Genomic DNA, 121,896 nt, shown 5'->3' with positions numbered 1-121,896 from the left:
CCAGCTCTCCAACAAATTCTAAAGGATATCCTCTAGACAGGAAACACAAAAAGGATGTATAAACCCGAACCCAAAACAATAAAATAAATGGTAACGGGATCATACTTATCAATAATTACCTTAAACGTAAATGGGTTGAATGCCCCAACCAAAAGGCAAAGACTGGCCGAACGGATACAAAAACAAGACCCCTCTATATGCTGTTTACAAGAGACCCACCTCAAAACAAGAGACACCTACAGACTGAAAGTGAAGGGCTGGAAAAAGATATACCACGCAAATAGAGACCAAAAGAAAGCAGGAGTGGCAATACTCATATCTGATAAAATAGACTTTAAAACAAAGACTGTGAAAAGAGACAAAGAAGGCCACTACATAATGAAAATACTCTTAATAAAGATGCTGAAAGGTCTTGAAATCCGTGTTAAAGTCAGTGATCCAATTTAGACTTCCTAAAGTCTGCTTCTGGAATTCTAAACTTCTACCTTAGTATTCAATCAAGAACTCATTGATTCCTTTGCACTTTTGCTTTCTACAGTCCATTTTTACTTCAGAAGTACCAGAAGAAGAAGAGGTATAACATATTTTACAAGAGTATAAGCCATACGGTCATTCCAATTACTTGATATGCCTATCTAATAAGTCAAGAGATACAAATCAATAAAATGTTTCCTTAAATACATTCATATCAGAAAAGTGAGTCATTTAAGACTCCTATCATCACTATTTCCAAAGATAAACAACCATTTTCCACAAACCCAGAAGTTTGTCCTAGAATGATACAGGAAAATTAATGTAACTTCTAAATACATGGGCAACAAAACAGGCCTTCACTTTAAGAATAATTTGGAGTACACCGAAATTCCAATGCTTCAGCAAGCTGACTTCAACTTGCTTTTCCTCTTTTAATATACCCACCTTGGGAGAAGATACACTTTAACACTGTCTGCTAAACCTCTTAATACTATCCGTGTAGACCCCCTTGGCTAATAAAGTGTCATTATGGAGTACCCAGTGTAAGACCTAATTGATTAAAACAACAACAAAACAAGGATCCAAAGAATTATAAAGTTCTTGAAAATTTAAATAGGTTGCCAAGCTGGCTTATGAATTTTAATGAATATTCAAATTCATGGATGCATAAGCCCCAAGATTTATTCAATTCAATGTTCAACCTTCTGAGACCTAAGACGCTGAAAGATTTGACTACTTGCACATATAAAACAGTAAAAAGCACATATACACCATTCAGCCTGGACTTACACCTCAGTGTCTTCATCCTCACCTGTAGGGTCTTTAAAGTGGATTTTATCATCATCTTTAGGATCAAAGGTATCTGTTTCACTAAGTTTGGCTAAAAAGAGTAAGAGCATACTCTTAAAGATATAAAATCAAGATGTTACTAGATTAATTGCCTATTTTAAGAAATAATACTGGATTAATACTAAAACACTGAACTGTATGAGAAACTGCTTGCAATTAATCGTTGGTTCAACAGTTTTACTCCAAGAAAAATATTCCTAACTACAAACATATCACTGAGAGCAAACTCACGATAAGACCTCTATAAGAAATTCACCACCAAGTAAGTATTGATTTGATTCCCAATTATCTTAGTACTTCTTAAATGGCATAAATGTCATCAGAATCTTCACTCTTACTCAAAAACTCATAACTTTATAATCAAATGCACTGTAATAGAATTTTTAAAAAAATGCTATCATGTTCAAAATGTGAGTTTAGTGCACTTCCTCTTTTTTTGTTACTAGAAACTTATTTCACTTGTTCCAAGCTTACCAGAGGAAGAACAGAATACTTTTGTCTCTAAGAAATAAAAGGGACTTAAAAACACTGTCCAGAAAACTCCACAACAGTACTCTATATACTAAGAAAAACTGAATATTCTTTTCCATAAAAATCAATACCAGTGCCATAAATGTTGTCCTAGATTAGCTAAAAGCAGGTATAATCTCTTAATAATTGTTTTTCAGAGTGTAAAAGAGGCATTCCTTTAAGAATTATTATGTACAAGTCTAGGATTTGTGAACTTTTAAATTCCCCAACAAAAGAACAGATATTAGGAAGAGCATCCATTACTAAAAGTTGTTAATATTCTGAAGTATTTAATACATATTTAAAGTGAATTTAAGCATCCATGCAAAAATACAGAAAAGAGAATTCTGAAATTGCTGTTTCTCCTAAACACTAACTAGCAAATACCATGAGAAGACAGGAAAATGAAATAACTTTGACATTAACTACCATATTCTGGAAGCTCTCCATAAGCCTTCAGACTTCTAGCTTCATCTGCATTGTACTTTAAAGCTACATCAGCTTTGTTATCCTTGGAGAAAAATAAGGAAGTATCAAATCTTGTTATGCGAAGAATCAGCAGTTGTCTCATACATTACTTTCAAATTAAACACACTTAAGAAAAACCTCAGGATTCTCTCACTTTCCTTCTGCCATCTGTGCACACACACACACACATACACACACAGAAAATCCTCAGGATGAAGTTGGCATGCATGACCAAAAAACGTATAGACTAGGAAAGTTATGTATACAATGCACTGAATCAAAGAAAGAAAAGGAAACATGTGGTGGAGGTTTTGCAATATGATTCTTGACCACACTCTAACACTGTAGTTCAAACTGAAAGTGTTATTATTACTCAAGAGAAATCTTTCTATAACCCACAGTTCTTAGAGTATCTTACTGATTTTAATTGTCTGTGGTGCTTTACAAAAGATACCTATATCTTCTTAAAACCTGACAGGCCAGAAATGAAATCTTTGTTTATGATGCAAAAATGCTTGAGAATGGCTGCGCTAAAATGTTCATTTTTCTCCATTTTAAAGTAGCTGAGTCACTAACAGAGGACAAATTTCTGAATGCTTACAATTAAGCTAGAAATGGCCTAAAGAAAGGCAACTGAAAATATCACTGTCATAAAAGTGCAGTGAAATACAAACCAACACTTTTCAAACTATAATGTGCACCAAAGACACATAGGTATTTTGTTAAACTCCTAGTGTAAATCAGTAGAGAAGAAATAAGCTAATAACCTGCTAATGCAATTCCATGGAGTGGTAATGCTGCTATTATCTTTATTGTTTTTCTAGAATTTTTAGTCATCCCAAACAGAAATTATATACCCATTAAGCAATAATGGTTAATTATTGCTCCCCATTCCATCATCCCTCAAGTTCTGGTAACCTTTTTTCTACTTTCTCATCTCTGTGAATTTGACTGCTCCACATATCTCATAAGTTATTTCACTTAGTGTTTTCTAGATCCAGCCATGTTGCAGCATGTGTCAGAATTCCATTCTTTTTTTTTTCTTTTGATGCAAAACTCTATGACTTTATTTAGTTAAAAATGACACACAAAGAGACAGAAATTAAGTAGTCAAACTGCATGAAATAACCAATCTTTGAAACAAGGTCGCTCCCACTGCAGAGTCCTCAGTGATGGCTTTTTGTGGCTGAATAATAATATTCTATTTTGCGTATGTGTGTGTGTGTATGTGTGTGTGTGTGTGTGTGTGTGTGTGTGCATATAAAATCACTTTTGTGATCTGTTGATGGACATTTGGACTGTTTACACCTTTCAGCTATGTGAATGATGCAGCTGTGTAAAATGGCTTACAGATAGATGTTTGACCTATACTCCATTGAGTTTTCACCTAAGAGTGGAATCATCCCCAGTAAACTATTTTACCCAGACACCACACCATTTTTGCTTTCCAACCAGCAATGCAGTTTTCTTGTTTCTCCATTTCTTTCCAACACTTGTGATTATATATATATATATATATATATTTATATATATATATATAGTTTTATTGATAAATGAGAAGCAGACAATACAAGTACAGTGAAAGACTGAACTTAGAATCATATCACAGAAAGGTAAATCAACTTTTTTTTTTAATTTTTATTTTTACTTTATTCTTTTTGCTTTGTTTCTTTTCCTTTTTCTTTATTTTATTTTATTTCTTTTGTTGTTGTTTTGTTTGGTTGGTTTATTATTATGATTATTATTTAACTTTACAATATTGTATTGGTTTTCCATACATCAACATGAATCCACCACATGTGTATGCGTGTTTCCAATCCTGAATAGCCTTCCCACCTCCATCCCCATACCATCTCTCTGGGTCATCCCAGTATCCTGTATCCTGAATCCTGTATCGAACCTAGACTGAAAATTCCTTTGTTATATAATATTATACATATTTCAATGCCATTCTCCCAAATCATCCCACCCTCTCCCTCTCCCACAGAGTCCAAAAGACTGTTCAATACATCTTTGTCTCTCTTGTTGTCTCGCATACAGGGTTATATTTACCATCTTCCTAAATTCCATATATATGCATTAGTATACTCTATTGGTGTTTTTCTTTCTGGCTTAATTCACTCTGTATAATCGGCTCCAGTTTCATCCACCTCATTAGGACTGATTCAAATGTATTCTTTTTAATGGCTGAGTAACATTCCATTGTGTATGTGTACCCCAGCTTTCTTATCCATTCATCTGCTGATGGTCATCTAGGTTGCTTGCTTGTTGGCTATTATAAAAACTGTTTTGATAAACATTGGGGTATATGCGTCTCTTTCAATTTTGATTTCCTCAGTGTGTATTCCCAGCAGTGGGATTGCTGGGTCATAAGGCAGTTCTATTTCCAGTTTTTCAAGAAATCTCCACACTGTTCTCCATAGTGGCTGTACTAGTTTGTATTCCCACCAACAGTGTAAGAGAGTTCGCTTTTCTCCTCACCCTCGCCAGCATTTATTGCTTGTAGACTTTTGGATCACAGCCATTCTGACTGGCATGAAATGGTACCTCATTTTGGTTTTGATTTGCATTTATCTGATAATGAGTGACATTGAGCATCTTTACATGTGTTTGTTAGCCTTCTGTATGTCTTCTTTGGAGAAATATCTATTTAGTTCTTTGGCCAATTTCTTGATTGGGTCATTTATTTTTTGGGGGGAATTGAGCTGCACGACTTGCTTTTATATTTTTGAGATTAGTTGTTTGTCAGTTTCTTCATTTGGTATTTTTTTCCTCCCATTATGAAGGCTGTCTTTTCATCTTGCTTATATTTTCCTTTGTTGTGCAGAAGTTTTAATTTTAATTAGGTCCATTTGTTTATTTTTGCATTTCCAGTATTCTGGGAGGTGTGTCATAGAGGATCCTGCTGTGATTTATGTCAGAGAGTGTATTGCCTATGTTCTCCTCTAGAAGTTTTATAGTTTCTTGTCTTATGTTTAGATTTTTAATCCACGTTCAGTTTATTTTTGTGTATGTGTTAGAAAGTGATCTAGTTTCATTCTTTTACAAGTGATTGACCAGTTTTCCCAGCACCACTTGTTAAAGAGATTGTCTTTAATCCATCGTATATTATTGCCTCCTTTATCGAAGATAAGGTGTTAATAGGTGTGTGGATTTATCTCTGGGTTTTTTATTTTGTTCCATTGATCTATATTTCTGTCTTTGTGCCAGTACCATACTGTCTTGGTTACTGTGGCTTTGTAGTGAAGCCTGAAGCCCGGCAGGTTGATGCCTGAATCCATTCTTCTTTCTCAAGATTGCTTTGGCTATTATCTTTAGATTATGATTTGAGTAGCAAGTGTTTGTAATTATCCAAAAACAGATTAAAAGTCAGAAGAGCTATTTGTGGCTGTCACTTTATGGTTAGTATTTTAAACCTTAAGGGATTAATTGTGGTTACACTGCCCATTAAACAGAGAATTAAACCAGGAATTAACTATTACTTGACCCATTTGTGGGATTATTCGTAGTTAAAGTAAAATAAATGGGCATGAAAATGGTACACTTTTATGGAGAGATTCTATGTTTTTAGTAATCAAATATAAAAAATTGAAAGGTTATCAATGGATGTTTCAGATCACAAAACATACAAATGAAAAAACAAAATTAGTAAAGTTTCAGGCTATAAAATCAACGTACTTAAATCAGTTATAATATTGATGCATCCATATTACTCAAAGTAATGTACAAATTCCATGTAATTCCTATAAAAATTCAAAAAGCTTTTTTTTTTCCCACAGACAAAGTTATATGGAACTTCAAACTATCCTAACTGCCAAAGCAACCTTGAGAAAGAGTAAAGATGGAGGACACACACTTTCTGTTTTGAAACACACTGGCATTGAAACATGTATACTATCGTGTAGGAATCGAATCACCGTCTATGTCCGATGCAGGATACAGCATGCTTGGGGCTGGTGCACGGGGATGACCCAGAGGGATGTTGTAGGGAGGGAGGTGGGAGGGGGGTTCATATTTGGGATTGCATGTACACCCGTGGTGGATTCATGTCAATGTATGGCAAAACCAATACAGTATTGTAAAGTAAAATAAAGTAAAAATAAAAATAAAAAAAGAAACACAACTGTCCTAACAATATGGCACTGGCATTACACCAGTAATGCAGATCCTGGAACAAAGCTGAGCACTCAGAAATAAAGTTTTTAAAAACTAGTCAACTAATACTTATGAAGGGAAACAAGATCACAGTGTAGAAAAGGCATCCTCTTCAATAGATAGGAGTGGAAAAACAATACTTAACATAAAAGTAGACCCCTTTCTTACACCACAAACTACCTAAAATTACCCTGAAATAGGTCAGAGTTTTAAACACAGAGCTGAAACCATAAAACTACTGTAAGAGAATACACAGTAAAACTACTAAATGCCTCTCTTGCTCTTTGCTTTTGGTATAGGACACCAAACCCACAAGCAACACAAGCAAAACCTAGTAAGTGAAACTATATCACACTTAATCGCTTTTGGACAGAAAAAGAAATTGTCAGCACAACAAAAATAGTGTACTAGATCAGTAAAAATATTTGCAAATGATATGATCAATAAGGGGTTAACATCCAATGTAGATAAATCTTGCCATTTGGAACAACATGGATGAACCTGGAGAGTAGTGTGCTAAGAGAAACAAGTCACACAGAGAAAGCAAATGCTGCAGGACCTCACTTATATGTGGAATCAGGACTGAACACAAACTCATCAAAATTCAGGGATGTTCCTAATCTCTCAGCTTTGAGGGACCTGGATTTTCTGCATAAGCCTGAAATGAAAAGAAGAACTAGCAGTTGCCTGGCTGAGTATTAAAGGCATGCCCCAGCATGCAAACAGCCTAAAAACAGAGGTTGAGAGGCCTACTGGTTTTTAGTGAAACCTCAAACATGGACTGTCTGCTAGGTTATAAACAAGCATTCCGTGGCCACACAAAAAGAAAAAATACATACCATACAAAATCTGTTTCAGGAATCACTCAAAAAACAACGGCAAGAAAAAGCTCTGGGAGAAGAAATTTGATGTCCCGTCTCATCATGTTATATCTACATTTTCTAGTTTTCAACAACAACAACAACAAAAACATGAAATACACAAAGAAATAGGAGAAGGTGTCCGCTCACATATAAGGGAATAAATAGGCAACACAAAGCACGGTTCAGAAAGCCTAGAAGCTGGAGTTAGCAGAGACTTCACATCAGGTAATATATATAAAAAGAATACAAGAAGCAAGGTGTATATTGTTTTTTTTAAAATTGTCAAGAATATTTTACTAGAGAATCAAGACATATAAATTCTTTAAGAGAAAGCCATCAGAGATGAAAAGTGGAGTAGTTGACTTCAAACTGTGTCTTTAAATCACTAGCAGAACAATCAAACCAAGAAACCAACAAGGAAACACAAGACTGAAACTTTACAAATCAGAAAGTCTTAGGTAATTTACAGAAAACATGATCTGATAACAGAATAGAGAGAAACAGCAATTATTTCACTCAAAATTTAATGAAGCACAAGTGATGGGTTTGACACAGAAATCAAAAGGATTTCTGTCTCACAAGTCATATTCTAAACATTGAGATCATAGTGGACAACTATCAAGTAGTTCTCTAAGTATTCATGTCAGATTTATAACTTCTACTTTAAAAGACCTAGTCTATGTATTACCTTTATCCTACAAGCAAAAAACAAATAAACAACAAATTTTGGAGATAAAGGCTTTGCCTTATTTAATTGCATCATCTACAGCAGTGGTTTCTCAAACTTGGATCTGAGACTTTTAAATTTAGAAATTATAACTGAGAACCCAAAGTAAATTTACTAAAAGTTTTTCTTTTGATGAGTGAGAATACCAATGAAAATCATTGTCACATGCTACTGTTCTTATTTCAGCAAATGTTATTTGTAAAAAAATAAATTAAAAAACAAAACTGGAGGGAGTCCTCTGGTGGTCCAGTGATTAGGACTCAGGGCTTTCTCAGCAGTATTCTGAGCTCAATCCCTGATTGAGGATCTAAGATTCCAGAAGCTGCAATGCCATCAAAAATTAAAGAAAAGAAATGAAAGGAAAATGAATAATCTATCTCTGTGAAATATATATTATAAAATACAAAGATATCTTCTCGTTTTACCACAAAACACTGAAAATGTCAGCCCGCAGCATATTCCCTGAAAACCTAGCACAGATCCTTGAATACACCTGGACTTTAAAAGAGGACAGAAGGATGAGCTGTAGTATTTATCCAAAATTATAAGAAAACATGTATTACATATTATATTTAAAATCAGAAAAGAAACAACCAGTGTTCCCACAGAAAACATATACCATCAGTCAGCCAGAGTTCTATTATCTTAAACATAAGTGGGTCATAACAATAGTTGATGCCAGAAGGATGAGAATCACAGCTGGCTAGAACAAGTCAAATGCATTTTATTTCATCACTGAAATACTTTTATTCATGATTTCTAAATTCAAGAACATAATAAATTTAAGTGTAATTGTTACCTGATAATCTCGAAGAACAACCAATACAATATCTGAAGTGTTTATCCAAATCTATTTTAAAAAACTCACAGTATATTATTTTTAAAATGCAAACAAATAGTAGTGTTTCATGTTAAGCCATGCTTAAACTGATACACACACACACACACACACACATACACACAAAGAAACAATTCACTCAGTGTGTAAAAACTATCTACTAAGGATTAGGGGAAAACTAAAGACGTGTGTGTGTGTCTTGTGTGCATGTGGAGATATGTGTGTATGATGCGTGTGTGTGCTCATGCCAGTTTGGGTCAAATTAAAATGTACAATACTTTTACTTCAACAAAGTCTTTTAAAATTACAAAAGCATAGATCTTTGTCACATAAATTACTTTTATTCACAAATTGCTCTGGAAATTTTTAGTGATTTTAAACAAATGAAAATAAGAAAAGGAAAGATAATAAGCATCTGAAAGCAGAGTTCCAAAGAATAGAAAGAAGAGATAAGAAAGCCTTTTTCAGTGATAAATGGAAAGAAATAGAAAAAAAAACAACAGAATGGGAAAGACTAGAGATCTCTTCAAGAAAATTAGAGACACAAAGGGGACATTTCATGCAAAGATGGGCTCGATAAAGGACAGAAATCGTATGGACCTAACAGAAGCAGAGGATATTAAGAAGAGGTGGCAAGAATACACAGGAAAACTACAAAAAAGATCTTCATGACCCGGAACATCTTGATGGTGTGATCACACATCTAGAGCCAGACATCCCAGAATGTGAAGTCAAGTGGGCCTAAGAAGGCATCACTATGAACAAAGCTAATGGAGGTGATGGAATTCCAGTAGAGCTATTTAAATTCCTGAAAGATGATGTGAAAGTGCTGCACTCATTATGCCAGCAAATTTGGAAAACTCAGCAGGGGCCACACGATTGGAAAAGGTCAGTTTTCATTCCAATTCCAAAGAAAGGCAATGCCAAACAATGCTCAAACTACCACAAAATTGCACTCATCTCACACGCTAGCAAAGTAATGCTCAAAATTCTCCAAGCCAGGCTTCAGTAATACGTGAACCGTGAACTTCCAGAGGTTCAATCTGGTTTTGGAAAAGGCAGAGGAAGCAGAGGTCAAATTGCCAGTATCTGCTGGATCATGGAAAAAGCCAGAGAGTTCCATAAAACATATATTTCTGCTTTATTGACTATGCCAAAGCCTTTGACTGTGTGAATCACAATAAACTGGAAAATTCTGAAAGAGATAGGCATACCAGACCACCTGACCTGTCTCTTGAGAAATGTCTATGCAGGTCAGGAAGCAACAATTAGAACTGGATATGGAACAACAGACTGGTTCCAAATAGGAAAAGGAGTACATCAAGGCTGTATATTGTCACCCTGCTTATTTAACTTATATGCAGATTCTATCATGAGAAACGCTGGAACGGAAGAAACACAAGTTGGAATCAAGATTGCCGGGAGAAATATCAATAACCTCAGATATGAACATGACACCACCCTTATGGCAGGAAGTGAAGAGGAACTAAAAGGCCTTTTGCTGAAAGTGAAAGAGGAGAGTGAAAAAGTTGGCTTAAAGCTTAACATTCAGAAAACGAAGATCATGGCATCTGGTCCCATCACTTCATGGGAAATAGATGGGGAAACAGTGGAAATGGTGTCAGACTTTATTTTTTTGGGCTCCAATATCACTTCAGATGGTGACTGCAGCCATGAAATTAAAAGACACTTACTCCTTGGAAGAAAAGTTATGATCAACGTAGATAGCATATGGAAAAGCAGAGACATTACTTTTCTGACTGAAGTCCTTCTAGTCAAGGCTATGGTTTTTCCAGCGGTCATGTATGGATGTGAGAGTTGGACTGTGAAGAAGGCTGATTGCCGAAGTATTGATGCTTTTAAACTGTGGTGTTGGAGAAGACTCTTGAGAGTCCCTTGCACTGCAAGGAGATACAGCCAGTCCATTCTGAAGGAGTGGACATGAATCTGAGTGAACTCCAGGAAATGGTGATGTACAGGGAGGCCTGGCATGCTGCGATTCATGGGGTCGCAAAGGGTTGGACACGGCTGAGCGACTGAACTTTAACGAACACAAATATACCCATCTAGTTAACAATTTATATCAATTCAGGCCCCAAATCCCTAACTGGCAAAGAATGGCTCAAGAGAACAAAACTGATATTTTAACCCAAGAAATTAGGGATGAAAGAACTTTTAAACAATATGATCAATAAATGTGCCAAAGTTACTAAATAAGATGGTCTATGATGTTCCAGCTTCAAATGCTCCTAACACCACCTACAGCTGTTCCAACAAATCAAAGTCTTACCCAGGATCATGCACTATATTTAATTGGCAATTAGATTCCTTTTGTCTTAAAAATATTTTTCAGTTTTTTTTTTCTTTCATGTCTTAAATGTTTGTGAAAATTCTAGGCCATTTGTTTCATACACAGAATTTGTCAGTTTCCTCAAGCGCAAATATATCTGGCATAAGTCCAGCCTAGGTACCATAAATCATTCTCTCTAAATATAAATCCTATTATGAAAGGTATCAAGGATTTCCTAATTTTATGCCTTTACATTGCCACATAAATCACTATGTTTGAAGTCTTCAAGAATTCACAAAATCAGTCACTTTAAAGCACAGGTAAATTTTTTAAACATAAGATTTATATTAAAGTAAAATATATCTCCAACCTGACCTTTTATCTCAGGCTTCCTCGGATATGACATATCATTGTCACACCATCAAAATATATTGCTTCCAATCGTGCATTTTCAAACATTTTGGTTACTTGAGCATATTCTTTGGAAGGGGCAAACAGAAGAAAAAAAAATATAAAATACTGTTCAATTTTTCTTAAAATGTAACAGTTGTTCTAGTGCAACAGTTCTAGTGCTACTTTTAGACCAAACCATGAATAAAATAATTTTTTAAAAAGTCAAGTATTATAACAAGTGAGAACTGTCTCAAGGTGATGTATGTTATCAGTCCAGTTGCTCAGTTGTGTCCAACTCTTTGCAACCCCATGAATCACAGCACACCAGGCCTCCCTGTCCATCACCATTTCCCAGAGTTCACTCAGACTCACACCCATCAAGTCCGTGACGCCATCCAGCCATCTCATCCTCGGTCGTCTCCTTCTCCTCCTGCCCCCAAACCCTCCCAACATTATAGTCTTTTCCAGTGAGTCAACTCTTCGCATGAGGTGGCCAAAGTACTGGAGTTTCAGCGTCAGCATCATTCCCTCCAAAGAACACTCAGGGCTGATCTCCTTCAGAATGGACTGGTTGAATCTCCTTCCAGTCCAAGGGACCCTCAAGAGTCCTCAAATGATATGAAAAATGATATGAGTGAAAAAGTTGACTGAAACCTCAACATTCAGAAAACGAAGATAATGGCATCTGGTCCATCAGTTCATGAGAAATAGATGGGAAAACAGTGGAAACAGTGGCAGACTTTATTTTGTTTTTGGCTCAAAAATCACTGCAGATGGTGACTGCAGCCATGAAATTAAAAGACACTCCTTGGAAGGAAAAGTTATGACCAACCTAGATAGCATATTAAAAAATAGAGACATTACTTTGCCAAGAAAAGTCTGTCTAGTTAAGGTTATGGTTTACTATGTGAGAAGAGAGAGGTAAGGTTCAATTTCTTGTGACCATTATCCTGGAATTACCTGGAGAAAGGCTTTGCTCTTAGGAGATTAAATATTTAGGGCTAAAATCCATAAATATGTAACTACACCTGCCTATAACAAAGTTTAAAATGTTAGAAAGAAAATGTTCATGCGCAGAAAAAAATACAAAAAGAAAACATTAAAGGTTAGTGAGTCTAAGTAAAAACATATGGGACTTGTACTCTCATTTCAACGTTTCTGTGGCACTGACTTTTCATTAAAGTGAAAAAAGTTGGTGCTTCAATTATTTCACTCTGTTTTAGTCTGCATATACTTAAATAAGAGTCAGCTCTTTGGTTATTTTATTAAATATTATCATGTGCTAGTGGTATTGTAGCACTGATGATCTGATGTCTCCACATAGGTTTCTCATAATCTACTGAAAAATATTATAATAGTAGGTAATTATCAATGTTGGCAGCCAGCCTTACTCTGTTCTAAACCCTAAATTCACTCTCTATTATACCATGCTTTTCCATAGAAGAAAAAGAGAAGATTTTGTTAACAAAAATGGCATGTTAAGCCTCCATGAGAAACTGTAAAATGAATTATTTAAAACAGAAATTCTTGGAAAATGTATGGCACTGCAAATGCGGAAAAGCTGGAGCTATGACGGGCTTCTGTGGTGTCTCGGTGGTAGGGAATCCACCTGCCAATATAGCAGACACCAGTTTGATGCCTGGTCCGGGATGAACCCACATGCCGAAGACCAACTGTGCCCCTTGCCACGGCTATTGAGCCTGTATTCTATAAACTGGAAGCTGCAACTGTTGAGCCCACGTTCTGTAACTACTGAAGCCGGGTCTCCCTAGAGCCTATGCTCCACAAGTGGAGAGGGCACCCCAATGAGAAGCCAGTGCACTGCAACTACAGAGCAGACCCTGTTCCCCACAAAGAGAGAAAAGCCCATGCACAGTAATGAAGGCCCAGTACAGCAAAATAATAATAATAAGCAAATAACATCATTTAGATTTTAAAAAAAGGAGATACGAGAAAACTCCTCAGAACTTTGACTAAGATATGTTTCAAATTAAACTCTGAAATTCATATTATTATATAAGGTAAAAATAGCTAAATTTTTTTTACCTTGTCCATCTTCTTTAAATACTGTCTCTTTTTTCACATTCATTTTCCTCTTTACCCTTGCACCTAAATCTGCCTTCTTTACCTCAGTGATTAAAAAGTGAATAAAAATTGAAGCCTTATCATCTGTATAATAGTTTACAAACTCATCAAACAAGCTAACATAAGTGGTTAAACTTTCTATAATCAGGGAAACACATAGATTATCATTTAATTAGCAGTAAAACATTAACAGACCTCAAAAGAGATTTACAGTTTAACCTAATTTGCTTACTTATTAGTCACTTACAAATTGTTGAGGGCTTTCTTCTAAATCCCTTACCAGATATATATATATATTATCAACCACATAACCCACTGCCAGAGATAACCATTAGCAGTTTTATTATTTATGCTTTCCAATTAAACCTGGGTTCTATACATTTTTCTTCCATAATTCATTTGCAAATTAATAAACCAAAATAGTCCACGTATTTGTAAAGGAATGAAAACTGAAAAATCAAATGTAGAAATGTCTTCATTTTGGCCTGAGAGGAAGCAGCTAGTTTTAAAGTCCCACAGAAGGAAGAGGGGAGTTCCTCAAGACTGGAATGAAGCCTAGGAAGATAACATTAATAAACATGTGTTGAATATTTATTAAGCACCAAGTTGTGATAATTCTGCATTCATAAAATAATTACTGTTCTCTTCAGAATACACAATCCAACATGAGCATCTGAAACTTCATTCCTAGAAACAGAGGAGGAAACAAGGAATATATGGAAATCTACACTTATCTGTAAGCTAAATGTGAATTAAATCGATTAGGAAAAAAAAAAGTGGAAGTGGTTTGTAATTTACCTAATACATTATTAAAAAGACATTCCTAGAGTTTCCCTAAATTGTTAGCAGCAAAACATCTGCTAGAGAAAGACTGTGCCAGTGATTTGGGGAATCTAGAGAACACTGAGCTTGAGGCAAAGTGTGACCAAATAAGTGTGTCAAAGGTTAAGTAAGCCTTGAGAATGAAAATGAAGTCCCAGGAATGAATAATGAAGAGCGATTTAATGTGGAATATGAAATATGGTGCTATTCTGAAAGAGGTATTCTCAGTCCTTGCAGTTACAGTTTTCCAGGAGGCATTACAAGGACATTAAACATGACACAAGCAGAACTCAGGACTGTAAAAAGGAGAATTCAAGGAATGACTGTCCCAGTGCCCTCCTTCAGTTAGCTTAGGAGTACCGTTTTGGAAGTTACAAGTGCAGTTATTTTCAAATCTGATTATTTGTGAACTGTCTGCCTCAGAATAAAGATAAATAGAAATACATAGTGTAAGCATCTATTTTATGAGAAAAGAAGGTAGAACACGTTGGGATATGTGTGCTTTCTTAAAAAAGGTTAAGTTTTGTGACAGGTAGAGGCAAGTAAACTGGCAGACATGAACCTAAACATGCAATATAGATTTGCCTTTGTCTTTGCAAAGAACCAGTATTTTCACCAGTAGTGAACTGTCCATAAAGTAAAGTATGGACAAATATTTAACAATCTCAAAAGAAAGAATCAGTGTGTCATAAACAACAGCTAAAGGAGAGTCCTGGAAAGGGATAAAGGCTGGAGAGGCAAAGCCTCAGCTGCCAAAAAGTAGGCTTCTGCCAGCTTAATAATGCACCTGGAGGTGGTGATGGACAGGGAGGCCTGGCGTGCTGCAATTCATGGGACTGCAAAGTCAGACATGACTGAGCGACTGAACTGAACAGAACTGAACTAAACTGATCCTGTTAATAAGTGCTTTTAGCTGACCATTTCTTCACTTAAGTTGTATCCGTTGTCTTCCTTCTTGGAGAAACAAATTTCCCCAGGATGCTTCTGTTCAAAACCTAGCGTAATACAAGTGGTGGAAGAATTAAAGAGAAAGGGTATATAACTCTCAAAGGACCTGAAAAACGTCCTTAGGTTTGGGAGACAGGAACCTCTTGAGGTTCAGTACAGATACCTCTCTGAAAAATTTAGGTCCACTAAGCTAGGGACTCTTGCTGGTACCAGGGTACAGCCACTAGTCTGTGTATCCAATGTTGGAATGATAGAATAAGGTTTGAAGATAGTGTAAGCAATAACAAGAAAGTCCTTTCTCTTCAGAAATAAAATGTTTAGGATTGTTTTTCATAGTGATGGAAGACCTTTTAATCTATTTAAGCATTAGTGAACATTCTGGCTAGATGTGTTTGTTTGAACTTCATGCTAGACACCCTATTTTTGGCCTGTGAAACAAATATACTACATCTGCTTTAACCATGAAGAATAGTCACTGGGTATCCACTTGAATGGGGAAGTCAAAATCTTCTGCAGTTGTCTACCATCAACGCACCCTCTGGGAAATTCAGGATGTGAAAACAAGATGGTGTATTTCTGTGCTTTGGAATTTTGTGTTCCTAGTCAGTTAAGATAAGAAGTTTAATGACTCCATGTTCTTGCCTAGGAAAACACTAACATCACTGCTTGCCACACTCTATTTTGTGGTTAACAGTATATTTTACCACACTATAGGTTTCACTCATGTACTTTACATTTTACAGAAATTTCTCTATATACTGGCTCTGCCCCTTCATCTTCAGAACACTCCTCTCAAAACTATATGAAAGGCATTTCCTAGGCTATGGTCCTTGGGTTTGTTTGTTTGTTTGTTTTCTAATTTTAGCATATATTGTTGGATATTTTCATCAATATAGTGTAATTTTCTTTAAAGAAAAAATTGCTTTTCACTTCAAGCATGAAACTTTACACTGAAAGTTTGTCTCCTACTTAATCATGACATATGATCAATGAGTACACATAATAAGGAATGACAATTTGTACTTTTTTACCAGAAACTAGGGCTTCGCTGATAGGTCACCTGCTTAAGAATCTGCTGCTATTCAGGAGACCCAAGTTTGTTTTCTGGTTTGGAAGATTCTCTGGAGAAGCAATAGGCCACTCACTCCAGTATTATTTAGGCTTCCTTGGTGGTTCAGATGGTAAAAAATCCATCTGCTATGAGAGATCTGCAGAAAGAGTGGCCTGACAACCCACTCCAGTATTCTTGCCTGGAGAAGCCCCATGGACAGAGGAGCTTGATGGATTATACTCCAGAGGGTCACAAAGAGTCAGATATGACTGCGTACCTAGTTCAGATCAGTTCAGTTCAGCCACTCAGTCGTGTCCGACTCTTTGAGACCCCATGAATCGCAGCACACCAGGCGTCCCTGTCCATCACCAACTCCAAGAGTTCACTCAGACTTGCATCCATCGAGTCTGTGATACCATCCAGCCATCTCATCCTCAGTCATCCCCTTCTCCTCCTGCCTCCAATCCCTCCCAGTATCAACATCTTTTCCAATGAGTCAACTCTTTGCATGAGGTGGCCAAAGTACTGGAGTTTCAGCTTTAGCATAATTCCTTCCAAAGAACACCTAGAGCTGACCTCCTTCAGAATGGACTGGATGGATCTTCTTGCAGTCCAAGGGACTCTCAAGAATCTTCTCCAACATCACAGTTCAAAAGCTTCAATTCTTCAGTGCTCAGCCTTCTTCACAGTCCATTTCTCAAAGCCATACATGACTACTGGAAAAACTATAGCCTTGACTAGACGGATCTTAGTCAGCAAAGTAATGTCTCTGTTTTTGAATATGCTATCTAGGTTGGTCATAACTTTTCTTCCAAGGAGTAAGAGTCTTTTAATTTCATGGGTGCAGTCACCATCTGCAATGATTTTGGAGCCCCCCCCAAAATAAAGTCTGACACTGTTTCTACTGTTTCCCCATCTATTTCCCATGGAGTGATGGGACCTGATGCCATGATCTTCGTTTTCTGATTGTTGAGCTGAAAGGCAACTTTTTCACTCTCCTTTTTTACTTTCATCAAAAGGCTTTTTAGTTCCTCTTCACTTTCTGCCATGAGGGTGGTGTCATCTGCATATTTGAGGTTATTAATATTTCTCCCGGCAATCTTGATTCCAAATTGTGTTTCTTCCAGTCCAGTGTTTCTCATGATGTACTCTGCACATAAGTTAAAGCAGACCAGAAACTAAAATAGATTTAAAGAAATGCTTGAAAATTTGAAATTTGGAGGTCTGCCTTAGAAAGAGTATTTTAGCCCTGGAAAAATACATAAAGCAGTGAACTTAACTACCCTCTTCTCCCAATAAAATAAGAGTTGAAATGGAGTTCATTTCCCTTTTTAGAGGCAGGTTGTTTTAGTAGAAAATATTAGATGATTAAATAAATGATTTAAACCTACTGAAATGCTGCTTTCAAAAATGTAAAAAAAAAAAATCTAATTCAAGGTGAATACCAAAGCAGGAACATAATTGAAATCAGTTGCAGTTGTAAGACATGACTTCAAAAAAGAACTAAAGAAATGTATATAATGACTGTCTAAATTCTCTGGGAATACATTATAAAAAGTTGTAGTCAATATTGTAAAGGATTTTTACATGCAATAAAATAGAAATGCCTTTCAGTTGTGCATAGTTTTAATAATCAATAGTACTGACTACTTTTCAGACATGTCAGACAAAGGTTATTTAAGCAAATTATCTACTTTAATCTCCCCAAGCCACCAGGCTCCTCTTCCCGTGGTATTTCCCAGGCAAGAATATTGAGGTTGGTTTCCATTCTCTCTTCCAGAAGATCTATCTTCTCAACTCAGGGATTTCTCAAGTATGGATCAGCTACAATGGGAGGTGGATTCTTTACTACTGAGCCCACAGAAAAATCCCCCAAAGAAACACAGTATCTACTTAAGAAGTAGTTCTTGGCTTTCATTTGTACTGTATCAAAGTTCTAGCCTGTGTAGTATGGGTTTGTTCAGAACAACCCTAGTGATCCATTGGTTAATAGCTTCCCAGGGATCCTTGTTCGGAAAGATCCCACATACTGAAGTGTAACTATGCTCATGGGCCACAACTCATGACCTCATGTGCCAAAACTAGAGTCAGTGTTCTGCAAAAAATGAAACCACTACAATGGGAAGGCTATGCACCATATCAAAGTGCACCATACCACTTGCCTCAGCTAGAGAAAGCCTTTGAACATCCATGAATACTTGGACTCACCAAAATAAATAAAATTTTAAAAGTAATAATAAAATAAATAAGACCTAAGAAAACAATAGTGAGTTTGTAACATAGATGTTCAGTTACATATATGTAGAAACAAGCAAATGTACTTTGAATTTCAAAAGCACAAAAATGCTTATTTTTCAAAACATGATAACACAATACTGACTATAACAAACTTATCACAAAATAAAAATATTCTATGAAATAGTTCACCAGAATGAGACATAAGGGTATTCCAACCATCAGACTGCAAATTTGTGGTTTTAATGCTTAAAAGCCTATGAAATATCATATGTTGCTTATATAATTCTAGTAAACATATATCTACTTGAGCTGTTAGCTCTGTCTTCTGCACTTTCATATTTCATTATGAAGCCATTTGGATTTTGTAAAAGAATGTGTAGATTTTATTTTATTTGATTTTATTTTAGTTTCTGAGGAGACTTCTCATTCTGCCCACACACTAGGAAACTTTTTTTCCTATTTTTTTAATTAATTTTTTTTAAAATTTTACAATACTGTATTGGTTTTGCCATACATCAACATGAATTCGCCACTGCTGTACGTAAGTTCCCACTCCTGAACCCCCCTCCCACCTCCCTCCCCGTACCATCCCTCTGGGTTATCCCAGTGGACCAACCCCAAGCATCCTGTATCCTGCATCAAACCTAGACTGGCAATTCATTTCTTATATGATATTATATATGTTGCAATGCCATTCTCCCAAATCATCCCACCCTCCCCCTCTCTCACAGAGTCAAAAAGTCTGTTCTGTACATCTGTGTCTCTTCTGCTGTCTCTCATACAGGGTTATCATTACCATCTTTCTAAATTCCATATATATGTGTTAGTATACTGTATTGGTGTTTTTCTTTCCGGCTTACTTCACAGCTGATTCAAATGTATTGTTTTTGATGGCTGAGTAATACTCCACTGTGTATGTGTACCACAGCTTTCTTATCCATTCATCTGCTGATGGACATCTAGGTTGTTTCCATGTCCTGGCTATTATAAACAATGCTGTGATGAACATTGGGGTACATGTGTCTCTTTCAATTCTAGTTTCCTCGGTGTGTATGCCCAGCAGTGGGATATTTTTCATTAATATAATTTGTTTACCCTAACCTTGCATTCACCCTGTACTGCATTTCTTTTAGCAGGCTCTAGTGATATTCTTCCAGCTGTTTTTGCCATTCTTTAATTTGCATATAATGATCACTGATTTTAATAGAAAACTGACAACAATTTTCTAATATGCTGTTAGAGTGTGGTGAGCTCTTGTGTTTCAGGCTTTTGGTTGAAAAAACCCTGAATTATTGTTAGGGCTCTAGTATCTTCTGATACTGAAGGAGAGACTACAAATATTCCAACCTAATTTGATTATAGTAATTAATGTTTTTTAAAGAATTAAAGAGTTACTCATCAAATATTTCATTGGCATGGGGAAATATACCCCTAACTCCTTAAGTACATCATGATTTTATTAAGGGAATCTGTGAGAAGTGACATTTCTCTGTGCATAATGATTTCATCAATACACTCTCTAAGATGAAAAAACAAATCAGAGTTCACATACTTCAGGAAAGTCATATTTAAATATGGAAAAACTTGTTTCAATCCAATAAAAATGGGTGTATGAGAAGTGAACTGATCATTTTTCTCTATTTTTCTCTGATTATGTTCTTGAAGTGTGTCTAAACTTCTTAGAAAAATGTATTATTCTGCTGTTTTTCAGTTGCTCAGTCATTGAAACTCTCTGCAATACCATGAACTGCATACACAGGCCTCATTGTCCATCAGTAATACCGAGAGTTTGCTCAAACTCATGTGGATCAAATTAGTTGTACCATCCGACCATCAAATCCTCTGCTAGGTCATTCTCCTCTGCCCTCAAGCTTTCCCAGCATCAGGGTATTTTCCTCTAGTCAGTTCTTTGCAGCAAGTGGCCTAAGTATCAGAGTTTCAGCTTTCAGCAATAGTCCTTTCAGTGAATATTCAGGACTGACTTCCATCTGGGTTGACTGCTTTGATCTCCGTGCAGTCCAAGGGACTCTCAAGAGTCTTCTTCAACACCACAGTTCAAAAACATCAATTATTTCATGCTAAGCTTCCTGTATAGTCCAACTTTCCCATCCATAAATGAGTACTGGAAACACCATAGGTAAAAACCTGACAGAGAGTTAATTGGAAAATAACACCTCTGCTTTTTAATATGCTCTCTAGATTGTTACAGTTATTCTTCCAAGGATCTAGCACCTTTTAATTTCATGGCTTCAGTCACCATTTGCAGTGATTTTGGAGTGCAAGAAAATACAGTCTATCACTGTTTCCATTTTTTCCTCATCTATTTGATGTGAAGTCGTGGGGCCAGTGCCCTGATGTTCCTTTTTTTATTCTTGAATTTTAAGCCAGGTTTTTCATTCTCTTCTTTCTTTTCATCAGTACGCTCTTTAGTTATTCTCCACTTTCTGTCATATATGTGGTGTCAACGGCAAATCTGAGGTTATTGATATTTCTCCAGGCAATCTTGATTCTAGTTTTGGCTTCATTCAGCCTGGCATTTCACGTGATGTCCTCTAAATGTAAGTTAAGTAAGCCACATGACAATCTACAGCCTTGATGTACTCCTTTCCCGATTTGAAACTAGTGCATTGTTCCATGCCCAATTCTAACTGTTTCTTCTTGACCTGCCTACAGATTTCTCAGGAGGCAGGTAAAGAGATCTGATATTTTCTTCTTTTCAATAATTTTCCATAGTTTCCTGTCATCCACACAGTCTAAAGATTTGACATAGTCCAAATCAGATGTGGGTGTTTTTCTTGAACTCACTTGCTTTTTCTCTGATCCAAAGAGTGTTGGCAATTTGATCTCTGGTTCCTCTGACTTTTCTAAATTCAGCTTTAACATCTGGAAGTTCTCAATTCATGTACTGTTGAATCCTATCTTGGAGAACTTTGAGCATTACTTTGCTTGCACGTGAGATGAGTGCAAATATGCGGTGGTTTGAACATTCTTTGGAAGAGCCTTTCTTTGGGATTGGAGTGAAAACTAACATTTTCCAGTTCTGTGGCCAATGCTTAGCTTTCCAAATTTGCTGACACATTGAGTGCAGGATTTGAATTGAAGCATCTGAAACGACTTGAATTGCACAGCTGGAAACCCATCACCTTTACTAACTTTGTCCATAATGATGTTTCCTAAGGGCTACTTGACTTCGTATTCCAGGTTTTCTGGTTCTAGGTGAGTGAAGACACCATCATGATTATCTGGGACATTAAGATATCTTTTTGGTACAGTTCTTCTGTGTATTCTTGCCACCTCTTTTTAATATTTTCTGCTTCTGTTAGATCCATATAATTTCTCTCCTTTATTGTGCCCATCTTTGCATGAAGTGTTCCCTGGGTATCTCTAATATTCCTGAGGTGATATCTGTTCTTTGTCCATCTTTTTTTTTTTTTTTTCTCTCTCTCTCTCTCTATTTCTTTGCATTGATCACTGAGGAAGTCTTTCTTATCTCTCCTTGTTATTCTTTGGAAAACTGCATTCAAATGGGTTATTTTATTTTCTCCTATGCCTTTAGCTTCTCTTCTTTTCTAAGCTATTTGTAAGGCCTCTTCAGACAATGCTTTTTCCTTTTTGCATTTATTTTTCTTGGTTATGGTCTTGATCACTGCCTCATGTAGAATGTCATGACCTTTGTTCCATAGTTCACCAGGCAGTCTGTCTATAAGATCTAATCCTTCAAATCCGTTTGTCACTTCCACTGTGTAATCATAAGGGGTTTATTTCAGTCAAACACAAATGGTCTAGTGGTTTTCCATACTTTCTTCAATTTAAGTCTGAACTTTGCTTTAAGGCATTCATGATCTGAGCCATTTCACTGTGCAGTCTTTTTTTTTTTTTTTTTTGCTTACTGTATAGAGCTTCTCCATTTTTGGCTACAAAGAACATAGTTAATCTTATTTCAGCTCTGACCATCTCTAGAGTCATATCTTGTGTTATTGGAAGAGGGTGTTTTGCTGTGAACAGTGAGTTCTCTTAGCAAAATCTGTTAGCCTTTGCCCTGTTTCATGGTGTACCCCAAGGTCAAAGTTGCCTGTTACTCCAGGTATCTCTTGACTTCCTAATTTTTTCTAGGATGCAATGGATGTTGGCAGTATAAGCTCTCGTTCCTCTCCCTTTTCTAAATTCAGCATATATATTTGGAAGTGCTTGTTTCACAACTTTGAAGCATGGCTCAAAGAATTTTGAGAATTACCTTGCTTAGTATATGAAATGAGCATAATTGTGCAGTACTTTGAATAATTTTTGGCATTGCTCTTTGATGTGGGGATCAGTACTTTGTCATGTGTACACTAGTGCTTGCTCAGTAGAACCAAAATGTGTATTCCATAGTGTAAACTCTGAAGTTGGATCACGTACACTATATAATATTGACTCAGTGGAGGTAAGATGATACTTCCAGAATGCAAGCTTAATAGTCATGGTAAGTCTGCTGTAGAACACTGATTCAGTAATGGTAAGATATGTGTTCTAGAATACAGGATCAATAGTGTTGTCACATTTCCTCCAGAGTTTAGGCACTGCAGAAGAGGCATGTGTGCTTAGAATGGGGTCTTAGTAGTGGTGACATGCATGCTCTACAACTCAGCCTCAGTAGTGGAAAGATATGTTCCCTAGAGTTCAAACTAGCAGTTACAAGATTCTTGGTGTGATGATCTGTGTTACATGAAGAAGCAGTGGAAATTGTCACAGCACTGAAACACTAAATAGTGAAAAACTACGAAATGTGTTTAACCCATAGTAGACAAAGAAGTATTCCAAGAAAGTTGTACCTTTGATTTACAGGATGGTGGTAATTATTGACTTTGTTCCACCTAAAGTGGGTTAAGATGTATTTGAATTATGTCATAAAATGGAAACAGTGATGGTTATAAACTTTTAACCTTGCCTGAGCTATTTGGATGCAGAAACACTTGAAAACTTCACAGCATTAAAATACTGGATTTTGATACATTATTGGATGTATCTTCTAATAATTGGTGATAAAGCACTTGAAATGTATCACATAGCTGAAAGATTGTATGTTGATCAATACTGGGTGTTTTTGACCTGCGTAGGATGGGGACTCATTTTATCATATGACAGCCCTAAAACACAAGATTGTGATAAATTTATGAGTGTGTATGAACTAGTATGTGCAGAAACAGTTGAAACATATCACAGAACTAAATGCTTGATGGTGAACTACTTCCAGGTATATTTGAACCCAAGTATGTGCAAAAAGTCTTGAAAAATGTTACAGAACTGAAACAATTGATGGTGATAAACTATTGCTTGTGTTTAACATGGAGTCGAAGAAGAAGCACTTGCAACATGTCACAGCACTGAAACAGTGGATGATCATAAGCTACTGGGTATGTTTCAGCTCATGTATATTGAAGAAACATTTGAAGCATGTCACACACCTGAAACATTGGATGTTTATAGATGACTGAGTGTACTTGATATGGAGTGAATGAAGGAAGCACTTGAAGCACGTGACATCACTGAAACATTGATTGAGAATACTGACTATGTTTGAGCTGAGAGGCTCCAGAATCATTTCATAGTACTGAACACTAACACTAGTTGGGGATAAACTACGGGGTTTGTTTGACACAGCAATGGATGAAGAACCAGTTGGCAATGTGTCACATTAGTGAAACAAGAGGGATATAAATGCTGACTGTGTTGACGTCAGTGGGACAAAAACACATTTAATATTATCAAAGCCCTAAAACACCAGGGATGATGAACTACTGATTATGTATGTCCCAGTGTGGACAAATAAAATTTCAAATCATGTCACAGAACTGAAACGCTGGTATGGTGATAATATACTGAATATCTAGGTCTACGGTGGATGATGAAGCTCTTTAAGCATGTCACAGTATGTAAACACTGGATGGTGACAAACCATGGAGTCTGGTTTTGGGGTGAGAATGAAGAAGCCATGAGCCATGCTCCAAAAGTAAATCACTGGCTGTTGATAATTAATAGAAGTTTTGCACCAGGTGCCAGGAGCCAGCACGGGAGATCCCACCCATGACAAGGTCATGTGGAAGAGATCTGACAAACAAGGTGGATCAAGACTTGAGGGATCCCCTGGATCTGCTCAAGCGTCTACCCCAAAACCAGAATCTGTCTGTCTTACTATTTTGTGCTTTTCACCAACTTTTCTGACATTAACAAGGAGCTATCCCCGACCACCTTTCTCTAGAAAAAAATCAACTTAGGGCTCGAGTTGATAAGTCTCTTGAGCATGAGAGAAATATTTCAATTCAAACCCCTCTGATGGCTTTCTATCTTGCTTGGCAGGTTTTCCAGACTCTTGCAGCTATGCTTGTGATTGTTCACAGCCTCCCAACTGTGAGAGACATGGGAAACTGAAAACATTCTAAAAATATAGAGGCTTTTGAAGAGTTAAAAACTATTAGTATAGTGCTGGTGTAGGATTTCATTGAGAGCCAATGCTTGCTGCCAAGTTCCCATATCCCTTTATCCATTGTGCACCTGGAGTGCATTAGTTAACATAGTTGAAATGTAACAAAAACAACAGTAGCCTTGAAATTAACCACATGAGACTTTTGAGCTAATTTGTTCTTTCTTTGTTGTAACTCACTGCACATTTGCTCTGTGAGAATGTAACTCTGTTTAGTACTTTCTGAGGCTGACATAGGTTAGAAATATAAAGAAAAAAACACTTCAAGGGAAAATAAGTTTTCTGGTCGAGCAGCCTTTATCAAAGGAGTGTAATAAAATGTCCACAGGCCTCCAAGGTTAGAAGATAATGTACACAACATTGTTAATGGGAAAGGCATGTAAAAAACAAACAAAAAAAAATCCTGGTTTTGATAAAGACAAAACAGGTGTAATGTTTGGGCTGACTCTGGATGACTTTACATCTCTCACTGCCCTCTATGTCAAGGTATAAAAGTTCCTTTTGAAAACAAAGTTGCGGGCCTTGCTCACCAAATCTTGGTCTCCCCCCGTCAATCAGTCTTTCTCTCTCTCTCTCTCTCCTTTCTCTCTCTCCCTCCCTCTCTTTTTCAGGTTGATCCCTTGGAACACAGAGACTCTCTGTGTTCACTTTCCTGCCTGAGCTTCTAAGACCCGATTGAGAAGGTGCTCTATGCCTCATTCCAGCTACAAGGCACTCTGTGTCTTCACTCTGGAAAGAGGGTGCCTGCGGCCTTCATGAACAGAATAAGTCCCTTGTCTGGGGCCTTTTTGGCTTTCTGTGTAAACCAAGAAATATTAGCCTCTATTCTTTTGACCCTCCCCTCCCCCCTTGCTGACGCTGTCCATCCTGAGGGTACCCCTGGATACTGCTGGGGCTAGACCCCAACACCAGAGTTGATGTAGAAGCATTTGAAGCATGTTAGTGTTCGGAAACAATGGATGATAATAAACTACTATGTTAACCTGGAGTGAGTGAAAAAGTACTTGAATCCAGTGGCAGCCATGATACACTGTGTGTTGATAAACTCCTGGTTGTTTTTTTTTCTCACTTCACTGAAGAATTGAAATCAGTCATATGTCACAACACTGGACAGTGGGTGGTACAAAATATTGGCTATGACTGAACAAAGTGGGAAAATAAGCATTTGAATGGTGCCACCCCATTAAAAAAGAAAAAGAAATAGAGGAAAATAATGGAATGGGAAACACTAGAACTCCTCATGAAAATTAGAGATTATAAGGGAACATTTTGTGCAAAAATGGGCTCAATAGAGGACAGAAATGGTATGGAACTAACAGAAGCAGTGGATATTAAGAAGAGGTAGCAAGAATACACAGAAGAATTGTACAAAAAAAGAGATATATATGACCCAGAAAATCATGATGGTGTGATCATTCACCTAGAGCCAGACATCCCAGAATATGAAGTCAAGTGAGCCTTAGGAACTATCACTAGAATGAAAGCTAGCAGAAGTGATAGAATTTCAGTTAAGCTATTTCAAATTCTGAAAGATGATGCTTTGAAAGTGCTGCAGTCAATATGCCACCAAATTTGGGAAACTCAGCAATGTCCACTGGACTGGAAAATGTCAGTTTTTACTCCAGTCTCAAAGAAAGCCAACACCAAAGAATGCTCCAACTATCGCACAATTGCACTCATCTCACATGTTTGTAAAGTAATGCTCAAAAATCTCCAAGCCAGACAAGAGCAATACATCAATCATGTACTTCTAAACGTTCAAGTTGGTTTTTTAAAACCAGAAGAACCAAAAATCAAATTGTCAACATCCACTGGATCACTGAAAAACAAATAGAGTTCCAGAAGATCTACTTTTCTATTATTGAGACTGTGATGGTGTGGATTACAGTAAACGTTGGAAAATTCTGCAAGAGATGAGAATACCAGACCACCTGACCTGCCTCTTGATAAACCTGTATGCAGGTCAGGAGGCAACAGTTAGAAATGGACACGGAAGAACAGACTGGTTCCAAACAGGAAAAGAGGTATCTCCTGTTTATTTACTGTCTATACCGTGCACATTAGGAAAAATGCAGGGCTGGAGAAATCACAATCTGGAATCAAGATTGCTAGAGAAATATCAATAACCTCAGATATGCAAATAATGCCACCCTTATGGCAGATAGTGAAGAAGAACTAAAGAGCTTCTTGATGAAAGTGAAATGGGGAAGTGAATAAGTTGTCTTAAAGCTCAACATTCAAGAAACTAAGATCATGGCATCCAGTGCCGTCACTTCATGGGAAATAGATGGGTAAACAGTGGAAATAGTGGCTGACTTTAGTTTTTTGGGCTCCAAAATCACTGCAGACGGTGACTGCAGCCATGAAATTAAAAAATGCTACTCCTTGGAAGGAAAGTTATGACCAATATAGACAGCATATTAAAAAACAGAGACTTTATTTTGTCAACAAAGGTCTATCTAGTCAAGGTTATGGTTTTTCCAGTGGTCATGTATGATGTGAGAGTTGGACTGTAAAGAAGGATGAGCACTGAAGAACTGATGCTTTTGAGCTGCAGTTTTGGAGAAGACTCCTGAGAGTCCCTTGGACAGCTAGGAGATCCAACCAGTCCATCCTAAAGGAAATCAGTCCTTAGTGTTCATTGGAAGGATTGATGTTGAAGCTGATACTCCAATAATTTGGCCACCTGAGGCAAAGAAACATCCTAATGCTGGGAAAGATTGAGGGCAGGAGAAGAAGGGAAAGTCAGAGGATGATATTCGGATGGCATCACACACTCAATGAACATGGAATTAGGTGTACTCCGGGAGTTGGTGATGGACAGGGAGGCCTGGTATGCTTCGGTTCATGGGGTCACAAAGAGTTGGACATGACTGATTGACTGAACTGAACTGAACACCCCTTAAAGAGTGATTTTTTTTTTTATAAGTCTTGGGCACGTTTGACCTGGGTGAATAAAGAATCCCTCAAAGTATGTCACACAATGAAACCCTGAATGATCAATAATTACCTGCTGGGTTTGACATTGAATGTATGAAGAAGAACTGTCACTGAAGTTGAACAGTGTATGGTGATAAACCAGTGAGTGTGTTTAAATGGGGTAGGTGAAGACACCATTGAAGTGTATCTTTACATTGAACCAGTAGGTGGTGAATGTTAGGGATGAGTTTGACTTAGGATGATGAAGAAAACTTGAGGACTATCACACAGTAAAACACTGGATGGTGTTAACTGCTGAGTGTGTTTGACCTGGTGAGGATGGAAAAGTCCTGGAAGCATATCATGAAACAGAAACACTAAATGGTGATAAGCTACTGCAGGTGATTTACCTAGAGAGGATGAAGAAGCACATGAAGCATTCCACAAGACTGAAACAATGGATGGTGCTAATATACTGGGTATGTTTTGTCTAGGGTTGAGAAGAAGCACTTGAGACAAGTCTTCGAACTGAGGCATGGAATGCTGATAAACCATTGGATATTTCTGAATGGTGGTGTATGACAAAATTCTTGAAAAATGTTACACTACTGAAACGTTGCAAGTTGCTAAACTACTGGTGTATTTGACTCAGAATGGATAAGAAGCACGGCAAAAAACTGAAACAGGAGGTGATAAGCAATAGGGTGTTTATGGTCCAGAGTGCATGAGGAAGTATCTGAACCTTGTCACCAACATGAAATACTGGATGGTGACAAACTATTGATTATGCTTCATTTAGGGTGGACAAGAAGCACATGAACAATTTCACAGAACTCAAAAGTAGATGGGGACAAGCTACTTGGTATGTTTGACCCATGCTTCTCTGGAAGCATGTTGTAACACTGAAACATTGGATGGTGATAAACTACATGGTGTGATGACCTGAGAAACCCAGAAGCATGTTGCATAATTGAAACACTGGATAATGACAAACTACTGGGTGTTTTTGACCCAGTGCACACAAAGAAGCACTTGAAGCATGTCATAGAACTTGAACACTGGATGGTGAAAAACTTCTGGGTGTGTTTGACTGGGTGGATGAAGAAACTCTTGAAGCATGTTTCTCCACTTAGACACTGGATATTGAGTGTGTTTTATCTTCAGAAAATGAAGCACTTGAGCTCTGTAACAGCACTAAAATAGAGGATGGCAGTTATACGACTGGGTGATTAGTCCCAGGTGACAAGGATACCCTGGAAAATATCATAAGTTAATGCACTGAATACTCTATGGTAATAAAGCATAGAATGTGTTTGATCTGGGGTTGAGAAGAAGCAGATAAAGCAGGTCCCAGTTCTGAAACATGGGACTGTGACACACTACTGGGAGTGTCGGAATTCAAGCGGAAGTAGAAGCACTGGGAGCATGTCACAGCCAAGAAACAATAAATGTTGATACATTACTGAGTGGGAATAGAACGGGAAAGACTAGAGATCTCTTCAGGAAAATAAGAGGTATCAAGGGAGTATTCCATGCACTTATGGGCAAAATAGAGGACAGAAAAGGTGTGAACCTAAAAGAAGCGGAAGATATTAAGGAGTGGTGGCAAGAATACATAGAAAAACTATCCAAAAAGAACCCAATGACCTAGATAACCATGATGGTGCTATCACTCACCTCCAGCCATACATCTTAGAGGGTGAAATCTAGTGGCTCTTAGAAAGCATCACTACCAACAACGACAGTGGAGGTGATGGAGCACCAGCTGAAATATTTCAAATTCTAAAAGATGGTACTGTTGAAGTGCTGCATTCAGTATCCCAGAAAATTTGGAAAACTCAGCAGTGACTGCAGGACAGAAAAAGATCAGTTTTTCATTTGAAATCCAAAGCAGGGCAATACAAAGAATGTTCAAAGTATCACATAACTGTACTTATTTCACATCCTAACTCCTTGGAAAAAAGTTACAGACAACCTAGACAGCATATTAAACAGCAGAGATGTGAATGTGCCAACAAAGACCTGTCTAGTTAGGACTATGATTTTTCCAGTAGGCATGTATGGATGCGATAGTTGAATTATAAAGAAAGCTGATAACCAAAGAGTTGATGCTTTTGAACTGTGGTGTTGGAGAAGATTCTTGAGAGTCCCTTGGACTGCAAGGAGATCCAATCAGTCAATCCTAAAGGAGATCAATCCTAAACATTTATTAGGAGGGCTGATTGTGAAGGAGAAACTCCAATATTTTGGTCACCTGATGTGAAGATCTGACACATTTGAAAAGACCCTAATGTTGGGAAATATTGAAAGTGGGAGAAGGGGAGGACAGAGGATGAGCTGGTTGGATGGCTCACCGAAATAAGGTACATGAGATTGAGTAAACTCGGGGAGTTGGTGATGGACAGGGAAGCCTGACATGCTGCAGTCCATGGAGTCACAAAAAGTCGGACACGACTGAGTGAGTGAACTGAATTAAACAAAGGCATGCTCACAATTCTCCAAGCACATAATTCTTCAACAGCACATAAACCTAGAAATTGCAGATGTTCAAACTGGATTTATAAAAGATAGAGAAACAGGTCAAATCGGCAACTGCCTTTGGATCATGGGAAAAGGAAGAGAATTCTTAAAAAACAAAAATCTATTTCTGCTTCATTGACTATGGCAAAATACACTGTGTGGATCACAACAAACTGTAGTAAATTCTTAAAGACATGGAAATACCAGACCACCTACCTGCTTCCTAAGTGACTTGTATACAGGTCAAGAAACAACAGTGAGAACCAGATACAGAAGAACAGATGGTTTGAAATTGGAAAAAAAAAAAAAAAAGTCCATTCTAAACATCTGTGTCTCTTTTGCTGTCTCTCATACAGGGTTATCATTACCATCTTTCTAAATTCCATATACATGTGTTAGTATACTTTATTGGTGTTTTTCTTTCTGGCTTACTTCACTCTGTACAATAGGCTCTTGGGAACTCATGTACACCGGTGGCTGATTCATGTCAATGCATGGCAAAACGAATACAGTATTGCAAAGCAAAATAAAGTAAAAATTAAAAAAAAAAAGAAATTGTGAAAAAAAAAAAACTCTGTGTATTCTTGCCACTTCTTCTTAATATCTTCTGCTTCTGTTAGGTCCATACCATTTCTGTCCTTTATCGAGCCCTTCTTTGCATTAAATATTCCCTTAGTATCTCTAATTTTCTTGAAGAGATCTCTAATCTTCCCCCATTCTGTTCTTTTCCTCTATTTCTTGGCATGATCCCTGAGGAAGGCTTTCTTGTTTGGGGGTGAAATGTCCTATAGATAGGATGATGTGTCTCATCACTGAATCAATGAATGTTGATAACCTATATAGTATATTTGATGTGTAGTGAAGGAAGAACCACTTGAAGTGAGTTGCAAAAATCACTATATGATGACACTTCAGAATGTCTATGTTTGATCTTGATATATGCATCTGAATGTACAGTTCCAAGGAATAGAAAGAAGAGACAAGAAAGCCAATCAACCCTAGAGGAAATCAATTCTGAAAATTCACCTAAGGGACTGATGCTGAGGCAGAAGCTCCAATATTATGGCTATCTGATATGAAGAATCAACTCAATGGAAAACATTCTGATGCTGGAAAAGATTGGAGCAGGAGCAGGTAATAATAGAGGACCAGATGGTTGGATGGCATCACTGGCCCAATGGATTTGAGTTTGAACAAGCTTCAGAACATGATAAAGGACAGAAAGGCGTGATATGCTGCAGTATATGGTATAGGAAACTTTTGAAATGACTGAGTGACTGAATAACAACAGTAACAGCCCTCAACATTTAAAACAATGAATTTCACCTTTTTCTCAAGTGCACACGGAACCTATTCCAGGATAGATCACATCCTGGGCCATAAATCTAGTCCTGGTAAATTAAAAAAAAAAAAAGAAAGAAAGAAAAAAAAGAAAATAAATCATTCCAAGAATCTTTTCTGACCACAGTGCACTCAGATTAGATCTCAATTACGTGAATAAAACTATTAAAAATTCCAAAATATGGAGCCTGAAAAATACACTGCTGAATAACCAACAAATCACAGAAGAAATTTAAAAAATCAAAATATGCATAGCGATGAATGAAAATGAAAACACAACTCAAAGCCTGTGGGACACTGTAAAAGCAGTGCTAAGGGGAAATTTCATAGCAATACAGGCATACCTCAAGAAAAAAGAAAAAAATTTCAAATAAATAACCTACTCTACACCTAAATTAACTACAAAAGGAAGAAATGATGATCCCCAGGGTTAGTAGAAGGAAATAAATCTTAAAAATTAGGGCAGAAGTAAATGCAAAAGAAACAAAAAAAAGACTATAGCAAAAATCAACAAAGCCAAAACCTGGTTCTTTGAAAAGATAAACAAACTTGACAAACCATTAGCCAGATTCATCAGGAAACAAAGGGAGAAAAATTAAATCTAATAAAATTAGAAATGAAAATGGAGAGATCACAACAGACAACACAGAAATACAAAGTTTCATAAGAGGCTACTATCATCAATTATATGCCAATAAAAGGGACAACGGGGAAGAAATGGACAAATTCTTAGAAAAGTACAATTTTTCAAAACTGAATCAGGAAGAAATAGAAAATCTTAACAGATCCATCACAAGCACAGAAATTGAAACTGTTATCAGAAATCTTCCAGCAAATAAAAGCACAGGTCCAGACAGCTTCACAGGTGAATTCTACCAAAAATTTAGAGATAAGCTAACACCTATCCTACTCAAAATCTTCCAGAAAATTGCAGAGGGTGGTAAACTGCCAAACTCAGTCTATGAGGCCACCATCACCCTAAAACCAAAACCTGAGAAAGAGGACAAGGAAGGAAGGAAGGAAGGAAGGAAGGAAGAAAGAAAATGAAAGAAAGAAAGAAAATGAAAGAAGGAAAGAAAGAAGGAACAAAAGAAAGAAAGAGAGAAAGAGAGAGAGAGAGAGAAAGAAAGAGAGAGAGAACAAAAGAAGGAAAGAGAGAGAGAGAAAGAGAAAGAAAGAGAGAGAGAAAGTGAAAGAAAGAAAGAGAGAGAGAAAGAGAGAGAGAGAAAGAAAGGAGGAAAGAGAGAGAGAAAGAAAAAGAGAGAGAGAGAAAGAGAAAGAAAGAGAGAGAGAGAAAGAAAGGAAGAGAGAAAGGAAGGAAGGAAGGAAGAAAGAAAGAGAGAAAGGAAGGAAGGAAGGAAACTACAGGCAAATATCACTGATGATCCTAGATGTGAAAAATCCTTTAAAAAATTCTGGCAATCAGAATCCAACAACATATTAAAAAGATCATACACCATGACCAGTGGGCTCTATCCCAGGGATGGAAGGATTCTTCAATAGCCACAAATCAATCATTGTAATACACCACATTAACAAATTCAAAAATAAAAGCCATATGATTATCTCAATAGATGCAGAGAAAGCCTTTGACAAAATTCAACCTCCATTTATGATAAAAAGTCTCCTGAAATCAGGAATAGAAGCAATACATATCAGCATAATAAAAGCTATATTTGACAAACACACAGCAAACATGATCCTTAATGGTGAAAAATAAAAACCATTTCCCCTAAAGTGAGGAACAAGACAAGGGTGCCCGCTGTCATCACTACTATTCTATGTAGTTTTGGAAGTTTTGGCTACAGCAGTCAGCTCAGAAAAAGAAAAGGAATCCAAATTGGAAAAGAAGTAAAACAGTCACTGTTTGCAGATGACAGGATCCTCTATATAGAAAAGCCTAGAGACTCCTCCAGAAAATTGCTAAAGCTAATCAATGAATCAAGTAAAATTGCAAGATATTAAATCAACATACAGAAATCCCTTGCAGTCCTATACAATAATAATGAGAAAATGGAAAGAAAAATTAATTAAACAATCCTATTCACCATAGCAAAATAGAGAATAAAATACTTAAGAAAATATCTACCTAGAGAAACTAAAGATTTATATATAGAAAACTATAAAACACTGGTGAAAGAAATCACAGAGGACACTAATAGATGGAGAAATATACCATGTTCATGTGTCAGAAGAATCAATATAGTGAAAGTGAGTATACTACCCAAAGCACTCAATATGGCAGCAAATTTGGAAAACTCAGCAGTGGCCACAGTACTGGAAAATGTCAGTTTTAATTCCAATCCCAAAGAAGTTCAGTTGCTCAGTGGTGTCCAACTTTTTGCGACCCCATGAATTGCAGCACACCAGGCCTCCCTGTCCATCAACAACTCCCGGAGTTCATTCTGATTCACGCCCACTGAGTCAGTGATGCCATCCAGCCATCTCATCCTTTGGTCCTCCCCTTTTCCTCCTGCTCCGAATCCCTCCCAGCATCAAAGTTTTTTCCAATGAAAAAACTCTTCGCATGAGGTGGCTAAAGTACTGGAGTTTCAGATTTAGCATCATTCCTTCCAAAGAAATCCCAGGGTTGATCTCCTTCAGAATGGACTGGTTGGATCTCCCTGCAGTCCAAGGGACTCTCAAGAGTCTTCTCCAGCACCACAGTTCAAAAGCACCAATTCTTTTGTGCTCAGCCTTCTTCACAGTCCAACTGTCACATCCATACATGACTGCTGGAAAAACCATAGCCTTGACAAAACTCCAAAGACCGCCAATGCCAAAGAATGCTCACACTACCGCATGATTGCACTCATCTCACCCGCTAGTAAAGTAATGCTCAAAATTCTCCAAACCAGGCTTCAGCAATATGTGAAACATGAACTTCCTGATGTTTAAGTTGGTTTTAGAAAAGGGAGAGGATCCAGAGATCAAATTGCCAACATCCACTGGATCATGGAAAAAGCAAGAGTTCCAGAAATATATATATGTCTGTTTTATTGACTATGCCAAAGCCTTTGACTGTGTGGATCACAATGAACTGTGGAAAATTCTGAAAGAGATGGGAATACCAGAACACCTAACCTGCCTCTTGAGAAACCTGTATGCAGGCCAGGAAGTAACAGTTAGAACTGGACATGCAACAACAGACTGGTTCCAAATAGGAAAAGGAGTACGTCAAGGCTGTATGTTGTCACTCTGCTTATTTAAGTTCTATGCAGAGTACATCATGAGAAACGCTGGACTGGATGAAACACAAGCTGGAATCAAGATTGAGGGGAGAAATATCAATAACCTCAGATACGCAGATGACACCACCCTTATGGCAGAAAGTGAAGAGGAACTAAAAGGCCTCTTGATAAAAGTAAAAGAAAGAAAAAGTTGGCTTCAAGCTCAACATTCAGAAAACGAAGATCATGGCATCCAGTCCCATCACTTCATGGGAAATAGATGGATAAGCAGTGGAAACCATGTCAGACTTTATTTTTGGGGGCTCCAAAATCACTGCAGATGGTAATTACAGCCATGAAATTAAAAACAAAACAAAACACTTACTCCTTGGAAGAAAAGTTATGACCGTCCTAGATAGCATATTCAAAAGCAGAGACATTATTTTGCCGACTAAGGTCCATCTAGTCAAGGCTATGGTTTTTTCAGTAGTGATGTATGGATGTGAGCGTTGGACTGTGAAGAAGGCTGAGCATCAAATAATTGACGCTTTTGAACTGTGGTTTTGGAGAAAACTCTTGAGAGTGCCTTGGACTGCCTGGAGATCCAACCAGTCCATCTGAAGGAGATCAACCCTGGGATTTCTTTGGAAGGAATGATGCTAAATCTGAAACCCCAGTACTTTGGCCACCTCATGCGAAGAGTTGACTCTTTGGAAAAGACTTTGATGCTGGGAGGGATTGGGTGCAGGAGAAGAAGGGAACGACCGAGGATGAGATGGCTAGATGGCATCACTGAGTTGATGAACGCGAGTCTAAGTGATCTCCAGGAGTTGATATACAGGGAGCCTTGGCGTGCTGCGATTCATGGGGTCACAAAGAGTCAGACACGACTGAGCGACTGAATGACCACAAATCAATCTGTAGATACAATATAATCCCTATCAAGATACCAACGGTATTTTTCACAAAGCTAGAACAAATAATTTCACAATTTGTATGGAAATACAAAAAAAAAAAAAAAAAACCTCAAATGGCCAAACAATCTTGAGAAAGAAGAATGGAACTGGAGGAATCAATCTGGCTGACTTCAGGCTCTATTACAAAGCCACAGTCATCAAAACAGTATGATACTGGCACAAAGACAGATATATAGATCAATGGAACAAAATAGGAAGACCAGAGATAAATCCACACACATACGGACACCCTATCTTTGACAAAGTAAGCTAGAACATACAGTGGATTGAAGACAATCTCTTTAACAAGTGGTGATGAGAAAACTGGTCAATCACTTGTAAAACAATGAAACTAGAACACTTTCTAACACCATACACAAAAATAAACTTAAAATAGATTGAAGATCTAAATGTAAGGCCAGAAACTATGAAACTCCTAGAGGAGAACATGGGCAAAACACTCTCCGACATACATCACAAGAGGATCTTCTATGACCCAATTTCCAGAATATTGCAAATAAAAGCAAAAATAAACAAATGGGAACTAATTAAACTTAAAAGCTTCTGCACAACAAAGGAAACTATAAGGAAGGCGAAAAGATAGCCTTCAGAATGGGAGAAAGTAATAGCAAATGAAGCAACTGACCAATAACTAATCTCAAAAATATACAAGCAATACCTGCAGCTTAATTCCAGAAAAATAAATGACCCAATCAAAAAATGGGCCCAAGAAATAAATAGGCATTTCTCCAAAGAAGAAACATAGATGGCTAGCAAACACAGGAAAAGATGCTCACCATTACTAATTATCAGAGAAATGCAATTCAAAACCACAATGAGGTACCATTTCACACCAGTCAGAATGGCTGCAATCCAAAAATCTACAAGTAATAAATGCTGGAGAGGGGGTGGAGAAAAGGAAACCCTCTCACCCTGTTGGTGGGAAGGCAAACTAGTACAGCCACAATGGAGAACAGTGTGGAGAATCCTTAAAAAACTGGAAATATAACTGCCTTATGACCCAGCTGCAGTCATGAAATTAAAAGACACTTACTCCTTGGGGGAAAAAAGAAAAAAAAAGTTATGACCAACATGGATAGCATTTTCAAAAACAGAGACATTTTTTTGCCTACAAAGTTCTATATAGTCAAGGATATCGTTTTTCCAATGGTCATGTGTGGATGTGAGAGTTCGACTGTGAAGAAAGCTAAGTGCTGAAGAATTGATGCTTTTGAACTGTGGTGTTGGAGAAGACTCTTGAGAGTCCCTCAGCCAGCAAGGAGATCCAAGAAGTTCATTTTGAAGGAGATCAGTCCTGGGATTACTTTGGAAGGAATGATGCTAAAGCGGAAACTCCAGTACTTTGGCCACCTCATAATAAGAGTTAACTCACTGGAAAAGACTCTGATGCTGGGAGGTACTGAGGGCAGGAGGAGAAGGGGACGACAGAGGATGAAATGGCTGGATGTCATCACGGACTGGATGGACATGAGTCTGAGTGAACTTCGGGAGTTGGTGATGGACAGGGAGGTCTGGCTTTCGGTGATTCATGGGGTTGCAAAGAGTCGGACAAATGAGTGACTGAATTGACTGAACTGAACAATGACCCAGCAATCCCACTGCTGGGCATACACACCGAGGAAACCAGAATTTTAAAAGACACATATAACCCAATATTCATTGCAGCACTCTTTATAATAGCCAGGACATGAAATCAACCTAGATGTCCATCAGGAGACATCAGTAGCAAGGAAAGAAATGTGAGTGGGGAGGGGGTCTGTTGTCCTTCAGTTTTATCTCCAGAAATTCCTATGATATGAGCTATGGTCACAGGGTTCCCAGAGGTCAGGGAGAGAGAAATGTTTGGTGATTTCATCAAACCCTGGCACGTAAAAGGCTGCATCTCAACACCCAACATCAGACTTCTGGGCTGTCTGCCAGGCCCAAGAAATGACCTACTGGGAATGCTCTGGTAGTCCTGGAGCGGTTAGGACTCTGCACTTTCACTGCTGAGGGTGTGGATTCTATCCTTACTTGGGAACTAAGATTGTGCAAACTACATCGGCTGGCCAACAAAACAAACAAACAAAGACAGATATGAGCTTTTCCCTCCTTTCCTTCCATGACAACCCCAAGGCCAACTCCAGTCCAGGTTCATTGTGGTGGTCAAGGAGGGAGTTCCCTGGGGCTTGTGGCCATGGAGTGACATGTGGTGAGCCTGAGTGTCCACCAACAGGACTGTGCATCTCACACCAACTGAGAACCTGGTACCCAGGAGACCAGGCCCTCAGGACACAGGCTAGTGCCTGCTGATCTATCATGGCTATGTGAGAAGTGGACTCTACAAGGTAGCCAGAAGGCACACCTTTCAAGATGGCACTAATCCACATGGCCAGCCTCTACCCATTTTCTCCCTCTCTAGCAGAGAGCTTGGTGCTTCCATTGTTCTCACAAAACTTTTCCTTTCCTACTCTCAATGGAACAGCTTTATTGCAAGAGATTTTGTCGTTCATTTGCTCACTTGTATCTGCAACCCCATGGACTGCAGTGTGGTAGACCTCCCTGTCCCTCGCCATCTGAAATTTGCCCAAGTATATGTCCATTGCATTGGTGATGCCATCCAGCCATCTCATTCTCTGTTGACCTCTTCTCCTTCTGCCCTCGATCTTGCCCAGCATCAAGGACTTTCCATTGAGTCATCTGTTCACATTAGATGACCAATATAGTGCAGCTTCAGCTTCAACATCAGTCCTTCTAACAAGTATTCAGGCTTGATTTCCCTTAAAATTGACTGCTTTGATCTCCTTGCTGTCCAAGGTACTTTCAGGAGTCTTGACCAGCACAACAACTTGAAGGCAACAATTCTTTGGTGCTCTGCCTACTTTGTGGTCCAGCTCTCACAACCGTATATGACCACTATGAAGACCATAGCCTTGACTCTACAGTCCTTTGTCAGCAGAGTAATGTCTCTGCATTTCAACAAACTGTCTAGATTTGTCATAGCTTTCCTGCCAAGAAGCAAGCATCTTTTGATTTCATGGTTGTAATCACCATTGCAGTGATTGTACAGCCCAAGAACAGGAAATATATCAGTACTTACACCTTTCCCACTTCTATATGCCATGGAGTAATCAGGCCAGATGTCATGATCTTAGTTTTGATAATACTTAGTTTTAAGCCAGCCCTTTCTCTCTCCTTCCTCATTCTTACCTAATCAATGAAGAGCATTTGGCTTCTTGCTGCTTCTGCTCTCAGTTCTAATTCCCTGAGTAAGCAATCATAAAAGGATGGTTTCACAGTTTAAATCAAGATGGGACAGAGAGGGACCAAAACATAAGGGACCATGACACATTGAAAAACTAAATCAAGGGCGACTTTCACCACATGCTTACCCACAGTATTAAAGATGAAGTGGAAGTGTTAGTCAGTCCTGTCTGATTCTTTGTGACTCCATGTACTGTAGCCCGACAGGCTCCTCTATGGAATTCTCCAGGAAAGATAACTGGAATCAGTAGCCATTTCCTTCTCCAGGGCATCTTCCTGATTCAGGGACTAAGCCTGAGTCTACTGCATTCCAAGTGGATTCTTTACCATCTGAAACACCAGGAAAGCTCAAATCAAGGTGATGTTAATTTCCAGGCTATTCCTAGATCAAAATTCTGTTATCCATGTTGGTCCCAGCTCCCTCAGTCACAAAAAGTGTTATAGTTGGAGCCCTCCACTCTGAAGGGGTTCTCTTAAATTGTTTAGTTGCTAAATATTCTCAGAATCTTAGAGGGCTTGGTCTCAGCAAAGAACTCTGATGGGCATAGAGACTTAATTAAAAGCATTAGAGCTGCCAGGTTGGCAGAGAACAAGGATTTGGAGGAATTTTTATCTTAACATGTGGCTTAAGGTAAAAACTTAAAGATTAAGGTTTTTTTAAAAAAGTTACAGATGAATCACAGCAAGGAGGAAAATGTTAAGTTACACTTAACAGTGAAATACTGAACTTGGGTGTGACTTTCTTTGACGATTGGGAACGTGTTTCCGTCAGCCTTTGAATAAATAATTGTGTGTGAATACAACCTGTGGGGATATTAGTGGCATAAAACCACACTTAAACAATGGATTCAAGGCTGTTGGGTTTTCTCTTAGAATCTGGAGGCTTCCCTGGCAGCTCAAATGGTAAAGAATCTGCCTGTGATGCAGGAGATCCAAGTTCAATCCTTGGGTTGGGAAGATCTCCTGGAAAAGAGAATGGCTACCCACTGCAGTAGTTTCACCTGTAGAATTCCATGGTCAGAAAAGCCTAGAAGTCTACAGTCCATGGAGTCCCAAAGAGTCAGATACAGCTGAGAAGTGGGAAGGTGCACATGGACCGGTGGATCCCAGAGGCTTCAGATGGTCTGCTGGTAAGTACCCGCATGATTCTGGGCCTGATTTTGCACAGTGAACCCATCTTGGCACTGCCCATGGTCTGAGATGAAGGCTTTGCATCTGCTTTGCACCCAGTGTGCAAATTGCCATGTGCTTTCTTAGATAAACATGGAATTGTGTTTACCTGTTCACATCCTCTTCCTGCTAACTTCTGTGTTTATGTTATTTTTTCCCCCATGTGAGCTCTGGTAATTTATTATGGGTGGGTATCAGTTGGAGTTCAGCACCCTTGTGAATAGTGTGTCTATCAGCAAGCATTTTAAGGTTGCCTTTAGAAAAAATGTCCACAAGACAGCAGCATTTCTTCATGCCCTCCTCTTGTTGTTGTGGTAACAGCAGCCTCTGTGGTTATCTGAGGCCTGGTTGTCAATGAGAGTAAAATAGAAAGAGGAAACCACCAAAAGCTTTTGTCTCTTTAGCATTTATGATTGTTTTTCTTTAAGTGAAGCTTTTATTTTTAAGTTAAAGCTATTTACAGCGTTTTAGTTATTGCAGTTAAACAGGTTCTCCTTCCCTTTCACAGATACCTGCAGGTATTCACCTGCAGTTATTGTCACAGCTATGTTTTTAGAATCTGTTGAGGACACATCTCGATACAGGAGATCTGTGTGGATTATGAATTGCATAGGTATTTGTGGGAATAAGTCTATTGTAGCCTTCATCTTTCAGCCTCTCACCCAGTGACACCATTTGCTAACCATGCTTTTCTTACCAGGAGTGTAAGTCCATTTCACTTTTGTTTGAATACTAATGTTAACCTACCATTTCTGGTCTGGATCGTTTTCTATGGTGGCCTTTTCCAGTGGTCAGAGCTGATGCTCTTGACAGTTTAGATTTTGTATCTCTGATAAGAAACCCCGTTGAGCACTATTCATTTCTTTTTAAATTATTATTATTAGAAAGCATTTACCTGGTGGTGTTTACTTCCAGAGTGTGTTCCATTATTGTTTTGTTTTATTTTTGTTTGTTTTTATTATTATTATTATTATTATTATTTTTATCTGTTACCTCTGACATGCTGAAGAGTAGGGAACATGTCGAGTCCAGTGAGCTGGTGAATATCAGATGTCCATCAGCCATAGTTTGAAGGCTGAAGTTACAGAGAAAAGCATCCATACTGCAAGGTATTTTTTATTCTCTCCTATTTAGGATGGCTACTGTTGTCTAAGAGTTTTTGTCATGCTTGGTTGTACACTAAAGTAGAATGAAACAGAGGAGCCACCAAACCTGGTGTCTCCTCACTTTCCTTAGTTCAGCCCTCCTTAGCTCTCTTTACTGTATCTGTCCTAGTGCAACTCTCCTTACCTTCAACTTTCGTTAGCTCAGCTTTCTATAGCTCTCCTTAGCTCAGCTCACCTAAGCTCAGACCTCCTAGCTTTTCTTATCGTAGCCTTCCTTAAGATAGCTATCATTAGCTCAGCCCTCCTTCAGTCAGTCAGTGCAGTTACTCAGTCTTGTCCAACTCTTTGTGACCCCATGGACTGCAGTGTGCTGGGCCTCCCTGTCCATCACCAAATCCTGGAGTTTACTCAAACTCATGTCCATTGAGTTGGTGATGACATCCAATCATCTCATCCTCTGTCATCCCATTCTCCTCCCACCCTCAATCTTTCCCAGCAACAGGGTCTTTTCAAATGAGTCAATTCTTCATATCAGGTAGCTAAAGTACTGAAGTTTCAGGTTCAGCACCAGCCATTCCAATGAATATTCAGAAATAATGTCCTTTAGGAGGGACTGATTGACTCTCCTTGCAGTCCAAGAGACCCTCAAGAGTCTTCTCCAACACCAGAGTTCAAAAGTATCAATTCTTCAGCACTCAACTTTTTTGGAGTCCAACTCTCACATCCATAAATGACCACTGGAAAAAGCATAGCTTTGATTGAATGGACCTTTGTTGGCAAAGTAACATCTCTGCTTTTTAATATGCTGTCTAGGTTGCTCAAAACAATTTTTCCAAGGAGTAAGCGTCTTTTAATTTCATGGCTTCTGTCACCATCTTCAGTGATTTTGGAACCCCTCAAAATAGTCTGTCACTGTTTCACTGTTTCCCCACCTGTTTGCCAACTTTTTCACTCTCCTCTTTCACTTTCATCAAGAGGTTCTTTAGTTCTTCTCTGCTTTCTAACATAAGGGTGGAAATTTATATTAAAAACAAACAAAAGTGTGGTGTCATCTGCCTATCTGAGGTTATTGATATTTCTCCCAGGAATCTTGATTCCAGCTTGTGCTTCATCCAGCCCAGCGTTTCTTATGATGTGCTTTACATATAAGTTAAATAAGCTAGGTGACAATATGCAACCTTGACGTACTCTTTTCCATATTTGAAACCAGTCTGTTGGTCCATGTCCAGTTTTAACTTTTGCTTCCTGATCTGCATATAGATTTTCTTAGGAGGCAGGTCAGGTGATCTGGTATTTCTATCTCTTGAAGAATTTCAGTTTCAGTTTGTTGTTATCCACACAACAAGGGCTGTAGAATAGACAATAAACCAGAAGAAGTGTTTTTGTTTTTGTTTTCTAGAACTCGCTTGTTTTTCTGTTGATCCAATGGATTTTACAATTTGATCTCTGGTTCCTCTGCCTTTTCTAAATCCAGGTTAAACATGTGGAATTTCACAGTTCACCTACTATTGAAGCCAGTCTTGGAGAATTTTGAGCATTACTTTACTAGTGTGTGAGATGAGTGCAATTTTCTGGTAGTTTGAGCATTCTTTGGCATTGCTTTTCTTTGGGATTGTAAGGAAAACTGACCCTTTCCAGTCCTGTGGCCACTGCTGAGTTTCCCAAATTTGTTGGTATATTGAGTGAAACATTTTCAAGGCATCATCTTTTAGGATATGAAATAGCACAACTGGAATTTAATCACCTCCACTAGCTTCTTTCATAGTGATCCTTCCTAAATCCCACTTGACTTCACATTACAGGATGTCTGGCTCTAGGTGAGTGATCATACCATCGTAATTATCTGGGCATGAAGCTCGTTTTTGTATAGTTCTTCTGTGTAATCTTCTCACTTCTTCTTAATATCTCCTGCTTCTGTTAGGTCCATACAATTCCTGTCCTTTATTGTGCCCATTATTGCACGAAATGTTCCCCTGGTATTTCTGATTTTATTGTAGAGATCTACATTCTATTGTTTTCCTCTATTTCTTTGAGAGCTCTCCTTAATTGCTTCTTCTTAGCTTAGATATCCCTAGCATAGCTCTCCTTAGCTCAGCCCTCCTTAGGATAGCTCTCCTTAATTACTTCTTCTTAGCTTAGCTCTCTGTAGCTCTCCATAGCTTAGCCCTACTCATCTTGGCTCTCCATAGCTTTCCTTAGCTCAGCCTGCTGAGGATAGCTATCATTAGCTCAACTCTCCATAGCTTAGCTAAGATTAGTTTGGCTTTCCTTAGTTTAGCTGTCTGTAGCTTTCCTTAGCTCAGCCTTCCTTAGGATAGCTCTCCTTCATTATTTCTGCTTAGCTTATCTCTGTAACTCACCTTAGCTCAGCTTCCTAAGCTCAGACCTCCTAGCCCTCCACAGCATAGATCTCCTTAGCTTAGTTGTACATAGGTCTCCTTAGCTCAGCACTTCTCAGTGCAATGCTCCTTAGCCCAGGCCTCCTTAAGATCGTTATCATTAGCTCAGCTTTCCTTAGCTTAGCTTTCCTTAACTCACCTCTCCTCTTATTAGCTTAGCTCTCCTTAGCTTAGCTGTCCATAGTTCTTCTTAGCTTAACTACCCTCAGCTCAGCCCTCTTCAGCTCAGGTCTACATAGCTATCCTTAGCTCAGCCCTCTTAGGATAGCTCTCCTTCATTACTTCTCCTTAGCTTATGTCTCTGTAGTTCTCCATAGCTTAGCTCTCCTTAGTTTGTCTCCCCTTAGCCTAGCTGTTCCTGGTTCTCCTTAGCTAAGAATCTTTCTGACCCCATAGACGGTAGCCTGCCAGGCTCCTCTGTCCATGGGATTCTCCAGGCAAGAATCCTGGAGTGGGTTACCACTTCCTTCTTCAGCGGATCTTTCCAACCCAGGGATCGAACCCAGAACTCCCACATTTCAGGCAGACGCTTTAACCTCTGAGCCACCAGGGAACCCCCTCTCCTTAGGTCAACACTCCTTAATTAATTCTCCTTAGATTAGCTGTCTGTAGCTCTCTTTAGCATAGCACTTGTTAGCTACTTTACCTTAAGTGACTTACCTTAGCCCTGCTCCCCTAAGTTCAGCCCTCATAGCCCTCCTTAATTCATCTATCCTTAGCTTAGCCATCCTCAGCTCAGCCCTCCTTAGCACTACATAGCTCTCTAGGATAGCTAATAAGAGCATAGCTTGGCTAAGGGGAGCCTAGAAAAGGGGGCTGAGCTAAGGACAGTTGAGGTAAGCTAAGGAGGTCTGAGCTATGGCAAACTGAAATAAAGATAGCTACACTAAGGAAAACTAACTGAGGAGACCTATGGAGAAGGCAATGGCACCCCACTCCAGTACTCTTGCCTGGAAAATCCCATGGATGGAGGAGCCTGGTAGGCTGCAGTCCATGGGGTTGCGAAGAGTTGGACACGATTGGGTGACTTCCCTTTCACTTTTCACTTTCATGCATTGGAGAAATAAATGGCAATCCACTCCAGTGTTCTTGCCTGGAGAATCCCAGGGACAGCAGAGCCCAGTGGGCTGCTGTCTATGATGTTGCACAGAGTCGGACATGACTGAAGCGACTTAGCAGAAGCAGCATGAAGAGCTGAGCTGTGGACAGCTGACCTAAGAAGGGATAAGCAGAGCTAAGGAGAGGTGAGTTATAGAGGTGAGCTAAGGAGTGCTATGGAGAGTTAAGCTAAGGAGAGCTATGGAGAGATACAGAGAGCTGAGGAGAGCTGTGCAAGGATACCTAAGCTAAGGAGGGCTAATCTAAGGAGAGTTGAGCTAAGGAAAGCTTAGATAAGGAGAGGTATGGAGAGCTGAGTTGAGAAAAACTGAGATGGGAGAGATAGGAGGGTTGAGCTAAGGAGAGCTGACTAAGGGGAGCTAGGTAGGGATAAGCTAAGAAGAGCTAAGTTAAGGAGTGCTGAGGTGAGGAGAACTGAGCTAAGGAGAGCTATGGAGAGCTGAGCTGAAGAGAGCTGAAATAAGGAGAGTTGAGAACTGGGCTTCCCTGGTGGCTCAGAGGTTAAAGCGTCTGCCACCAATGCAGGAGACCTTGGTTCGATCCCTGGGTCAGGAAGATCCCCTGGAGAAGGAAATGACAAACCACTCCAGTATTCTTGCCTGGAGAATCCCCTGGATGGAGGAGCCTGGTAGGCTACAGTCCATGGGGTCGCAAAGAGTCAGACATAACTGAGCAACTTCACCTCAAAAAGGGCTAAGCTAAGGAGGGATAAGCTAAGCTAAGCTAAGGAAACCTGAGCTAAGATAAGGAGAGCTAATTAAAGGGAGCTTCACTAAGGAGAGCCACACTAAGGAGAGCTGAACTACATTAAGTGAACTAATTAAGGATAGCTAAGCTAGGAGCCTAAGAAAACCAAGATGATGGCATCTGGCCCCATCACTTCATGACAGATAGATGGGGAATCAGTGGAAATAGTGACAGACTTTATTTTGGGGGGCTCCACAATCACTGCAGATACTCACTGCAGCCATGAAATGAAAAGACACTTACTCCTTGGAAGAAATGTTATGAACAACCTAGACAGTATATTAAAAAGCAGAGACATTACTTTGCAAACAAAGGCCCATGTAGTGAATGCTATGTTTTTTTTCCATTAGTCATCTATGGATGTAAGACTTGGACTTAAAAGAAAGCTGAGCAACACAGAATTGATGCTTTGGAACTGTGGTGTTGGAGAAGGCTGTTCAGAGTCTCTTTGACAGCAAGGAGATCCAACCAGTCCCTCCTAAAGAAAATCATTCCTGAATGTTCATTGGAAGGACTGATGCAGAAGCTGAAGCTCCAATACTTTGGCCACCTGATGCAAATAACTGGCTCATTTGAAAAGACCCTGATGCTGGGAAACATTGAAGGAGGAAAGAGAATGGGATGACAGAGGATGAGACTGTTGGATGGCATCACCAACTCAATGGACATGAGTTTGAGTAAACTCCAGGAGTTAGTTATGGACAGGGAGGCCCAGAAGGCTGCAGTCCATAGGACTGCAAAGAGTGGAACACGACTGAACTGAACTAGTCAATTGTAATGTTTGTGTTTCTTTCTTAATTTTCTGTTTGGTTGATCTATCCATAGGTGTTAGTGGGGTCCTAAAGTCTCCCACTATTATTGTGTTATTGTTAACTGCCCCTTTCGTACTTGTTAGCATTTGCCTTACATATTGAGGTGCTCCTATGTTGACTGCATATATATTTATAATTGCTATATCTTCTTCCTGGATTGATCCTTTGATCATTATGTAGTATCCTTCTTTGTCTCTTTTCGAAGCTTTTATTTCAAAGTCTATTTAATCTGATAGGAGTATTGCTACTACTGCTTTCTTTTGGTTTCCATTTGCATGAAATATCCTTTTCTAGACCTTCACTCTCACTCTGTATGTGTCCCTTGGTTGGAGGTGGGTCTCTTGTGTACAGCATATACAGGGTTTTGGTTTTGTAACTATTTCATAATGCTTCCTTTGTCACCTATGTATCCATTTGTCCATCCCTATATCCAATCAGCAGTCGATCTTTTTCCTTGTTTCATTTTGTGGTAAATACCTGCATCAATATGTGTCTCTTTAAGTATTCCAGCAAGCCTACCACTAACTAGTGAGCCATGATTGTTTACAGCAGTTTTCTTTGGATATAAACATTACATACAATGAAATATACCAATCTTTTTTCCCCAGTCTTCTTGCCTGGAGAATCCCAGGGAAGGGGGAGCCTGGTGGCCTGTCATCTGTGGGGTCTCACAGAGTCAGACACGATTGAAGTGACTTAGCAGCAGTAGCAGCAGCATGTTACTTTTTAAATGAAGTATAGTTGATTTACAATGTGTTAATTTCTGTGTTAGAGCAAAGTGATTCAGTCATACACATACATTTGTATATATATACATTTATATTGTGCATGTGTGTACATTTTTATTTAGCCCTTTTTTTTTTCTTTTTTTATTTTGTCCATGCTAGATGGCGTGTGGGATTAGTTCCCTGACCAGGGATTGAACCTGCATCCCCTCAAGTGGAAATGCAGAGTCTTAACCACTGGACTGCCACGGAAGTCCCATACATATATTAGTTTCCATTATGATTTATCATAGGATACTGAATATAGTTCTCTCTGCTCTACAGTAGGAACTAGTCTACCCATTCCATATACTCTAGTTTATATCTCTTAATCCCAATTTCTTACTCCATCCCTCCCCCAGTGCTCTCTGCCTTGGAAGCACAAGCCTGTTCCCTATGTCCATGAGTGTGTTTCTGTTTCATGCATATGTTCATTTGTGTCATATCTTCGATTTCATATTTAAGTTATATTTGATGTTTTACTTTCTGTGTGCCTCACTTCACTTAATATGATCATCTCTTGGCCCATGAATGTTGCCTCAAATGGCCTTATTGTTGTAGCTGTACAGATTCTTGGATCCTTTTAACCATATATGGAGGTATTCATCTTGGTTATTTTTATGAATACATTATTAAAATGTGTTTAGTATAGCATTCTTGGTGTAGTGTGTACATTTTGAGGTTGTATTAGGATCATTATATATATATAATTACATATTATATATATGTAATTACATATATATATATAATCCTATGTATGTGTGTGTGTGTCTGTGTGTGTAAGTCAGTTCAGTTCATTCATTCAGTAGTGTTTGGCTTTTTGCGATCCCATGGATTGTAGCATGCCAGACTTCCCTATCCATCAGCAAATCCCAGAGCTTGCTCAAACTCAGGTCCATCAAGTGGGTGATGCCATCCAACAATCTCATCCTCTGTTGTCCCCTTCTCCTCCTGCCTGCAGTATTTCCCAGCATCAGAAACTTTTCCAATGAGTCAGTTCTTCACATCAGGTGGCCAAAGAGTTGAAGTTTCAGCTTCAGCATCTGTCCTTCCAATGAATATTCAGAAATGATTTACTTTTGGATTGACTGGTTTGAGCTCCTTGCAGTCCAAGAGACTCTCGAGAGTATTTGTGCATTAGAATAAATATTTAGTGTGCTTATGCTACCTTCTCATGGAGAAATAGAAGGATGTTTATGAATGCATTTATAAAATCCAGATGTATTCTCTCATATGAATACGTTTATGAATAAATATTTACTGTGCTTTAGCCACCCTCTTGTGGAGAAACAGAGTATTTATCACTGTAATGTATAAAATTTAGATGTATTCTACACATGTTGGAAAAGATACTGTATATTTTATTAAAAACTGATACATGTTCATAACAGAAACAGGCAGTGGCAACCCACTCTAGTACTCTTTCCTGGAAAATCCCATGGACAGAGGACCCTGGTAGGCTGCAGTCCATGGGCGTCTTAAAGAGTCTGACATGACTGTAGCAACAGCAACAGCAGAAGCAGCAGCAGCATAACAGAAAATATAAAACTGCCAAAAAAAATCAAAGAAAGAAAAACATCACCCATGATCCCACTTTACCGTTGGCTCAGAATTCCGAGTTCCTGGGATGGGGAGATGAGGGTGTGCTTCTTCCTTTAGTATAAAATCATTTTTTCTGCTATTTGAATGCTAACATACAGCTTGGTTTTGATACTTGATCCTTGCTTTGTTTGCTTATCTTTAAGAATTTACTTTTACAAATACTTAGTAATTTGATCCCCTGTTTAGAGATTGTTTGGTTCAAGATTTTCCCCCATTTTTGCTATGATTAAAAAATGTTGAATATCTTGGCTATGGTAAAGACTGATGCAGTGAAGATTAAAGTGTGTGCATCTTTTGGGATTAAGGTTTTCTTCAGGAATATGCCCACCAGTGAGGTGCTTGGTCATACGGTAACTCTTTTTTTTTTTTTTTTTTTTTTTTTAAGTTTTTAAGGAGCTACCCTACTGTTCATCATAGTGTCTCTACCAGTTTACATGCCCACTGACAGTGCATGAGAGTTCCCTTTTCTCCACACATTCTCCAGAAATTATTGTTTGTAGAATATTTGATGATGACTCTTCTGACTGATGTGAAGTAATACCTCAAGGAAGTTTTGATGTGAATTTCTCTAATAATTAGTGATGGTGAGCATATTTTCATGTCTTTTTGGCCACCTGCATGTCTTCTGTCTATTTATATCTATCATTTTTTTAAATTGAGCTTTGTTTTACTTTTATACTGGCTTACATGCACTGTCGATATATTTTGGAGAATAATGCCATGATAAATAATAAGGTTCATGAGATTGTATGGGAAGCAGTGATCAACATCATCTCCAAGTAAAAGAAATGCAAAAAGCCAAAATGGTTCTCTGAGGAGACCTTACAAACAGCTGAGGAAAGAAGAGAAGCTAAAGGCCAAGGAGAAAAGGAAAGATATACACAATTGAATGCAGAGTTCCAAAGAACAGCAAGAAGATATCAGAAGCCCTTCCCCTTGCTACCACTGCTCTTTTTTTGCAGCAACTTTTAATGTTGTTTATAATGTTTTATACCATTGCACAATAACATAACCAGAGGGAGTTCTTAGAAGGGACACCTCTTGCTTCTGAGGATGCTGTAATCCTCCTGAGATGCTGCTCGCCCTCACCTTTTCATGATCTTCTCCTGCAGCTTTATTGACTCTAGTACACTGCTTTGATGGTCATTTTCTTTCTCTTAGTGTCCAGAGGTCTAGCAGTTTCTGGTTTCAACTACTTGAGTTGTTCCCTCTTTACTACTTCTTTCGCTTTGCATGGATTTTTGCTTCCAGGTCCTTAAAGGAGCATTCCTGGGTTGTCAAACTGGCAAGAGGCTTATTGAGTTTTTATTTTTTATTTTTCTTTTTATTTATTTATTTTACTTTACAATGTTGCATTGCTTTTGGCATACACTGACTTTCTAAAATGATTTCCAGATATTGCAAAGAGGCAGAGAAAGAACTGACTGGTTTTCCAAGTAAACCTTCTAAAGCAAAGGGAAGGGTGAAAGCCCACTATCACTTTACAATGGAGATGATTAAACCTTTGTTTCTTTTGTCACTTTGGGTTTGTCCTCCAGTATCCTAACATGAGATACCATGTCCCCACAGGTATCTGTCCCTGACAAATTGTTATTGCTGCACCCTGGCCAAACTCAGGCTGCAGGGAACTTCCTTCAGTGGAAATTGTGCCAAAGGTACCTCAACTAAAAGGAATAAGTAGGAGCCATTGTTCACCCTCCAGTTCGCTTATATTTTACCAATATCTGTGCCCTTATGGTGAGTTCCCTGTGGTCATTTGAAGTAGGAAATATAACCAGAGGCCTTGTTTGAAGATTATTTCAGTTGCTATCCTGATCTCACCAGTCTTGGCAAGTGGAAGATGTACTGTTCCACTCTGTCAGAGGGGAACAGGAGAGTGTAAATATTTTGAATTTGTATAATTTTATTTTTCAATAAAATGTGTATGATGGAAAATCTCCCACTTGTTGGTGTTATCATTTTTGATGACTCCAAGCACGATCAATGAAGATGTGGCTCTGTGTGTGTATCACATCAGGTAACAAGTGGGATTCTGAGCTCTGTAATCTGGGGCATTGGTGACAGGGGGTGGGTGGCAGGGTGAGGGGTCTCCAGGCCTGAATGAAGTTCTTTCCTTGTTAAGGTAAGAAAGATGGTAGGTAATCTGACATCTTCCTAGGTGAAGTGATCTTTCTGGCCAATTCATGAGGATGACAGATACATGCCTGGATATTGTTGGGGTGGAGGAGATATCTCCAGTTCCTGCTAAGGGTTTGTATATGAGGAGCGGCCCAGCATGGTTTGGAGAACATCAGAAGACATGGGAACAAAAACCTGGAAGCACACAATAAACTTCCTGTCCAGGCAGTCTTTGTCTTTTGGTTAGGGTATTCAACCCATTTACATTTAAGGTAAGTATTGATAAGTATGATATTGTTACCATATATTTTGTTGTTTTGGGTTTGAGTTTATACACCTTTTCTGTGTTTCCTATCTAGAGAAGATCCTTTATCGTTTGTTGGAAAGCTGGTTTGGTGGTGCTGAATTCTCTCGGCTTTTGCTTGTCTGTAAAGCTTTTGATTTCTTTCATATTTGAATGATATCCTTGCTGGGGCCAGAAATCCCTTGCATATCTATACACCAACAATGAGAAAATGGAGAAATTATGGAAACAATTTCATTCACCATTGCAACAAAAAGAATAAAATACTTAGGAATATATCTACCTAAAGAAACAAAAGACATGTATATATACATATACATATATATAAATACATATATATATATGCATTTGACAAAGAAGGTAAGAATATACAATGGAGAAAAGACAAAGTCTTAAACAAGTTGTGCTGGTAAAACTAGTCAACCACTTGTAAAAGAATGAAACTAGAACAGTTTCTAACACCATCATTTCAGTTCAGTTGCTCAGTCGGGTCTGACTCTTTGCAACCCTATGAATCGTAGCATGCCAGGACTCCCTGTCCATCACCAACTTCAAGAGTTCACTCAAATTCATTTCCATCGAGTCAGTGATGCCATCCAGCCATCTCATCCTCTGTGGTCCCCTTCTCCTCCTGCCCCCAATCCCTCCCAGCATCAGAGTCTTTTCCAATGAGTCAACTCTTCACATGAGGTGGCCAAAGTACTGGAGCTTCAGCTTTAGCATCATTCCTTCCAAAGAAATCCCAGGGCTGATCTCCTTCAGAATGGACTGGTTGGATCTCCTTGCAGTCCAAGGGACCCTCAAGAGTCTTCTCCAACACCACAGTTCAAAAGCATCAGTTCTTCAGTGCCCAGCCTTCATCACAGTCCAACACTCACATCCATACATGACTACTGGAAAAACCATAGCCTTGACTAGATGGACCTTTGTTGGAAAAGTAATGTCTTTGCTTTTGAATATGCTATCTAGGTTGGTCATAACTTTTCTTCCAAGGAGTAAGTGTCTTTTAATTTCATGGCTGCAGTCACACTGTGCAGTGATTTTGGAGCCCCCCAAAATAAAATCTGACACTGTTCCTAACACCATACTCAAAAATAAACTCAAAATGGATTAAAGATCTAAATGTGAGACTAGAAACTATAAAACTCCTAGAGAAGAACATAGGCAAAACACTCTCCGACATGAATCACTCTCTGACATGACCCACCTCTCAGAATATTGGAAATAAAAGCAAAAATAAACAAATGGGACCTAATTAAAATTAAAAGCTTCTTCTGCACAACAAATGAAACTATAAGCATGGTGAAAAACAGCCTTTAGAATGGGAGAAAATAATAGCAAATGAAGCAACAGACAAAGAACTAATCCCAAAAATATACAAGCCAGTCCTGCAGCTCAATTTCAGAAAAAATAAATGACCCAATCAAAGAACTAAACAGATATTTCTCCAAAGAAGACACACAAATGGCTAACAAACACATCACTCATTATCAGAGAAATGTAAATCAAAACCACATTTCACACCAGTTACAATGTCTGCAATCCAAAAATCTAGAAGCAATAAATGCTGGAGAGGGTGTGGAGAAAAGGGAACCCTCTTACACTGTTGGTGGGAATGCAAACTAGTACAGCCACTATGGAGAACAGTGTGGACATTCCTTAAAAACCTGGAAAAAAAACTACTATTGCTGAGTCATAACGCATCAATCCCACTGCTGGGCATACACACCTAGGAAACCAGAACTGAAAGACATGTGTACCCTAATGTTCATCACAGCACTGTTTACAATATCCAGGACCTGGAAGCAACCTAGATGTCCATCAGCAGAGGAATGGATAAGAAAGCTGTGGTATGTATACACAATGGAGTATTACTCAGCCATTAAAAAGAATACATTTGAATCAGGTCTAACGAGGTGGGTTAAACTGGAGCCTATTTTACAGAGTGAAGTAAGCCAAAAAGAAAAACGCCAATTCAGTATACTAATGCATATATATGGAATTTAGAAAGATGGTAATGATAACTGTATGAGAGACAACAAAATAGACACAGATGTATAGAACAGTCTTTTGGACTCTGTTGGATAGGGTGAGGGTGGGATGATTTGTAAGAATGGCATTGAAACATGTATATTGTCATATGTGAAATGAATCACCAGTCCAGCTTCGATGCATGATACAGATTGCCTGAGGCTGGTGCACTGGGATGACTTAGAGGGATGCTATGTGGAGAGATATGGAAAGGGTGTTGAGGATGGGGAACACACATACACCGGTGGTGGAATCATGTCAATGTATGGTAAAACCAATACAATATTGTAAAGTAATTAGCCTCCAACTAAAATAAATCAAATTATATTAATAAATAAATAAATAATAAAAAAGAGTAAAGGACGAGGAACCAGAGATCAAATTGCCAATATCTGCTGGATGATTGAAAAAACGAGAGATTTCCAGAAAAAAAAAACAAAAACAAAAAAAACACATATACTTCTGCTTTATTGGCTATGTCAAATACTTTGTGTGAATCACAACAAACTGCATGTTAGGGGATTCCTTGCCAGAATCATTAGGTTCTAGCAAGGTAAAGATTTTGAGATTTGTTCCCATTGACAAGGGAGGAATGTTTAGAGCATTCAGAGACAGCTTGTAGGAAAATACTGAAATATTTTATGTTTTTCTAATTGGGCCTTTTGTAAGATTTCATCATCTAATTCATATTCATGTAATAAGTGTTCTGCCTATTGCCAAATATTATGAGGGCTAATGGCAAATCAAAGTTTCAATGAGAGCCCATAGGGGCCAAACATCTATTTGGATATTTTTCTCTGTCTGGCAGCACGTTCAACATTCTCTTTGCCCCAGTGCCAGATTTCTAAATCAAAACTACCTTCATCAGCGAACCAAGGGTTACATTCAACCACTGTATGAAGGCAAGCCTCCATTCGCTGATGCGAAAATCAAAATCCCTGAACTTTATATAAGTGCTGAAGTAAAGTAGAACTGTGGTGTTGGAGAAGACTCTTGAGAGTCCCTCAGACTGCAAGGAGATCCAACCAGTCCATTCTGAAGGAGATCAGCCCTGGGAATTGTTTGGAAGGAATGATGCTAAAGCTGAAACTCCAGTATTTTGGCCACCTCATGCGAAGAACTGATTCATTGGAAAAGACTTTGATGCTGGGAGGGATTGGGGGCAGGAGAAGGAGACGACAGAGGATGAGATGGTTGGATGGCATCACTGACTCGATGGACTTGAATCTGAGTGAATTCCGGGAGGTGGTGATGGACAGAGAGGCCTGGTGTGTTGCGATTCATGGGGTCGCAGAGTCGGACACGACTAAGCGACTGAACTGGACTGAACTGAACTGAACTGAAAGTAGAAAAGTGATGAGGCTTTCCAGCATTTTGACCCATGTCTTAGTACTTACCTGACTCAATAGGCCCTTAGGGTCACTCTGTCCAAATCTGCCACGTGTACCAGGTACCTGTTCTGGGCACCACTTTTTGAGATCCTTTAATGGTCCTTTAGGATGGACTGGTTGGACCTCCCTGCAGCCCAAGCGACTCTCAAGAGTCTTCTACAACACCACAGTTCAAAAGGAATCTGGTGGTCTAGAGTCAACGATAAGAAAGTAAGGGAGATAAAAAGAGGTTGATTATCCTTGCTTTATCCAGAAAGCCAATATAGCCCCTGGTGCAGGGCTTGCACTGCTCAAGAAGGCACCAGGTGCCCTTTCAAAGGGGTGAAGGCACAGAGTACCTTCTTGAGAGGGTCTTAGAAGCCCGGCAGAAAGTGAGCCCAGTGAGCCTCTGTGATCCAGAGAATTAGCCTGAGAGAGAGAGAGAGACAGGGAGAGACAGAGAGAGAGACATGGAGAGAGAGAGACAGAGACAGAGACAGAGAAAAAAATGGGAAACAAAGCTCTGATGGAGCAAAGGTGTTTTATTCAACATTGTGTGGGTATTTATACTGTCCTCAGTTCAGTTCAGTTCAGTTGCTCAGACATGTGTAATTCCTTGTGAACCCATGAATAGCAGCATGCCAGGCCTCCCTGTCCATCACCAACTCCCGGAGTTCACACAAATTCATGTTCATTGTGATGGTGATGCCATCCAGACATCACATCCTCTGTCACCCCCTTCTCTTCCTGCCCCCAATCCCTCCCAGCATCAGGCTCTTTTCCAGTGAGTCAACTATTTGCATGAGTTGGCCAAAGTATTGGAGTTTCACCTTTTACCATCAGTCCTTCCAATAAACAACCAGGACTAATTTCCTTTTGGATGGACTGGTTGGACCTCCCTGCAGGCCAAGGGACTCTCAAGAGTCTTCTCCAACACCACAGTTTAAAAGCATTAATTCTTCATCGCTCAGCTTGCTTCACAATCCAACTCTCACATCCATACATGTCCACTGGGGTGGGGAGGGGGGGAATATCCTTGACTAGACGGACATTTGTTGGCAAAGCATTATCTCTGCTTTTGAATATTCTATCTAGGTTGATCATTACTTTCCTTCCAAGGAGTAAGCGTCTTTTAATTTTAAAGTTGCAGTCACCCTTTGCAGTGATTTTGGAGCCTAAAAAATAAAGTCTGACACAGTTTCCACTGTTTCCCCCTCTATTTCCCATGAAGCGATGGGACCAGATGCTATGATCTTCGTTTTCTCAATGTTGAACTTTAAGCCAACTTTTTCATTCTCCTCTCACTTTCATCAAGAGGCTTTTGAGTTCCTCTTCACTTTCTGCCATAAGGGTGGTGTCATCTGCATATCTGAGGTTATTGATAGTTCCCCTAGCAATCTTGATTTCAGCTTGTGCTTCTTCCAGCCCAGTGTTTCTCATGATGTACTCTGCATAGAAGTTAAATAAGCAGGGTGACAATATACAGCCTTGGCATACTCCTTTTCCTATTTGGAACCAGTCTGTTGTTCCATGTCCAGTTCTAACTTTTGCTTCCTGACCTGCATATAGGTTGCTCAGGAAGCAGGTCAGGTGACCTGGGATTCCCATCTCTTTCAGAATCTTCTACAGTTTATTGTGATCCACATTCAAAGGTTTTGGCATAGTCAATAAAGCAGAAATAGATGTTTTTCTGGTACTCTCTTGCTTTTTCCATGATCCAGCAGATGTTGGCAATTAGATCTCTGGTTTCTCTGACTTTTCTAAAACCAGCTTGGACACCTGGAAGTTCATAGTTCATATACTGCTGAAGTCTGGCTCGGAAATTTTGAGCATTATATTACTGGTATGCGAGACGAGTGCAATTATGCGGTATTTGAGCATTATTTGGCATTGCCTTTCTTTGGGATTGGAATGAAAACTGACCTTTTCCAGTCCTATGGTCACAGCTGGGTTTTCCAAAGTTGCTGGCATACTGAGTGCAGCACTTTCTCAATATCATCTTTCAGGACTTGAAATGGTTCAGCTGGAATTCCATCACCTCCACTAGCTTTGCTCATAGTGATGCTTTCTAAGGCCCACTTGACTTCACATATCAGGATGTCTGGCTCTACGTGAGTCATCACACCATTGTAATTATCTGGGTCATGAAGCTCTTTTTGGTACAGTTCTTCTGTATATTCTTGCCACCTCTTTTTAATATCTTCTTCTCTGTTAGGTGCATATCATTCATGTCCTTTATAGAGCCCATGGTTGCATGACATGTTCCCTCTGTATCTCTAATTTTCCTGAGGAGATCTCTGGTCTTTTCTGTTCTGTTGTTTTCCTCTATTTCTTTGCATTGATCACTGAGGAAGGCTTTCTTATCTCTCCTTGCTATTCTTTGGAACTCTGCATTCAGATGCTTATATCATTCTTTTTCTCCTTTGTTTTTCACTTCTTTCTTTTCACAGCTATTTGTAAGGCCTCCTCAGACAGCCATTTTGTATTTTTGAATTTCTTTTCCATGGGGACGGTCTTGATCCCTGTCTCCTGTACAATGTTATGAATCTCCACCCATAGTTAATCAGCCACTCTATCAGATCTAGTCCCTTAAATCTATTTCTCACTTCCACTGTATAATCACAAGAGATTTGATTTATGTCATACCTGAATGGTCTAGTGGTTTTCCATACTTTTTAAATTTAAGTATGAATTTGGCAATAAGAATTTCATGATCTGAGCCACAGTCCACTCCTGGTCTTGTTTTTCCTGACTATATAGAACATCTCCTTCTTTGGCTGCAAATAATACAGTCAATCTGATTTCGGTGTTGACCATCTGGTGATGTCCATGTGTAGTCTTCTCTCTCTCTCTCTTTTTTTTTTTTTTTTTTTTGGAAAAGGATGTTTGCTATGACTAGTGCGTTCTCTTGCCAAAACTCTATCAGCCTTTGTCCTGCTTCCTTCAGTACTCCATGGCCAAATTTGCCTGTTACTCCAGGTGTTTCTTGATTTCCCCCTTTTGCATTCCAGTCCCCTAAAATGGAAAGGACATCTTTTGTGGATGTTAGTTCTAAAAGGTCTTGTAGGTCTTCATAGAACAATACAACTTCAGCTTCTTCAGTGTTACTTTTTGGTGCATAGGCTTGGATTCACATGATATTGAATGTTTTGCATTAGAATTGAACAGGGATCATTATGTCAAATTGGAAATTGCATTCAAGTATTGAATTTTGGACTGTTTTGTTGACCATGGTGGCTACTCCATTTCTTCTAAGGGATTCCTGCCCACAGCAGTAGATATAATGGTCATCTGAGTTAAATCCCACATTCCAGTCCATTTTAGTTCTCTAATTCCTAGAATGTCGACGTTCACTCTTGCCTTGTCCTGTTTGAACACTTCCAATTTGCTTTGACTCATGGACCTGACATTCCAGTTTCCTATGCCATATTGGTTTTAGAGAAGACTCTTGAGTGTCCCTTGAACTGCAAGGAGATCAACCAGTCCATTCTGAAGGAGATCAGCTCTGGGATTTCTTTGGAAGGAATGATGTTAAAGCTGCAACACCAGTACTTTGGCCACCTCATGCAAAGAGTTGACTCTTTGGAAAAGACTCTGATGCTGGGAGGGATTGGGGGCAGTAGGAGAAGGGGACGACCGAGGATGAGATGGCTGGATGGCATCACTGACTCAATGGACATGAATCTGAGTGAACTCCAGGAGTTGGTGTTGGACAGGGAGGCCTGGCGTGCTGCGATTCATGGGGTCGCAAAGAGTCAGACACAATGGAGCGACTGAACTGAACTAAACTGTTTGTGTTCATCTCAAAGGTTTTTTCTTATTTCAAGAAGAGCCTGTTTCACATCAACTATATAAAAACTATTTACTAATTAAAGTCAAATGTTGAAAATTATTTTGTTCCAATACATTCTATTCAATACAGGTAAATGCTGCTTCAGCAATATGCAAAGACACTTAAATTCTGTAATACAGACACCATTTCAAGCAGCAAAATTTGCTCACTTTTCTCTGGAAAACCTTCCCAGTAATAGTATCACAATTCTAATTTTTCTAAGCACAGACCACCTTTAAATTTAGAGATACTGGAAAAGTGACAACAATCAAAGTGTTTTCCAAGTTTTAAAACGTGTATAAAGTATCTCAAGAGAAAACTTTTCATTCATTCCTCATCGGAAAACAGTGAAAAGACAAGTTTTTCTAACTGTGAAAAATATCCTGTATTTCAAGGGACACATTTAGATGGATTACCATTAGAATGTGTTGCAGAAAAATGGAAAAAATAATCCTTCATGAAAGTATCTTTCAAATGGATAAAAATCACTATACTGCACCTTAAGGAACTGATTTTTTCAAGCAATTTATTTGTGATGCTTTTAACTGTACTTCACTAAAGGAGACACAGACCATGAGTATAAAAACGCAGTTTTTGAGTAAGCAGTCCAGGAACATTAAAATATATATATTTCCTGTGCTTTGCACATAATGCTTTTATCCATAAGTGCTGCATTTCACAAAGTTTTAATACTTCAAGATAAGCTTTGCAAATCACATGTTTTGACTCTTGGGTCTACAATCAATAGTTATATAATGAAGTATCTGTAATATAATAAATATAATATATATATCCAGAATATATATACAATAAGTGGTTCACCAGGTAGCTCACAAAACATGCACCTTGTCCCAGCAAAACAGAGAAAAGCATTCACAGCATACTTGCCTGTGATAGTGATCTCTATCAAAGGGTCACAAATTGCCCCAAATGCTTTCCTCAATGTACTGCCCTCTAAAACAGATAGGGTAAATAGTATCTGAAAGAACAGTATAAAACTTTTGAGTCTGGGAACATGTTTATACATCTCTCACTAGCTAGGAGGGTTGTGTCTTATTTTCTCTGACACAGATTATAAATGTCTAAATAACAACAACAAAAAAAGGATTTCATTTCTGCTGTTACACCAAAGAAAACAACATGAGAAAGTAAGGAGAAGTAACTAAGTAAAGACTATTTAAAATTGATCTGAAATTTTAAAAAAAAAAAACAACTGAAATCATTCCAAGCTTCTTTTCTGATCAGAATGCAGTAAGAAGCAGATGTCAACTACAGGGGGAAAAAAAAAAAAAAAAAAGAAACTATTAAAAATACTAACATATGGAGACTAAACAACATTCATCTGAATAACCAACAAATCACAGGCAAAATTTAAAAAAAGAAATCAAAATATGCATAGAAACAAGTGGAAATGAAAATGCAACAACCCAAAACCTATGGAACTCAGTAAAAGTAGTGCTAACGGTAAGGTGAATAGCAATACAAGCTTACCTCCAGAAACAAGAAAAATGTCAAATAAATAACATAACTCTACACCTAAAGCAACTTAAAAAGGAAGAAATAAAGAAGCCCCGGGTTAGAAAAAGGAAAGAATTCTTTAAAATTAGGTTAGAAATAATTGCAAAAGAAACAAAAGAGACTATAGCAAAACTCAACAAAGCTAAAAGCTGGTCCTTTGAGAAGATAAATAAAATAGACAAACCATTAGTCAGATGCATCAAGAAACAAAGGGAGAAGCATCGAATCAACAAAATTAGAAATGAAAATGGAATAATCACAATAGACAATACACAAATACAAAGGATCATAAGAGATTACTATCAGAAATTATATGCCAATAAAATGGACAACTTGCAAGAAATGGACAAATTCTTAGAAAAGTGCAACTTTACAAAACTGAGCCAGGAAGAAATAAAAAGTCTTAACAGACCCATCACAAGCACAGGAATTGAAACTGTAATCAGAAATCTTCCAGCAAAAAAAAGCCCAGGACCAGACAGCTTTAGAGATTAATTCTAGCACAAATTTAGAGAAGAGCTAACACCTATCCTACTCAAACTCTTCCAGAAAATTGCAGAGGAAGGAAAACTGCCAAACTCATTCTATGAAGCCACCATCACCCTAATACCAAACCAAACAAAGATGCCACAAAAAAGAAAACTACAGGCCAATATCGCTGCTGAACATAGATGCAAAAATCCTTAACAAAATCCTAGCAAACAGAATCCAACAACATATTAAAAACATCATACATCATGACCAAGTGGGCTTTATCCCAGGGATCCAAGAGTTTTTCAATATCTGCAAATCAATCAATGTAATAAACCACAGTAACAAATTGAAAGATTAAAAACCATATGATTATCTCAACAGATGCAGAGAAAGCATCTGAGAAAAATCAACATCCACTCATGATAAGAACCCTCCCGAAAGCAGGAATAGAAGGAACATATCTCAACGTAATAAAAGCTATATATGAGAAACCCACAGCAAACATTATCCTCAATGGTGAAAAATTAATTGAAAGCATTTAACCTAAAGTCAGGAACAAGAAAAGCATGCCCACTCTCACCACTACTATTCAACATATTTTTGGAAGTTTTAGCCACAACAATCAGAGAAGAAAAAGAAATAAAAGGAATTCAGATTGGAAAAGAAGTAAAACTCTCACTGTTTCCAGATGATATGATCCTCTACATAGAAAACCCTAAAGACTCCACCAGAAAATTACTAGAGCTAATCAATGAATATAGTAAAGTTGCAGGGTATAAAATCAACACACAGAAATCCCTTGCATTCCTATACACTAATAATGAGAAAACAGAAAGAGAAATTAAAGAAGCAATTCAATTCACCATTCCAGTGAAAAGAATAAAATACTTAGGAATATATCTACCTAAAAAAACAAGACCTATATATAGAAAACTATAAAACACTAACGAAAGAAATCAAAGATGGCAGAAAAAGATGGAGAAATATAACATGTTCATGGATTAGCAGAATCAATATAGAGAAAATGAGTATACTACCCAAAGCAATCCATAATTGAATACAATCCCTATCAAGCTACCAACAGTATTTTTTCAGAGAACTAGAACAAATAATTTCATAACTTGTATCAAATATGATAAACCTCGAATAACCAAAGCAATCATGAGAAAGAATGAAACTGGAGAAATCAACCTTCCTGACTTCAGGCTGTACTACAAAGATACAGTCATCAAGACAGTATGGTACTGCCACAAAGACAGAAATATATATCAATGGAACAAAATAGAAAGCCCAGAGATAAATCTACGCACCTATGCATGCTTAATTTTTGACAAAAGAGGCAAGAATATACAATGAAAATACAATCTCTTTAATAACTGGTGCTGGGAAAATTGGTCAACCACTTGTAAAAGAATGAAACTAGAATGCTTTTTAACAACATACACAAGAATAAACTCCAAATGGATTATAGATTTAAATATAAGACCAGAAACTATAAAGCTCTTAGAGGAAAACATAGGAAAAACACTCTCTGACATAATTCACAGCAGGATCCTCTATGACCCACCTCCCAGAGTAGTGGAAATAAAAGGAAAAATAAACAAATGGGACCTAATTAAACTTAAAATCTTTTACACAATGAAAGGAACTACAAGCAAGATGAAAAGAAGCCTTCAGAATGGGAGACAATAACAAATGAAGCAACTGACAAAGAATTAATGTTGAAAAAATACAAGCTACTCCTGAAGCTCAATTCTAGAAAAATAAACGACCCAATCAAAAAGTGGGCCAAAGAACTAAACAGATTTCTCCAGAGAAGACATACTTGTGGCTAACAAACACATGAAAAGATGCTCAACATCACTCCTTATCAGAGAAATGCAAATGAAAACCACAATGAGGTACCATTTCACGCCAATCAGAATGGCTGCTCTCCAAAAGTGTAAAAAGAGTAAATGCTGGAGATGGTGCAGAGAAAAGGGAACTCTCTTACACTGTGGGTGAGAATGCAAACTAGTACAGCCACTATGGAGAACAGTGTGGAGATTCCTTAAAAAACTGAAAATAGAACTGCCATATGACCCAGCAGTCCCACTGTTGGGCATATACACTGAGGAAACCAGAGTTGAAAGGGACACGTGTACCTTAATGTTCATCACAGCAGTTTACAATAGGCAGGACCTGGAAGAAACCTAGATGTCCATAGGGAGACAAATGGACAAGAACAACGTGGTACATACAGACAACGGAATATTACTCATGCATTAAAAAGAATACATGTGAATCAGTTTTAATGAGGTGGGTGAAACTGGAGCCTATTATAAAGAATGAAATAAGTCAGAAAGGAAAACACCAATACAGTATATTAATGCATGTATATGGAATTTAGAAATATGCTAATGATGACCCTATATGTGAGACAGCAAAAGAGACATAACTGTATAGAATAGTCTTTCGGATTCTGTGGGAAAAGGCGAGGGTGGGATGATTTGAGGGAATACCATTGAAGCAGATATATTACCATATGTGAAAGAGATCATCAGTCCAAGTTCGATGCATGAGATAGGGTGCTCAGGGCTGGTGCACTGAGATGACCCTGAGGGATGCGATGAGGAGAGAGGTGGGAGGGGGGTTCAGGATTGGGAACAGATGTACACCCATGGCTGATTCATGTCAATGTATGGCAAAAACCTCTACAATACTGTAAAGTAATTAGCCACCAATTAAAATAAATACATTTAAAATAGTAATAATAAAATTGACCTGAAAAACTTATATGTCCCTTTAGGTGTGCACACAAAACAGGTACAAACTATCTTATCCATTTCCTTACACAGTCCTTTCAGGGTACACATGCACAAAATAAAAGCATCATTTTTGGTTCATCAACAATGTTAGTACCATTTTCACTTTCCACAATACCTACAAAACCTATAAATCAAATCACACTGAATAGTTGCATAAAATCCTGTATCTGAGAAGTCTTATAATCTACCAATTTAAGATCTAAATTTATCAAAGCTACATGGTTTAAAACAATTTTCATTAATTATAAATATCACTCAAACATAGCTCTAAATTCTTCCAGCATCTTTTGTATTTCATTCCTGTGAATAATTTACATCAAATATTATTCAATAAGGATAACCTAAAAGACCATACTTGTTATGAAAGAAATCCCCCACTCAGGGATTTCACAGACAATACTTGTTACATGAGCCAAGCTGACTTTAACTAACAGGTAAAAATTGGTATCAAACATTACCACAAATCTTCTTGAAGTGTTTCTGCAGAGGGATGTTTCCCTCTGAGGGCTTCAATCACTGAGATGTTTTCTGCATGGAAATAAAAATGGAAAACACTTTAAAACTGGTCTATGGCATTTTGGTCAGGTTTCCTGAAGAAACAGCCTCACTGTGGAAAATGCCAGGCTTTTCACCACCAAAAGCTTCTTAAAGCAGATGTCTCAAGGAATCGTGCATGCACAGGTCAGATGAAGTTAGGTTTGGTCAGATGAAGTTAGACCAGGACCACTTTTTGGAGACAGCATTACAAGACTTTCAGGGTTTACCAACAGGGAATCAAAATGCAGCACTCTGGGATATTATTTGGAAAGAAGGATGTGCAAGCTGCTTTGAAGGAGAGGTGCTAAGGAAGCTTATAGGGCAGTCCCAGTTTGGGATATGAGGCCAAATTGGGCAGTCTCTGGTACATGACACAGCCTGGCACACACATAGCTTTCCTGGCTTACTTTGTGGAAGACTGGAAAGCAGTGACCCAAGGGACAGGGTTACTGCCTGAACCCGTACCCCTGCCCTCACCCATGTGCTGTGATCTGCAAAGAGTTCAGACAGACCATACCTTGGCAAACACTCTCTGGCTCCCTCAGCGCTCTTCTATCCTGACTCCCAGAGTCACAGGCTGCTATATCCTGAGCCTCCAACAGGGCATCCTCAGCCCTCCTGAGACAGTTCCTCTCACACATCTGCATCCACTCATGTCTTCCAAGGTACAGACAACACACCTGCACCCCTGAAAACACAAATGTAAAGACACAGATGGCCCCAGGGTCAATGAGATGCCAGAACGGGTCCTCTGCAGCGGATCAGGGTATGTGCATCTTCCTGTCTCCTGTTGGACCAGGAGCTGATGAAGCATCTATTGATCGTGACCCCCTGCCCGCAGCACTGCAAATGGAGGACTGGCTCCTGCACTGTTCCTCACAGCCCCGCTCTGCCCACGAACACATTAGTGCCGTGACCCCCTGGAGACTGAGTGTCAGGACCCCACGTGGGGATAGATGCTGCCCTCTATGCCTCACATCCTGAGGGATCCTGTGCCTAGTGGGGAGGCCCAACCACAGGCAGAACAAAGCTGAGTGTCCCTTTATTTAGATGAGGAATAAACCGTTCAGCACCTGTCTGGGCACAGTAGGGTTGAGGGCCTTTCTGATACACCATCTGGACCCTATGATGACCTCAGGGCACTGGCTCATCCTGCGCAGTGGCAGGGCAGGAAGGATATACCTGGGTAGATGATGCCTGCACACCCTCTGAGACCCTACTGGGATGTGGGGACTGACAGCACTCCCCAAACCCTGCCTTCTGGCCCAGCCCTAGGAGTCCTCCTTCTGCCCTGCTGGAGCCTGAGAGGAAGCCTTGGGGACATTGCATCAGAGGCCAGCTTGTTGCCACAGCCCCACACTGGTTCCTTCATGTCTGAGAAGACAGCGCCACCACTCCCCCATCCCTGCTCAAGGTCACGTGGTGCCCCCAGACTTCCGGAGAGTCCCTCTGTCCACTTCTTGGATCCCTCTGCCTCTACCTCTCTCCTTCCATCCTTCATCCACACAGGGTGAACTCGCCACCGTGATCTCCAAACTGCGAACCTCACACGGCACATGCGGCGCTTCTCTCAGGACCTCAGGACAGTCGGAAAGCACCCAGCCTCTCCTGAGAGGTGCCTGCGGAAGGCGGAGCCTGGACCTAGCCCCTCCCCAGGCAAAACTGCCCTCCAGCGGGGAAGTGATCAGGCTGGGGACCCACGCTGCAGCTCTCTAGGTTCTGCCTGCAGAGGACATTGCTCCTGCGGGCCGTTTTCCTGGGAAATCACAGAAGGCCAGGGGAGTGAGGAACAGGTGCTTCAGCCTCCGCCCACATGATGAAGGAGCTTTTACCAACTCCTAGTCACTCTCCTCCTGATTTCCGTTGTTCTCACGCCCTTCCCCTTGCAGACGAAGACCCATAATTCAGGATGTCTTGTACAAACCACATCCCCCCATATTCAGATTTGGATTTTCCTTTCCTTTTCTTTTTTTTTTTTTTTAAGTCAGTGTTATCTAATCCTTAAATAGCCTTGCTTACTTATGTTGTCTGCAAATTACCATCAATTGTATCAGGTTCTCTGTGTTCTTCTGCCACTTTCTCTTTGTGTCACTCATCATTGTGGCAGTATCAATGAGTATCCACAGTGTAACCTGTCTCCACCAAGCTTTCTCTTTCCCTGAGCTGTCATATACCCTTGTAGAACCACGCTTCCTTTTCTCCCTCCATTTTTCTACTTGTCCCTGGACATGTGCATGGTTTCCACATGAGACACTTTCAGAGCACGGATGCAAGCATTGTTCTGACATCTAGCCCTTGTGCAAAACGCATTTTGGTGTTTAAGGGAATGGAATGACTAGTTCATAGGCTCACTGAGTGCAGGGAAATCGTCTCCATCTTCTGCCTCCACCTGCAGGTTGAGTCCCATTGTTCCGTGTCCTCACCAAATACTTGCTGGAATCGAGTTTGTTGCCTGTTGCCATTCTAGCGGGTGTAAAATTACATCAGGGAGAATTACTCTTCTGCATATTACTCAGCTTTCACAAGGTTGAGCTCCATTTTTTTAATATAAAATTTTATGCTGATTGGTCATTTCAAATTTTTCTCAGTGACAAGTGTCACATGGGGATTTTTTTTCAGTTTTCCCTTTGGTAGAAAAAGGTTTTGTTATAAATTCATAGAAGTTGCTGTTATGTTTGGATATTAGTCTTTATATGTGTTTTCCTTTGCCAGTTAAAAGAGCTTTATCTTAACTCTAGCATCATAATATTTTCTCCATAATTCTATTTTGATGTTTTTAAGGTTTACTTTTCATTTTTGAATCAGTGTTCCTGGGAAAACTGGTGTTTTTTTGCTGACATCATATAGAGATCCAACTCTTTATTTCCCTTCATGTTGACATTCCGACTTGACATATTCACTAATGAAATAGTACATAATTTCCTCACAATTATATCATTTAGCAAAAATATTCATCTTTGCCCACACTGATTGAAATACCACCTTTTTCATATAATAGATTTCTGAATTTTATTTGGCCTAGTCTGTACTTTTCATTACATTCCACTGGATAGTCTGTCTACTTGTGGTCCAACATCACAATAGAGACTTTAGACTATCCTGTAATATCTAGTTGATCAGTTCTCATGTAAAGCTCTTCCCTTTGGGTGTTTTTGCAGTTTTCGTGCTTTTTTAATTTTCTTTTTTCCTATTCTATCATCTTGATACCTCTGGGAGGGGAGGGAAGATTGTTGGCATTTGTCTGGGATTGCATTAAATCTGTAAGTAATCTCAGGGAGAACTAACAACTGGATGATGTTGAAAGATCCTAACAAGAGACAAGATGATACACAGCTAACTTATATTTTAGCAAGTGTCCAATATAACAGCTGGATTTTAAAGATCCAAAATCATAATTTGCAGTTAAACTTCAAAGAAGATCTCTGAAGCAGCCTTCCTATCTGTCTGTTGTCAGTCACCTGTGTTCACTCACTCAGCACTTTGGAACATGTTCTCACCCCAATTTTGTTCCATATTCTCTGGCCTCTCAGATCCTTAAATGTCCTCATCAAAACTGACCTGTTCCTGCACTCTGTTTAAACTCCATCAGCTTTGAAGGCTGAACCTGAAGTTGCTCCGTCTTAAAAATCTGCCCTTCATATATAGTGCACTTGAACCACTGCCTCCTATCCTTCTAGTTCCTGTTTACTCTTGTGTCCCCACTGCATCCATTTACAGTCTCATCAGAACACCCAATCCAGTGGATCTTTTCCTTATCATCTGTCAAGGAGACCTCCTAGCTTCTCATGAGTGAAGGCCCAACATCTCAGTCAGTCCCTTCCCTATAACATGCTGGGAAGCCCCTGCCTTTCAGGTAAAATCCTACTTTTCTGAAAACCCAGTTCTCTTTCCTTTTGCTGGCCCCTGCCACCATGGAGAAACTTACCTAAGATGACCAAGAATTAGCACCATGGACTGATGACTGACAGCCTCAACCAGGCCCTCTAATTGCTTTCTAGTTATCCCATTTGCATCTGGCCAACCCACTTTCTCCACTTGCCATTTTTGACCTTTTCCACTCCACTCCACCTTTAATTATGTTTCTTCCCCTCAGAACTCCCCTGCCATGCTCAGCAGCTCACTCTCTCCCTATTTTTCTGAGAAAAATGGTTCAGATGGAAAGCCCAGCACCCACTGCTCTCAAACCTACAGGCCACCTGCATCTGTCCCAAACTGTCACCCTGTCTGAGGAGAGAGGGACTTGCCACTGTGTTCTAGGGCCCATGGTCCTCCTGTCTTCCAGGAACCTTGCAGTATCCGCTATTTTATCCAGTGTCTCTCTATCCTCTAACTTGAGGCCCTCTTTCTCTTTCTCACTGCTCCCACTAGCCTTTGCACATATTCAAATCTCCTTAAACTTGAAGGAGAATCTCTTGGTTCTGGTTTCAATCAGCCCACCCACCCCTTCACTCTCCTTCTCTTAGCAGTCAAAGGTCTATCAAGACATGTCTACACTTATTGCCTCAATTTCCTCCTCTCCCATATTCTCTGTGACCTACTGGAAGCCAGCACAACATGTGCTCCAACAACTCTTCAAATGGCACTCACCTAAAAGTTGCCAGTGACTTCTGTGTGGCCAAAGTGAGTGGATGTGGTCCTCATCTCTTTTGATTTGCAGCAGGATTCATCAACAAGAACTGCCTCTTGCTATCCTTGCCCTATTTCTGTGTTCATTTGGCTTCCATAAGTACACATTCTCTGGTTATCCTCTTGTTCATATGGCCACTTCTCAGTATCTTTGGTGCCTCTGTCTGCCCCAACACGGGTGGGAACTTAGATGGTGGGCCTCTCTAGAACTCATCTTCACTTTGCTCCCTTCTTGACTTATACCCTTTCTCTTAACATTTCCATACATGCCCACCTGGAGTACAATTACCATTTACATCAGAGTTTCTCAAGGTGTGGAGCATGCACTAGCCTGCCTGCAAATCACAAGGTAGTGGGTGTTAAAATCCAGATTCCCAGGGACTTCCCTGGTGGTCCACTGGCTAATGCTCTGTGCTCCTAATGCAGTGGGCCCAGGTTTGATACCTAATCAGGGAACTAGATCTCATATCACAACTAAGAGCTCATATGCCCCGACTAAGAATCTCACATGTCTCAAAGAATATCACAACAAAGGCCTGGCACAGTCAAATAAATAAATAATCCAGTGTCCTTGGCCCTATGCAAGGCCTACAGAAACAGTTCCATGGGTGGATACTGGGAAGTTACATTTTAAATGCATTCTCCAGGCTGCTCTCAACCCCACTAAAGTTGGAACCACTGTTTTTGTGAAGAAGGGCCTGGCTGACATTCACCAAGGCAGCTCAATATCTCCATTTGCTGGCTTCCTGACACTAGTTCTTAGTTTCCCAAATAGAGTCCATGGATGCTAAGAAAGGATCAGAAATGAGGGTAAAAGAAAAGAAAAAAAAAAAAAAAAAAGAGGATCAAAAACAAGGGGGAAAGAAAAAAGAAAAAAAAAACACATAAAAAACAAAGAGAAATGGTTAAGAATGGAGTACCTGCCAGACCAATAAACAAGATTTAGTTGTATCCTCTCCTGACTTTCCTAGCTCCAAATTAGAACTTTCTGTGCCAAAGGTTTAGTGGTAAATTACATTGACACCTTTCCATTCTTATCCACGACACAAGAATTCAGGTGTTGGGAGACTCTTTTTTCTATAGACCATCACATCAACTTTCTTACTTATTACAATGTACCAACAACACTTAACGAATGTTCAAAGGTAGCCTTCCAGAAGTTAACTAAGAAGAAGCATTCTACTTTTCCCTGATAATCTATGATGGAGTATTCTAATTTAACCTAGCTTCTACTGTGAAGTCTTTGATCGAATTGTAGAAAAAAATAAACCTTGAGTATAATAAAATTGATGACAAATATGATTTATGAAGGAAATAGAATTCACCCCTAAGTCCACTCCTCAGGCATAATATGCCATTTCAGATTGGTGATATTATTTGCTTTCATCCTTTTCTCTGCATATAGACACATAGATAGACAGGTGCCTAAACAGAGGTGCAGCTATAAATAGAAGATACAGTTATATGTATATGTTATTGATAGAGATATAATCTATAGATTATATATGCATAATATATATTATTTATTAGACATTTTATATATAAAATGTATTAGAAATTTTATAGAATTATATAGAAAATATATTACTCTATATAGAGAATAATCTATATAGAGTAATATAAAATCCCTACATTAATTTAACTTTTCTACTTCCCTCAGTTATCTGCTTGCTCATTCATTTTCCTTCTTTCATCTAAGATTGGCAAATGAAGCCTTCAAGATTTTATTGACTCTGATCACACTTTCACACTGGCTAATCAAGAATTGAGTTAGTTCAAGTAACAAGACACCATTAACTAATTGTTCACTTTGAATAACTCTCTTTCCCATGGCTTTCAGTATTTCATTAACTCGTGTGAAAAAATCAGTGTGTTGAGTGAGGGGTGGTTGATGCCCAGATCCCTTCTTGCACTACTCTGTGTCTCTAAGTATGTGTGTCTCTCAGTGTGTTTTTGTCTCTCTTTCAGTGTTTGTCTCTTTCAGTGTGAGTGTGTCTGGTTCTTAGCATGTGGGTGTCTCTCTCTCTCTCTGTATGTGTATGAATCTCAGTGTGTGTGTCTCACTGTGTATGTGTGTGTCTCTGTGTGTCATTCAGTGTGTATGTCACTCAGTGTGTTTGTCTCTCTCAATGTGTGTGACTCTCTCAGTGTGTGTGCTTAGCTCTATGAATGTGTGTGTCCCTGTGTTCTGTGTGTGTCTCTTTCAGTGTGTGTGTGTCTGATTATCAGTGTGTGTGTGAGTGTTTGTGTTTCCCTCTCTCTGTAAGTATGTGTCTCTCAGTATGTGTGTCTCTCAGTTGTGTGTCTCTATGTGTCTATGTGTGTATGTCTCAGAGTGTGTGACTCTCTCTCAGTGTGTATGTCTCTCTCACTGTGTGTGTGTCTCTCAGTATGTGTTTTTCATTTTCAGTATTGATGTCTCTATGTATTTGTGTGTCTCTTAGTGTGTATGCGTATTTCTACATCTGTATGTCTCTCAGGGTATATGTGTCTCTCAGTGTGTGTGTGTGTGTCTCCCTATGTGTATGTCTCTCAGTGTGTATCTCAGTGTGTGTCTCTCTGGCTCTGTGTGTGTCTCTCAGTGCTTGTGTGTCTCTCGAAGTGTGTATGTCCCTCTCAGTGTATGTGTGTCTCTCACTGTGTGTTTCTTTCTCCTATTGTGGATGTCTCTCTTTCTCAGTGTGACTGTATGTCTTTCCCAATGTGTGTCTGTATCTGCATGTTGTGTGTTCAATTTTACACAGTGTGTGTGTCTACTCTCCCATAGGGTGTGTGTTTCTCTAAATGTGAGTTGTCTCTCAGTGTGGTTTTCTCTCTCTCAGTGTGGATGTTTCTCTCACTCTCAGTGTGGATGTTTTTCTCTCTCTCAGTGTATGTATGTTTCTGTATGTGCGTGTCTCTCAATGTGTGTTGGTGTTTCTCTCTGTGTGAGTCTCTGTGTGTTTGTCTCTCAGTGTAGGTGTGTGTGTCTCTCTCGTGGTGCATGTGTTTCTCTCTCTATGTGTGTCTCTCAGTGTGTGTGCGTGTGTCTCTCTCAGTGTGTGTGTACCTCTCTCCATATATGTATGTCTCTCAGTGTCTCTGTGTGTGCTTCTCAGTGTATGTGTCTGTCATTGTGTGTGTTTCACTCTCAATGTGTATGTGTCTCTGTATGTGTGTGTCTCTCAGTATGAGTGTCTTGCTCTCTCAGTACCTCTCAGTGAGTGTTTGTCTCAGATTCCGTGTGTTTGTCTCTCTCAATGTTAGTGTCTCACACTCTCAGTGTGTGTCCCCCTGTTTGTGTGTCTCACAATCTGTGTGTGTGTCTCTCTCAGGGTGTGCATGTCTCTCTCTTAGTGTGTGTGTCTCTATTTCTGTGTGTGTGTCTATTTTGCAGAGTCTGTGTGTCTGTCTCTGCATATGTGTATGTCTCTCAGTATGTCTGTGCATGCCTCTCAGTGTGTGGGTCTCTCTTTCAGTGTGTGTTACTCTGTGTGTATCTGTCGCTTTCTCAGTGTGTAAGTCTCTGTGTGTTTCTGTGTTTTTCTCTCAATGTGTGTGTGCCTCACACAGTGTGTGACTCTGAGTGTGCTTGTATCTCTCAGTGTGTTTCTCTCTCTCTTAGTGTGTTTGTCTGTGTATGTATATAGCTCAGTGTGTGTGTACCTCTCAGTGTGTGTGTGTACCTCTCAGTGTGTGTGTGTCTCTCATTGTGTGAGTTTCTCGATCAGTATGTGTGTCTCTTTATCTCAAAGTGTGTGTTTCTGTGCTTATGTGTGTGTGGGAGTATCAGTGTGTGTCTCTTTTTCAGGACTTGTGTGTGTCTGTCAATGTGTGTGTCACTCCTAATGTGTGTGTGTGTCTCTTTCTGCATATATGTATGTCTCTCAGTGTGTCTGTGTGTGCTCCTCAGTGTGTCTGTGTGTGCCTCTCAGTGTGTGTATCTCTCTCTCAGTGTGTAGGTGTCTGTGTGTGTGTGTTGCTCTCTCAGTGTGTAAGTCTCTGTCTGTTTCTCTAAGTGTGTGTGCCTCTCAAGCAGTATGTGACTCTGTGTGTGTTTGTGCCTCTCAGTGTGTATCTCTCTCTCTCTTAGTGTGTGTCTGTGTTTGTGTCTGGCTCTCAGTGCATCTCCAACCATTGGAGATTATCTCTCTGTGTGTGTGTCTCTCTATCTTAGTGTCGGTCTATGTGTATCTGTGTGTGTGTCCCTTTCAGTGATTGTGTATATCTGTATACGTTTGTCACCACTAGTGTGTGTATGTCTCTCTCTCAATGTGTGTGTGTTTCTGTCTGTATGTGTATGTTTAGCAGTGTGTCTGCGTGTGTCTCAGTGTGCATGTCTTTGTGTGTGTATTTCTCAGTGTGTGAGTCTCTAATTTTCTGTGGCTCATTCAACTGTGTGTGTCCATCTCTCAGTGTGTGTGCGTCTTTTTGTGTGTGTCTTTTAGTTTGTGTGTGTCACACTGTGTGTGTGTCTTTGTGTCTGTCTCTCACTGCATGTGTTTTACGTTGTGTGTGTCTCTCTCAGTGTGTGTTAGTGTCTGATATGTGTCTCTCATTCTGTTACTGAGTATCTCTATGTGTGTGTTTATGTATTTATGTCTGTGTATATGTGTGTGTCTCAGTGTGTGTGGCTATATGTTCTTCTCTCTCAGTGTGTGTGTGTGTCAGTTAGTGGGGTTGCATATGCCTCCCTCTCAGTGTGTGTGTCTCTCTCATTATATGTGTGTCTGTCAGTGTGCATGCGTATGTCTCTCAGCTTGTTTGCCTTTATGTGCCTCTGTGTGTGATTCTCAGTGCTTGTGTCTCTCTCTCAGTATATATGTCTGTCTCAGTGTGTGTGTGTCTCTAACTGTGTGTTTCTCTCTTTGGCAATGCCTTTCTTTCTCAGTATGTGTGTCTCTATCTGTGTGTGTGTGTGTGTGTCACTGTATGTGGTGTGTTCAATCTCACCCACTGTGTGTGTCTACTCTCACACAGTATATGTGTCTCTCTCAGTGTGAGAGTGCCTGGTTATCACTGTGTATGTGTGTCAGTGTTTGTGTTTCTCTCTCACTCTGTATGTGTATGTCTCTCAGCATGTGTGTCTCTCAGTTGTGTGTCCCTATGTGTCTGTGTGTGTGTCTCTCAATGTTTGTGACTCTCTCTGTGTGTATGTCTGTCTCAGTGTGTGTGTGTTTCTCTCTGTATGTGTATGTCTCTCAGTGTGTGTGTCTTTCTCAATGAGTGTATGTCTCTATATGTTGTATATTCAATCTTACACAGTGTATGTGTCTACTCTCATATAGTGTGTGTGTTTATCTCAGTGTGAGTGTGTCTGCTTGTCATTGTGTGTGTGTGTCAGTGTTTGTGTTTTTCTCTCTGTGTATGTATATGTCTCTCAGTATGTGTCTCTCAGTTGTGTGTCTCTATGTGTCTGCATGTGACTCTCAGTTTGAGTGTGTCTTTCAGCATATTTTTCTCTTTCTTGTTGTGGATGTTTCTCTCTCTCTCAGTGTGGATGCTTGTCTCGCTCTCAGTATGTGTCTCTCTGTATGCGTGTGTCTCTCAATGTGTGTCAGTGTTTCTCCATCTGTGTGTCTCTCTGTGTTTCTCTCTCAGTGTATGTGTGTGTCTATCTCTCATGGTGTGTGTGTGTGTCTCTCTCAGTGTTTGTGTCTCTCTCCATATGTGTATGTCTCTCAGTGTCTCTGTGTGTACCTCTCAGTGTGTATGCATCTTTCTAAGTGTGTGTGTCTGACTCTCAGTGGGTATGTGTCTGTCAGTGTGTCTGTTTGTGTCTCCCTGTGTGTGTCTTACTCTGTAGTTGTGTGTCTCTCTCTTCTGTGTGTCTCTCTAACAGTATGTGTGTCTCTCTGTGTCTCTTTTTGTGTTTGTCTCTCCCTAAGTGTTTATGTTTCTTTCTCTGTGTACATGTATGTCTCAGAGTGTGTGTGTCTCTCCATTGTGTGTCTCTATGTGTCTCTGTGTGTCTCTCAGTGTTTGTGTCTTTCTCTCAGTGTGTATGTCTCTCTCAGTGTGTGTGTTTCTCTCTCTGTATGTGTATGAATCTCAGTGTGTGTGTCTCTCAATGTGTGTGTTTCTATGTGTCTCTGGGTCTCTCAATGTTCTTGTCTCACTCAGAGTGTGTGTGTGTGTGTGTGGCAGTATTTGCGTGTCTCTCAGTTGATGTCTCTGTGTGTGTCTGTGTTTCTCACTGTGTGTTTGTGTCTATCAGTCTGTATGTGTTTCTCCATCTCTGTGTGTATGTCTCTCTCCTTCAGTGTGTGTCTTTTTGTGTTTGTCTCTCTCTCAGTGTGTATGTCTCTCTAATTTTCTGTTTGTCACTCTCTCTCTCTCAGTGTGTGAGACAATCTGTATGTCTCTGTGTCTATCAGTATGTGTGTGTCTCTTGAAGTGTATGTCTCTCAGTGCATGTGCATCTCAGTGTGTGTTTCTCTCTCCACATGTGTATGACTCTCAGTGTGTGTGTCTCTCTGTTGTGTGTCACTATGTTTTTCTGTATGTGTCCCTCAGTGCTTGTGACTCTCTCTAAGTGAAAGACAGACACACAACACTGAGAGAGACAAACACACAATGAGAGAGTCATGCAAACTGAGACAGAAACACACACACTGAGTCACACATACTGACATACACACACACTGACATACACACACATACACACACACTGAGAGAGAGGGACATCCATCGAGAGAGAATTGCAGACTGAAAGACACAGATACACTGAGAGAGGTTTAAATACTGTGAGAGAAACAGATAAAGACACAGAAAGAGACACACAGAGAGATACACAAACTGAGCGAGAGACACACACTGAGAAAGATAGCCATAATCACTGGGACAGAAACACACACTGAGAGAAAGAGACATCCACAATGAGAGAGAGAAACACACAGTGAGACACACACACACTGTGAGAGAGAAACACACAGGCAGAAAGACACACAGAGAGAGGGAAAACACACTGAGAGACACACTAACTGTGTGTATCTCTGTGTCAATTTCACAGTATATCTGTTTTTGAATCTCTCAGTGTGTCTCTCTCGACCTGTGTGTGTCTGTCTCATTGTGTATCTGTCTCAGTGTTGTGTGTCTCTTTCTTAGTGTCTGTGTGTGTTTCTCCGTTTCGGTGTGTATGTTTCTCTCTCCTTCAGTGTATGTGTCTCTTTCTCAGTGTGTCTCTTGAATTGTGTGTTTCTCACTCTATCAGTGTGTGTGTGTGTCTCTCTCAGTGTGCATGTTTCTCTCTCAGAGTGTGTGTTTGTGATTCTCAATGATTGTGTATCTCTGTATGTTTGGCGTTTACTTTCACAGTTTCATGGTTCTCTCTCTTGTGTGTGTTTGTGTCTCTCTCACTGTGTGTGCATCTTAGTGATTCTCTGTGTGTGCCTCTCAGAGTGTGTGTGTCTCTCTCAGTGTATATGTTTCTCTCTCAGTGTGTGTGTCTCTCAGTGTGTTTCTGTTTGTGTGTTGTGTGTCTGCATGATTCTTAATGTATCTTTGTGTCTTTCAGACTGTGTGTGTTTCTCTGTCTTAGTGTGTGTTTTTCTCTCCCTCAGTATGTGTGTGTGTGTTTATATTTCTCTCTCAGTGTGTGTGTGTGTTTGTATTTCTCTGTGAGTGTGTGTGTGTCTTTCTTTCAGTGGGCATCTATCTCTGTGTGTGTGTCTCTCTCTCACTGTGTATGTGTGTCTCTCTCAGTGTGAGTGTGTCTCTCAATGTGTTTTTCTCTCTCAGTGTGGATATTTCCCTCTCAGTGGGGATGCTTCTCTCACTCTCAGTGTTTGTGTGTCTCTGTATGTGTGTGTCTCTCAGTGTGTGTTGGTGTTTCTCTATGTATGTGTTTCTGTGTGTTTCTCTCTCAGTGTATTTGTGTCTATCGTTTAAGGTGTGTGTGTTTCTCTCTCATTGTCTGTGTGTGTGTCTCTCTCTCCATATGTTTATATCTCTCAGTGTCTCTCTGGGTGCCTCTGAGTGTATGTCTCTTTATACCTGTGTGGGTGTATCCCTCAGTGTGTGTATTTCTCACTCTCACTGTGTGTGTGTTGGTCAGTGTGTCTTGTTAGGGACCAAAAGACAGGCTCTAGGACCTGAGTCATGTTTCCTTAACAGAACATTCCTTGACCAAATTAGGAAGACTTCCCGCACACATGAACCAGAAAGAGACAGGACATGCGCTCATCCTGCCTGGCCAATCAAGTAATGCCAGCTACTCCTGTAACTGAGACAAAGAACTGCCTGTATATGAGCCACCATACTCCTTTGTTAGGGGCTCTTGTCAGATTCCATTGTGCTGGATGAAACTTGGGCCCTAGAGCGCTAGAAATAAACTCCCTTCTTGCCTTTGCATTACTGTGGTGGACTTGCTCTCTCGGTCAGTTCGGAGATACGGGCTCAGTGCATAACATGTCTGAGTCTTTGTGGCTTGGTGTGTCTGCATCACTAAGTAGTTGTGTGTCTATCTCTTGTGTCTCTCACTTTCATTATGTGTGTCTCTGTGTTTCCCTCACTGTGTTTCTCAGTGTGTTTTTATTTCTCTCTCAGGGTGTGTGTCTCTCTCTCAGTGTGTATGTCTTTCTCAGTGTGTCTATGTCTCTCTGAGTGTGTTTTTCTCCAGGTGGATGTTATTCTCTCTCTCAGTGTGTATGTGTCTCTAATGTACGTGTCTCTCAGGGTGTGTGACTGTCTGTATCACTGTGTGAGTTTATCTCTCTCTAAGTGTGTGTGTGTCTCTTAGTAAGTGTGTCTCTCTGTATGTGTGTCTGTCTTTCTCTGTGAATGTCTCAGTGTGTTTGTGTCTCTCAGTGCATATGTGTTACTTGTGTGTGTGTGTGCGCCTCAGTGTGTGTGAGTGTCTGTGTGTCTCTGTGGGTGTGTGTCTCTCAGGTAGTGAGTGTTCCTTTGTGTGTGTTTCTGTGTGTGTATTTATATCTATGTATATGTATCTCTTAGTGTCTGTGGCCCTGAGAGACATATATATACTGAGAGAGACACACACATACACTGAGAGAGAAACACACAGAGAGACATCCACACTGAGAGAAACAATTACAAACTGAGAGACACATGCACTGAGAGAGACAGACACAATTTCTGTGTCTCTCTCATATTTTGTCTATATTTCATCTCAGTGTGTGTGTCTCTTTCTCAGTGTGTGTGTGTGTTTCTCTCTCAGGGTATGTGTGTGTCTATCTCTCAGTATGTGCGTGTTTCTCTCTCCATGTGAGTATGTCTCTCAGTGTGTGTGTCTTTCAGTGTGTGTTTCTCCTTCTCAGTGTGGATATCTGTCTCAGTGTGTGTGTTTATGTATGTTGTGTGTTCACTCTTTGACAGTGTGTATCTATCTCATGTTTGTGTCTCTCTCAGTGTATATGTCTCTCTCAATGGGTGTGTGTTTATCTCTCTCTCTGGGTGTGCATGGATAACTGTGTGTGTGTGTCTTTGTGTGTGTGTCTCTGTGTTACTTTCAAAGTGTCTCTGTTCCAAATGTGTGTCTCCAAATGTGTCTCTCTCTCAATGTGTGTGTGTTTGTCCAAGTGTGTGTCTGTCTAATTGTTTGTCTGCCTCTGTGTTGTGTGTCTCTTTTCAGGGTCTGAGTGTCTCTCAGTATGTGTGTCTCTCAGAGTGTCTGTGTCTCTCTCTCAGTGTATATCTCTCAATATGCTTGTGTTTCTCAGTGTGGATGTCTCTCCCAGTACATGTGTCTCTCAGTATGTGTTTCTGTCTCTCAGTGTGGTTGTTTCTCTCTTTCTCAGGGTGTGTGTGTCTCTCTCCATATGTATATGTCTCTCAGTGTCTCTGGGTGTGTCTCTCAGTGTATATGTCTCTTTATAAGTGTGTGTGTATTTCTCAGTGTGTATGTCTGTCAGTGTGTCTGTGTGTTTGTGTCTCTGTGTGTGTGTCTCACTCTATAGTTGTGTTTCTGGCTCTTGTGTGTCTCTCGATCTCTGTTTGTGTGTCTCTGTGTGACTCTCAGTGTCTGTGTCTCTCAGTGTATTTGTGTTTCTCTCTCACTGTGTGTGTCTCTCTCTCAGTGGGTATGTTTTCCTAAATGTGTCTGTGTCTCTCAATGTGTCTTTTTCTCAGTGTGGATGTTTTTCTCTCTTTCAGTGTGTCTGTTTCTGTATTTATGTGTCTCTCAGTGTGTGTGGGTGGCTCTGTATCACTGTGTGTGTTTAAGTCTCTCTCAGTGAGTGTGTGTTTCTCTGTTTGTGTCTGTTAGTGCGTATGTGTGTGTCTGTCTTTCTCTGTGTGTATCTTGGTGTGTTTCTGTCTCTCAGTGACTGTGTGTTAGTTGTGTGTGTCTCTCAGTGTGTGTGTAAGTGTCTGTGTATTTCTGTGTGAGTGTGTCTCTCACTCAGTGAGTGTTCCTTTGTGTGTGTTTCTGTGTGTGGCTCTCAGTGTTTAAGTCATTCTCAGTTTGTATGTCTTTCAGTGTGTCTGTGTCTCTCTGTGTGTCTCTCTATATATGTATATGTGTCTCAGTGTGTGTGTTTCTCATTGTGCATGTCTCTATGTGTCTCTGTGTGTCCTCTCTGTGTTTGTATCTCTGTAGGTGTTTGTCTGTCTTTGTGTGTGTGTCTCTGTGTGTGTTTCTCTCTCTCAGTGTGGAAGTGTCTCTTTCTCTCAGTGTGTGTATCTCTCTGTCTATATGCGTCTCATGTGTGTTTCAAAAACATTTCTGTGTCTCTCTCAGTGTGTACATCTCTCTCAGTATATCTGTCTCATTGTGTATTTCTCCTTCTCAGTGTGGGTGTCTCTCTATCTCTCTCAGTGTGCGTGTGTGTCTGTCTCTCTGTATGTGTATGTCTCTAAGTGTTGTTCAGGTATCAGTGTGTGTGTCTCACAATGTTTGTGTCTCTGTCTCAGTGTTTATGTCTCTCAGTGTGTGTTTCACCTTCTCAGTGTGGATGTCTCTCTGTCTCAGGGTGAGTGTGTCTCTGTATATGGTGTGTTCACTCTTCACAGTGTGTGTCTCTCTCTTGTGTGTGTTCAATCCTACACAGTGTGTGTGTCTCCTCTCATACAGTGTGTGTCTCTTCCCGTGTGAGTGTGTCTCTAGGTGTTTTTCTGTCTTTCTGTGGAAGTTTGTCTCTCCGTGTGTGTGTCTCTCTCAGTTTTTGTATCTCTGTGTGTCTCTCACTGTGTGTGTCTCTATCTGTGTTCATACGTGTCTCTCAGTGTTTAAGTCTCTCTCAGCGTGTGAGTGTCTTTCAGTGTGTCTATGTGTCTCTGTGTGTGTGTCTCTGTTTGTGTTTCTATCTCTGTATGTGTGTGTGTCTCAGTGTGTGTCTTTCATTCTGCATGTCTCTATTTGTATCTGTGTTGCCTCTCTCTGTTTGTATCTCTTTGTCAATGTTTAAGTATCTCTTTCTCTGTGTGTCTCTGTTTGTGTGTTTCTCTCTCTCAGTATGGATGTCTCTCTATCTCTCAGTGTGTAGGTGCATCTCTGTCTGTATGTATATGTTTCTATGTGTGTGTGTCTCAGTGTGTATGTTTCAAAATGTTTGTGTGTCTCTCTCAGTGTTTATGTTTCTCTCCATGTGTTTGTCAGTCAGTGTGTGTTTCTTCTTCTCATTATGGATGTCTCTCTCTATCTCTGAGTATCTATGTGTCTTCTTTGTATGGATAGTGTGTGAGCACATCTTAGTGTGTGTGTGTCTCACAATGTTCCTGTCTCTCACTCCCTGTGTATGTCTCACTAAGAGTGTGTGTCTCTCAGTGTGTGTTTCTCCCACTCAGTGTGGATATCTCTCTCATTCTCAGTGTGTTTGAGTATCTCTGTATGTCTATGTCTCTAAGTGTGTGTGTTTCACAATTTTGTTTCTCTGTCTCAGTATGTATGTCTCTCAGTGTTTGTTTCACCTTCTGAGTGAGGATGACTGTCTATTTCAGTGTGTGTGTGTGTGTGTCTGGATGTTGTGTGTTCACCCTTTCACAGTGTGTCTCTCTCATATGTGTGTTCAATCTTACACAGTGTGTTTATTGACTCTGATAGAGTGTGTGTGTTGGTGTTTTTCTCTCTGTGTGTCTCTGTGTGTTTCTCTCTGAGGGTATGTATGTGTCTTTCTCAGTGTGTGTGTGTCCCTCTTTCCATATGAGTATGTCTCTCAGGCATCCAAACTGAGGAGAAAGAATCACACACTGAGAGACACATGCACCAAGAGAGACATACACAATTTCTGTGTATGTCTTTCTCTCTCATTTTGTCTATAGTTTTCATCAGTGTGTGTGTGTGTTTCTCAGTGTGTGTGTGTGTGTGTGTCTATGAGCATGTCCATCAGTGTATGTTGGTGTTTATCTCTCTGTGTGTCTCTGTGTGTTTCTCTCTGAGGGTATGTATGTATCTATCTGACATCACATCCATAGTATGTGTGTCATCACACTCTGTATGTATGACATCACACCCACAATATGTATGATATCATATGCAGTATATGTGACAACACATCCACTCTTTATGATATATCACAGTGTTTATGACATCACTTCCACTGTAATTATGACATCACACCCAGTATAGAGAGTATAGTGAAGTCGCTCAGTCATGTTCAACTCTTTGTGACCCTGTGTACTGTAGCCTACCAGGCTTCTCTGTCCATGGGATTCTCCAGCAAGAATACTGGAGTGGGTTATCATTTCCTTATCCGGGGGATCTTCCTGACCCAGGGGTCAAACCTGGGTCTCCCACAGTAGAGGCAGATACTTTAATCTCTGAGTCACCAGGGAAGACCTACACCCAGTATATATGACTCAAGTCCACTGTATATGACATAGCATCCACCATATATGGGACATCACAGCCACTCTATCTGTGTCATCACGCCTATGTATTGATAACATCACAACCGATCTCTGTATGACATCACACGTGGCATATGAATGACATCATATGTAGTACATATGACATCACACCCACACTTTTTGACCTGAAACCATACAATTTATGACATCACATCCACTGTATTTGTGACATCACAACCACTATCTATCACATCAAATCTATTGTATACAATTTGACATCTGCTATACATGTGTCATCACAGTCACTGTGAAAGGTTGTTGTTGAATCACGATGCCAGGATTCTTGGTCCTCAGAGGAGAAGAATTCAACCTGGGGCCAGAGACGAGGCTTGATTGCTCAGAGCTTTTGTGTAATAAAGTTTTATTAAAGTATAAAAGAGATAGAGAAACCTTCTGACCTAGGCATCAGAGGAGGCAGAAAGAGTACCCCCCCGCTAGTTTTCAGCTGGATGTTATAAAGTCACCAGCAGTCTGTTAATGAAAGAAAGGAATGTCTCAAAACTTAGAATGGCTCCAGGCTCCTCACCCATAAGATGTATTTTGGGATAATCTTGGCACCAAATGGTTTATCTTGGGCTGTAAAATGACTTAATTGAAACTTGAAGAAGGGCAGATCACCATAGAAATAGTTTCATTTATATATATTAGAGGAACAATATCTGAGTATAACATACTGGTTAATCAAGTAGGTTCTGAGCCAAAAGTCAGAACTGACTTGAAGACAGAGTTTGGGGTTAATGCATCATACATTATCATAGCTTAAGATAAACATTTCCATAAGAAAAAGGCATTGATAATCTCTAGGTTTGAGAATAGTTAAATTCAGGTGAAACCAGGTGTCATGGCAACACAGAATTTTAAGAGAAACCTCCTTTTAAATTTGTATAGAGAAGGAAAAAATATCACTAGTTTGTTTCCTCCTGCCATTTAAGAGAGCTAAAAATGTTTGACATTTGCAAGCTATTTCCTCCATTTGAAGACCCCTGGCCATCCTGCACATTATCCTCTCAACTGTATTAAAAGATATCAAACCAACTGTATGTATGGAATCAACCTAATATGTTTGTGACATCATATGCACTATATGACATGACACCCACTCTTTATGACATCAGAGGAATGTATCACACACTGAGAGAGAGATATACACACACTGAGGGAGACAAACACTGACAGAGAGAGACACATCTAATGAGAGACACACACGTAAAGAGAGAGTCACACATGCACTGAGAGAGACAAACACACTGAGTGGGATGTAACTACTGAGAGAGTGACACACTCTGAGAGAGAGACCCACACACTGAGAAATACCCAGACATACACACTGAGAAAGACACACATACAGAGAGAGACATACAAAACACTGAGAGAGACACCAACATACTAATATACACAAACACACAATGTGAGAGAGACACGCACACTGAGAAACATGCACACTGAGGGAGAGAAAACACACACTGAGAGATACACAATGACACAAACTGAAAGACATTCACGCACTGAGAGTGAGACACACACTGAGACAAACACACACACTGAGAGAGACACACACAGAGATACACACACAATGAAAGACACATACATACAGAGACAAAGAAACATTGAGAGACACACAAGCACACTAAATAGCTTGGAAACACTGAGAGAGTGACAAATACCCTGAGAAAGAGACCCATACAGTCAGAGAGACAAGCACACACACAGAGAGAGAGTCACACACACACTGAGCAACACCCATACACAAACACAGAGACACATTGACAGAAACACATAGACATTCTGAGAGAGAAACGTACATACTGAGACACACACACACACACACACGCACACACTGAGAGACACACACATATATAGAGAGAAACACATATACACTGAGAGACACACACAGAGAAAAAACACACATTCTGTAAGAGAGACAAACGCACTGAGAAAAACACAAACTGAATGAGATACACAAACACTGAGAGAGGAGCCCACACACAGTCAGCCAAACACACACACTGAGAGGGATGCACACACGGAGACAGACACACAATACTGAGAGATAAAATTACACATTGAGAGAAACACATATAATGAGGACACACACACACAATGAGAGATACACAGAGACATGCACAGTAAGAGTGTGACACCCACACATTGTGAGAGAAACACACACACTGAGAGACAGACTGAATGATACACACACACACACATCAGAGAGATTAACTCGCACAAACACTGAGAGATAGAAATGCTCACACTGAGAGAGATAATACCCTGAGAGAGAAACACACACACTGAGAGAGATGCACACACACACATAGAGACACAAATAAAAATAGAGAGAAAAACACACACTGAGACAGAGACACACACACAAACACCAAGAAAGACAAACACACAAAGAGAGGGAGACACACACAGTGATAGACTGAGACATGCACACTTAGAGAGAGAGACACACACACACACAATGAGAGTTATACATACACACTGAGAGACACACACACCAACTGAGAACACACACACACATACTGTGAGAGAGACACAGACACTGAGAGAAACACACATTGAGCCAAATACAAAATCACTGAGAGAAATTCACAAAAAGACAGAGACACACATTGACAGACACACATACTGAAAGACAGAGAGTCACACTCTGAGAGAGAGACCCACACACAATCAGAGAACCACACACACACTGAGAGGGATGCACACACTGAGAGATAAAAATGCACATTTAAAGACACACATAATGAAAGACACACACAGACAATGAGAGAGACCCACACACAAAGAGAGATACACCCACACAGAGACACATAGAGTGAGACATACACAAACACACAGAGAGATTCACTTGCACAAACACTGAGACACACACACAGACTGAGAGATATAACACACACACAGAAAGACACACATGCAGAGAGACAAACATACACACACTGGGAAAGATGCACATGCACAAATACTGAGAGAGAGACACAAACAGGCTGAGAGATATAACACACTGGAGATACACACACACATTGGAGAGACACACACACTGATAGACAAACACACACTGCATAGGATGGAAACACAGAGCGAGACACACACACACAGAAAGAGTCCCAGTAAATTATAGACAGTAACACACTGAGAGAATAACACACATTAAGAGAGAGGCACACACACAGAGGCAGACACACAGAAACATTGAGAGACATAGATACTGAGAGAGACACACACACAAATCATGAGAGAGAGAAACCCACATGGAGAGAGACATATACATATTGAATGAGAAACATATAGAGAGACACACACTGAGACTGACACACACAATCTACTGTGAGAAAGAAACACACAAAGACAGGGAGACACACACATTGACAGACTGAGACACACACACACACTGAGAGACAACCACCCACACACAGAGAGACACATAGAGACAGCAGCATGCAGAGAGAGTCACATACACACAGAGACATCCACACTGAGAGACACAAACTCTGAGATACAAACAGACACAGACACTGAGAATGAGACACATAGAGACAGACATACACAAAGAGACCCACACACTGAGAGAAAGACACACACATACAAAGAGAGAGAAACACACATTGAGAGAGAGGCGCACACAATGAGAGAGAGAGGCAGCAACACTGTAACAGAGACACACAATGTGACAGACACACACACTTGAGAGAGAGACATATACACTCAGAGAGCCACACACACGTACACACATGAAGAGAGACACACAACACTGAGAGATAAATATATACATTGAGAGAAACACACACAATGAGAAAAACACACAAAGAGAGATACACACAAATACATTGAGAGACATATAAATACACTGAGAGAGACACACATATTAAAGAGACACACACACTGTGAGAGAGACACACACACTGAGACAGATTCACACACTAAGAGAGACACACACTGAGATGCACACAAACTGAGAAAGTCACAAACACACACTGAAAGAAACACACACACACTGAGAGACACATGGATAGAGACAGACACACCCACATACTGAGAGAGACACACACACACTGAATGAGACACACACAATGAGAGGCACACACATTGTTAGAGAAACACACATACATGCATACAGAGAGAGGTACACACTGAGAGGGACACTCAAACACTGACAGACATACACAGACACACACTGAGAGACACACACACACTGAAAGAGATATATACTCACTGAGACATGAGAGGGTAATAGGCAAGAAGGCCAGGGATCCCCAAACGGAGGAAATAGCTTGCAAGTGTCAGACATTTTTCTCTCTCTTAAGTGGCAGGAGGAAACAAACTAGTGATATTTTTTCCTTGTTTATGCAAATTTAAAAGGAGTTATCTCTTAAAATACGGTGTTGCCATAATGACACTTGGTTTCACCTGAAGTTAACTATTCTTAAACATAGAGATAACCAATGCTTTTGTCTTATGAAAATGTTTATCTTTAGCTATGCTAATGTACTATGCATTTACCCCAAACTCTGTCTTCAAGTTGGTTCTACTTCTTGGCTCAGAACTTACTTGACAAACCAGTATGTTATTCTCAGATATTGTTCCCCTTATCTATGTAAATGAAACTATTTGTATGGTGATCTGCCTTTCTTCAAGATTCAAGTTAATCATTTCATGGCCCATGATGAACCATTTGGTGCCAAGATTATCCCAAAATGCATTTTAGGTGTGAGGGGCCTGGTGCCATTCTTAGTTTTAAGACATTCCTCTGCTTCATTAACAGACTGCTAGTGACTACATAATATCCAACTGAAGACTTGAATGGGGGTACTCTTTCTAACCCCTTCTGATGCCTATGTCAGAAGCTTTCTCTATCTCCTTTATACTTTAATAAAACTATCACACAAATGCTCTGAGCGATCAAGCCTCGTCTCTGGACCCAGACTGTATTCTTTTCAGGGGCCAAGAATCCTGGCATCTTTGCCTGATTCACGACAACCTTTCAGACAGAAACACATACACACTGAGACACACACACACACTGAGAGAGAGAGACCAAACACACAAACACAAAGAGACACAGACAGACATTGGGAGAGACACACACACACAAACACAGAGAGACACACACAAAGAGACACACAGAGACAAACAATGATAGAAACACGCAATGAGATAGATACATACAAACACACTGAGATAGCCACACACATTGAGTGAGACAAAGACACACTGCAAGAGACACATAGACAGAGACACATACAACTGAGAGAGAGACACACACACTGATAGAGAAAGACACACACACAATGAAAGAGACACATATACACTGAGAGACACACATTGAGAGAAGGTCACTCACATTGACAGACTTACACACATACACAGACACACAGAGAAACACACTGAGACAGAAACACACACACAATGAGAGGTAAACACACACTGAGAGGCATACACACACACACTGAGAGAGAAACACACTGAGAGAGATCACACACACACAGAGAAAGACACTAGGAGAGAGTCACACATACAAACACTGAGAGACACACAAACACAGAGGCACACACAGACACACTCAATGAGACAAGTAACACAAAATAAGACAGAGACACACAAACACTGAGAGAGACACAGAGAGAGAGAGACACACACACATACACTGAGAGTGACACATACACACACCATTAGTGAGAGAGTCCCAAATAAACAGAGCAAGAAACACACATACTGAGATAAAGACACAAACTGAGAGAAACACACTTAGACTGAGAGAAAGACAGACTGGGGAGGGAGACACACACTGACAGATAGAGACAGAGATACACATTCAGAGACACACACGTACAGAGAGATCCACACACACACTTAGACACACACACAGACACTGAATGGATGGAATCATTGAGAGAGTGACACACTCAGAGAGAGAGACCCAAACACTCAGAGACACACACACACACTTAGAGAGAGATGCATGCTGAGAAAAACACATACAGAGAGACATGCAAAATACACATAGAGACATATAGACTGAGAGACACTCACTGAGAGAGAGAAACACACTGGGAGATACACAATGACACACTTTGAGAGAGAGTCACACCTTAAGTGAGAGACACTTACACTGAGAGAGATACATACAGTGAAACAGTAACACACACATAGTGAGAGACACATGAACACACACTGAGAGAGACAGACATACACACTGAGAGAGAGAACCTATACACCCAGACACACAGAGACACAGACACTAGGAGAGAGACATACATACACAAAGACACAGAGAGACTCAAACAATGAGAGAGATAAACAAATAAGGCAGATACACACAAGCACACTGAGAGAGCAACAAACACACTGAGAGATGCACACATGCACTGATAGAGATATACACACTGAGAGAGACACAAACTAAGAGAGATGCACACAGTGAGAGATAAACATACACACTGAGAGAAACATGCACACTGAGAGAAACACAATGAGAGATACACACACAATGAGAAAACACACACTTTGAGAGACAACACACAGACACTGAGAGAGATGAACACACACATTGAGAGAGAGACACACATGCTAAGAGACACACACACTGAGAGAACTTTACACACTGAGAAAGAGATACACACTGTGACAGAGACACACATACACTGTGAGACACACATACTGAAAGAGAGGCACGTGCAGTAAGAGAGACTCACACACATTGAGAGACACCCCCCACACACACAGAGACACACAGAGACACACACATTGAAAGAGAGATACACATTGAGATAGAAACATACACTGAGCAATAAAAACAGAGAGGCTGAGAGAAACAAACATTTAGAGAGAGAGACACACACACACTGAGAGAGATAGACACACACTGTGAGAATGACATACACACAGAGCAACACACACACTAAGACAGACACATACACAATAAGAGAGAGACCACACACAAAGAGACACACAGAAACTCAGACATTAGCAGATAGACAAACACACAAACAATGAGAGACACACAAACACAGAGACACACAGAGACATGCACAATGAGACAAGACACACAGTAAGACAGAGACACACATAAACTGAGAACCACACACTGAGAGAAACACATATATACACTGAGAGTGACACACACACAATTAGTGAGAGAGACACACACACAGAGGGAAACACACACACTAAGATAGAGACACACACTGAGAGAGAGACACACTCACACTGTGAGAGACACACACACACTGGGAGAGGAAACCACTAGGAGAAGGAGACACACACTGACAGAGAGAGACACAGACACACAATCATGACACACACATAAATAGCAAGATACAACACACTGAGAAACACACACACACACTGAATGGATGGAATCATTGAGAGAATGACACACCCTGAGAGAGAGACCCAAAGGCTCAGAGAGACAGACACATACACTGAGAGAGAAATACAAACTGAGAGATATACACATACAAAGAGAGATAAAAAATACATATAGATACACAAGCACTGAGAGACATTCACTGAGATAGACACACACACTGAGAGACACATTATGACACACACTGAGATTCACACACATGTGAGAGACACATACACTGAGAGAGAGACACGCACAGTGAGAAACACAAACAGTGAGAGACACACACATACACTGAGATAGACAGACATACACACTGAGAGAGAACACACACACAGACACACAGAGACACAGACACTAGAGGAGACACACACACACAAATACTGAGAAACACACACACAAATAATGAGAGAGGAAAACAAACAATGAGACAGAGACACACAAACACACTGAGAGCCAGAAAAACACTGGGAGAGAGACACACACACACACTGTTAGAGAGAGACACACTCACTTAGACAAACACCGACACTGATAGAGACACACACACACACACACACACACACACTGATAGAGAGAGACACATACGCTGAGAAAGAAACATACACACTGAGAGAAAGAAACACACAGACACTGAGGGACACATACCTACATAGAGAGACTCAACACACATTTTGAGTGAAAAACACACTGAGATACACACATACACTGTAAGACAGACATGCACATGGAGGGAAAAACACACTGAGAGAGACAAATAGACACTGAGAGAGACACACTCACATATTGAGAGAGATTCACACACTGAGAGAAACACACACAGAGAGACACACACACTGAGAGTGAGAGGCACACAATGAAAAACACACACATACAGAGAGAGATACATATACTGAGAGACACACACACACAATGAGAGAGACACACATAAACACACATTGAGAGAAACACATAGGGAGAGAGAAACACACACATTGAGAGACAGACACATATAGAAAGAACATTCACTGAGACAGATGCACACCAACTGAGAGAGAGATACACACACTGAGAGAAAGACACAGAATCTGAGTCAGAAGCACACACACACAAGGAGAGAGTGACACTCAAACAACTTTAGAGAGACACACACACTTTGATAGAGACACACACAGTAAGAAAGACAAACACATTGAGAGATACATACAGACACACACTGATAGAGACACACACACTGAGAGACAAACATACATAGCAATTGGATGGAAACACTGAGAGTGTAACACACCCTGCTAGAGAGAGAGACACACACACAACCTGAGAAAGACACACACACTGACAGAAACTAAAAAACACATGCAGAGACACAGAGAGACACACATAATGATAGAGAGATGCATACACTGAGAGAAACTTGAACACTGAGAGACAGAAAAACACACAGACTGAGAGACACACACATACAGAGAGAGACACAACACTCAATAAGAGAGTCACACAGAGAGAGAGACACACACACTGAGAGATACACGCATACGGAGAGAGACACAACACTCACTGGGACACATCCACACACTGAGAGAGAGACACACACACACAGAGACACACACAGAGACATACACTGGGAGAAGGAGAAACACAATGATAGAGAGACACACACACACAATGAGAGAAACACACATACTGAATAGAATGGAAACACTGAGAGAGTGACACTCCCTGAGAGAGAGATCCACACATTGAAAGACAGCCACACACACAATCTGAGAGACTTGCACAAAAACTAAGAGACCCAGAGACACACAGAGATGCAAAGAGACACACAAATTGAGAGACAGACATACACACACTAGAGAGAGTAAAACACACACCTGAAAGAAACACACATACAGAAAGAGACAAAACACACACTGAGAGAGAAACACACATGCTGAGACACACACAGACAACTAGAGAAACACACATACACATTGAGAGAGAGACACAGACACTGAGAGGGAGACACAAACCTGATAGAGGGAGACAAACAGTGATAGAGGGAGAAACATGCACAATGAGAGACACACATACTGAGAGAGACACACATACTGAGAGAGACACACATGGAATAAGAGACACACATGCACTGGGAAGGAAACACTGAGTGGCACACCCTGAGAGAGAGACCCGCACACTGAGAGAGTGAGACCCACACACAGTGAGAGAGAGACACACATACACAGAGGAACACCCACATACAGACCTGCAGAGACACACAGATACACACATTGAGAGAGAAACACACCAACACTGAGAAAATGACGTATACACACACACACTGAAAGTGAGAGAATCACACACTGAGAGAGATACAGACTGCCTGAGAGACACACACATGCATACACTGAGAGAGACTGACGCATACTGAGAGAGACCCATATAGTGAGAGAGACACATAAACACACTGAGAATCACACACACAGGGAAACACAGGGACACATAGTGAGGGAGAGACAACCACAAACACTGGGAGAGAGCCACACTGACAGACAGACACCTACAGGGAGAAACAAGTAGTGAGAGAGAGAGAGAGAGAAACAGACACTGAGAGAGAGAAACACAAACACTGAGCAACACACACTGAGAGAGAGACTCACAGACACACTGAAAGAGAGACACACATACACTGAGACACAAACATACTGAGAGAGAGACACACATACACAGTGAGCAAGATATGCATAGTGAGTGACACAAACACATTGAGAGAGACTTACATACACACTGAGAAAGAGACACATACACAGAGAGAGAGATACACATACACACTGAGAGAGACAGACATGGACACAGAGAGAGTCACATACACATTTAGAGACACACAAACCCAGACGGAGTGACACACAGTGTTATACATATTGAGAGATGACAAACACACACACTGAGAGACATGCATATGCAAACCCTGAGAGAGAGACATACACACTAAGAGAAAACACAAACACTGTTAGAGAAACATACACTCTGAGAGAGAGAAACAGAGACACTGAGAGATACACATACACACTGAGAGAGATGCACACACAGAGAGACACACACACACACACTGAGAGACACACAAACATACAGTAGAGAGACAAACATTGAGAGAGATACGTACACACTGAAAGAGACACAAACACACTGAGGTAGACAGACACACACTGAGGTAGAGAGTCACACACTGAGACATGCAAATTGAGACAGAAACATACAGAATGAGAGAAACGCACACACTCTGAGAGAAACACACATAAAGAATCACACACACACACACTGAGTCACAGAGACACTGAGGGACACACACACTGAGAGAGAATCACACACTGAGAGACACACAAGCACCCTGAGAGACCCAAACACATACACTGAAAGAGATACATTACACACTGAGATTGAAATATAAGCACACTGAGAGAGAGAGAGAGGCACACTGAGAGAAACACACACACTGAGATACACACATTCACACAGTGGGAAGGATGCAAACACTGAAAGAGAGACACATACTGAGAGAGAAACACAGACACTAATAGAGATACACAGAGACACAGAGAGAGACAGAGAGAGAGAGACACAGATCTATAGCGAGAGACACGCATACCTAGAGAGAAATATACACACTGAGAGAAACACACACACACTGAGAGACACACAAACACTGAGAGACACAAACATACATACAGAAACACACAAACACACACAGTGAGATAGAGATACACAGAGAGAGACACTCACACAAACACACTGAGAGACACCCAATGAGAGACACATACACTTGGAAAGATACACATACATACACTGTGCATGTGTCACATACTGAGACAGAGACACAAATACACAAAGATACACACACACAATGAGAGAGATGCACACGTACACTGTGAGAGAGACAGACTCACTGAGGGACCCAGACACTGAGAGAGACTCACCCAGACACTAAGAGAGATACAGAGACACAGAGAGAGAGACACAGACCTACAGGTAGAGACACAAACATTGAGAGACACACACACACACAGTAAGAGAGACAGATATACAGAGGCACACACAATGAGAGAGACACACACAGACACTAAGAGAGATACACAGAAACACACATACATAGAGACAGACCTACAGGGAGAGACACTCATACTGAGATAGACACACACTGAGAGAGAAACATACATACTGAGAGAAAGACACAAACTGAGAGAGACATACACTCAGAGAGATGCACCCTAACATGCTGAGAGACACTCACATGCTGACAGACACAAGAGACACACAGATACATACAGAGACACAAACACATAGTGAGATAGAGACACAGAGAGACACACACAAACACTGAGAGAGACACAAACACTAAGAGAGACACACACAAACACTGAGAGAGACACACAAACTGAACGACACACACACACATACACTGTGAACGAGTCACACACTGAGACAGACACACACACACAGACAGACACTGGGAGAGACACAGAAACACTGAGAGAAAGACACAGACACAATGAGAAGGAGACACATATACATACACTGAGAGAGACACACACGCACACACACTGAGAGAGAAACACACATATACTGTGAATGAGTCACACACTGAGACAGAGACACACATACAGAGACACACATACTGAGAGAGACACAAGAAGACTGATAGAGAAGCACACAATGAGAATCACACACATCAACAGAGAGACACGCACATACACACTGAGAAAGACACAAACATATTCAGAGACACACATTGAGAGACACATACACATATGCAGAGGCGCACACAGACATACACAGTGAGACAGAGACACACACACTGAGAGACTCACACACTGAGTGACACACACTGAGATAGAAACACAACATACTGAGAGAGACACACATACAGTGAGAGAGACACACATAGTGAGACACATACACAGAGAGACACACACACAGACACAGAGAGAGACACACATTGAGAGACAGAGAGACACTGAAAGACAGATACGCATATTGAAATAGACATGCGCACAATGAGAGACACGCAGATACAGAGAGACTCACAACATAAAGAGACACACACTGCGAGAGAAACATACACAATGAGAGAAACACACATAGTGAGAGACACACACAGACACTGAATTGGATGCAAACACGGGGAGAGAGAGAAACACACTGAGACCCACACACAGACTTACCCATGCACACACACTGAGAGACACACACACACACACAGAGACATATATACAGCGTAAGACACACGCAATAAGAGGCAAAAAGACAGTGAGAGAGACATACACACACACTACCTCAGTGTGTGAGATATCTATCTATATGTGTGTGTGTCTCTCTATGCATTTTTCGCCTCTCAGTGTGTGTGTCTCTCACTCAGCGTGTTTATGTATTTGTCAAGTGTGTGTGTCTCTCTCACATTGTGTGTTTGTCTCTCTCTCTGTATGTGTGTCACTGTGTGTGTTTGTCTCTACAGTGTGTTTATCTCTGTGAATGTGTTACTCCCTCTGTGTGTGTGAGTGTCGCTCTCAGTGTGTGTTTGTCTCTCCGTGGGTTTCTCCCTCTCTCTCTATGTGTTTGTCAGTATGTGTGTGTTTCTCTCTCTCAGTTTGTATATTTCTCTTCCTCTCATTGTGTGTGTGTCTATGTCTGTATATGTCTGTATATGTGTGTCGCACTCTCAGTTTGTGTGTGTATCTGTTTGTGTGTGTCCCTCTCTCAGTCTGTGTGTCTCACTCAGTGTGTATGTCTCTCTCTCAGTCTGTGTGTCTCTCAGAGTGTGTGTGTATTTGTCAAGTGTGTATCTCTCTCACTTCGTGTGTTTGTCTCTAAGTATGTGTGTCAGTGTGTATGCGTCTCTCCCAATGTGTGTTTGATTGTGCATGTGTTACTCCCTGTGTGTGTGTATGTCTCTCTCCCGGTGTATATTTGTCTCTCTGTGTTTCTCCCTCTCTCTGTGTGTTTCTCCCTCTCTCTGTGTGTTTCTCCCTCTCTCTGTATATGTTTGTCAGTGTGTGTGTTTTTCTCCCTCAGTGCGTACATTTCTCTCCCTTTCATTGTGTGTGTGTCTCTGTCTGTATATGTCTGTCTCTCGATATGTGTGTGTCCCACTTTCAGTATATGTGAGTGTATCTTTTTCTGTGTGTCTCTCTCTAACTGTGTGTCTCTCTGTATCTCTGTGTTTGTGTCTCCCTCTGAGTTTGTGGGTGTCTTTCTTTCAGTGTTTTTGTATAACTCTCAGTGTGTTTGTGTCTCTCAGTTTCTGTGTTTCTTTATGTGTGTGTGTGTCTCTCTCAGTGTGTGTATATCTTCTCTCTCAGTGCCTGTGGGTCTCTCTCTCATTTGTGTGTATCTCTAAGTGTGTGTCTCACTCAGTGTGTCGGTGCATGTGTGTTTCTCTCTCAGCATCTGGGTGTGTGTGTCTCTCAGTATGTGTGTCTCACTACAGTCTGTGTGTGTCGCACTCATTCTGTGAGTCTCTCTCAGTGTGTATGTCACTTTCTCAGTGTGTGTGTGCATCTCTGTGTCTGTGTGTGTGTGACACTCAGTGTGTGTGTCTCTCCCTCATTGTGTGCCTCCCTCTCATTATGTGCGTTTTTCTCTCAGTGTGTATTTTTCTCTATAAGATTGTGTGTCCTTCTATCTGTGTGTGTGTCTCCCTCAATCTGTGCATCCCTCTCTCTCTCTGTGTTGCACTATCTTATTGTGTGTCTGTGTTTGAGTTTCTCTCAGTGTGTGTGTGTCTGTCCATGTGTGGTTGTCTCTCTCTCAGTGTATGTGTGTGTGTCACTCTTTGAGTATGTGTATCTCTATCTTGTGTGACTCTGCGTTTGTGTGTCTCACAATATGAGTGTCTCTCTATGTATCGGTGTGTCTCTGTTTATCTGTGTCTCTCACTGTGTGTGTTTATCTTTCTCATTGTGTATATTTGTCCCTTTCAGTGTTTATATGTCTCTCTCTCAGTGCGTGTTTGTGCCTGTCTCTCAATGTATATGTGTGCCTCTCTCTCAGTGTGTGTGTGTCACCCTCAGTGTGTCTGTTTCTGTTTCTCACTGTGTGTGTCTCTACGTCAGTATGAGTCTCTCTCCCTCAGTGTGTGTGTGTGTCTCTCAGTGTGTGTGTGCCTCTATCTTAGTTTGTGTATCTTTCTATATATTTGTGTCTGTGTGTCCCTCTTTCAGTGTGTGTGTCTCTATTAGTGTGTATGTTTCTCTGTTTGTGTTTCTCACAGTATCCGTTTGTGTGTCTCTCTCTCAGTGTGTGTCTCTCTCAATGTGTATGTTTCTGTCTGTGTGTGTTTATGTGCATGTATTGTAGTGTGTTTGTCTCTCTCAGTGTATGTCTGTCACCCTCTCAGTGTGCGTATCTCTCTGTATCTTTTGGGTCTCTCCCTCAGTGTGTTTCTGTGTCTCTGTGTGTGTCTCTCTCCCTATCATCTGTGTGTCTCTCAATGTGTGTGTGTATCTCTCACTGTGTATTTTTTTTCTTTCTCAGTGTGTGTGTGTGCGCGCCACTCTTTCACTGTGTGTGTGTTTTTCAGTATGTGTGTTTCTTTTAATGTTTCATGTCTCTGTGGGTACCTCTCTCTCAATGTGTGTGTATCAATTTCAGTGTTTCAGTTTCAGTCTCCCTCTGTGTGTGTCTCTATCAGTTTGGCTGTGTTTAATTCAGTGTGTCTGTCCCTCTCACTGTGTGTGTGTCTCTCTCAGTATGTGTCTTTCTCACTTTGCATGTGTGTGTCTCTCTCATTGCATGTGAGACTATCTCTGTATGTGTGTGTGTCTCAGTATGTGTTTCTCTCTCAGTGTGTAATTCTCACTGTGGTGTTTCTCTCTCAGTATGTGTGTGTCTCTCTCAAAGCGTGTGTCTCTGTGTGTCTGTGTATTTCGGTGTCTCGCAGTTTGTGTGTGTCTCTATCACAATGTAACTGTGTGAATGTCAATCTCTCAGGTTGTATCTCTCTATGAATTGTGCATCTCTCTCAGTGTGTGTGTGTTTCTGTATATCTGTGTGTCTCAGGGCATGTGTGTGTATCTCACTGTGTCTTGTATCATCCTCTGAGTGTGTATGCATCTCTCACATTGTATGTGTGTTTTCTCAGTATGTGTGTCTCTCTGTGATTGTGTGTGTGCCTCTCTTTCAGTCTGTGTGTGTCATACTCAGTGTGTCAGTTTCAGTCACTCACTGTGTGTGTCTCTATCAGTGTGTGTGTTTCTAATTCAGTATGTGTCTCTCTCTCAGAGTGTATGTGTACCTCTCTCTCAGTATGTGTTTCTCTCAGTGTGTGTGTGTGTGTCTCATTGTGTATGCATTTCTCTGTGTAGGCAGTGTGTTGCAGTGTGTATGTACCTCTCTCTCACTGTCTGTGTGTCTTTCTCAGTGTTTGTGTTTGTCTCTCTGTGTGAGTCTATCAGTGTTTTGTCTCTCTTCATATGTGGGTATCTTTCCGTGTTTGTGTTTGTCTCTCTCAGCATGTGAGTGTGTGTCTCTCTCAGTCTGTGAGTGTGTGTCTCTCTCAGTCTGTGAGTGTGTGTCTCCAGTTTGGGTGAGTCTCTCAGTGTGTTTGTCTCTTTTCAGTTTGTGTGTTTGTGACTCTCTCAGTATGTGTTTGTGTGTGCTTTTCAGTGAGTGTGTGTCTCTCAGATATCCATCCAATTCAGTTGTATTTCTCAGTGTGTGTTCTTTTCTCTTATTGTGTATGTTTCTCTCACACTGTGTGTATGTCTCTCTATATTCATGTCTCTCTCATCTGTGTGTGTTTCTCTCTGTATCTGTGTCTCTTAGTATGTGTTTGTCTCTTCAGTTTCTGTGTGTGTCTCTCTCATTGTTTCCATCCAATTCAGTGTGTGTCTCTCAGTGTGTGTTTTGCTCTCATTGTGTCTGTTTCTCTTTCAGCTTATGTGTCTCTCTTTATGTATGTGTCTCTCTCATCTGTGTGTTTCTCTCTATCTGTGTCTCTCAGTGTCTATATGTGTCTGTTTCAGTATGTGTGTCTGAGTGTCTCTCAGTGTTTGTGTGTGGCCTTCAGTGTGTATGTGTGTCTCAGTGTGTGGGTATCTGTCAGTGTTTGTGTGTGTCTCTCTCAGTGTGTATATTTGCATCTCTCTCAGTGTGTGTATGTGTGTCTCAGTGGGTTTCTTTCTCACTGTGTGTGTTAGTGTCTCTCACTATGTGTGTCTCTGTATGTGTGTGTCTCTCATTGCATTTATGTCTCTCTCTGTGTGTATCTCATTGCATGTATTTCTCTGTGTGTATCTCACTCTCATTGAGTTGTGCAACTCTTTCAGTTTGTTTGGTCTCAGTGTGTTTATCTATGTGTGTCTCTCTCAATTTGTTTGCATCTCTCTCAGTGTGTGTTTTTCTACTCAGTGTGTGTGGGTCTCTCTCTCACTGTGTGTGTGTGTGCATCTCTCTAAGTGTTTGTCTGTCTTTCAGTATGTGAGTCTCTCAATGTGTGTATCCCTCTCAGTGTGTCTGTGTATCTCAATGTGTGTGTGTCTCTCAGAGTGTATTTATCTCTCAGTGTGTGTGAGTCTATCTCTGTTCCTTGTGTCTCTGAGTGTGTTTGTGTGCCTGTGTGTGTCTCTCAGTGTGTGTGTGTTTCTCTCAGTGTGCCTGTATCTTTCTCACTGTTTGTGTATCTCTCTCAGAGTGTGTGTCTCACTGTCAGTGTGTGTATGTGTGTGTCTCTCACTCTGTGTTGCATTCTCACTGTGTGTATGTGTGTTTGCATCTCTCTCAGTGTGTGTTTCTCTCTGTGTGTGATTGTCTCTCTCTCAGTATATGTGTGTGTGTTTCCCACATTATGTGTGTCTCTCCATCAGTGTTTATATCTCTCTCTTTAGTGTGTGTGTCTCTCAGTGTGTGTGTGTGTGTGTGTGTCTCTAAATGTGTGTCTCTGTGCATTGTGTTTGTGTTTATGTGGGTGTCTCTCAGTGTGTGTCTCTCTCTCGGTATGTGTGTGTGTGTATGTGTGTGTGTGACTCTCAGAATGTGTAACTCTTTATATCTTGTGTGTCTCTCTCAGTGTGTTTGTGTTTCTCTCAATGTGTGCATGTCTCTCTGAATCTGTGTATCTCTCATATGTCTCTTTCCCACTGTGTGTCTGTATCTTTCTCAGATGTGTGTGCCTCTCTCAGTGTGTGTGTGTCTAACTCTGTAGGTGTGTGCCTTTCAGTGTGTGTGTGTGCATCTCTCTCAGTATCTGTGTTTCTCAGTTGTGTGTGTTTGCTTTTCACTGTGTGCCTGTCTTTCTCTGTATGTGTGTGTATGTCTCAGTGTTTGTGTGTTTATCCCTCAGTGTCTTGACTGTCTCAGTGTCTGAGTGTCTCTCCTAGTGCGTGTATGTTACTCTCTCAGTATGTATTTCTCTGTGTGTCTCTCAGTGTGTGTGTGTGTGTGATTCTCTCAGAGTGTATATTTTTCAGCGTGTGTGTGTCTCTCAATGAGTGTGTCTCTCAGTGTTTGAGTCTCCCTCTCTCAGCATGTGTGTTGGTATCTCTCTCAGTGTTTGTGTGTCTCTTTTTGTATATCTGTCTCAGTATTTGTCTGTCTGGGTATGTGTGCGTCTCTCTCAGTGTGAGTGTGTCTCTTAGTATATGTTTTTCTCTCATTCAGTGTGTGAGTGTGTATTTCAGTTTGTGTGTGCATCTCTCTCAGTGTGTTTGTCTCTCAGTGTTTATGTGTGTCTCTTTCACTAGGTGTGTTGCACTCTCAGTGTGTGTGTCTCTGTGTCACTCAATGTGTGTGTGTGTGTGTGATATTCTCTCAGGTTGTATGTTTCTACCTCAGGGGGTGCATGTCTCTATGTGTTTGTCTCTCAGTGTGTGTGTGTGTCTCTCTCTGTATTCATATTTCTCTCAGTGTGTTTGTTTTCCTTTCAGTGTGTGTGGTTCTGTCTCTCAGTGTATTTCTGTGTGTGTGTGTGTGTGTGTCTCTCAGTGTGTCTCTGTCTCAGTGTGTGTCTCACTCTCAGGGTGTGTGCCTGTGTTTCTCAGTGTGTGTGTCTCTTGTGTATGTGTCTCCCTTGTAGTGTTTCCATCCAATTCAGTGTGTGTGTTTCTCTCTCAGTGTTTATGTTTTTGCCTCTTATTGTGTGTATCTCTCGTTGCATGTGTGTGTCTCACAGTGTGTGTCTCTCAGTGTATACGACTGCCTCGCAGTGTGTGTGTGTGCATTACTCTACGTGTGTGGCTCAGAGTGTGTGTGTGTCCCTCTCAGTGTGTCTCTGTGGGTCTCTCAGTGTGTTGTGTGTCTCTCAGTGTGTATATCTCTCTCAGTGAGTGAATGTCTCTCAGTTATGTGCGTGGATGTCTCTCATTGTGTGTGTCTCTCTCTCAGTATGGGGGTATGTGTCTCTCAGCATGTGTTTATCTCACTGTCAATGTTTGTGTGTCTCTATCACAGTGTGTGTGTTTCTCTGTGTGTCCCTCTCAGTGTGTTTGTACCACTTTCAGTGGGTATCTGTCTCCTCAGTATGTGTGGGTCTCTCTCAGTGTGTGTGTGTCTCTATTTCAATATCTGTGACTTTTTGTACGTGTGGGTGTCTCTAAATGTGTTTGTGTCTCATTCTCTATGTGTGTGTCTCTTTCAGTGTATGTGTGTTTCTTTATCTCAGTGCATATGTTTCTGCATTTGTGTCTTTCACTCCATGTGTGTATGTGCATATCTGTTCGTTTCTCCCTCTCAGTGTGTGTAAGTGTGTCTCTCAGTGTGTGTGTGTATCTCACTAGGTGTGTGGATGTGCATCTCTCTCTCAGTGTCTGTGTTTCTTCAGTGTTTGTGTTTCCCTGTATGTGTGTGTGTCTCTCTCACTGTGTGTGTCTCTCTCTGTATGTCTGTGTCTCTCACTGCAGGTATGTCTCTCTCTATTTGTGTATATCTCTCTGTGTGTTTGTCTCTCTCAGTGTATGTGTGTGTGTCTCTCTCATTGGAGTTGTGTGTCTCTCAGTGGGTGTGTATATCTCTCAGTGTGCATCTCTCTCGTGTGTGTGTCTCTTGGTTAGTGTGTCAGTATGTGTCTCTCTCAGTGTGTTTGTGTCTCTCTCAGTGTGTGTTTGTTTACTACTAAGGGCAGTAATCATCTCACAAAGTGTGAGCTCTCAAGGAGTTTTGGGTCAATGCCAAATACGAAGGCAGAATCATCTCTGTTTTCCACAGCCTATAAATGGAAATGGAGTGAGAACATCTTTAATGCCCACCCTCCCAACTCCCAACAAAATCCCTCCCCTACCCCACTCCCCTTTCTGGTTACAAGGATTCAGCCCCTGCTTCTCAGGGCTTCATTAGTCATTTGATGGAGGGGTTTTTATAGCACAGATTCCCCCACCTTATCCCCTCCTTGCTGACCTCCGCTTGCTGTGGGCTTTTCCTCAAAGTCCCAGGACTCTGCTGTGTGTCTTTGAGGTGCCTCTAGTGAAAAGGCCAGAGGTAGGAAGTGGGGCTGCCAAACCCTCCAAGCAGGAGGGGTGGTGTGTGTGTGTGTGTGTATGTGTGTGTGCATGTTCGCACATGCCCATGCCTTGGCTCCATACCTTGGCTCCATACCTTGGGCAATCCCAGGGCACATGGTACCCACTTCTCTGGGTCAGAGGTTAGAGGATGAAGAGGTCCAGTTCCCTCTTTTCTCAGAAAATTTCTGACAGATAAGATGACTGGAGCTCTGCACAAGGCAATGAAACTGTTGGGTGAAGAGAATGCATGACAAGCTGTGGTGTTGCCATGGATACTGAGAACAGCATGGGCCCTGGGTTTCCATCACAGAAGGGTGTCATGTGGTAAGTAAGATTAAGGAGCAACAGGTGATATCACTGGCCTCTAATCAAAGAAGAATCCTTTGTTTGGGGGGAGGAATGATGAGGGGTGGGCAACAAGGAACAAGAGCTGAAAGCATGAGCCTACATTTTCCAGCTGTCTGGAAACTAGAATAAGAGGCAGAAAAGGGACACAAAAAGAGTCTTCAGTGCCACATTGCAGAACAGACGACTCTGATTCTAGATGTGACGCTACCCTGTAGACCCTGTAAAACTTAGCAAGCAACCCTGGCCATCCTGCTTTTTACCAGGGCATCTCCTGCCTCACAGCTCTTCATCATGCTGGTTAGGGATCCAGTGGCAGTTCGGATGCTAGAATTCCACTCACAGGCAGCACCAGACCTGCCCTCCAGTGCTGCACACAAGAAGTTTCTAGTGCTGTGGTAACGGACACTGCTTCATTGGATCTGTTCCAGTCAAGGCTGAAGTTCTGCTTCACAAGCCCCTGCTCAGGCTATGCCAATTCTGATTCTACACAAGTGCTCACAAGCACTCTGCTACAGGGGTATGAGAAACTACTCAACTGGTATTCAGTGCTAGTGAAGTTACAATTATTGCTGCAGTGCGCACACTTAGTTGTGTCCGACTCTTGTGACCGCATGCACCATAGCCCACCAGGCTCCTCTGCCTATGGGATTTTTCAGGCAAGAATACTGGAGTGGGGTGCCCTTTCCTTTTTCAGGGGTCCTTCCTGAACCAGGAATTGAACCCACGTCTGCCTGTATCACTGGCAGATTCTTTACCAGCTAAGTCATGAGGAAGCTCTCAATTATTATTACTCAGCCTGAAATTCCACACCCTCGCTTAAATCTTAAAGTGAAAGAAAGAAAGTGAAGTCACTCAGTCGTGTCCGACTCTTGCGACTCCTTGGACTGTAGCCCACCAGACTCCTGCATCCATGGAAATTTCTAGGAAAGAGTACTGAAGTGGGTTGCCATTTCCTTCTCCAGGGGAATCTTCCTGACCCAAGGATCGAACCTGGGTCTCCTGCATTGCACGCAGACACTTTACCATGTCTCAACCACCAGAGAACCCCAACCTTAAACCTTAATCTGCCTGCAATCTGGCTGGGTTGGGAAGATTCCCTGGAGTAGGGAACAGCTACCCACACCAGTATTCAGGCCTGGAGAATTCCATGGACTCTATAGTCCACGGGGTCTCAAACAGTCCAACAGGACTTACTCTTAAACCTTGCCCCTGCTGCCAAGTCTCACCTTCACCGAAGTGGAAATGAGGCCTTAAGCCCCACCTCTGATGCAAGACTCCAGGCATGTTTGACCAGATCACCACCAAGCCCCACTCAGTCCAAGTCAGGGCCCAGTGAGGCCCCACCCACAACTGAGCTCAGCCCCTGACTCCAAGCCCCACCCTGATGGAAGTTCAATCCCTGCACCCATGAAGCCCCACCCCTTTCCATGACCCAATCCCCAACTCAAGTCCCATCCCTCAGGAAGCTTGCCATTACCTGAGCCTGATCCCACCCCTACTGAAGTCATGTTCCACTTCATCCCAAGCAGAATGCATGTCCTAAGCCCTGATCTAACTCAAATCCAACTACTGTCCCCAAGCCTCCACCTTCATTTCTCTGTGATCCCTGCCCTCATGTAGGCCCACCTTCCTAAATCCCTCTATCCCTTCATGAATTCTCTACATCAAACACCCCTCATTCCAGAGTGGAAACATGTCTGGTCAGTGGAAGTTCATAGAGGCCAGGAGAGGAAGGGCTGAAGCCACTTTTAATCCAGGGTAAGGCCCAGAGCTACCAGTCCTGACCACAATAGCTGTGAGCATGGTTAGGCGTGAAAGACGTCCCCCTGCAATTCCGAGGCTGGTCACAATGTTTGAAAATGGCACGGTACTGGTGCATGCTAGGCCTGATATAGTGGGATCTCACTTCCAGGGGAAACATGGAGCCACCATCCCCTGGGGCACCAAGATAGATGGCAAGGGTCATTGTGGGGAATCCAATGAGGTTTTCTGCTTGTGCTCTGTGTCCCAGGCCCCGACCAGTGTCCATTGGAGATGCCTCCAGGTCAGAGTGCCTGATCAACACAACCATCATGCATCTGTCGCTGCTGCTGCTGTGGTGCACACAGTCCGAGAGCTGGTGGCGGGAAGCAGTTGTGTTGGGATAGAACCTCCCACCTCTCCTATACACGCGTTTTCCACCACCGCTCCCCAAACCAATACACACACAGCTGCACATGATCTACTCACAGCTGTACCATAGCAGCATGGCACCCATGGGCTCTGCCTCGATAGGGGGAGCCCTCACCCAGCCCCACCCCAAGGACACCCCAGGCCCTGCTGCACCTGGGTGGACAGAATTGAAATTCAACTAGGGGCATCTTGCACTGTAGAGCTGGACAGAGTCCAGCCTCAAATTTGCTGGAAAGTTACCCACCATGGCACACCAGACCCAGTCGTAAGCCCAACATTCACTGTCGCTTTCTTTGAAAGGGCTCTTCCATGTTGGACAGGAGCTGTGGTGTGACAGTTGCCAGTCATGCTCTCCATTTGCAAAGCCCCAGGGGTGCTTCCTACAGGAAATCCTGATCCTTTCCTTTTAATTGCTCTGTTCTTTAGGGGAAGATGGTAAAACTACAACTGCTTCCTGTAAAAACTGCATATACATAAAAATGTTTACAGTTAATCCATTCTCTTATTCTCCACTACCCACCTAGTGGTCAAACTGCTTTCCGCTCTTTTCCAATTATTTCTTCCATTGATGGAAAACCTGAAGGGGGCACATGGGACCCCCACCTGCTGGTCCAGAAAAGGGCATGGTTGGAGCTCAGATTTCTGCTGCCAAACAAGATTGACTTCTCATGTCAGACCCTTGTGAACCCACCAAGCTCCTCTGTCCATGAGATTCTCCAGGCAAGAACACTGGAGTGGGTTGCCGCTTCCTCCTCCAGGGGATCTTCCAGAACCAAGCCTCCAACCCACATCTGACTGCATCTCTAGCAGATTCTTTACCTGCTAAGCCTTCGGGAAACTATGAAGCTCAGGGTTACTGCAATGAAATGTATGCACAGATCTGGCCCATGCTAAGTCACTTCAGTTTTCTCTGACATTTTGCAATCTTATGGACTATAGCCCTCCAGACTCCTCTCTCCATGGGATTCACCAGGCAAGAATACTGGAGTGGGTTACCATCCTCTCCTCAAGGGGATCTTCTGGACCCAAGAATCGAACCCAAAACTGCCTGAATCTCCTGCTTTGCAGTTAAATTGTATTTTTTAAATTATTATTGAAGGATAATTGCTTTACAGAGTTGTTTTCAGTTCAGTTCAGTTCAGTCGCTCTGTCGTGTCCAACTCTTTGCACCCCATGAATCGCAGAACACCAGGCCTCCCTGTCCATCACCAACTCCCGGAGTTCACTCGGACTCCCGTCCATCAAGTCCGTGATGCCATCCAGCTATCCCATCCTCTGTCATCCTCTTCTCCTCCTGCCCCCAATCACTCCCAGCATCAGAGTCATTTCCAATGAGTCAACTCTTCACATGAGGTGGCCATAGTATTGGAGTTCCAGCTTTAGCATCATTCCTTCCAAAGAAATCCCAGAGCTGATCTCCTTCAGAATGGGCTGGTTGGAACTCCTTGCAGTCCAAGGGACTCTCAAGAGTCTTCTCCAACACCACAATTCAAAAGCATCAATTCTTTGGTGCTCAGCCTTCTTCAAAGTCCAACTCTCACATCTAAACATGACCACTGCAAAAACCATAGCCTTGACTAGATGGATCTTAGTTGGCAAAGTAATGTCTCTGATTTTGAATATGCTATCTAGGTTGGCCATAACTTTTTTTCCAAGGAGTAAGCGTCTTTTAATTTCATGGCTGCAGGCACCATCTGCAGTGATTTTGAAGCCCCCCCAAAATAAAGTCTAACACTGTTTCCACTCTTTCCCCATTGATTTCCCATGAACTGATAGGATCAGATGCCATGATCTTCATTTTCTGAATGTTGAGATTTAAGCCAACTTTTTCACTCTCCTCTTTCACTTTCATCAAGAGGCTTCTTTGTTCCTCTTCACTTTCTGCCATAAGGGTGATGTCATCTGCATATCTGAGGTTATTGATATTTCTCCCGGCAATCTTGATTCCAGCTTGTGTTTCTTCCAGTCTAGCATTTCTCAAGATGTCCTCTGCATATAAGTTAAATAAGCAGGGTGACAATATACAGCCTTGATGTACTTCTTTTCCTATTTGGAACCAGTCTGTTGTTCCCATGTCCAAGACTGTTGCTTCCTGACCTGCATACAGATTTCTCAAGAGGCAGGTCAGGTGGTCTGATATTCCCATCTCTCAGAATTTTCCACAGTTTGTTGTGATCCACACAGTTAAAGGCTTTGGCACAGTCAATAAAGCAGAAATACATGTATTTCTGGAACTCTCTTGCTTTTTTTATGATTCAGTGGATGTTGGCAATTTGATCTCTGGTTCCTCTGCCTTTTCTAAAACCATCTTGAACATCAGAAAGTTCACAGTTCATGTATTGTTTTGGTGTCTTCCAAACATCAATGTGAATCATCCATAGGTATACAATGCCCCCTACTATCTCCTTGCCCATACACCCCTCTAGGTTGTTACAGAATCCCAGTTTGAGTTCTTGGATTCATACAACAAATTCCAACTGACTATATATTTTGTATATGTCAACAGAAGTTTCTATGTTACTCTCTCCATACATCCCAGCCTCCCCTTCCTCCAAACCCCCCACCCCCATGTCCGTAAGTCTGTTCTCTATGTCTGTGTCTCCACTGCTGCCCTGCAAATCATTTCATCAGTACCATCTTTCTAGATTCCATGTATATGCATTACTATATGATATTTGCTTTTCTCTTTCTTACTTCACTCTGTAAAATAGGATCTAGGTTTATCCTCCTCATTAGAACTGATTCAGACACATTTCTTTTTATGGCTAAATAATATACTATTGTATATATGTACCACTGCTCCTTTATCCATTCATCTGCTGATGGACACCTAGGTGGCTTCCATGTTCTACGTATTATAATTAGTGCTGCTATGAACAGTGGGGTATATGTATATTTTTCAATTTTGGTTTCCTTAGGATTATATGCCTAGGAGTGGGATTGGTGGGCTATATGATGGTAAAATTCCTAGGTTTTTTTTAAGGAATCTCCATACTATCTTCCATAGTGGCTGTATCAATTTACATCCCCATCAACAGTTCAAGACAGTTCTCTTTTCTCCACCCCATCTCCAGCATTCCTTGTTTATGGACATAATGATGATGGCCATTCTTACCGGTGTGAAGTGATATCTGATCGTTGTTTCTATTTGTATTTCTCTCATTTGCATAATGAGCTATGCTGAGCATCTTTTCATGTGTTTCTTAGCCGTCTGTATGTCTTCTCTGGAGAAAAGTCTGCTTTGGTCTTTCCCCCACTTTTTGATTGGGTCATTTGTTTCTGTGGCTATTGACTTGTATGAGCTGCTTGTATATATTTCTTAAATTAATTAATTTATTTTAATTGGAAGTTAATTGCTTTAAAATATTGCAGTAATATTTGTCATACATTCACATGAATCAGCTATGGGTGTACATGTGTCCCCCACCCTGAACTCACCTCTCACCTCCCTTCCGATCCTATCCCTCAGGATTGTTTCAGGGCACTGGGCCTGAGAGCCCTGTCTCATGTATTGAGCCTGGACTGGTGATCTATTTCACATATGGTAATATACATATCTCAATTCTAATCTTTAATATCATCCCACACTTGCCTTCTCCCACAGAGTCCAAAAGTCTGTTTTTTATATCTCTGTCTCTTTTGCTATCTCTCATATAGGGCCACGATTACTATCTTTCTAAATTCCGTATATACACATTAATATACTTTATTAGTGTTTTTCTGTCTGCCTTACTCCACTCTGTATAATAGGCTCCAGTATCATCCACATCATTAGAACCATTTTAAATGTATTCATTTCAATAGCTGAGTAGTATTCCATTGTGTATATGTACCACAGATTTCTTATCTATTCATCTGCCAATGGACATCTAGGTTGCTTCCAGGTTCCAGCTATTGTAAACAGTACTGCGATGAACATTGGGGTACACGTGTCTCTTTCAATTCTAGTTTCCCCAGTGTGTATGCCCAGCAGTGGGAATGCTGAGTAGTATAGCAATTCCGTTTTCAGTTTTTAAAGGAATCTCCACACTGTGCTCCATAGGGCCTATACTAATTTGCATTCCCCCCAACAGTGTAAGAGGGTCCCCTTTTCTCTGCTCCCTCTTCAGCACTTATTGTTTGTAGAACTTATGATAGCAGCCATTCTAACTGGCATGAAATGGGACCTCACTGTGGTTCTGATTTGCATTTCTCTGATAATGAGTGATGTTAAGCATCTTTTCATGTGTTTGTGATCCATTTGTATGTCTTTTTTGGAGAAATGTTTGTTTATTTCTTTGGCTCATATTTTGATTGGGTCACCTGTTTTTCTGGATTTTAGCTGCGGGAGTTGCTTGTATATTTTTTCAGATTAATCCTTTGTCAATTACTTCACTGGATATTATTTTTTCTTATTCTGAAGGCTGTCTTTTCACCTAGCTTATGGTTTCATTTGTTATGCAAAAGCATTTAAGTTTAATCAGGTCACATTTTTATATTTTTTATTTTATTTCCATTACTCTGGGAGGTAGATCATAGAGGATACTGCTGTGACTTATGTCAAAGAGTATTTTGCCTATGTTTTCCTCTATGACTTATAATTTCTGGCCTTATTTTACATATTTAATCCATTTTGAGTTTATTTTTAGAATTGTGTTAAAAAGTGTTCTAGTCTCATTCTTTTTCAAGTGATTGACCAGTTTTCTCAGGACCACTTGTTAAGGAGATTTGCTTTTCTCCATTGTATATTCTTCTCCCCTTGTCAAAAAAAAAAAAAAAAAAAAACAAAAAAAAACAGTGTCCATAGGTGTGTGGATTAATCTCTGGGCTTTCTATATTCTTCCATTGATCTATATTTCTGTCTTTGTGCTAGGATCATACTGTCTTGATGATGGTAGCTTTGTAGCGCAGTCTGAAGTCAGGCAGGTTTATTCCTCCAGTTCCATTTTTCTCTCTCAAGATTGCTTTGGCTATTCGAGGTTTTTTGTATTTCCGTACAAATTGTCAAATTATTTGTTCTAGCTCTCTGAAAAATTCTGTTGGGAGCTTGATAGGTATTGCATTGAATGTATAGATTGCTTTGGGTACTGTACTCATTTTCAGTATATTGATTCTTCCACTCCATTATCGTGGTATATTTCTCCATCTATTTGTGTCATCTTGATTTATTTCATCAGTATATTACAATTTTCTATATATGGGTCTTTTGTTTCTTTTGGTAGATTTTTTTCCTAAATATTTATTGGTTTTTGTTGAAATGGTGAATAGGAATATTTCCTTAATTTCTCTTTCTGTTTTCTCATTTTTAGCGCACAGGAATGCAAGGGGTTTCTCTGTTAACTTTATATCCTGCAACATTGTTATGTTCATTGATTAGCTCTAATAATTTTCTGGCAGTGCCTTTAGGGTTTTCTATATAGAAGATCATGCCATCTGCAAACAGTGAATTTTTACTTCTTCTTTTCCAATCTTGATTTCTTTTTTCTTTTCCTTCTCTGATTGCTGTGGCTAAAACTTCCCAAACTATGTTGAATAGTAGTGGTGAGAGTGGGCACCATTGTCTTGTTCATAACTTTAAGGGAAATACTTCCAATTTTTCACCGTTGAGGATAATGTTTGTTGTGGGTTTGTCATATATAGTTTTTATTATGTTGAGGTATGTTCCTTATATGCCTGTATTCTGAAAGGTTTTTGTCATAAATTGATGTTGAATTTTTCGAAGACTTTCTCTGCGTCTATTGAGACAAGCATATGGTTTTTATCTTTCAGTTTGTTAATGTGGTGTAGCACATTGATTGATTTGTGAATATTGAAGAATCCTTGCATCCTTGGGATAAAGCCCACTTGGTTATGATGTACGATCTTTTAAACATGATGTTGGATTCTGTTTGCTAGAATTTTATTGAGTATTTTTGCATCTATTTTCATCAGTGACATTGGCCTATAGTTTGTTGTTGTTGTTGTTGTTGTTGCATCTTTTTCTGTTTTGGTATTAGGGTGATTGGTAGAATCATAGAATGGGTTTGGCAGTTTACATTCCTCTGAAATTTTCTTGAAGAATTTGAGTAGGATAGATGTTAGCTGTTCTCTAAATTTTTGGTAGAATTCATCTCTGAAGCCATATGGTCCTGGGCTTTTGTTGGATTATTTTTTTTTTTAATTACACTTTCTATTTACATGCTTGTGATGAGTCTATTAAGATTTTCTTTTTCTTACTGGTTCAGTTTAGGAAAGTTATACTTTACTAAAAATTCATCCATTTCTTCCATGTTGTCCAATTTATTATCATACAGATGGTCAAAGTAGTCAATTATGATCCTTTGTATTTCTGTGTTGGGTGTTGTGATTTATCTATTTTCATTTCTAGTTTTGTTGATGTGATTCTTTTCCCTTTTTTCTTGATGAGTCTGGATAATGTTTGGTCTGTTTTACGTGTCTTCTCAAGGACCAGCTTTTAGTTTTGTTGATTTGTGCTATCATCTCCTTTGTTTCTTTTTCATTTATGTCTGCCCTAATTTGTATGATTTCTTTCCTTCTGTTAATGTTGGGGTTCTTAATTTCTTCTTTTTATAGTTGCTTTTGGTATAAAGTTAGGTTCTTTGTTTGATTTTTCTCTTGTTTCTCAAGGTAAACTTGTACTGGTATGAACCTTCCCCTTAGCACTGCTTTTACATAATCCCTTAAGTTTTGGGTTGTCATGTTTTTAATTTCATTTGATTCCATGCTTATTTGATTTCTTTTTTGATTTCTTTTTTGACTTCTGCTGTAACTAGTTAGTTATTCAGAAACATGTTTTTTAACCTCCATATGTTTGTATTTTAATAGTCCCCCCCCCCCCCCGTAGTTGACATCTGATCTTACCACACTGTAATCAGAAAAGATGCTTGAAATGATTTCTTTCTTTCTTTTTTTTAAATTTACCAAGGCTAGATTTAGGATGTGATCTATCTTGGAGAAATTCCTGTGCCCTTGAGAAAAAGGTGAAATTCATTTTTTGGGGGTGAAATTTCCTGTAGATATAAGTTAGCTCTAACTGGTTCATTGTATCATTTAAAGTTTATGTTTGCTTGTTAATTTTCTGTTTGGTTGATCTATCCATTGGAGTGAGAGGGGTATTAAAGTCTCCCCCTATTATTGTGTTACTGTTAATTTCCTGTTTCATACTTCTTAGCATTTGCCTTAAATATTTTGGTGCACCTATGCTGAATGCATGCATATTTATAATTGTTATATCTTCTTCTTGGATAGATCATTTGATCATTACATCGTGAGATTTTTTGTCTCTTTTCACGGCCTTTATTTCAAAGTATATTTTATCTGATATGAGTATTGTTACTCCTGCTTTCTTTTGGTCTCCACTTGCATGAAATAGCTTTTTCCAGCCCTTCACTTTCAGTCTGTATGTGTCCCTTGTTTTGAAGTGTATTTCTTGTAGTCAGTATATATAGGGGTGTTATTTTTGTATCCAATCAGCCAGTCTTTGTCTTTCGGTTGGGGCATACAACCCATTTACATTTAAGGTAATTATTAATAAGTATGATCCTGTTGCCAATTACTTTATTGCTTTGGGTTTGAATTTATAAACCTTTTCTGTGTTTCCTGTCTAGAGAAGATTCTTTAGCATTTGTTGAAGAGCTGACATGGTGGTGCTGAATTCTCTTAGCTTTTTCTTGTCTGTAAACCTTTTGATTTCACCTTCATATTTGAATGAGATCCCTACTCAATATACTAATCTTGGTCGTAGGTTTTTCTCTTTCATCACTTCAAGCATATCCTGCCATTACTTTCTGGCCTGAAAAGTTTCTATAGAAAGATCAGCTCTTATCCTTATGGGAATCTCCTTGTGTGTTATTTTTTGCTTTTCTCATGCTGCTTTTAATATTTGCTGTTTGTGTTTGATCTTCATTAATTTGATTAATTTGTGTCTTGGGTGTTTTGTCTTCAGTTTATCCTGTTTGGGACTCACTGGGTTTCTTGGAATTGAGTGACTATTTCCTTCCCCATTTAGGAAGTTTTCAGCTATTATGTTCTCAAGTATTTTCTAATGCCCTTTCTTTTTTTCTTCTCCTTCTGTGACTCCTTTGATTCAAATATTGGAGCATTTAACATTGTCCAAGGAGTCTCTGAGGATGCCCTCATTTCTTTTCATTCTTTTTTTCTTTTCTTTTCTTTTCTCCTCTCTGCTTCATTTATTTCCATTCTATCTTCCACCTCACTTATCCTATCTTCTGCCTCAGGTATTCTACTGTTGGTTCCCTCCAGAGTGCTTTTGATCTCAGTTACTCCATTATTCTTTACTGGCTGACACATTTTAAATTTCTTCTAGGACCTTGTTAAACACTGTTTTCATCTCCACAATCCTTGTCTCTAGTCTATTTATCTGTAACTCCATTTTGTTATTAAGATTTTTTATTATCTTTACTATCACTATTCTGAATTCTTTTTCAGGTAAACTCCCTATTTCCTCAGCTTTTGTTTGGTTTGGTGGTTATTTATCATGTTCCTTTACCTGCTGAATATTCCTCTGCCTTTTCAGTTTTGTTTGAATTGCTGTGTTTGGGGTGGCCATTCTGTAGGCTGGAAGTTTGTGGTTCCTCTTTATTGTGGAGGTTGCTCCCTATGGGTGGGGTTGGATAAGTGGCTTGTCAAGATTTCCTTTTTAGGGAAGCTTGGATCTGTGTTCTGGTGGGTAGAGCTGGAACTCTTCCCTGTGGAGTGGAATGAAGTGTCCAGTGATGTGTTTTGGGGTGTCTATTGGTTTGGGGTGACTTTCAGTTCAGTTCAGTTCAGTTTAGTCACTCAGTCATGTCCGACTCTTTGCGACCCCATGAATTGCAGCACACCTGTCCATCACCAACTCCCGGAATTCACTCAGACTCACGTCCATCGAGTCCGTGATGCCATCCACCCATCTCATCCTCAGTTTTCCCCTTCTTCTCCTGCCCGCAATCCTTCCCAGCATTGGAAAATTTTCCAATGAGTCAACTCTTCCCATGAGATGGCCAAAGTACTGGAGTTTCAGCTTTAGCATCATTTCTTCCAAAGAAATCCAAGGGTTGATCTCCTTCAGAATGGAATGGTTGGATCTCCTTGCAGTCCAAGGGACTCTCAAGAGTCTTGTCCATCACCACAGTTGAAAAGCATTAATTCTTCAGTGCTCAGCCTTCTTCACAGTCCAACTCTCACATCCATACATGACTACTGGAAAAAACATAGCCTTGACTATATGGACCTTAGTTGGCAAAGTAATGTCTTTGGGCAGCCTGTATTTTAGTGCTCAAGGCTGTATTTCTGTATTGCTGGAAAATTTGCGTGGTATGTCTTGCTATGGAACTTATTGACTCTTGGATGGGATTTGGTTTCAGCATAGGTATGGAGGCTTTGAATGAGTTCTTTTCAATTAATGTTCCCTGAAGTCATGAGATATCTGGAGTTCTCAAGATTCAGATTTAAGCCTCCTGCCTCTGGCTTTCAGTCTTATCCTTACAGTTGCCTTAAGACTTCTCAAAAAAGAAAAAAAAAAAAAAGGACTTCTCCATCTGTACAGCACAGATAACGAAACATTTAGGTTGATGATTGAAAGACTCTCCACAGTGGCAGACATCTAGAGAGGTTCAAAGTTACATGGAGATGAGAAGAGGGAAGAGGGAGATTGAGGTGACCAGGAGGAGAAGAGAGGGAGTCAAAATGAGAGTGACAAATATAGCCAGTAGTCAATTCACTATGTGCTCTCCACTCGTTCCAGTCCATTTTACTTTGCTGATTCCTAGATGTTGAAGTTCACTTTTAACATCTCTTGTTTGACCACTTCCAATTTGCCTTGATTCATGGACTTGACATTCCAGGTTTCTATGCAATATTGCTCTTTACAACATCAGATCTTGTTTCTATCACCAGTCACATCCACAGCTGGGAATTCTTTTTGCTTTGGTTCCATCACTTCATTCTTTCTGGAGTTATTTCTATACTGATCTCTAGTAGTGTGTTGGGCATTTACTGACCTAGGGGGTTCCTCTTTCAGGATCCTATCATTTTGACTTTTCATACTGTTCATGGGGTTCTCAAGGCAAGAATACTGAAGTGGTTTTCCATTCCCTTCTCCCGTGGACCACATTCTGTCAGACCTCTCCACCATGACCCACCCATCTTGGGTGGCCCATGGGCATGGCTTAGTCTCATCAAGTTAGACAAGTATGTGGTCCTAGTGCAATTAGATTGACTAGTTCTCTGTGGCTATGGTTTCAGTGTGTAAAGTAATGCTCAAAATTCTCCAAGCCAGGCATCAGCAATAAGTGAAATGTGAACTTCCTGATATTCAAGCTGGTTTTAGAAAAGGCAGAAGATCCAGAGATAAAAATGCCAACATCCGCTGGATCATGGAAAAAGCAAGAGGATTCCAGAAAAATATACATTTCTGCTTTATTGACTATGCCAAAGCCTTTGACTGTGTGGATCAGTATAAACTGTGGAAAATCCGGAAAGAGATGGGAATATCAGACCATCTGATCTGCCTCTTGACAAATCTGTGTGCAGGTCAGGAAGCAACAGCAGAACTGGACATGGAACAACAGACTGGTTCCAAATAGGAAAAGGAGTATATCAAGGCTGTATGTTGTCACCCTGCTTAACTTCTGTGCAGAGTACATCATGAGAAACGCTGGACTGGAAGAAACACAAGCTGAAATCAAGATTGCCAGGAGAAATATCAATAACCTCAGATATGCAGATGACACCACCCTTATGACAGAAAGTGAAGAGGAACTAAAAAGCCTCTTGATGAAAGTGAAAGTGGAGAGTGAAAAATTTGGCTTAAATCTCAACACTCAGAATACGAAGATCATGGCATTTTTCCCTATCACTCCATGGGAAATAGATGGGGAAACTGTGGAAACAGTGTCAGACTTTATTTTGGGGTGGGGGGGGCTTCAAAATCACTGCAGATGGTGACTGCAGCCATGAAATTAAAAGACGCTTACTCCTTAGAAGAAAAGTTATAACCAACCTAGATAGTATGTTCAAAAGCAGAGACATTAGTTTGCCAACTAAGCTCTGTCTAGTCAAGGCTATGGTTTTTCCAGTAGTCATGTATGGATGTGAGAGTTGGACTGTGAAGAAGGCTGAGCACTGAAGAATTGATGCTTTTGAATTGTGGTGTTGGAGAAGACTCTTGAGAGTCCCTTGGACTGCAAGGAGATCCAACCAGTCCATTCTAAAGGAGATCAACCCTTGGATTTATTTGGAAGGAATGGTGCTGAAGCTGAAGCTCCAGTACTTTGGCCACCTCATGTGAAGAGTTGGCTCATTGGAAAAGACTCTGATGCTGGTAGGGACTGGGGGCCGGAGGGAAAGGGGACGACAGAGGATGAGATGGCTGGATGGCATCACTGGCTCGATGGACATGAGTCTGAGTGAACTCTGTGAGTTGGTGATGCGTGCTGCCATTCATGGGGTCACAGACTCGGACACCGCTCAGCGACTGAGCTTAACTAAACTGAGGTGCTCTCCACAGTCTGAAACACCCAGGAATATTCACAGAATTAAATAGAGAAGATAAGGTGGAGGGATGAGATAGAGATGACCTAGGGGATAAAAAGGAGTGTCAAAAGTGGAGAGAGCAATCAAGCCAGTAATCATACCCCTAAGTAAAAATGGGTACTGAAGATTAGATTCTTAAAGGTGATAAATTGATAACAATGCCCAAAAGCAAAGATTAAAAATCTACAGTAGAGGTCAAGCTCTCAAAAATACAATATTAAAAATACAAAACAAAATCAATCACAAAATTGTGTGTACACTTACATGTGAAAATTGCTTTAAAAAATGGGTCTCTTTATATTGCAATGTAATAGTAAGTTGTAAAAGTGAAAATTAAAGAAGTAATAACTTAAAATAAAAAAATAAAAATGATAATAGTAAAAATATATCTAGGAATTTCTCTGTAGCTGTTGAAGGCAATTTAGGGTCAGTTCCGCTTATATTTGTTCCAGCTTATACTTCTTCTCAAGGTCTGCAGGCACCTTGCAATGCATACTCAGGGTTAACTACAGGGTTTTAATCTGTTTCACCTGTTATGTCAAGAGCAGTTCCCTCTTCGTTTTTGTTTTTTTGTTTATGGCTGCCTCTGTTTGTGAGTCTCTTCAGTATCTAATTTCCTTCCTGACACAAGGGGACAAAGGTGATCACTTATTTAGGCTCACTTGTTCACTTGTGTTGTGGGGAGGGAGGAACACTGCAAACAAGTATCACTGGTATGTACAGTGAGTGTTTCCAGTGTATGGACCACACTGGATTTGCCCCAGCTCAGTGTGGCATGTGTTTTCCTGGTCTACACAGCTCAGGCTCCAGGTTTCTCTGCAGGGGTACTGACCAAAACAGGCCCTGTGTTTCATGCACTTCCCTATCTAAGCTACTCTGGTTCAGGTTCTTGGGTAATCCACAAAGCACAGATTCAGTCGGGCTTGTGCTTTGTGCCCTTTCCAAGTCTGAGCAGCTTACATGACCAGGTGCTTGTCAAACTCACTATCCAAGTGCTCATGCATTTTAATCACCTCCCCATTCCCAGCTGCTTGGTATCCTGAGTGCGTCATGGCAGTACTATCTCAGGTGTGATGTGTATCTCCTCTGGGAGCTGATCTCAGTCTGCAACCCTCCTAGTGGAAGTCAACTACCCAGGATCTCAGAAGACGTGGTTAGCAACTGGGAGCCTGCTCACAGTTTGGTTAAGGATGACGACTCTGGGCCGGAGAGTGTCCCTCAACCTTCCAGCTCTGGCTGGAGTGTGCCTTCCCCTCTGCCTCCAGTGGTTGAGTGAATGATCCACAGCCAGCCAGCTCTCCTTTGGTGATTGCTCAATCCTTAGTTCTGTGAGCAGGCCAGGCTGCATCTTATGTTACAGCTTTTCATGGGGAAGTTCAATCTTTTTTTCTGTCAATCCCACACTTTGGGTTGCTATCTTATGTTTGCTCCCTCAGATTGTCCTCAGGGAATTCAGGCCTGGTCTTTACCCTAACTTTGCGGCCTGCTCCTCCCTGTCCAGCCCCTGTTCACTCGCTGATGGTAGGTGTGAGCATCTGGGCTACTTCTCTGCTGGGAGTGGTGGTTAGGCACATATTTTGTGTGTGTGTGTGTGTGTGTGTGTGTGTGTGTGTGTTTTCCTTCTGGTTATGTTGCCCCGTGAGATTCCAAAACTGCCCATAGACCCATCGGTTAGGGGGTTTCCTGCAGTTTAGAAACTTCTCCCCCTTCACAACTCCCTCCCCAGGATGTGGTTCCATCCCTAACTGTTTTGTCTCTCTTTTTGTCTTTTATATGTTGTCCTACATCCTTTTAAAGAGAATGGGCTGCCTTTCTGGGTGTCTGTTGCCATCTGCCAGCATTCAGAAGCTGTTCTGTTGAAGTTTCTCAGCATTCAAAAGATCTTTTGATGAATTTTTTGGGAAAGAAAATGGTCTCTTCATCCTATTCCTCCACCATCTCTTCAAGCTGCTTGTAGTTTTGGAAATTAATCCTTTGTCAGTTGTTTCACTTGTTATTCAGTTCACTTCAGTCACTCAGTCATATCTGACTGTTTGTAACTCCATGAATCGCACTACGCCAGACCTCCCTGTCAATCAACAACTCCTGGAGTTTACTCAAACTCCTGTCCATCGAGTCAGTGATGCCATCCAGCCGTCTCATCATCTGTTGTCCCTTTATTATTTTTGTCCTATTCTGAGGGTTGTCTTTTCAGCTTGTTTATGGTTTCTTTTGCTGTGCAAAAGTTTTTAAGTTTAATTAGGTTCTGCTTGTTTATTTTTGTTTTTATTCCCATTATTCTAGGAGGTGGGTCATAGAGGATCTTGCAGTGATTTATGCCATGGGGTGTTCTACCTATATTTTCCTCTAAGAGTTTTATGGTTTAAGGACTTACATTTAGGCCTTTAATCCATTTTGAGTTGATCTTTGTGTATGGTGTTTGGAGGTGTTCTGATTTCATTCTTTTACAAAGAGGTGTCGTGTTTTCCCAGCACCACTTATTGAAGAGGTTTTCTATGCCCCACGGTATATTCTAGCCACTTTCATAAAAAATAAGGTACCCATATGTACATGGATTTATCTCTGGGCTTTCTACCTTGTCCCACTGGTCTACATTTCTTGTTTTGTGACAGTACCACACTGTCTTGATGACTGTAGCTTTGTAGGATAGTCTGAAGTCAGGAAGGTTGATTCCTCCAGTTCCTCAAGATTGCTTTGGTTATTCGGGGTCTTTTTTTGTTTCCAAATGAATCGTGAGTGTTTTTTTTTTGTTGTTGTTGTTGTTTGTTTGTTTGTTTGGTTCTAGTTCTATGAAAAATGTCATTGGTCATTTGACAGGGATCACATTCACTCTGTAGATTGCATTTGGTAGCACAGTCACTTTCACAATATTGATTCTTCCAACCCAGGAACATGAAATAGCTGTCCATCTCTTAATTTCATCTCTGATTTCCTTTATCAGTGTCTTATGTTTTTCTGTATACATTTTTGTCTCCTTAAGTAGGTTTATTCCTAGGCATTTTATTCCTTTTGTTGCAATAGTAGATTATATTGATGCCTTAACTTCACTTTCTGATTTTTCATTGTTAATATTTAGAAATGCAAGTGATTTCTGTGTTTTGATTTTGTATCCTATCACTTTGTTAAATTCACAATTACTGATTAGCTCTAGTAAATTTCAAATAGCATCTTTAGGATATTGTATGTATAGTATCATGTCATCTTGAAACCGTGAGAGTTTTATTTATTTTTCAATCTGGATACTTTTATTTATTTTCTTTTTCTGCTGATTGCCATAGCTAGTACATCCAAAATTATGTTGACTAATAGTGGTGAGAGTCTTATTCCTAGTCTAAGAGGGAAAGCTTTCAAATTTTCACCATTAAGAATACTGTTTGCTGTGGGTTTATCATATATGGCCTTTATTGTGTTGACTTAGGTTCCTTCTATGCCCATTTTATGAAGAGTTTTTATCAAAGTTACAGGCATTTTCTGAATTTTGTTACAGGCATTTTCTGTATCTAGTGATATTATCACATGATTTTTATCTTTCATTTTTTTATTGTAGTGTATTAAATTGGCTGACGTGCTTATATTGGTGAATCCTTGCATCCCTCAGGTAAATCCAAGTTTATCATGGTATGTGATCTCTTTAATGTGTTGTTCAATTCCATTTGCTAGAAACTTTTTGAGGATATTTACATATATGTTCATTGGTAATATTGGCTTGTAATTTTCTTTTCTGTGTTGTCTTTGTCTGGTTTTGGTATCAGGGTGGTGGTGGCCTCATAGAATGAATTTGAAAGTGTTCTTACCTCTGGAATGTTTTGAAAGAGTTTTTGAAGGATGGGAATTGTCTCGACTTTAAATGTTTAACAGAATTCACCTGTGAAGCCATCTGGCCCTGGTCATTTGCTTCTTGGAGGATTTATTTTTTATCACAGTTATGGTTTCAGTGCTTTTAATTGGGTTGTTCATAATTTGTATTTCTTCCCAGTTCCATCCTGGAAGATTGAACTTTTCCAAGAATCTGTGTATTTCTTCCAGGTTGTCTATTTGATTGTCATGTAGTTGTTTATAATAGACTCTTATAATCCTTTGTATGTCTGCATTGTCTGTTGTGACCTCTCCTTTTTAATTTCTAATTTTCTTGATTTGATACTTACTTGTTTTTCTTGGTGACTCTGGCTAAAGTTCTGTCAGTTTTGTTTATCTTCTCAAAGAACCGTCTTTTAGTTTTATTAACCTATACTTTGTTTCTTTCATTTCTTTTTCATTTATTTCTGCTTGGATCTTTATGACTTCTTTCCTTCTGCCTTCTTTGGGATTTATTTGTTCTTCTTTTTCTAGTTGCTTTAGGTATAATTTTAGATGGTCTGTTCGATATTTTTCTTGTTTCTTGAGGTAGGCTGCTGCTGCCTTTGCTGTTAAGTTGCTTCAGTCGTGTCTGCCTCTGTGCAACCCTGTAGGTGGCAGCCCACCAGGACCCCCCATCCCTGGGATTCTCCAGGAAAGAACACGGGAGTGGTTTGCCATTTCCTTCTCCAATGCATGAAAGTGAAAAGTGAAAGTGAAGGTGCTCAGTCGAGTCTGACTCTATGCCACCCCATGGACTGCAGCCTACCAGGCTCCTCTTTTCATGGGATTTTCCATGAAATAGTACTGGACTGGATTCCACTGCCTTTTCTGATAATATGTCTTACCCTGACGGTATTACTGAATTAGATTATAAAAGTCCTTCAAGGAGCTATGTTATGATTGATTTAGAGATAATTAAGTACTTTTACGAATTGAATGTTCTTAAAGTTTTCAAGAATTAATGAAACTGAATTAATCTCACACAACTTTATTTTAGCAGTAATTGTGTTTTATGTGTAGTATGCCAGATTTAAAGATAGTTTGCAAGATACTTTGCTAACTTAAATCTGACATGTATGCTAAAGTAACTATGTAAGATGTAGGGGATTTTTTTTTTTTTTAAGGAAAGAGAATATTTTTTTTTTTCCCCTAAAGTAAAATGACTGCTTGTTCTAGCATGAAAAAGATGAAAGGGCAGGACAAAACCTGAATGGATATGGCTATCAGAAAAGGGATTTTTTTTCTTGTGATCAAAGGTGACTAAAGATCAAAGGGTTTGTTTATAAGATTTTAAGAACTGGCCACTTCTGTCTACTTCCTCCCTCTCCTCTCCCCTGTATAACTCCGTGAATACCTCTGAGCGGTCCAGACTATATAGCGCACATAAGGAAGTGATTACTGTCTAGCTTGCTCTCTCCTCTTTTGATCCCACCTCATCTCATTCCAGTCACATCTAAATACACCCTCCCTCTTCTCTTCTCCATGTAACTCAGTGAACCTCTCTGGGTGTCCCTCAATGTGGAGAAAATTTTCATCTTTAATCTAGATATTTTATCATCGGATCTGTATAGATGGAGAAATCTTGAGGCTACTGTAAAAATAAAACTGAAAACCAGAAGCAGGAGGCTTAAGTCCTAATCCTGAGAACATCAGAGGACTCCTGAATCCAGGGAGCATTAATTGATAGGAGCTCATCAAACGCCTCCATACCTACACTGAAACCAAGCACAACCCAAGGGCCAACAAGTTCCAGAGCAAGACATATCACACAAATTCTCCAGCAACACAGGAACACAGCCCTGAGCTTCAATATACAGGCAGCTCAAAGTTACTCCAAAACCACTGACATCTCATAACCCATTACTGGTCACATCATTGCACTCCAGAGTGAGGAAATCCAGCTCCACCCACCAGAACTCTAACACAAGCCTCCCTAACCAAGAAACCTTAACAAGTCACTGATACAACCCCACCCACAGTGAGGAAGCTCCATAATAAAGAGAACTTCACAAACTCCCAGAATATAGAAAGGCCACCCCAAACGCAGAAATATAAACAAGATGAAGAGACAGAGGAATACCCAGCAGGTAAAGAAACAGCAGAGATGTCCACCAAATCAAACAAAAGGGGAAGAGATAGAGAATACCTGAGAAAGAATTCCGAATAATGATAGTGAAAATGATCCAATATCTTGAAATCAGAATGGAATCACAGATAAATACCATGTAGACAAGGATTGAGAAGATGCAAGAAAGGTTTAACAAGGGCATAGAAGAAATTAAAGAGTCAATATATAATGAATAATGCAATAAATGAGATCAGAAACACTCTGGAGGCAACAAATAGTTGAATAACAGAGGCAGACATTAGGATTACTGAAATAGAAGATAAATGGTAGAAATAAATGAATCAAAGAGGAGAAAAGGAAAACGAATTAAAAGAAATGAATACAATCTCAGAGACCACCAGCACAATATGAAACGCTCCAACATTCGAATTATTTGGAGTCCCAGAAGAAGAAGACAAAAAGAAAGACCACGAGAAAATACTTGAGGAGATAATAGTTGAAAACTTCCCTAAAATGGGGAAGGAAATAATAACCAAAGTCCAAGAAACCCAGAGAGTTCCAAACAGGAAAAATGCAAGGAGAAACATCCCAGGACATATATTAATCAAATTTAAAAATATCAAACACAAAGAACAAATATTAAAAGCAGTAAAGGAAAATCAACAAATAACACACAAGGGGATTCCCATAAGGATAACTGCAGATA

At 40.2% G+C, this 121,896-nt stretch overlaps 1 pseudogene; it reads right to left on the bottom strand.

Annotated features, from left to right (window-relative positions):
* Nucleotides 1-1,259: 1,259 nt before the first annotated feature.
* On the bottom strand, nucleotides 1,260-66,458 carry LOC128070923 (eukaryotic translation initiation factor 1A, Y-chromosomal-like; annotated as a pseudogene).
* Nucleotides 66,459-121,896: the final 55,438 nt, after the last annotated feature.

Source organism: Budorcas taxicolor, chromosome Y, assembly GCF_023091745.1.
Source record: "Budorcas taxicolor isolate Tak-1 chromosome Y, Takin1.1, whole genome shotgun sequence".
Classification (NCBI taxonomy): domain Eukaryota; kingdom Metazoa; phylum Chordata; class Mammalia; order Artiodactyla; family Bovidae; genus Budorcas; species Budorcas taxicolor.
Note: the sequence above shows the minus strand (reverse complement) of the source record. Positions and strands in the feature narration are given on the sequence as shown.